This window comes from Pleurodeles waltl, chromosome 10 (genome assembly GCF_031143425.1).
Source record: "Pleurodeles waltl isolate 20211129_DDA chromosome 10, aPleWal1.hap1.20221129, whole genome shotgun sequence".
NCBI classification, from domain to species: Eukaryota; Metazoa; Chordata; class Amphibia; order Caudata; family Salamandridae; genus Pleurodeles; species Pleurodeles waltl.
Genome location: NC_090449.1, coordinates 256782025 through 256926203, shown reverse-complemented (window position 1 = coordinate 256926203; position 144179 = coordinate 256782025). Strand labels below are relative to the sequence as shown.

Here is a 144179-nt window from a genome sequence, read left to right as displayed (position 1 = left end):
CCAGGTTCCTAAGCTGTTTAAGACAGGAAAGGAAACCAGGTCTCTCCTCGTGGGTTTTGGACAAGTGGAGCGGTAAGGTGGCAGGGTCAGCCTTCTTTGGTCAGTTGTGGTTGAGTAGGACAGGGTCTGGGGATCCACTGGTACACAGAGCTAGGAGGTGAAGCTCATTGTTAGTTAACAGCACCCAGTTTACGAGTCCCCATAGGCCAGAGGGTGCGCAGGGGTGAAAAGGGGATCTGCAGACACACAAGTATGAAAGGCAGCATCCATTTTTAGCCTTTGTCCTTTCTCTCTTTAGGCACTGGGTAATATTAGATGCTTGGAGAGGAATGACTTGAGTGGGTCAGTAAAGGGTCCAAGACTGGCCTTAAAAGGAGAGTGTTTTGGAAGTAGTTGCTCATAGTAACCTTATGAAATCCTTGGGAATTATAAAAACAGCATGGTGGTGAACAAGCACAATCTTGCCAAAATAGAAGTAACAATACGATTGTTGAAAAATACTGATGTGTTTTTTTACTTCTGCCCTGTTATCAGCATATCATCAGTTCATGCTGACTACTGAATTCAAGAAACAAACCACTTTCACAATACTAGAAACTAATGGTTTAGTTGAGAGACTGAATAGGGCATTGAGAGAAGGAGAGAAAATTGGGGTAACGGGTGAAAGAGATTGCCATTGGAAATTCTGTGAGTGGATGAAGACGACAGTTACCTCCATAGGCAAACAGAGGATTGGTGCCATTTTAGATACTGATGGGTCTGAGTTTCACTTGAAGGGCACAGGATTGGACTGCCAATCTGGGACACAGGGGAAATTCCCAAAGCTTGAGGACCAGGGGGCTGCTTTTAGAGCTTGATGAATTGAGGGGATATCAACTAGGTATGGTGGCAAACAGCCCTTAGGGCACACAAAAGGTTTTTATTGTAGGCATTGATTTAATTTGCCCTCTGAACCCAAATCCTTATGTACACAGCCTAATTCAATCTCTAATCTACCTCAGTAATACCTGGGTGGTATGGACACACTTTCTAGGGTGCCTTTTAGTTTCCGGTCCACCACTGAAAGGGCAAAGAAGTGTGTAGTGAGTTACTTGCAGAGGGGGTAAGAAATAGAAAGAAAAGTAAAAGTAAGGGTTGATGTCAAGAAAAGTGCAAGATTGGTAGATCTTAAAGGAGTAAGTAGAGGAAGGAGGAACCTCCTGGTTTGGTGAACTAAGAAGAGAACACGTTTTGAAAACAAATAGAAGTGCAGCAAATGTTTTATAATACTAAAAAGATGTTAAGGACAAATTTGCAGAACAACCTCCAATAATGATGTAGGAGTTACCAAAATTGTTGTGGGAAAAGGTTATTCTTGATATAAAGAGACCAATTGGTGGGTTAAGAGATCAGCTGCAGTGCAATCTGGAGCTGCAAAATGATTATTCAAGATAGCCAGAATAAAAAGTGGTAATACATAAGTAACTAACAACTTCAGAGCAAAATAACCAGAACTGTGACCAACAGCTGTAGTTAAATTGACTAAAGCTATTATCATGATGACAATGTACCAACATATTCCACATGTACTATTAACGCTACCTCCTGTTCTCACCCAAAAAATGATCACCCAGTTAGTTTTGTTGCACAATGGTCCTGATGTCACAATGTTCTTGTACCAAGAATGTATTCTTTCACCTTCTGCCTCCAGCATAGTGTATTATCCAGTAGTAGCTGGTAATCTTAGGAGGGAGGGTGGCGGACTGGACACACATGCACACACTCATTTACATCCATTCATTCACACACGCATCCATTCACAACAATCATTACCAAATACTGAAACATACAAGCATGCACGCTACTAACAATGCATTTTTTTTTAAAACACACACTTACCTGTAGCTCTGCCTCGGATGTCCCAGGAGGGTTGGGCCTGCTGCCTTCTCTCATTGGTTGACCTTAGGTCAGCCAATGAGGGAAAGGAACAGTCCCAAACCTCAGAGAACCCAGGAGGGTTGAGATTGCTGCCTTTCCTCATTGGCTGATCGAAGTTCAGCCAATGAGAGAAGGCAGCAGTCCCATCCTCGTCACAGAGTGGGATGGGGTCAGGGAGACTAATGACCCCACCCCACTCTGTGACAATGTGTCACTGATTGACACTCAGCTCTGGGAGCTTCAGGGCTTTAAACTGAAGAGCCCAAGTTTGAGGCAATGAGTGACGCTACTCCTCGTCACCGAGGGGAAGGGCCTTGAGGACCTTTGCTGAGCTAAGGAGGTGGTTCCACAGAAGCTGTGACATCCTCAGCTTAGCAAAGTTCAGCTCAGGCAGTAAGGAGCCTGCAGATTTAGCGAATGTCTAGCTCCGGGCTGCCTGACCTGAAAGTGAGAAGTGTCTATAAGGCTGACCTTTGCTCATCCTGACAGACACTCTTCTTGAGGGGCAAAAGGTGAGGGGGCTTGGCCCCTCATCCCCAATGAACCAGACGCGTCTGGTATTTTCTTCTTTCACGACTCACACAGGACTGTGTGGTGGCCGGTGAACAGGGAGATGGGCCTTTCATATGCTGGGGACTCTGGTAATCCAAAGAGAAGAGTTGAATAGTATATTCAGGTAGAAGGAACCTGAAAGGCACCAATTGCAGGCCATTGTTTCATTACAGGATGTGCAAAGGCTGTCTGAGCTGTCAGTGACCACTTTGTTGTAGTGAATATTTGGGGCTCAGGGGAAGGGAGGAGTCTGCCAGGGCAACGGCTAAGGATATTGGAACAGGTGTCTTGGGGGCTGGGCGAGGGGTAAGCTGGGAGCAATTAGTTGCCAGAATGATACAGGAGCTATGGAATACACAGACTGTTGATTCTGGGAGTCGGGCTGAGGGAGGGAAGAGTTCTGTGAGACTCTAAACAGGAAAAACTGAAGAGAATGTGAAGGATGGCCAAATATAGAGATGGGCATTAGCTCCACTGCTTACTAGCTGGCCTGGCATATAGGGAAAGGGTGTGCAAAGAAAGTGTGTTGCTTGAGACTTCAAACAAACAGACTTGGACACTGGTAATGAAAAGAGGTTATCTGAGCTAAAGCTATTGTAAGTAGTGCATAATACATTGATTTGAAGCAGGTATTTTTTTCTCTTCCTTATCATTGGTGGCTAATCTCTGACCAGCTAAACGTCAGAAAAAAAATTCAAGTCTGACTTTTTGCTTGATTATTAAAACTTTTCAGGTCCTTCTGTGCAAAAACTCCCTCCTCAGTAAAATCATGCTTAATAAAATGAAAATAAAAGTATTCAAAATCAAATCTAAAAACTTTAGGCACATCAACTCTTGCTCACATCTCGTTCTGGGGAAAAGGCTGGACTTCCTTCAGAAAATCTCTCTTTAGAAGCTGAGTATTGAAGCTAGATCTCACCTCTGGCACAAGGTTTCAACTCCCTCCTATGGAAACTGAGAGCCAATGTATGGTAGGCCTTGATCACAATTTACGAAAAGTTCAGCATTTGCGCCAGTCTCGAACACTTTTACAATTCGTCTTGGCCTTCCCCAGATTAAATCTAGAGGCAAATTCAGAAAAACACATGAGCAATCTGGCACTTTCACTTTGAAAGATGGAACATGGAACCACATTACTGGCATGACTGGCACAGGAGCACCCAAATCATGCAGGAAACCTGACAGCGGTTATCCTACCATATCTAAATAGGATCGGAGCTTTCAGCATTAACTTCTGCCATTTGCTATTGGCACCCTTGAAAAACAGTTATAGGATATTATAAAATGCCTATGAAGACCTGTTTAGATATAAAAAATATTGTGGAATTCATTGGGTAAACTAACGCATTTATTTGAACTAATATAAAAGAACAATAAAGGCAATTGATTCAAATGTGAAAATATTTCAGCTATTGTTTGGCCCCAAATGATGATTAACTTGACTTCTAAGTAATCTATGATTAAACTGTAGTCCAGAAAACAACCTGTTGGAAATGGGGTCTCTAGTTGGCAGTGGTTTGCATCCTGTCCACGTAGGGACCCTCACTCTAGCCAGGGTAAGGGAGTCACACAGCTAAGATAACCCCTGCTCACCCCCTTTGTAGCTTGGCTCAAGTAGTTAGGCTCAGAGGCAGTGTGTAAAATATTGTACATGCACACAGTAAGACAGTGAAAATACCACAAAAGTACTCCACATTGGTTTAGAAAATTAGCCAATATTTATCTGAGTAGTAAAATACTAAAACAACAAAAATCTAACATACACAAGTAAAGATACAAATTTGCAAAGATTAAATGTAGTATAGTGCTTAGAAACATAGTAGCTCCAATTAGGGCTATTTCAACGGCTTGACGAAGTTACTTTCAGCAGTCCGGCTCCACTCACATGTGAGTACAGGCCGGCTACTGAGTCGCATAGACCCCAGGTACAGTACCTGGGAAAACAATGAGGAAGCAACGACGATGCATGGAGTCGGGGAGGTGAGGCATCGCTGGAGGCAGTGCAACATCAGATTCCTTACTGCCTCCGGTGAGGTGAGGCAGCTGTTCCTTACTGCTAGGCAGGGGAGGTGGGGTGTTGGTTCCTAATGGTGGCAGAGGAGGTGGTGCGGCATTGGCGGCGAGACAGTGGTTCCTTACAACCTGGCAGGATCAATGATTCCAACAGGTCAAGACATGAGGCATCGACTTTGTGGTGTTATGGTCACACCTCAGGGCCAAGGTGCTGTGGCTGAGTAGGGTGCCACAAACGTCAGTGACATAGCACTCTGGACTCTGCTGTGGCAGAACTTCAGAGGATCTGCTGCGGCATCAGGCCTGCGCTGTAGGTCACAGTCATTGGACTCAGCAGCGACCTCATCACCAGTGCAGTCAGCAGCGCGGGGTCAGGGGTGGCACTGGTGCCAAAGTCATTCTGGAAGTCGATGCACTAGTTTCTTCCTTGCTGCACCTGAACTCACTCCCAAAGGCCCAGGAACTGGATTTTGCACCACTTGGCAAGTCAGGACTCTCAGCAAGAGAGCCCCGGCACTCGCAGGTGAAGTCTTTAATGTCCCTGAGACTTCTTAACAGGAGGCAAGCTTAGTCCAAGCCCTTGGGGAACCTTTGGAAGCAGGATGTAGAAAGCCAAGTCGAGGTCACTCCCAGGACAGAAGTGGCAAGCAGCAGGTCAGCACAACAAAGCAACAGGCAGAGTGGCAGTCTCTCCTTCAGCACCCAGCACTTCTTCCTGGCAGAATTTCCTGAGTCCATAAGGATTCTAACTATGTAGTGTCAGAGGCCCAATACTTACACACCTTTCTGTCTATGAAGTAGGCAAACGTAAAAAAAAGTCTTTGTAGTGCACAAGACCCTGCCTTTCCCTGCTCTGGTCGCAGGCACACTCCAGAGGGTTGGAGTCTGCATTGTGTTAGGACAGGTACAGCCCTATTCAGGTGCAAATGTCAGCTCCTCCCACCACTCTGGCTCAGGAAGACCCATCACCCTGGTGATGGGCCACTAGGATATGCAGGGCACAACTCAGCTCCCTTTTTGTGACTGTCTAGAGCGAACGCACTAACAGCCCAACTGTTAACCTAACCCAGATGTGTACTCACAGACAAGTGGAGGCACAAAATGGTTAAGCAAAAAATGCCCACTTTCTAAAAGTGGCAATTTCAAACTCACAATCCAAAAACCAAATTCGCGAAAAGAGGTATTTTTAAGTTGTGAGTTCAGAGACGCGAAACTCCGTATCTCTATCTACTCCCAATGGGAAACTACACTTAAAAGATACTTCAAGGTAATCACCATGTTATTTTATGGGAGAGATAAGTCTTGCAACAGCGAAAAACTAAATTAGCAGTATTTCACTATCAGGACATGTAAAACACACCAGTACATGTCCTACCTTTAAATACTCTGCACCCTGCCAGGGGCTGCCTTGGGCCTACCTTAGGGGTGACTTACAGGAATTAAAAGGGAAGATTTGTGCCTGGCATGTGGGTGCACTTGCCAGATGGAAATGGCAGTTTAAAACTGCACACATATGCACTGCAAGGGCAGGTCTGAGACATGTTTGCAGGGCTACTCGTGTGGGTCGCACAATCATTGCTGCAGGCCCACTAGAAGCATTTGATCTATAGGTCCTGGGCACACACCATGCACTGTACTAAGGACTTACTAGTAAATCAAATATGCCAATCATAGAGAAACCAATCATCAATACATTTTAGACAGACAGCACATAGACTTTAGCACTGGTTAGCAGTGGTAAGGTGCCCAGAGTCCAAAAAACCAACAAACCAGGTCGGAAAAAAAAAAGAACGAGAAGGCAAAAAGGTTCGGGATAAACCTACAAAATGGGCCAGGTCCAACAAAATAAGTAACAAAAAATAGCGTAGGCATAAATAGGAGTTGCAGGATTCTACTAGAATTTTTAGAGACTGTGCATATTCTTTTACTTGCAATACCAGGTTGCCTTAAGGTTCTGATCATGTCAGAACCATAATTGCTTTACTGAAACAAGTGGCCAGACTTCAACTGGCCTTCAAAGATAGCGGTCTAAATAGAGAGATTATTTCAAACACAATAATAGCCTTGATCTCAATTAAATATGAAAAAACAACTTGACAATCTCATATCCGGAAAACTGTTTATTCCTTACGGATAGTTAAATTGGTTGAAAGTGAATGAAATTAAGCTCTCATTTCTACATTTATTTTTTTACACTTCTTCAGTTATCTTTTAGTACTTTAGGATGTGCTTTTCTGAGAAATTTTTTTTTTTCTTTCTCCTATCGTAGCAGAACCGGACTGGGAACCAAAAGTATTTCTAGAAATAAATTCATATTGGCCGTATTTTGGACCACATTGGCGTCTGAGTGTGGTCGGTCTTGGTCTTAGTTGCTGGGATTTAGGGAGGTAAGAATCCCCACCCATCAAGAAACTTTGAGCAAATATAAATCCAAGCAATGCAGTCCACAGCACAACTATTCAACATATCAGCTGAAAGCTATACATTAGCAAGCAGCCCTTAAGTTGACTAATGAGTCATCCAATACCTCAGGGACTGCCACAGTTCTCTGGGGCTACATTCTTTCATATCAGTGTATGTATTTGCATATAAGAAACATTGGTTATAAAAACAAACCCTACATACAAGACAGTCAAATAATAGTAGCCGCAGAAGAAGGAGTGTATAACTGAAAGAGTGTGTTCCCTGGAAAGAAAAAAATGATCACCTTTCCATATCCGGATTGACTCCTTTACCTACGCCCCTAGTCCAGATCACTCCCTGGTGAAATTATCACCACAATAACATGATGAAGCAACGACAGTATGAACACTCAACAACTTCTGTCTGTGTATTGGGAATAAACCAAGTAAATCATGTTTTATGTATGGTGTAGTTTTACAATCGTCACTAAAATATTAATGGTGTTCAGCTTTAGAAAGAAAAATAATTCAGAGGTTAATTTTTACTCTGTGCTTATCCCTTGCAACATCCCTCCTCCTTTCTGAGCTTGCTTGATGCTAGTCTGCCATCTAAGGCTACTGAATGGCCCCCACTGTCCACAGCTAGCTAGAAGCATATTTCTGTACAAAGAGCTTCTTATGATTTTGGGATTTATTGCACACGTCGGTATAACAGAGGTAAGAGGTTTTTACTACCAGAACCAAGGAGGTAATGATGAACAAAAGAGATAACAATTGGTTTGGTTATATCTTCTGATTTTAACTGGACCATCCGACACTATCAGTCAAGAAGAAATGCAAAGAACTATGCAGATGCAAGAGGTGAGTTTACTTAATTCCTGTTCTGCTCAGACATGAAGGTGAGATCATCACAGTTTCTCTTGTAGTGGCAGCAGCCATCTTGAGCAATTACGTATAAGATGCTGCTGTTTCACTGCATTCCTTACTAGGCGATTCATTCTGCAGTTGTTGCATTTGGAACTCATGTTTTGAAATATTGGATTTCATTTTGATTGAAGATATCATATGCAGAGAGGCATGCTAGATAACTTATAGACTAGGGATTTCAATAATTTTATAAACTGTATATTGGGGTCATGTTATCTAGGATGATGAAAGCTATACGTATGATCTTGTTTATAATTACAAACGTGATGGATATCCCTCCAACCCTGTTACAATCCCATTATATCCTATGGGAATCATAATATGGCAGACAGGATATCGGTAAAGTTTGTGACAGAGTAACTCATCTGCCAAACTTTAAATCAGGCCCCACATCTCATATAATAGCATTAAATCAATTACTGAATGTCCACTGATAATTGATGCAGAATAGGTGTATCCTATTTTTCAAGAATTCACCTTCTCAAAAATACTGTAATACAAAGTAAGAGAGAGCTGATGGTTAATTAGGAAGTGGGTGTTATATTGTTTTTTTAGATAGCATTCATTTCTAGATACGTCCTGCCAGTGTAAGCAAGGAACAATATGAGGCAGGTATATAGTGCCTCTGATTGTGCATGTGAATCAGATACAATTTTATGTACTCCTAGATGATGATGATAAAGTGTTAAGCTACTTACATTCCAAATGGAACACATTTTCTATGTGAGGATGTTGCAGTATAAGTGGTTGGCCATGTGAATCACTGGACTTACAACTGCTCCTTTTTGGCTATTTTAGGAGGTGGAGACATGTAAGCCAACACGTTTGGGTAATGTTACTAAATGGTGGTGACTAGCCAAAAATAGTAAAGTTACTCAAAAGTGTACTCATGTGTATATTTACCTTTGTGAATAGGCTCCGTAATTGACATGAAGATAACGCTATAAACAATTTAGACAAGTAGTGATAAGGGGATGGACCTGGATGCCTGGTACAGCTTGGGTTTGAAGCGTTGTTGGAATAGATGTGGTTTAAGATCTTCTTCATATATGTAATTAAGTATCCCACAAGTGTTAGTACATGTTACATTATTTGAGGATTACAGCAGTATTAGAGGGCCTGTATTTGTGGATGGAATTGGGTTGTCATTGGTGCATGATAAGAGACAAGTGTATGTGTGACACAAATGTACTGGTTAACTATAGTAGAGGGAGAGAGGCCGCAGTCTTGATGTGAACCATGATTGAGCACCCATACTTTACAAGAGCTCAGTCTCCATAGGCAAATGGATTTAAATGAGCAACAAGACAATTTTCAGAGAACGGTGTGTTTAGCTCTGTGTGTAATAACAAAATAACTATTACAGTCAATGAAATAAAGAATTTAGATCCACACCAAGTAAAGCACAAGCATTTGCAATGCTATGGGTCTCGCATTTGCTCGAGTTAGAGGTATTAGCGTTGTAAACTCGGAACCAGACGTTTTTTGCCACATAAACTGAAAATGAAAAGTAATACAATTTCACATAAGGGAGCTGATTTAAAGTGCCACGCCATGAGCGTGAAGGTGACTAATCAGAACAAAAAGACTGGTCCTGTTTTGCCTTTGCATAGTAATTTAAAAAAACGAGTGCAACCGAACTGTGCAAAACCTTGAATTCACAAAGGAGCGCTAGGATAAACAGTAGAATTAAACTGGTAGTCATGATAAGTGCTCGATTACTGCCCAGAGAGATCGCACTGCCTATGAAATAAAAAGAAAAAGTAGTCCAGAAACAATACGGAAAAAAATGGGGGCCTCATATGTTTTCAGTAGTTGCCAGTGGGCTTGAGAAGGGCTAAAACACTGGCAAAGGCATGACGTATGCATGCCTTTCACTAATGAAATCAATCCAATTTTAACAGGCAAGCCTACGAACCAACAAAACTGATGGGCGTGACATGGGTGTGGTTAAAAGCCCACAGAGAGAATATAACAGGGGCCAGAGCACTTGCACGCTCGACCCTAAGAAAGAGAAATAGATGGAAAAAACTAAAAGCCACAATAGAAAATAAGATGGGGTAAAAAATAGTAAGATGCAAGACACCAAGGGGGTCATTACAACCCTGGCGGTCCAAGACCGCCAGGGCTGTTGTGACGGAAGCACCGCCAACAGGCTGGCGGTGCATTCCGGGTCATTACCACCGCGGCGGAAGCGCCGCGGTCGCACCACCGGGGCCGGCGGTTTTCCACCACAATGGCCCCGGCGGTTCTAAACCGCCAGTGCCCAGGGGATTACGAGTCCCCCTACCGCCAGCCTTTTCCTGGCGGTTTGAACCGCCAGGAAAAGGCTGGCGGTACGGGGTGTCTCTGGGCCCATGGGGGCCCCTGCACTGCCCATGCCCTGACAGGGCCCCGTGCAGCTTTTCACTGTCTGCTATGCAGTGAAAAGCGCGACGGGTGCACCTGCACCCGTCGCACGGCCGCAACACCGCCGGCTCCAGTGTTGCGGCCAAGATCCCCGCTGGGCCAGCGGGGATCGCAAAATGACTGCGGCGGGAGCGCGGCCGCATTGGCGGCCGTCTGCCGCCCACCAAGGTCATAATGAGGGCCCAAGTGCCAATAGGGAACAACAGCCAAATGGTGTTCCTAGAGGACGGGACAACTGTGGCAAAGCCAGTTATCTCAGTGGTTCAGGGTGTCTCTTTTTAGAGAACATGAAGACATTGCAGTAAGTAGCCTTGCATTTCAACAGCATTAACGGTTCTTAAGTTTGTAGGTTTCTTCCAGACAAAACACAAATATTCCAGTGCTCTTGAAAACAAATAACATAGAGATTGTTCCTTGCACAAGAACCAAAACCCCAAGATCTTCTTGAAGCAACTCTCTAGGGTCATCAGATGCCTCGAGTTCTTAACCTTCTGATTCTCCAAAGAACTTCTACTGCCTCCTGAGTGACGTTCCCTCAGGGAGGCAACTTCTGCCCCCAGTACAGTGTGTGCCTGTTCATAGGATTGTTCTACCACTTGTCCTTCAAACAAGTACTAGGCAGTCATCCTGCATTATAAAGTGAAATTTTTCTCTTCTTTTTATTTCTATTGTGGGTCTAAAGGCCAAACAGTTTGAGTGCAGAATTTTAAAAGATCTGCCAAGTGTCACTGACAGTCACCCTGATGGAATAATTTTTAGCATTACAACAGTCAACTTTCTCATATTCCCTTCATTGTATTTCATGCCATGCCCTCATTCCATTTCCAAGATCCCTTGTGATTGCTAAATCCAACATGGCTTATTTTCTATTAACTGAAACACAGCTCTTCTCTCAGCTGTATTCATACCCTGCAAATCAGCCTTACATCTTTTACAGATATTCTTAGCCACTCCAAGGGAATTATCCAGAGAGGCAGAAGAGCCCAGAAATTGGACAGAGACCACCCCTAGGGAAATTTCGGATTTATAACAGAACTATACGTTTCCAAAATGGCCTTTGTGCATCCACCGCTCGCCTTCAAACCTTCCAAGAGCACAATAGAAAGTCCTATTGCGGTCCTTGCAGTTAACAAAGGCTGCGAGGTAAAGTTGGTCCTTGTTCATTATTATGTAGGGATATTTTCCCAATGGATTTGAGTATGTATGAGGGTAGCTGTGGGAGTTCAGGGACCTCGGGGTCTGCCAGGTGGTTCTGCAGGCAAGCGTCTTGCATAAGTGACAGCACCAGCAGGTAAGTGAGAGACTGGTCGAGTGCCTGTGGGGCTGGGGCTGTGTCTGATAAGCGTAGGCTATGGGGGAGGAGTTATTTTCTGTTAGTGGAAGCATAAGGAAAGCTATCAGGGTTTGACATACACCCCACGTAGAAAGAATGAGCTGCGAGAGGCAATGCACACTTCTAAAGAGTCCCAGCTTGAAAATGACCACCCCACCCCTCGGGGTGCACCCAACAAAAAGAATAGTGTGACAAGTGCTTGGGGGAGCGAGGGGGAGCAGTGGAAGAGGTAAATGTGGGGGCCGTATTTTGAAAAAGAAAAATTTCTACTGATGGCATAAATCTATAGAACAGTAGGTCACATCATAAATGAATGCAGTTAGATTGTCTATAACCTACTTGCAATGTGTTGTATAGCTCATAACAAAATATTTGTATGTACACTCAAAAGTATTTGGAATTTAAAATGTTACAATACTCCTGTATTTGGATTACACACAGTTACCATTTTGCAGTTTAAATCTGTTGAACAGATTTACAATGTCCCTCTAATTTTGTGCACAACATCCACTGGCACCACACTTTTAAGACAAATTCCATAACTCCCCCTTACTCGGGATCCTATTCTTCCTCGACACAGTCCTGAGGTTTATCACACTCTCCGACAGGCATCTGGGAAGCTTCCTGTTTTTTTAAGTTATCCACGAGCCCCTGCTGCAAAATGCGGAGTCACCTCTTGCATTTCCAGTAAGTAAGAAATAACCAAAACCCACGCGCACCGACCTAGAAGACTCTGGGTGGGTGGGAGTAAGGATTCTAAAAAGGAAGAGCAGTACTTTGAGTACTGAATCTTACTGGGAAGTAATTTGGGCATTACTTTCTCATGCATGTTTCTCGGTATAGTCCTTAACACTTGAGAATATTGCAAGAAATAGAGGGTCCACAAATTAATACACCTTACACCACCCAAGTGCAATTAACAAATTTAAGATGTAATGCATGTTGCACTTTACAAGCAAGAATGATGAAAATAATGTACTTTAAAACAGAGCAGTGTAATGCCGAAAAGCAGAAGAGAGGGAGGTCAGCGGATTCAGGTTTGCAGTGCCAAATGAGGATGAACTTCAAAGTGCCAAGGAAAACCTATGTAGCAGTTCCGCCAATATCTAAACTAGGCAGCCCTTTGCTCGCACCCCAACATGTAGCCTTAATTTTTCCTTGATCTCTTTGGGAAGAGGAACCCCAGAAAAACTGTACACCAAGGAGATGGTCAGACCAATTTAAAACCTAAATGACCACGACCAAATGTAACAAATATTCCAGTTGACTAACATTTAGGGTACACGACTGGTAAATCGTTACTGCTCTCCCAATATCCAAAGGATGAAAAATTAAGATTGCCATAGAATTAAGCTTTTGTGAGAAAAATCTAAACATGTTAACATAAAAGGACTAACATGCTCCACTTTCAGTATATTGATTTGTGAGTTTATGTAAATTTAAAGTACAGAATGTGAGCAATTTTTTGGGATTTTTCATTCTGATAATACAGAATATTCAAATGGAAATGTTTACTTGCTATCGTTTCATAATTACCAAGAGTCTTCAGAGTATCAGAGCGCTGTGCAAAGAAAAAAAATCAATATCACAAAACGGATTCCACATTGGAAAACAAGCTTTAGCAGAGCCAATAGGTCTCGCCTGTGGGCGAACTATTGGCTTTGGTAATCAGGTAGGAGTGGACAACGAGAGGACAGGTGAGAGGAGGGAATCGGACTTCAAACAAAGTGTCATGGAGCCACTTTTTTCCTTATGGCGGTTGGCGGGAGGGAAAAAAGCATTAGGGACAAAAAGCGGGTGAGGGAGGGGGTTGTCAAGATATTGAACATGGATTGGAGATGTGTTGGGGAATAAGCAACAGGGGAGGGCGGTTGGAGAGGATTAAGAAAGAAGGGCGAGGGATAGAGGGGAAGAAGCAACACAGGCAAAGAGGGTGGGAGGGAAAAGATACAATACGTACGTGTGGGAGGGGATAAAGTAACATGGAGGGAGTGGGAGCGGAATAAGGGCCACGGACGGGACTGTTGGAGGTAAGAAGCAACATGGACAGGCAGGAGGGGAAGAAGCAACACACATAGTAGGTGGGAGGAGAAGATGCAACATGGACAAGGACAGCAGGGGAAGACAAATCAGCTCGGATGACACAATCAGTACTTAGTCCGTGCTTCAGCCGAAAGAAGAGGAAGAGAAGCCAACTTGTGCTGTCCAATTAGAAGGCAGCAAATGAACATGACAATGAAGCCCACAAATGTTACAAAACTGCAGGGCTCCAAGCCCCTTGCTGGACACAATATCTCTCACAAGCGAGAGGCTATGCATTTGAGCATGCTCTAGAGCGGGCGATACCTAATTACACTGAGTCTACATTTGCCAATATTTGCAGGTTATCGCAGTGATGTAAGGATTTTAATGAATCTAAAACACAATAAAGTTTACTTTGACAGTACAAATGGATCTGTCCAGAAGGGTGTCCAATTCTCGGAGTCGGCTTCCAAAAGTTATAGTGACTAAAAATTCACCTTAACAGCTAAATGTTTTAAATGAAATCAATTGTAAGGGTTCAAATGGGGAAGTGCATTATGCCTTCAGAACAAGAGGTAAGGGCCATGAAGCCATACAGTCTGAACCAGGGTGTGATACGACACACGAGATACAAAACCTTGGATGGAAGATAAGCAACCCCAAGGTTTGCACAATATGCAAATAGCTGCCAGGCTCATAAATAAGTAACCAAAGCCACCCCCCAGAATACCCCCAAAACCAGATCAGTGAAGTGGCCTCAAGAATCTCACTAAGGTTTTAGCAGATATGCGCTCTGGGCACTGCTCAGGAGCCCCCGAAACGCAAGATCACCTTGGGCTCTAGTTCTGATGGACTTTTTTATGCTTTGGCATGAGGAATCAAGCAGTACTTGCACATTGGAACAAACATTTCCGTAGGTGCATCTGGGCGTGCCTTCTGTTTTTTGTATCAATGGATTTGCTGACACAAGGGAGTAATTTTCAGCACACACCTAACGCTAGCTCCCTCCGAAAACTCAGACGCTCCACAATCCTTATTTTTTTTTGTGATGTCTCAAGTGGTGTTTTCTCTGAATTTAATAGCACTGGACTGTAGACCTTACAGACCGTGGCTGGCTTTCTCCATGGAAAGCCACCAGCAGACATAACTTCTGAGATATCTTACTGAATTCTCTTGTGTAGTTGGAGAAAAATTTAACTTTCTTTGCATCAACATTGTGCAGTGCATTTTCGAAAAGATTGCCTGAGGTCTTGGCAAGAAAACTTGAAGGACAGGATCATGCTAGTTATTAAATTGAATTTAGTTCTGATAAAACAAGTGCTCCAGCTTGCTAAATATCCGCAACCAAAAAAAGCTATTTTGAGGGGAATTTATACTATGCTGTTTTATTTATTTCTGCACCAAAGTGGCAAATTTCCTTATTTTAAAGGAACAAGTAATTTTAATGTATACTGCCAGGGACTGATCTGTGAGAATTTCACAACTTATGCTATTCGTACAGTTGTACAATGGTGGCCATTCTTCTATAACACTATATTGCTCTGCTTGCACAACCAGGGCCAGCTTTAGTTCTGGTGGCACCCTGTGCGACAGTCTTTTTTTGGTGCCCCCACCCCATGACTACCTCCTCGAATTCCCTTACTAGCACCCAGCAAATTTGTCCCTCATCTCTCCAAAGCCCACCTTTCACATACATTTCTTTGTTTTAAAGTGCTTGTAAAGGCTGCCTTTACCAATCCACTCAGCTATCCACATAAAATATAGTTCTGTTCTTTGCAGCAGGTACATTAATCACCTACTCTACTTTATGGCGAGTCAAAGCTGCCCTTAGACAAAATTCCCATTTCTCCTCCTAGCAAGAACATTAATCACAAAAGGTATTTTGACATTTTAATTGTTCCCTGAAGGATGGACACACAAGGAACTTTTGAGCAAGTGCTTTTAAAGCGCAAGTTTCATAAATTATACTAAACACAGCGCTCCCCTGATGTCAGCACCCCCCAATCCAGGTCAGCACCCACTGCAGCTGCACCGCTCGCACAGCCCTAAAGCCGACCCTGTGCACAACCATGTGCCATCAAAAAGCTCAGCTCATCTACACACCTTTTTTTACTTTTTGGTGCCAGGTGCCGATGGGCGATCTGAGCAAAATACCAACTAAACAATTGAGCAGGAGGTGTTCAAATTTTGGCCCTATCCAGGAGTGCTTTTCTTTATTAAAAACAACAAGGGGGAACTGGTAGTATCAACACGATTAGGTATGGTCCAATTCAACTACTTTCACGCAACCTACCTGTCCCTCGCACACATGCAGTGAATGTTCACAGAGGCCTATCCGGCCTGTGCAAGGTGTAGCCTTCCCGCTGGGGATTTCCTTCATGTAGCCTGGGAGTGCCCCTAGCTAAGACCCTTGTGGGAGGCGGTGGGAGGAGAGATTTCTGAGATCCTGGGACGCCCGTTCGAATTGACCCTAAAATAGCACTACTGGGGCTAATGGAGGAGTTGGGAGGCCCACGAGCAGACCGCGGTGTTATAGGAGTGGCATGCCTAATAGCCAAGAGAGACATAGCCCGCCTGTGGAAGCAACCCACACCACCACTGTAAGCAGTGAGGTGGGCAGGTGTTAATTGGTGTGCACAACAAGGAAAGCTGATTTATGCATCTCACGGCTGTCCACAGAAGCATGACAAATTGTAGGGGAAATGGTGGAACTATTATGGGTTGTCAATATAGTAGGGCTGTAACATGTTGAGACGATCATGCATGCGATGTTACAGTTCTGAATAGTCAATGCTTGTTAGCAGTATTGTATGGAGGGTGCGCACTGTTCAAAAGCAATAAAATTGGTTATAAAAAAAAATAGCAAGGCGAATATAATCGGATCCGATAAGTATGAAGAGAACATCAACTCCATACGCTTCAGTGAAACTGAACTGAAAAGTATTGGATTTATCCTGCTTCTTCTAATAAGAGCTGGGTCAGCTCAAATCAATTACTAGGTTTACATTATTACATTATTTCAATTTTGGGTTTACCCCAAATAAATCTTAATGTAACACATGGTTGAAGACGGCTTCAGGATTGCATGAATCTACACCCATGGACTATATACAGATAGAAGTACATTTAATTTTGCCTAAACTTCATTCCATTATGTTCATGTTCTGAATTATTAAAATATCATTAAGGCCCTGAAAAACTTGATTTTGTATCTATTTCCATTACTTATCAACCACAGACCATTCTACATGGCGATAGGAGTGCTTTACATTGAACCTAAACTATGCAACCAATAGGGGGGTTTGCACGAATTTCAGAGAGGCAGAGGGTCGTAGCATTTATTAATATGGGATCAGGTGAAAAGAGGGGTCCCAGGGGTTCTGCAGATGGCCAACGCGTTGAAAGCCAGATAAGTATTTTATGGCAAGAGAGCCTATATTCTGTCAGCACCGGAGTGAAAGCCATGAGTGGTGGCCTTGTATTCCTTAAACGTGTTAAACGTGCCTATATTGGTGCAGAACTTGCTGCTCATTTGAAGAAAGCCTACAAAAGGATTTGTTTTACCGAAGATACAGAGTGTTATATATGAAGCAGCATTTGATCAAGTAGATCCGAGTGTTTTGGGAAAGCAAGTAAAGATCCTTAATGAGGGTGGTTACATGTGGTCCAATTTCATTTTAACAGTTATCATGATGAACGAAGCCGGTTAAACATCCGAAGTCTCCTTATTCATAGCTCTCGCTATGTAAAATAGCATTTAATATGACTCCAGATATATACATTTGTCATCCTTGAAATAATAAAGGCCAAATTGGCTCTGCAAGAACTGAAATCTGTGATCTGAACTGGACACACACATCTCGGCGTAAATGGCAAATCTCACCCATCTGAGTTATGTACTTTGAGATTTAACATGTAACTTGACATTTCCACTGTTCTTTCCAGCACTTGTTCAGCTTCTTGATGTCTTAACAGTGTTTCTAATACTCTCAAGAGTGGGGTTATTAGTTTGTGGTGCAAATCAAGGTACAACCCATTTTAATATCTATCTAAATGGCTCACTACTGCGCTAAAGACACAATAGTACAAGTACATGTTACATATATCAGTACTGGGATATCAGTGCTTGGTGTGGGTCAGAAGAGCAGTACACTGTGTGAGCTCTTGGTTTCTCAACAGTGGGATACATATGTAAGTTGCAGACCAAAATATCTGTGGATTTTGAGAGGTCTGTGAATTTCACAAATTTTGGGATGATAGTGTATATGCAAGAGAATACAGAGTAACTTTGTGAAAGTTCTTTGAATATCTCAGTAGTGGATTAATAGTGAAAGGGACTAACTGAATAGAGAGGCATCGTGGGGACCCTGCAGAGATCTCAATAATGAGACATTGGTGCATTGTAAGAGATGTGTAAATAGTTTTGTTTTAGTTGCCCAAACAAAGGAGCATTAGGAAACTTCAGTAGATGTTTCTTTATTTGACAAAGTATCCACTCGGTGTCAGAACAGAGGTGCTTCGTAAAAGCTCAATGGATTTTCAGTCTAGACATTTTAAGGAGAGTTGCAGAGATCAATCTCATTCAAAGAATTGGAATTCTCGCTGTAAAGGTACTGGGAGAGATTCTTCTCCTCTACCCTCAAATACTGAGAGGATCAGAGACTGTAGCCCAAAGGAAGTACCTGATCGAGACCACAGTCCATCCTGTGTCAGATGCCAGGCTGCCAATTTCTTCACCTTCTCCTGCTCCAAATCCTGCACCTCTGTCTCCTCCACCTTCAGAGGTGTTGTTACTGCAGTAGTTTGCGCCATAAAAATGTGAAGAAATTTCTAATGTTCAACCAGAAGTAGATATTGAGGACTCTCTGGCAAATGTTTGAAGCAGGAAGTCATGGCTGAGATTTTATCACATATTAGAAAGAATCTGCGTCTCCAAGAAATTACTACACCTGCAATCTGTTCTTTTACACTAGTGGTTGAAGATGCTTCGAGTACCAGCCAGTTTCTGACCAGGTTGGCATCCAGAAGTCCAATGATGAAAGTTGTACTGCGCTTAAAAGCCCATCTAATAACTGTTAAAATGAAATTGGACCACATGTAACCACCCTCATTAAGGATCTTTACTTGCTTCACAAGTCTAACAGTGATGAAATACACAGAGGCTCATTATTATCTTATTCTCATATTACTTCCCATTTCTATCGTAACAAAGGTACATTTTGTAGTGTTTTTATGAACCTCCAAATGTCACAAGAAAATGAAACTTCTTATCTGAGGCCAGACATCAAGATAGCGCTGTTTTATAATTTCAAAGTTCTCCGCAGTGCTTAATTTGTGCTTGTTGTTTCCGGTGCTGAGCACCTGCACTTATTTGTGAGGACCGGGGGTTATTCTTCTGTCTCAAGCAGTTGCTGCGAGCAAAAGACACATATGGGAAAGCCGGAGGAAAAGAAAAACGAAAACGCATCACAAAGGGAGAAGATAGAAAGCTGCAAGAGTGAGCTGAAGGGCAGGGAGTGTCTTTATATGGATTGAAGAGGCCCGAGATGGCTTCTGTGATTACGCCGCCTCAGTATTCTGTGTTCGCACATTTAATTGCAGCAGAGGAGGGCTTTTGGCACCGGCACCTTTTTATTTACAAATTAAGCACTGGGTATCCGTTAGTAGTGTGTTACAGAGAAATCCGCTACTCTAACTATGTGCAAACACTTCCTTTCTTTCCCACGTCCTGCTGACGCCAGAGTACCTCTGCGCTTTCCCTAAAGTGTCGAGGACTTTTAGCATTCCTCCGATTACCATTGAGTACATGTCACTGGATTGGTGCCTGAGACGAGACACAGTTCAGGACTCTGCCCACCCTTGCAACATCCCGTAACAAGGTGACAGAATGAAGGGTGGAAAAAGATCTAAAAATGGTCTGATTGGACAGCCAGTGACTCTACCACGAGGACTACCTGTCCCAGGAATCCATCTGCATGCAAGGATGATCGGCAGGAGATACCCTGTGACACTACCAGTGGTGCTATATAGCACACTCTGACAGTGGCAGCAGCCGCAAATGTCAAGGGGGGCGGCTGGGGGGCAACGGGGACGGGGGAAACAATTAAAAAAAAAGTACCTTTCCCGTAGATACTATGGCAGGATCGGAGGGTTCGGATTATGCTTTCTCTTTTCTTTACAGACCAAACAGCAGGCAATAAAATGTAACAAAACTTTAAACGACATATTCCATGATATACAGCCTTATCCAATCATATCCTTTCTCCAAGGCTATATAAGTTCAATACACCAAACTCCGTCCCCTTTATTTGCTGCTGCTGCAGCCAGTTAAGTGCTTATCATTTTATTATTGCAGTATTGCCCAGTGCTAATTTCACAAGTGTTTTATGGTACTGCATGCGCTTCTTGCTTGCTGCACATGTATCGGGATCTCCGTTACCGTATGCAGGGCCAGAAGTGGAGCGGGGAGCGTGGCCAGAGAAGTTCTCTCCACATATTGTGCTGAGGACCGAGTCCTCTTTCTATTGCCATTGATGTGCATGAAGTCCAATTGCAATACCTTCTTTTCCAATCGACTCATCGTGCTCGAGTGTGACTGGCAAGTGTGTTGGCCTCATTGAGCGCTCAACTGGGCTGTAATAATCGCTGAGGACCGTGCCCAGGGGAAAATTAATTAATTAATTAATTTAAATTTGGAATACTTGTGTCTGGCAGCAGGGGGCTCCCTCCAAACAAACATTATTTCTGGCTAGGCAGTTGTATTACTGCCTTCTAAATTTGAATTGGCATTTGCACCTGCTGCAGGGTTTTTCCCCCCTTTAACCTTCTCTTTACCTCCTTGCTGAGCAAATATGGCATACTACGCCGATGAGGAGGACCAATATTAAGATATTTCAGAAATGCCTCCGGAGCACCAAATGGGGGAGAGATTAGTGGAGGCACTTTGTCACCATGTGCAAGACTCCGAGAATTGGGCCCTGATAAAGGCTCCAAAGCCAATCACTCAGTCTTTGACTAATTTTGGCAAGAGAGAACTTCCTGGGCGAAGCAAGTCAGTCAGCGCATTCACAACAATACACTCGTATGGAGGACCCGAATCTCCAATTACAACGCTCGGGTGCCCTTCATCAGCTCAGATTTTGGCACATGATGGCAGCCTCTGTGCGGCATAACCACGAATATGGGGGCATTCTTCATCATGAGGCGGTGGACCCCTTCCCCATGCAACCTCACCCTCAAGATGACTCGCATGTGCATACTACTTCAACCTCGGAGTCGGAAGTCTCGCAAAAAGACACTCTACCTCTAAAGAAGAAGCATAAATCTCATCATTTATCATCCAATATATCTGCTCCTGGTGGTCGAAATCTCCTCTTTACACCGGAGGACATCATTCATCCCGCTCCACGGAGTGGGTCCACTGTGCGGAAGTGGCACATTATATGCAAGGCAGATTGTGTGAGAACTTTGAAAAAGATGTCCGCAACACTCTGAGATCGAAGTATCCGTGCCCATCTCTGTTAGGCAACGTCAGTGGCAGATACCCCTGATTTGGACCCCAGTATGGTGCCTTTTGTGAGGAAGTTCACGAAGGATCCCAAAAATGGGTCTAGACCGCATGTGGTGCAGTTGCCAATATAAACTCTTTGATTTATCAGGTCCTTTAACAAGAATCTTAGATTTGGACCCTGAGGTCATATAGGAGTGGACACAAAGGGCTTTATGCCTTTTAGGTAATGTGAACTGTGCCATGTCTACTGAGCGTTGTCGCTCTTTCCTCATGCACCTGGATCTGAAGTTGGAGGACATGACCTCTACTGAGACAGGAACTCTGGCCAATGGCTTACTTCTTTGAGACAAGTTCGTCAAAGATCTTGGCAAGTACATATCCACTTTCACGGCACGCGATAAGGCGCAAACGTCCATTAAAAAAAGTCTTCAACATGCTATTTTTCTCGGGCCAAGTGTCAAGCTTCAAAAGTTGCCGCCCAAAGAGGCAGAGGTCGTTCCTATCCTTCCTTCACATTCTATCCAACCCATTACAGGGGTGGTCTTGGGCACGGCTTCAGAAACTATCACAGAAGTGGCTCCACCCCTGATACCAATGTTGCAGGTAAGGATTATTTCTTCTTCAGAAGTAGTGTTGGGGAGCAGAATTCAATATTTTCTCAATGCATGGCAGACTATCACACAAGATCCTTGGGTGTTGCAGACAGTAAAATAAATTCTAGCTATCGCGTCTAGAATTTTCAATTCTATTAAGGACACAGAGGCGAGGATTTTGCTTCTCTTTCCATGCTTTAATAACTCAGCAGCCAATAGGAAAGACTTTAGTACAAAAACTACAAATCCCATGAACCCATTATGACATAACCACAACCATAGAGACCAGCCCTATAAAACCCTCGTGACCCAGTGTCTCTTCCTCTTTCTTTGCAAATAGACACAGTTAATTCACTGATGCCCAAAAGTCACATAAATGAAACCTCAAGTCCAGAAGGAAACAATGGAACATCCAAACCAGGACGAAACAGCAGACAAAGGAGAGGAAGGAACCGGGTCTCAAGGAGGTATCCAGGCAAAGAAATGCAATCACTTGTCCTCTTGACCTAAGACAAGAACAAAAATACATAGCCATAAACACTGCCTTGAGTGACAAAAGCAAAGTTAAATCACAACAAACTTATTTAAAATATGAATTATTATTTTGTTTTTTACATATATAATACAATGTTAAAATCAGGGTGGGGAGAACAAGTAATAACGCATGTAAAAGGATTCCAGAAAGACTTTATTAATGAAATTTCCAACAAAGGGAGGGATAATCCTCGCCTCCGTGTCCTTAATAGAATTGAAAATTCTAGACGCCATAGCTAGAATTTTTTTTATTCTATGTCAGGACCGGAGGCTCTGATTATGCTAGTTTAAAGTTTAGCCATTACCACTGAAGACACATCCAGAATAGGTTTATGATAAAACCTCTTAAACGTGGAATCAGACGACCAATCTGCTGAATTTAATATGTCCTCTAAACGAGAACCTAAGGCAAAGGATTTTGATGCCATAGCACCTCTCACAGAATGTGCACCAAATTTGGAAACATCAATGCCTGCTTCAGATAAAATCCACTTCACCCATCTGGCAAGGGTTGCCGAAGCAACCGGGCGAAAAGGCTTTTGAAGAGAAATAAGCAATTGACCCGACATATCAGAACGAAATTCGACTGCACTCCCCTCGTGATCCTTCAAACATTGCACTACACAGAGTTTCCTGTTATCAGGAAATGCAGGATAGGATACTACCCTGGTATTGCATTTTGTTCTTCTGGATATGACAAAAGAAACACCTTCAGGAGAAAATCTTCTTCCTGCCAAGTCCAGAGCTTTAACATCAGACACTCGCTTACAAGATACAAGACAAAGTAATAAGGTAAGTTTATCAGACAGTTGCTTCCTGGAGAGATACTTATTGGAAGGCCATGAGTCTAAAAACTGTAAAACAATGTTAACATCCCAAAGATCTGAGTATTTGGGAAGCGGCGGATTCAACATCCTAATGCCTCGAATCAGTTTACAAACCATAGTCAATTGGTCTACCCTCTACGGACACATGTCCAGTCGAAATGGCTGAACGAAAATTGTTGATCGAGTTATAAGCCATCCCAGAGGCAGCCAGGGAAGCTAGAAAATTCAAGATCAAGGTGCAATCGGCAGTAAGGGGATCTGAACCCTGTGAAGAACATCAACTACACCAGCGTCGCCAAGCTGAGGTATAGCGTTTATGAGTGTTGGGGGCCCAGGATTGATTGATGAATGCCTGAGCTTTGCTCGAAAGGCCTGGGAGACTCCAATTTTGCCTGAAAGATGCCAGGGCAGAAGAGACAGTTGGCCTGATAAGATCAAAGGATGAGGAGATTTCCCCCGGGTCCAGGAGGAGATTCCAAGACCAAGGAAAGAGGCAGGGAGGAGCGCAGGCCAACTCCATAATGATGGGGAACCATGGTTGTCCTCTCCATAAAGGGGCAATCAACACCATTTCTCCCTCCTGTCTCCGAAGATGTGCTAGGACCCTGGGGATCATTACAATGGGGGAAAAGGCATTTGCAAGGAAAGGAGTCCAATCCTGGAGGAAGGCATCTGTCGCTCTCGCTCCCGGATCCGGACTCCAGCTGAAGTATGTCGGGAGTTGAGTGTTCAGACGGGAGGCGAAGAGGTTGATTGAGCACGGACCCCAAATCTGCATTACCGCTCTGAAGACACGAGGATGCAATCTCCAATCGCTGGCATCCCTCAGATGACGGGAGTGCCAATCCGCTATCACTTTTCGTTGACCCGGAAGGTACTCTGGTGTCACAGAAATTTGGTTCTGGAGACAGTAATGCCAGAAGTCTTTGGCAATCTCAGTCACTATCTGTGACCGGGTTCCCCACAATTTGTTCACATATCGAACTACTGAAATATTGTCCATCCGGAGTAGAATGCAACATTTCTCTCTGCCCGCAGAGAAACTGCGGATAGCAAAGGAACCCACTAAGAGTTCCAGGCAGTTGATATGCATCCATAGCTCCTCTTGAGACCAGCGGCCTCCGGTGGAAAGGGGGCGCAACAAGCACCCCAACCCCAAAGGCTGGCATCCGCCTCTATGATCAGGTCTGGAGAACAGGGAAAAATGGCTCTGCCGTTCCGAGCCTCCATGTGCGTTAACCACCAAGACATCTCGATTCTCGCCTCCTCAGAGAGAGGAACTAACTGGGAATAGGACAATTCTTTGTTCAAGTGCAAGATCTTCAGACGTTGGAGGGATCTGTAGTGCAGAGGGCCTGGAAAAATTGCCTGAATAGAAGATGCTATCAGTCCCACTATGTGAGCCATGAATCTCAAGGAGAGAGTCATCTTGGACAATGCTAGTCTCAATTCTCTCTTGATTTTCTTTACCTTCACTTGGGGAAGAATCAATTGAGCGGAAGGCGAGTCCACCAAGAAACCTAGGAATTCTATAGATTGAGAAGAAATCAGGATGGATTTTTGGACATTGATAGATCCTGAAGGAGAGATATCGCCCATTCCAAGTGGAGCATAATCGTTTGGGGGGACTGAGACATGATTATGATGTCGTCTAGGTATATGATCAAAGAAACACCCCTGGCTCTCAGGTATTCCACCACCGGTCTCATAAACTTCGTGAAGCTCCACGGAGCTGACGACAGACCGAAAGGGAGAACCTTGAATTTTTATATATTTCCTTCCCAGCGAAATTGCAGGAATCATCTGTGGGGGGAAAGATAGGAATGGACAGGTAAGCATCCTTCAGGTCCAAACGGACCACCCAATCTCCTATCTGAAGGATGTCTCGAAGTAGGTGGATCCCTTCCATTTTGAAATGTCGGTAAAGGATCCACTGATGGAGTAACTTCAAATTGAGAACTAATCTTGAATCGCCTCCCTTTTTGTCTGTTTTACTAGAAAGATGGGACTCACAATTCCTCTGGGGTGTAAACTTGTTTTTTCTATCGCCTACTTTGACAGGAGAGTCAGAATTTCTTTGTGAATGAAAGACTGATCGGAGAAGGAAAAATACATCATGTTTGGGGAGCTAACTGATGTGGAGATTGGAAAAATTCTATTTTGAATTTGAGAATGGATTCAAGTACCCAAGGATCGTTTGAGAGTTTTTGCCAATTGTGGTAGAAAAGGCAGTGCGACCCCCTAACGAAATCTCTTCCCAAGGAATAATTCTCACCTGCAGGAGAGGAGTCTTGGATGGCGGCTGCTGCACCTCTGAACCTTCCTCAACGAAAACGGCCTCGAAAGGACCACCTTGAGGGATAGAAGGTGGAGGACTGATCTTGGTAACCACATCTACCCCTATGGCCTTGGAAGCCATCTCCGGTAGAATTCTGATATCCTCGGCCAAACGGTCGCCCCCCTGAAGCGTCCGGCCCAAGAAAAAAACGGGGTGAAGTTCTCTCTTGACAGAACCCTGAGCTTTATCCAAACTGGAAAAGGTAGCAATGAACTTGGAAAGTTCTTTCAAGAAGGGAGCTCTGAATAAGAGATCTTGGGCCGCTGGGCCCACGTCCGAAGACGCAAGATCAGCTAACTTGGGATCCATAAGAATGGACCAGCGGCATTCATTAGAAATAGCGCAGTTGGTATTACCCAACATGCAAATCGCTCTTTGTGACCAACCAATAAGGGTTTACGTGTCTATCAGAGAATTGGATTCCTTTGCTTGGTAAGCCAGTTCCAAGATCTTAGTCAAGGGGCCTGACAAGTCCAAGAGTTTATCCTGACTGGATTTTCAGGCCCTGTCGATTCCTTTCTTAGGATCTTTTGTATACTTCTTGAGGTAAGTAACCATGGAAGGCTCTACTTCTGGGGTTTCTGTTACTTTGTCAGGGAGATCCGGTCTGGGACATTCAGAGCGTAAACGAGTCTGCACTTCTTTATCAAACTCTTCTCAAATGTGAGTTTTTACATAATCTGTTACCTCAGGGGGAGGAATCCAAGCAGTGGATCTGGGGTGGATGATCTCCCCCAGTTCAAACATTAAAAGTTTAACTTGTTTGGCGGCAGAGGTATGATGAGACTTTGCTTTATGCTTGCGGGGTTGGGAGTCATCCTTAGGCGAGCTGCAAGATGAATTAGCAGCAGAGTCCTCTGATAAATCATCTGAGTGCGGAGCTGTAGGAATACTATAAGGGTGTTCAGTCATTACAGATGCCGTTAGTTTTTCGAAGGCTTCTGCATGAATGTCTTTGGAGGGTGGATTAGAAGAACCTTCAATCATGTAATAGAGTTAAATGCCAACCAGTGGGGCTGAGGGCTCCTTGCGGCTCTGTGGAGATAGAGGGGGTTGTTGGTCCCTGCACAAACTGATTTATCACATCAATTGCCTGTAACTTTTGGCGGGAGCTTTTGCGATCAGGTCTCTATCCCCACGCAAAGTTCAAGGTTGTATTATTCTCCGAATGGACAATGTGCCTGCAGTCAGGTACATAAATTGCCTGGGGGGTACCAGGTTTCAACTGTTAGCGGAGATAGCCCAGGATTTAGCATTATTGCCTGCAGCGTCATATTTCGGTGATCGCGGAATATATTCCGAACTGCCCCAATGTGGCAGCGGATTGGAATTCACAATTCCTGTGGGATTCCAGCAAATGAAAGCTCAAACCACAAGTTTTCCAGGTGTTACAACAACGATGGGGACAATGTCTTCTGGACTTATTTGCGCGCCAGCTGATTATCCAACTTCCAACCTTCTTCAGTTGGAGGCATGACCCTCTTGCAGCAGCGACAGATGCATTTCTACACTCTTGGTCAAAGGGTCTTGTGTATGCCTTTCCTCTGTTCATCGTGATTCCGTGGGTTCTTTCCCAGTTACAGCGACAAGCAGCAGACTTCCACACCCTCTGGTCCTGAAAAGCCAGCTGTCACTGATGGCTAGTAGGCTTTCAGGAGATGATGGCAGGTGCCAGGAGTTTCAGAATCAACATTGTTTTTCTTTTCACAATCCTGGGCCCTCTCTACTCATATAATATAAAAGATATAAGCAAGCCTGGCGAAAGTGGGTACGTAGGTGTGGTGAATGGAGATTGGATCCCTTGGGATCGGAAACTCACATCATAGCAAATTTTCTTTCTGAATTAGCCTCGCAGAGCTTAGCCTACAGAACAATTAATACCGTTATGTCAGCTATTTCTGCGGATCACCCCCATATTCAGGGAAAACAAGTGGCGAAACATCCGTTATTTTTGTAAACTTCTTTGAGGCATTCGTATGGCTAAACCTCCTCAACCAAAGTATCCGTTCTTATGGGACGTCAATGTGGTGCTCGTATTTCTTAAGAGTTGGCCTTGTAATAAAGATCTTTCACTTTACAGCTTTTTGAGAAGCTAACAATGTTGTCATGTCTACTCTCCTGTAGACGGGTTTCGGATGTTCGAGCCTTGAAGATTGCAGGTAGAGTATTTACTCCCTTGGGAGTGTCATTCTCTATCTCAAGACGCACTAAAACTGCTTTACGTTGCATGCGTATCCATCTTTTTCTCGTGATAAAAAGTTGTGTGTAGTTCAATTCAGCAAAGTTTATGAAGATTGTACTCAATAATTCAGACAAAATGCTTCTGATCGATTTCTTGTTTCTTGACAGAAACATTTCCGCCCAGTTACTTCAGCGACTTTGGCCCACTGGTTATTGCCTAAGGCAGGTATAGATGTCTCTCTGTTTGGGGCTCATTCTGTTAGTGGAGCTATGACTCCAAAGGTTTTTCCACTGGTGCAAGATTGGAAGATATTACTATTTCCGTCAGTGGCGAGCAATACCTCTACTTGAATTCGGTGGTCTACAGGTGAAAATTGCCACAGTTCAGGAGCTATATCCATCAGTGGATGCGGTCACTAGAGATCGGCTTCGTCAGTTGCTGACACTTCTTCAAGGATCAGATGGATGTCAGTGCAATTATATTCACGTTGATATCTGCTTGTTGGTTATGTTGCAAAGAAAGAGGACGGCCGTTAGTGTATTTAACTTATACAGCCTTGGGGAAAGGATATGATTGGTTAAGCCTATGTCTCATGGGATATGTAGTTTCAAGTTTTGTTACATTTTATTGGCTGCTGTTTGGTTAGTAAAGAAAAGAGAAAGCATAATCCTCACCTCTGTGTCCTTAATAGAATCTAAAATTCTTGACGCATTAGCTAGAAAATGTTTTACTCCTGCTGCCTCGCTCCAGCACAGGCTCCTTAGCAATCCCGGTGCTGCTTTCCTGTTAAACCTAGCATGAAAGCAGCACCAAGATTGGTCTGAGTGGCTTGGACTGCCGTTCAGACACAGCCCTGGGGTCTGGGCAGTTTCTCCAGCCTGGCGGTGTAGCACAGCCGTGCTGAAGAAATCTAAGTGCACATGTGCAATTAGGTGCACTCTCTCCTCCTCCCTCCTCCCTCCTCCCACCTACTGTGGACCGGCCCCACCCCACTGTGCACTGCTGGCTGAGCCAGGAGATGAAAAATAAAACAATAGTATTGCTAGGGGGGCGATGCTCCTTCGCCATTTCGGAGGAGCCACACCTGCACTTTGAACTCCCACTGCGCAGGCTGTGTGCGGGTGAAGCCAGGGACATGGGCAGGCCCGTCTGTGCCCGTCATCGCCAGGAAGAGGCAGGGCAGTGCCACCCCCCTTGGCTATGTATTCAGGTACTGTTGTTTGGCGTGTTTGGCATGGCGGCGGTGTATCTCGTTTTTCTGGTCGTACTGTACTAATCACTGGTGACCATTTGACACTGTAATTGGACCATTTGTTTTAAACTTTGTAGGTGTGGTAACTTTAAGTGCATATCATGGGTAAAAGAAAGGGAAACAAGGGCTCAGTGAGGGCTAGAAAGGAATCCCAAATCTGCTCGGAGGCATGTTGCTGATAATTACAGCCTCCAGGACATTGACAATCGTTATGTGGAGGTGGAGGACATTCTAACTAGAGGAACCCAGTTGACAGAATCACAGCTCTCAGAGGCTTCCAAAGACAAGAAATCTCATTTTTTTAAGGGGAGCTTATGTAACTTGGGTCCTGGCATTTCAAAGTTGTCTAAGGGGCAAAGTGTGCAATCAGAAGCAGGAAGGACACCTATCCCATCTAAATCTCCGGCAGAGCAGCTGAAACAGCTGCCCTCTAAGGGTGGTCATGTGCATCGGGTCCCCACCATGACTATTTGTTCTAACACCATGGCCACTGTTGAGGATGTTACTCAATGACACTCTCCCTCTGCATTACTTAGGGGCCTGGCCCAGCCTACTATTGACAACCTGACATCGGAGATCTACTGTTTGGATGCTAATAAAGCAGACGGAAGATAGAGCTTAATACAGCGAAGGACGCTATTATTGCTTCAAATTTTAGGGTTTCAGGTTTTGTAAATCAGAACAGTAGTTAATTTCAAACATTGTTGTTGCATAAGCCTTGTATTCACTCCACATCTAATATACACCAGTGTTCACTTTCGAATGATGTCCCTTTAGGCAAGCGCCATCTTATTGTTAGGCTTGCAGCTCCTTCTCATGTTTTGTCTTCTCCTATAGGTAACACTGATTATAATAACTCAATCAGAGGCCCGTCAAGGTGGGCAATTCTGTACCTGTCGTTGACAATATGGTAATGGACTGTGTGGACTCCGCCCTTGATCCTGCTCCGCATGAGGGAGGTAGGAGTGGAAGGGCTAACAGGGAGCCTTTTAGTGTATCTTTGTCTAACAAAGACAATGATCATTTGGATCTTCTCTGGATCGTGCTTCTTATGTGGCAGGTTTGGTAAATGTGCTCCCGTTGAAGTCAAATGTCGTTGAAAACTATATGCAATTGAAAAACTATGTGACACACTCATTGGCTATGAAGGGTGGGTTCAATGTAAACGTCGACTCAAAATAGTTATGGAACACAGAATTGGGTGAGTGGGTCGAGATCACAAAACCTTTGCGGGTGATTGCATTGTAGTCAATTCAGTAACAGTCAGGTTGTAGGTGATATTATTGCTCGATGTATAAACAAGTTTAGCCCAGGGGAGAGTACTGGGGTTCGGCCACTTGGATTCTTTTATAGGCCAAATTATGTTGCCAATTCGCGCTTACCAGGATCTTCTTTATCTATGACAGAGTCAAGTCAATCAAGTGGTTGCGGGGGCCCTGCCCCTGTAAAAGCCTGGACCCTCCCTCTTAATTCGATGCACTGGCCATCCTGGAGGAAGTGGATTGACTACCCTCTCCCGGTTACCTGGAAAATCACATTATGAAGGATGGGTAGGGGTATCTGCCGCTTGGAAGGGATACACAAAATGTGCAGTTTACCTCTTTTGTCACTGAATATAGCGGGCCTTGAGTAGAAGGTAAATGACAAGAACTGATTTAACTTTATTAAACAGTATAGTACCCTGGACTTTCAAGAATCTTGGTCAGGTAGAACCACACCATCTTTGGATGGATTTGAATTTTTTTTTTTTGCCCAGCTGCTAAGGCACCCTCAGTTCGTGCCAAGGTAGGATTGTTCATTTTAATATCATTATCTCGAATCTGTTCTATGTTGAAATGAAATCTAATTCCCTTAATTTGGGTGAAGGTTTGCTTACTCTCCCAGACAATGTAATCTCCTTTTATTTACTATCTAGGGAATTCGATTTCAGAAGCTAAGACTAATCCATGAATTCCATCCATCACTTTCTGTTTACTTCAGCGTGTCACCCTAAGTGGGACAGTATGCCCAGACATGGGTCACGTGCACATTGTGCAACTGGAGCCAAGCTATACCTGGCTGATGAGCCATAGTCAGGGGAAAAACCTTCCTAGGTTGCTTATGTTCCGCTTCAGAGAAACCTGGCCTGGCAGTTTGGGCTGGACTGTTCCAGAAAGGTCAAGATTGATTTGCATATGGCTGGGTCCAAACTGAGGTGACAGTGTGTGCAACATAATGATGGACTGGGATGCAGCCCTTAGTAATTACCAGTGGCTGAAAATAATTCAAACATTCCATCCATCACTTATTGTATACTTCAGTGTGTCGCCAAGTTATACTTGGCTAAATGAGGCCTAATCAGGGTGAAACCGGTCCTATGTTGCTTGTGTTCAGCTTCATGGGTCCTAGCCTTGCAGTTCGGGCTGGACTGTTCCCATTCCAGCAGAGTCGAGAGTGCTTTGCATATAGCTGGGTCCAAACCAATGTAGCATGGTGTACAAAATAATAATGGCCTGGGATGCAGCCCCGAGTAATTACCAGTAGCTGAGAATAATTCAGACATTCCTTCCATCACTTATTGTATATCATATCCTACTACGGCCGATCAAACTCACATCTGTTATTCATATTGCTACAGCTGAAAAGGAGCGTCACTTTTTCACGTGAACAGTCCAAACTTGGCAAAGATCACGCAGAATGAAATCTCGATGTTTTACAATTCAGTGTGGAGACATCCTGCAGTCACATGGGCGCAGTTAATCGATTCCCCAAACATCACAGTTGCCGCAAACACGTCTACATAGGAGGTTCGGGGTATCAAGGGCCATATTTATACTTTTTGACGCAAACCAGCGCCGGTGCTGGTTTGCGTAATTTTTTTTACCGCCGGCTAACGCCATTCCTATGCACCATGCCGGCGTCTTATTTAAGGAATGACGTTAGCCAGCGCTACGGACTGGCCAGAGTAAAAAAAAATGACTCAAACCAGGCAGCGCCAGCGTAGGGGAAAATGGGGGTTGTGCGTCAAAAAATGGTGCAAGTCATGTTTGAGGCAAAAAATTGTGCCTCAAACCGGACCTGTGCCATTTTTTTAACGCACAAACCCCATTGAAATTACTCCTGTCTTAGCAAAGACAGGAGTCATGCCCCCTTGCCCAATGGGCATGGCCGTTGAGCAGAGTGCAATGTAGGGGGGCCAAAATAGGCCCCCATGCCACTTTAAAAAAATAAAAAATATATACTTACCTCAACTTACCTGTACTTACCTGGGATGGGTCCCGCCATTCATGGGTGTCCTCCAGGGGTGGGCAAGGGTGGCAGGGGGTGTCCCTGGGGGCAGGAGAGGGCACCTCTGGACTCCTTCCATGGTCAGAGACCATGGAAGTGAGCCCACAGATCCCTTAAAGCCTGCCCTGACCCAGGCGTTAAAAAACTGCGCATATCAGGCTGTGCGCCGTTTTTTAAGGCCCGCCCTCTCCTGTGTGTCAAAATGACACAGGAGTATAAATAAGGCGCACAGGCCTTAAAGTCATTTTTTGGGCAGGAACGCCTACCTTGCATGTCATTAACGCAAGGCAGTTTGCCGCATCCAAAAAATGACTCGCACAGAGGAATTTTGACATCTTCGGGCTCGGGTGTCAAAGTTTAAATATGGGGCAAGGTTTGCGCCGAATGTGCGTCAAAACGTTTGAAGCACATTCGGCGCAAACAGAGTATAAATATGCCTCCAAGTGTCTTGTGGGATGCACAGTGAACACTGAAAACACAGCAGCACTGAAAAGAGCCGCCCCTCCCTCCCCTTGTTCCAAACTTCCCTAACAAGATATATCATAAAGAAGCTTTCACGAACAAATGCAAATACTTTTCATGCTCAAATACAAATACTTCTGCGGAACTACGGTGAATGATACAATCGGTTATTCTGATTTACACACCAAGGTCCAATTAACAAGAATCCTGAGTGATGTCAAGGACTGAAGTAGTAGCGCCCTCTTGGCACATTATAGCTGCTGAAGAGCGCAGTGCGCGTGCGCTGTTTGCGGGAGCGCGCGAGTGGCTGCAGGCGAAGACATCGGGCGCAGGTCATCCGCCCACCGCTGTAAGTCAGAGCGACACTCCTGGCCGGCTGACTGCGAGCATCTGCCTATTCTTCCAGCATGTCCAAGCGTGTCATTGTTGTATTTGGAGCCACAGGTGAGAAAAAAAAGTTAGAAAAGGGATGTGGACTCATGTCAAATGACACAAAAAAGCATTTCGCATTCCTAGACATGTGTGTTCTTTTTTGCTATTATACGTTTGAGTTACCAAGTTCCTCGCTGCTGGCAACAAACAAAAAAGCCCGGAGTGGACGATGATGATGAAGCTAAACGTGGTATAAACCCAGCCGTCCGAGTGTTACATATTTAAATATGAATAGGGGTCTTATGCTGGGTTTCCACTGTTGTATTGGTGTCACTTAGGTGCGTGGCTTGCTAGAAAAGTATAGTTGCATTTACTACAAAAACCCAAACCTCTGCATTTTCTAGTCAGTCTTCTGCTTACGACAGTGTGGAAAAGATGGCGGTAACGAGTTTGGTGCTCCAAGTGTAGTTTATTTACACTTCTTTGCAGTTTTATGTAATGGTAACTTGACCCGAAGGTATCGGAGCGCTTTACCTCAGCACCATTAACACTCCATTTTTAGATAGGTGGAGTTTGTTATTGCCCAGAATCACAGCATGTTGAGGTGACGTCGCGACTTGAACCATGTTGTCCTTCTTCCAGTCCTCCCTCTAGCTTCCTAAATTGAAACCTACCGCTTCTACATTCCACCGCTGGCTTCATATTGCTACATTTCACTTATATCCACTCTCATACACCCCATCACCGAGCTCCACTCCACAGTCTGTTTTCTGAACCGATCTAATACTGTTTCTGATTCTGTCAGGACCGGAGTCTCCGATTATGCTTCTCTTTCCATGCTTTAATTTTGCAGCAGCCAATCAAAACAAAAGTTGGAAACACTACACTTTCCCTAAACACAGTAGAGTCACATGACAAATCATAGAGTCACCAGCCCTATATAACTATAATGAAACATATAAACCTCTTTCTCTGCTGCTACCCAGCCAGTTAAGTACTCTCTGTATCTTTCTTGTTTGCTAATGTGTATTTTTCTCTTGCTTGACTTTTTATTGCATATTAGAGTGGCTGTGACGCGCTGCCTTGCTGTTTTCATTGTGGAGTGGGAGCTTAGAGGAGGGAGGACACAAGTCTGTCTTGCGCTGCCCTCTTTTGTTGTTTTCAGCTTGCCAGCTTTTCCCCAGCCATTGTTTTCTGTGCGCCATAGAGCCCTGGACTTGGTCACCTCCTTTGTCACCGGCAGAACCCAGAGAGTCCGCCTCCCCCATTCCGCTCGGAGACCACCGAAATCATCTGCGGCGTACCGCAGGGTTCATCCCTCAGCCCGACCCTCTTCAACGTCGGCATGGCCCTGCTCTCTAACATTGCCCGATCGCCACAACCTCAACATCATCTCATACGCCGATGACACCCAGCTGATCCTCTCCCTCACCAAGGACTCAGCCAAGACCTACCGCCACGAAGGAATGAAGGCCATCGTCAAATGGATGAAGAGCAGCTGCCTCAAACTCAATTCCGACAAGACGGAAGTCCTCATCTTCGGCTCCACCCCCTCCGCATGGGATGACCCCTGGTGGCCTGCCACTCTCGGAACCACTCCGACCATGCACGCAACCTAGGATTCATCCTGGACCCCTCACTATCCATGACTCAGCAAGTCAACGCCATCTCCTCCTCCTGCTTCAACACCCTCGATCATGCTCCAAAAGATCTACAAATAGATACCCACCAAAACCAGAAGAACAGTCACCCAAGCAGCAAGCTGGACTACGGCAATGCCCTCTATGCAGGAACCACGGCAAAATTCCAGAAGAGGCTGCAACGCATCCAAAACGCCTCTGCATGCCTCATCCTGGACATCCCCTTCCACATCACAGACCACCTTAAAAACCTGCACTGGCTCCCAGTCAACAAGAGAACCACCTTCAAACTCCTCACCCACGCTCACAAAGCACTGCACAACACCGGACCAGAATACCTCAACAGACGACTCTCCTTCTACACCCCAACCCGGCATCTCCGCTCCGCCGCCCTCGCCCTCGCAACCATCTAACACGTCTGCAGAACTACAACCGGCAGTAGATCATTCTCGCACCTCGCCGCCAAACCTGCGCTAGACCAAAGACCTCCTTACCTTCAGGAAACTTCTCAAGACCTGGCTGTTTGAGCAGTAGCAGCAACTCCCCCCTTTCTCCCCTCTCCCCTCCTCAGCGCCTTGAGACCCTCACGGGTGAGTAGTGCGCTTTACAAATTCCTGATTGATTGATTGATTGTGCAGCTGAACATGAGGGAGACGCGTGCAACTGCCTCTTGACCCAAGCAATTTCATCCCTGCCTACGTCCAGCCGGATATTCCCATTCTGGGCTGAAATAATTCTACTAGGTATTGCCTAATTGAATTTTGCAGGTCCGTCTCCGCATTTTTTTTTCCTATTTGACTTTACCTGCCTTGGGGTATTTTTTATGTGTGGATGCCTTCCCTCTCCTGCCTTGAAGCTTTAATTACAGTCAGGTTTTCCCTGATTTTTATAATTTGCGCTTTTGTGTCATTTACCTTGGCCACATATGATGAAGAATAATGCCAAGGTCTCTACTATGATGACTCTGTGGGGTCTTTCAAACAAGAATTGGTCTATGCACTTGATTCCGGCATACGCCACACTGTTAATGTAGCTTTGACTAAGGCGATTCAGTCCACTAAGCAGAACTTGTTTGATTTTGCCAAACAGCAGGGATGGATCCCTGACAAGCTTGCTAGTGACAATGAAGATCCCTCAGGCTTGCAGGTTCGATATCTGATAATCCTCATGTGGGCGAATTTGATCAATTTGTGAGGTCGCTAGCCAAAGACCAGGGCTATAGTTACTCCACTACTGCCCCCAAAGGAAGTACTCAAAAAGATTCAGGGTCTTCCTCTTCATACCAAATCCCTGATCAAGGGGATGCTTCCCCTCCCGCAAACGCACAAAGAAGTCTCGCCACTCTCAGGTGACCTTGAATGTTCCTAAGGTCCTCATGTTTGAACCTGAGGATATTATTCACCCTCGGTCATCCTCCTTGACCCCTCCATCTGAGGTGGCAGAATACACTCAGGCCCACATAAGTCAAAGTTTTGATAAAGAGGTCCAATCTCAGCTGCGTTCCGAGTGCCTTAGACCCGACCTTCCTTCCAAGGGTACCGAAACACCAGAGATGGACCTTACTCTGGTAACCTATCTAAAAAAGTTCTCAAAAGTCCCTAAAAAGGGCATTGATCGCAGATGTCAGGACAAGCTCCTCAACTTTGCTGGGCCTCTGACAAAGATACTTGAGATGGGTTTTCTCGCCCAGGAATCTGGGACTCCCATTGATCCCGAAGTACCTGTGGGCTGGGCCTCTTGGGCCATGTGTTTTCTAGGAAACACCAACTGCGCAATTTCTAGTGAACAGCAACGTTCTATTCTTTTTAAGATGGACCCGTAGTTTGCCTACCTTGCCAATCTGAGGTAAGTCCCTTAGCTCAGGGACTTCTATTTGGGTCCCGTTTCCTTAAGTAACTATCTAAATTTGTAGCAACATATGCCAACCTGGACAGCGCAAGGGTCCATCAAGATGGCCCTACGTCCACTTTTTACCAGGGCCAGATGTTGCAATTCCCACCAAGGTCCTCAGCGAGGATATTAACAGCAATACAGAGGTGGTTATCAAGATTCCTACTCCTCCACTTTCTATCCATCCCGACCTAGAGTGGGTGGCAACCGCTTCCAAAGAGGAAAATCTAGAGGCTCCCAAGTCTTTTACCAGTACTCTGGTTCTACAGACGAGCCTAATTTCGATATCAGATGTCTTTTTGGGGGGCAGAAGGGTTTTTTCCTTCACAGCCAGAAACAAATTGCACAAGATCCCTGGGTTCTGGAAGCGAAACAGGGTTACAACAGTTCCCTCCTCTTAACATGTATTTTCCCTACAAGATCACGAGTTCATCTCCTCAGAGGTTTCAGACCTCATGGCCAAGGGAGCCGTAGTGGAGGTGCTTTCTCATCCTCACAGTTTTCTCAGCCCCATTTTCCTAGAAGAAAAGAAGGGTAGTGGATCCCACCTGCTCCTAAATTTGAAAGACTTTAATGGGTGGATTTTTTTTATCGCCATTTCAAGATGGAGGATATCCACTTGTTGGGGGAGATCCTACAAGAAGGGGATTGGATGGTCAGAATATATTTAAAGGATGTTTATTTGACCATTCCTATTTTTCCACCCTACCAAAGGTCCCTACAGTTTCTTTGGATGAGCATTGCTTCGAATACAAGGTCCTTCCCTTCGGTCTGTACTAGGCCCGATGGAGTTTCATGAAGGTGATGCAACCAATTGTAGAATCTCCTCGAGCCGGAAGAGTTTGATAATTTATCTAGAGGATATCATCATTATGACTCAGGGCCCTTTTTTGATACTTACTCACCTGGAGTGGGCTATCTCTCTCCTCCACAACTTAGGGTTCATTGTAAACAGTCAGAAGGCCATCCCGACCCCTTCACAGTGGATGGAATTCCTTGGGTTTCAAGTAGACTCAGTTCTGACGCAATTAATTCTTCCCCCTCTCAAGAGCTGCAACATCAAGAAGGAACTGAGATCGTTGTTGGGCAGGCAGACAGTATCATTAGGATGCATAGCTCAGATGGTGGGTCTTCTGTCCTCTTCAATTCAAGCTATCTTTCCCGGTCCCCTTCACTATCAGGCCCTTCAGCGCCTCAAAATATCTCACCTCCAGAAGGGTCTGAGTTACTCAGACATGATTCCCCAGTCCCTGGAAGCCTAGTCTGAGTTTCTTTGGTGGTTGGAGCATATGGATGCCCGGAATGGCAAAGCGATCTTTAGATCTTCTCCAGAGATCATGATCGAGTCCGATGCCAGCTGTTGGGGAACCCACTGTGGCCCAGTTTCCATGGGAGGTCATTGGTACAGAGCAGAGCTGGAACTACATATCAATTGCTTGGAACTGTTGGCGGGCACCTTTGTGATCGCAGCCTTTCCCCAGAGAAGTTGAACTGTTGCATCTTCCTTCAGATGGACAACATCTCCGCAGTGAGGTATGTCAACTGGTTTGGCAGGACGAAGTCTTGCATCCTGGCGGAGATTGCCAAGGATTTCTGTCATTTTTGCCTTCAACACCAGATAGCGGTATTAGCAGAATTTCTCCCGGGTCGCAACAATTCAGTAGATGCTTGGCCGTCTCATCACCTTCGAGACTTCAGCTATTGAAGACTTCATCCGAAAGTCTTTCAGTTTCTCCATCGCCATTGGGGTACTTTCTCGATGGACCTCTTTGCATCCTGGCCCAACAATCAGCTGAATCAGTTTTTCAGCTGGTGCCTGGATCCGGAGGGTCTACCAACCGATGCATTTCTGCAGTATTGGTCTCCATTCCTAGGGTATGCATTCCCTCCCTTCATGATGATCCACAGGGTTTTAGATCAGGCTCGTAGTCAGAGGGTGGATCTGATTCTAGTGACTCCCCTCTGGAAAGCACAGGCCTGGTTTCCTGTGGTGCTGGAACTAAGTTGCTCCCCTTCCAATTCTTCTGCATCGAGTTGGAATCTACTGCTAGATCCCTTGGGCATTCCTCATTCTCTGATTCAATCAGAATGCCTCTCTCTGGTGGCGTGGAAAGTTTCTGGGCGAGATGGAGTCTCCCAGGACTTTCATAAGAATCTAATGAGTACATCTCTCAGGCCTGGTTCTCGGGCACTCACAAACGCTACAACTCAGCTTGGAAGCACTGGTGTAATTGGTGCAGTGAACGGGGTGCTGATCCCTCTTCAGCAGATTGCTCTTTGATTTAATTTTTTTTTGTCTTCACTAGCTACTTTTGGTATGGCATATAGATCAGTGAAAAACTACAGGTCAGCCATTTCTGCAGGTCATTTACTTATTGAAGGTAAGCCTGTGGGTGAGCTCCCCATTGTATGCAAACCCTTGCAATGCATTTGGTTGAGTCATCCTCCTCAACCAAGACATTCTTTTCTATGGGATGTGAATAACGTTTTCCGCTTTTTAGACTCGTAAGCTGCGAATCTATTTCTTTCCAGAAATAAACTTTCTGCTATGCTTAGCATGCTCTTGTGCTTGGTTTCTTGTAAACAGGTTTCTGATGTAAGGGCCTTGGATTTAGCGGATAGAGCATTTTCTCCTGAAGGAGTAACTTTTTCCATTACACGTCGTACCAAGTGTAATACTAGGACGGTTTCCTACCCTAGTTTCCCTGATAATTCTAAATTATGTGTGGTGCAGTGGTTAAAGGAGTATGAGGTGAGTACTGCTGAATTTTGTACTGACATAGGGGGGGCATTGTTGATATTGCTACAGAAACCTTTTCGCCCTGTCTCCTCAGGTACTTTGGCTGCGATGGCTTCTGTCTGAAGCAGGTATTGACACCACCAGATTTGGTGCTCATTCTGCCAGGGGTGCCATGGCTTCTAAGTCCTTTTTTGTTGGGCTAACGCCTTGAGGAATTCTCAAAGTGACGTTGCTTCAGTGATGGTAGCTCAGCTTTAAACTAACATGTCTGGTCCTGACATAGAATATAAATATTTCTAGCATTCATGTCAATAATTTTTCTATTGAGGACATGGAGGCGAGGATTATGCCACCCATCTTGGTTTGTTTCATTATTGCATTGTTGTATACTAATTCATGATTTCCTATTGATTGAAATGTATTTTCTGTGATATATTTCACTTTCAGATGTTTTTTTAATGTTTCCTTTTTTCCCTCCCTGATGCTATTTGATTAGGGGTTTGAAGGTTCTATCAGATCAGTGTTTACTGCTTTTGCATTATTTCTGTCCTAGGTAATGAGGACAAGTGATCTTGACTCTTCTTCCTGGGTATAGCTGGAAGTGCTTTGTTTTCTCCTTGTTCCAGTCTTGGAGTTGGTCCGTTCAAGAGCTGTGATCTGAAGTCTCCAGAACCATGGTTCTGCTCCGTTCCAGGGTTTTTCCCTTGGTGTTCGAGTTCCAGTTATCTGGTTTGATACTTTCATTGCAGGATTTTGAGACTGTTTTACTGTTTTGGATTTACGCATAGAAAGAGGAATCTTATATGTCTCATTATGGTTATATAGGGCTGGTGGCTCTATGATTGGTTATATGATGTTATTGTGTCTATGGGAAGTATAGTGTTTTCAACTTTTGTCTTGATTGACTGCTGGAAAATTAAATCATGAAAGAAAAGCATAATCCTCGCCTCTGTGTCCTTAATAGAATTGAAAATTCTTGACGCGAATGCTAGAAACCTTTTTATTAGTTGCCTCCAGCTCCCACTCTTAGCACGTGTGCCTCATTATACAAGAAATGTCACTCAGACTCTCGATGTTAACCATAAACCAGAGACTGCTTATTCTTCAATACATGTGCAGGTTTATAGGTAGTAGTTTTATTTTGGCCAGGCAGGAACAGCACATTTAATTATCTCAGCCTCTCCCGCCATTTCAAGTCTACAAAAGCTAAACAAAATTGTCAGTACAAAACTATACAATTATTTTCTCCACGTGGGTTACCATGAAACTTATAACTAAGCAGTTCAAGAATGTCAAAGGTTTGGAGGTTCATATTGCGTTATTGCATTGAAACAAACCAGGATGGTATGTCAATATTTTTCTTGTGGTGCTTGATAACGTATTTCAATTTGGTTTTCTGATTGGTGGGATTGCGACTGCACATATATGGCAGTCTTAGAGATCTAGGGACGTATGTTGGTGGAAAGAGAATTTAGTTGTTACTTTAAACTCCTTTTCGTGATGCGAGGGCCGAATGGACCAAAATTGGCGCAAGAGTGTTGGTGGATAGGTGCTTGGAAATATGCTCAGCTGTGCTAAGCCAGCAGTGGGGTGCAGGGTGTGGACGAAGGGCAAAAACATTTTCACCCAGAATATACTGGGCACAGCTGTTAGCCCATTGTCTTAAAATCTGCAAGAAGGTTGTGACTCAAAACCGAATCCTACCCTCTGGGCCTAGCTAAGGTCGGTGCCTTTGGCTGACGGAAGTAGGGAACTTGGGTTTGCCCTGCACTCTGTGCCAGAAAGGCATGCCTAAAGCCATGTATAGGGGACTGGCGTGGTCTGTGTCCAGACCCACCTGGGTATGGCCGAGGTCTATGTCTACCAAGCTTTATGACAATGGTGCAGGCATATTAAAGATGCTTGGTGAGGTAAATCAGTACAAAACCTTGAGAAATAGATGAACAATATTTCATACGGGAATTATGCTTGTTTAATAAGACTATTAATGAATATCCTCTAAGATCAGTCATCAATCAATGTAATAACAAAAAAAATCTTACAAAAATAGCATTGAAACAACTTTGTATACAATCCCGAATATGCTGAAATGTGTAAGTTTTGGTGAAAAGTGTAATTGATTTCCACATCTTAGACCTCGATTCAGTGCTCATGATCCCAAACTGTCATCGCTGTTGATATCATATCACATCTTTTTGGTATCACAATAGCTGCAAGCTGTTTTTTTTAAAGCTGGTACTGTATGCTTTTAATTATAAAGAAAGTTCTGCTAGTAAGTTTTTATTGGCGGTATTTTTTGCATACTCTCCTAACAACCTGATGAGGTAGGACTAGGTCAAAAAGGTGGTAGAATACCTTTGTGATTTGGAGTTTAAGATAAGGAGATAGTATCCTGCACTCAGACCCTACGCAACTGTGTGGTTGTAAATTGAGACTTTAGTCCTCCATTCTAAATGTTCTTCTCTTTGGATTTTTCACTAGGGGCCCAAGGTGGCTCAGTTGCCAGGGCTCTCCTAAATGATGGCACCTTTGCTGTGAGGGCTGTGACACTAGACCCCAATAAGAGTTCATCTCAGGAACTGAAGAAGCTTCAAGGGAGACCTGGACCACATTGAGACCTTAAAGCCTGCCCTGACTGGTGCCTATGGAGCCTTCATTGTTACCAACTACTGGGAGCATGGCAGTAAAGAGAAGGAGGTTGCACAGGTGAGACATAACACTCTTATCAGGGGTGAGTCCAAGGAGCTGCCCACTCATCAAGAGTACCCGCTCTCCCCTAGCTCCACCCCACCGTTCCTTGCGATGGGCTGGACAGGATGCGCTGTACTGAGCAGGTAATGTTTAATATTGGATTGATGTCTGATATTGTGACCAGCCTTGAATCGTACGTGGTGGGAGCTTGCATTATCAACATCTGTGTTTCGGCTGTCTTTGCTAAATCCACCCTGGTTTGGTGTGTTTATTACAGGGTAAGGCTCTGGCTGATCTATCTAAGGACGTGGGCTTACAACACGTGGTGTTCAGTGGTCTGGAGAATGTGAAGAAGCTGACTGGAGGCAAGCTGGAGGTACTTCACTTTGACGGCAAGGGTGAGGTGGAAGAGTATTTCAGAGACATCCGTGTCCCTATGACCAGCATCCGAATGCCTTGTTACTTTGACAACTTTCTAACTACTTCCGACCTCAGAAGGCCCCAGATGGCGATGGCTACTTGCTCGGTAAGTAATGGAGTATGGTTGTTTTCATTCAAGCTGTGATTGGCTGCTTGTAGGGCAGGGGTCGGGCTTGCTTCTTGGATACCGTGTCCTTAAAAACATTGCATCAAAAATGAAAGCACATATCAGTACCTAGCATGATCTTTATTCACAGTTAGTCTGGTTACTTTGGGTTTATCATTTTTTAGTGACCCGATGGCAAATTAAAGCCCAAACCTTCAGATTTTCGGAGATCATGGTGATGCTGCATAGCGAACTGTCAAACTTAGCTTATTTCGTGTCCCATATTTTCTTTTAAGCTGTACCAATGGGAGACATCCCAATGGATGGGCTGGCTGTAGATGATCTTGGTCCTGTAGTTGTCAGTGTTCTGAAGGCCCCAGAACAGTTCATTGGGAGGGACATCGGACTCAGCTCAGAGAAGCTGACTACTGAACAATGTGCAGCCATCATGACTAAAATCACCGGAAAGAAAGTCAAGGATGCTAAGGTGAGACTTTGCACCATCTTTCTCTGTTCAAAACATGGACTTTCCCCATCTACATTTGCATGTTTTTTCAGGATTGTTTTTTTCCTCTTTAGGAGTTGTACTCTGAGGCCCTGCCACTTACCCACACCAACTAGGTTTCAAGGCTGTCTAGATCTGCCTCGACGTTGAATTTAAACTCATTTGGACCTTCTGAGCTCTGTGGTCTGCGTTGCTCCTGGAATGCTAGAATTGGTGGCTCACTTGCATCTCACTGTTCTTTACATTAAATTGCTTGCAGTGCAAGTGCTTGTTGCAGCTTAACCGTTGACCAAACACGTCTGGAAGAAGCCAATGCCAAGGTTTTTCACATCTTTTGAAGTTGTATTGTTTGCATGTTTTTGATGTGTAATTACCAGGGATGTGATTGTTCTACACGAAAAGCAGTTTTATGACTACTTCTTTACCTGTAAAGTATGCAAAACTTCAAAGTCACTTAGGTCTTAAGTAGAGACGTCTTTTCATTTGCCTTGAGGGTTTATTAGTGCTTGCAATTATGTTATTACCATCTGTTTGGATTGTCTGCTAAGCAGGTGACCCACGCAGTGTCTCCGCTTGCTGGCAGGACAGTGGTCATGTCTTCCACTGCCAGTTCTGTTTGCAGCCTGCACGTTGACTCCTTAAGATTTTCTTTTTCTGTAACTAGAACTTTTACAAATACAGGTAAGCACAATTGTATAGCGTCTAAGTTTGGCCAGCTGTTGCGGGTTGCTGAAAATTCGTTGTGGCTGGTGGCAGCTAAGCATAAAGTGGGAATGTTTTTAATGGTACTGTAAATTGAGAAGGAGAACCCAGTCGAAGAGCAAGCTTGGGAGTTTTATAATGTGGCGAAGCCAGAGTTGCTCATAGTGGTTGTTTTCAAGCAGGCTGATGCAATAAGCCATTCATCATTTGATATTCTGTTTTGGACAGAAGGAGGGAAAAGAATATTCCGAGTTTTGCAGTTAATGTTTTGGTGCAGTTTCAAAGAAGCACTTGTTTACTGTGCAAGCGATTTGGGGATAATAAGCCTCTTCAAGGCTTTCTAAAATGATGTTTTCTTTTGTTCTTCACCAGCACCCTTTTCGTATGTTACTGACTGTCTCCTAGCAATGGTGACTCTGTGCTCGGGCTGTCTGGGGCCAATTGACATGCTGATCATGATCAGTTCAGTCTGGTTTTGCCCTGACTACCTGTGAAAACCACAGGAAAAGGGACATTAAGCATGTATCCCTTGTTACAAGAGATCTTCAAAATTGTAACAGGGAAGAACTTGGGCCCAGGACATCTTGTCTGTCATTGATGTTGGTAAATGCTAGTCTTCTGGGCCAATGAACGCGTACTTGGCCTGCATGTAGAAAATATGTTGCTGATCAGTGTAGGGGTGACCTTTACCAGCGTGAAAACCATTGTTTGCGATTACCTTTCTTCAGGCTGGGAACAAGCTTGGATTCCTGGAATTATTTTATTTTTAATTGTGAACAGACTAAAAGTAGAGGAGCTGACTCGTGACCTTTCTGCGGCTTTCAGTACAATAGACCACCAATAACTCCTGGAGATCCCTAACTTTGCGTTTTTTCTGTTAAAGATCTCTAAATCCTTGCACCTTTATGCTTTTTAATATGCCTTGAGTATATATGGAACTTCTAGCATCGTTCCTACAAGAAATGCCCTTTCCCTGCATCAAAATGCTGACAAGATCCAGTTATGTCTTTGGCGTCTGAGCTGTCAAACATGCTAACCCTGAAATCCTTCCACTGTAATGGAGCAAACTGGATGCAATTGCTTATTGACCTGGAACCCTCGAAACTGAGGGCCAGAGGTACTAAAATGTAATTTGGAAAGAGCAAAAAAGTAGTGTTTTTGTTTCCCAGATCAGATTTTGTGAACTGACCCTTACTGATAGGTGGGTTTACAAGATAGGAACTTGCAGTGGAGTCGTTATTTACGATACCCTGTGGGTGGTCACAGTTATAAGAATGGAGGCCTGCAAGAGTCATCAGACCACCATCCATGTGATTGTATTCCAAAACACCTTTCTTCTGCATTATGCAGCCCACTACCTTCTCTGCCTGCAAGGCTGCTACCCAGATTCGGAAAGTAGTTTGTAAGGAACACCCCTTTTGTGTCCCTTCCAAATAGTGATTCAGTGTGAGGTGCTAATCCCATTTCGTGTTTCAGGAAAACGCTTTTGAATCACAAAAGAGGTTCGTACCAAAAAAAAAAAAAAAAAATTGCAGTTGTGTGATTTACCGAACCTTGGTATTTGCGACTGTAAAACTATAGTACATCTGGCCTAGAATTCTTTCTGCTATTCTCAACTTAAAATCCAAATGCAGTTTACAATTGGCTGGCTACTCTTCACCCCTTCACCCATATCTTTGTCCCTGGTTTCTCCTGCAAAGATGCTTGGCTGAATCTTCAACAGTGACTCGCTTTGACCACACATCTGCCCTACTATTTATTGGAGCAAAGGCATCTGATTCAGTCTTTTCCCCATCCTAAAGTCTCTTCACTTCCTAGTGTTTGAAGTAAGAGGTGATTTCAAGAGTCCATGCATCGCACACAAAGCAGTTCACACCACCCTGTCTCGCCGTCTAAGAAATAAACTCAGAACTGTGGGTGGAAACAAAACACAAGAGACAAAGATCATCTAATTCGAGAAAATTCTAAAACCAAGATAGCCAAAAATACAAAGCTAGAATTATCTTGCCTAGTTACTAGGTTGTACTGGACTACACAAGATTGAAACCTAAGCGTCTTGCTTTCAGCAAAGACTTAAAAAACTGCTCTTCCGGTTCTACTTTGCCAGCTAATTGGCATGCTGCTAATTCCCTTCAGTTTTCTTTGTAACTGTAACTGTAACTGTTCATAGTTTATTTGTTTTCTATAAATGCCTGTAGTTCACTTGTCCTCTGTAAAGTGATCCACTGCATGATGGCTAGGTCTATGCTGTAAAAATTTACTTTAGCTAAATAAATTACCACGTAGGAGATCTCAGTAGGTCCAAGGTTACCGTTAAATCAGTGTAGAAGGGAAAATAATAAAATTAACTGCCTATGCAGATGACATCCTAATCTTCACAGATATCCCCACTCTTCTATACAAGCGCTCATGGGAACAATTGAGCAATACTCGAAGGTCTCAGGCTATAAATTAAACAGAGCTAAATCTGAAGTTAAATCTCTGAATTTGATAGGTACAAAAGACCTCCTAGGAAATTCAGGTCTTATTTGACAAACCTAATACATCAAGTACTTAGGCATCAAATTTGGTTCAGATTTAATTGACACACTAAATCATAATGAACATCCAACTCTCCAAAAATCAAACACTTATAAGTCCCATTGTTTTAAAAGTAATAGCACTGTTTGATTTCAAATTAGAGTGTTCTCCTGTACGTAGCTCTCTAATCACAAATGTCTTCTACAGTAAGCCTTCACTACTCAACTTCACTACTTCTGGAGAGTCCAGGATCCAACAGGAGTAAATTGAGCGTCCCATCAGAGTGCAGTGGTATTGTTTGGTCCTAGGACATCATTGGTAAATATCAGTACCCACACGAGCTACTGGCTTATAGAACTTGATTGCCTCAGGACTCTTAGAAAAGGCATCACAATGAGCATTTAAATTTGGCACAATTTTGCCATGGAGCCAGTGAAGAGCTAGCTAGCTCTGCTTCTGGGATATGGTCTGCAAATCTCAGCTCGGCAGTCAACAAAACATTTTCTTCTCATACAGTTTGTAGAGTTCCTTTTAAACTCTCAAGTTTCTCTTTTTTTCACACAGAAGATTGAAGTTTACTACAGAGAACTTCATGGCTGCATTATGCACTGGGAATGTAATAGCTAGTGCTTCATCAGAAGCTTAGTTGTTGGAAGCAAGATGGCGGCCGTGTGAAAACTGCTGGTTTTGCCGCCCCGTATGCTCAGCCCAGAGGTTTGATTACTCTTCCCCAGGGAGTGCTGATGGGGATGAGACCTGAGATCGGCTGCACCAGAGGCTTGGCAGCAGTTTGGCTCCATGTTTCGAGGGACCTGCTGGCATCATACCACGTTTGGAGATGACTCGGTTTCCAAGAAACTTGTTGAGCGGTCGCTGCTGCAAACCCACGGCAGACAAGGTGGAGGTCAGTGATTCCTATGCCAAAATCTACAAGGCGCTTGAAGAGCCACAGTAGCGGCACAACATGATCGGACCTATCTCTGAGAAAATTCAATCTTTCTGGAGCTAAATATCTGGGAAGAAGAGGAGCCCGGAGCCAAGTGTGGCGGTGTCTGCAACGGCCGGAGCAGTAGGAGTGTGGGGAAAAGTTGGAAAAGTCCACACAATCTTGGTCCCTGAAAACAGACTTAGCAACTGCAAATACTTCTAAAGCTGTTGTTGGTTTAGCCCCCTTGGTGAGTAGGCCACTTGAAGGAGCCAGCGAGGAGGAACAAACCCATCCTGAGGATGGAATGGAAGCCCTTCTGTCAGGGAAACAAATGGTGCCGGTTGGTGGTATGGGGTAGGAAATGGACACCCTCACTGCAGAACGTACAATGCCTAGTACAGTAACTGAAGGCAATATTTCTGAGGTGGTGAAGGAAGAGGCTACAGTTACATCTTTAGTCTTGGCAGTGGGATCAATGGTGGAGGGGTAAGTAAAAGAGAAGATATTGCATCAACTCCAGCCCCAGCATTGCCCTGCTATCGCCCGTACTAAATCATTTCTCGATATCAATTCAGGGGATACTTTTTGTTTTATTTATTGGATCATTCTGACTGGTCGAGTGATGAGTGTCATGCGAAAGACAGTTCTTTAAGTGATTTAAGCAGCTAAGATGAGCGACAAGGGACTATGCACCCAGAGGCTCCCAGTGATGGTATCACTACTGCTGGGAAGAAGAAAGCATCTCAACAGGAAAAATCCAAAACTGAGGCAAAGGAGCTTCTCTCGAATTATCATGGTACACTATGCTTGGAAGGGGGTTGGCAGGGAGCCTGGAGTGCTGCACCGGAGGACCACGAGACAGTCTTACTAGGCATAATATATCGAGGCATACTGGCACTTCGGGAAGAAACTAGCACTGAAAGTCACAAGACCCAGTCAGCTTGTCGGAAGCTACAAGAGGCTTTACAAAGGGTTGACAAAATGTGCCATGAATTCGCTATATTAATGGGGGGAAGATAGAATAGTGACATTGGAGAGTGGGGCACTGACTCCCAAAACAAAAAAAACAACCAAGACCCTGGAAGCACAAATGGCGGATATTCAATGGAAATTGGAAGACTTTGAGAATAGGTTAAGCCGCAATAATTTGACAGTGTTGGGTATTCCAAAGGGTGAAGAGGGAGAGGATGTCCATAAATATATTATGGTGCTTTTCAAGGGCACGTTGCCAGAGCTTGCTACCTGGGATTGGGATCAGAAAATACAACAGTCCCACAGGTTCCCCTTTAAGCAGAATCCACAGACATCTCAGGAAGAGGCCAAACCTAGAGCGATATTGGCTTATTTGAGAAACTTCTTGCTGCATCAGGCCATATTAGATCTGGCTCGCCCAGATCGTAAACATTTATTGGACGGCTGCACGTTTTTTGCTAGGCCTGATTATTGCGATTTTAAAATAAAGCGATATTGGCACTTACGCTAGTTAATTCAAGCAAAGGGTGCACAGGCCATATTTAATGAATCCAGCCAAATTGAAGGTGGTCTGGCGTGACACATTTAATTTTATTACATCTGAGATAAAGGCAGAAGAGTCCTTATAGCCTAGGCTCAGACTAGAATCTTAGCAGGATCAGTTTTTTTCAATGGGTACTGATAGTTTAACTCAAGTTGGGTCTTCAGTGCAGGCTCTTCTCCTATGCATACTAGAGGTTTTCTGGGAGTTTGAGAATGTGCTGTTTTGATCGCTTTTTATTTTTTTCTTCTGGAGGAACAACATGAGAATTAATAAGCTTAAGTGGTAGGGCTTGGCGTACGGGGGAGCAGCACTCCATCACAGGATCTGGGTGGTCTAATTGCTTTCCTGAAGTGGCAAGGGAAGAGGGGCTGTGGGAGGGGTGGGGATGGGAGGTGGGTTTGGGGCAGGGGATTAGGAAAAGCACTCCTGTTTGTGTTAAATACTGCATGTTTTGACTTGTAGGAAGCTCGGGCTTCTAAGGGTTGAAATGGTATTAAGCAGCACCCTAGTAGTAGCAGTGGATAATTGTATTTATCTATAAAAAATTACCAAGGGTAAAATATATATTACCCATTAATATCTGTGGTCTTAATTATAGAAATAAGAGAGCCAGGGTTGCCCTTGGCTTACAGTTTATGAAGGCAGATCTAGTTTGTCTACAGTAGACTCCTATTCCATGGAACAAACTGTGTTGGTTGGCAGATCTGGGTCTGTCGTTAATAGCATGTACTCGTCAGGGGCTAACATCAAGGGGGTGGTAATATTGGCAAACAAAACTATCTTGTCTTGCAAACGGGTCAAGGAAGATAAATTTGGCCGCTGGGGCATTGTTCAGTGTGTTATTGGGGGTGTCCAGCTCACTGTCTGCTCAATATATGGTTCCAATACTGATGACGCAGGAGTGCTCGTTTTTGTAATTGTTTTTTTTAAACACAGAGTTGGCTCACTGGCCATATCCCCTTGTTTTTGGGGGGACCTTAATACCCATGTAGACGTATCCAATGACCTGAATGGGAATCAACCCTACTTAGGGAGGAAACCAGATGTTTATAAGGCCTTACAACGGTTGGTGAAGGACCATGGCCTAGTGGATGCCTGGGCCAAACATAGGGCCCTAGATCCAGGTTTTACCTTTTACTCTACCCCACACAATAAAGTAGTCCATCTAGATTACTTTTTTGTTTGTACTGCCCATGCGGGAGAAGTGGGGGATCGAGAACTTTCCAAGAGCTATGTCGGACTATAATCCTCTTGTGTTAAAAATCCCGTTGAGGGCGCTTTGAGAAGCAAGAAGTTTTGGACTTTTGATAAGAAATTCCTCTTAGAGCCAGAATATAAGGATCAGATGTCCAGATGGATTGTAGAGTTTCTAGGGATTATTAGGGGGACCGCTTCTGTAGGCTCGGTCTTGGACTCTTTGAAAACCGGGGTTAGGGATGAAACCCTCAGCTTTTCTCTATCAGCAAAAGATAAAACTAGATGAGATTCTTAAATTGTTCGATCAGACAGCTTTGGTAGAAGGTGAACTTCCTCAGAGCGTATGTAGTGGGTTAGATGCTCAGGAACCACAGCAGGAGATAGCAATATTAAAATCTAAAATTAGGAGGTATTTGAGCTTCGAGGTGGCAGCCACATTTCACCAACATAAATCGGAATGCTATGAGTTAGGCAAAACTAAGGGGTAGCTGCTGGCAAAAAAAATCAGACAGAAAGAGATTGCAAATCTGATATTGTCTGGAGAAGATCAGGCAAGGGTGTGTTTGAGTCTCCAACTGATATTCTGAGGATTTTTAGGGAATTTTATGTAGCACTATATACTGGGGAGTTAGTTTTCCTGCAGATTGGGTATGGGGAGTTCTTCAAAGATTTATGCACATCCAAGTTCAATAAAGAAGAAGAAACCATACTAGATGCTCCAATAACGGTGGAAGAGATTTATGAAGCAATGTGTTCTTTAGCAGCATGTAAAGCCGCTGGACCCGATAATATTCCAGTCGAATTCTATAGGTTCTTCTTTCAAGAGATTCAACAAGATATGCTGTGGACTTTCCTGCAGGCTCAAGCTGGGATGATTCCAAGCTCATGGGAAATCAATAGTATTGTTGTTTTTAAGAAAAAAGGAAAACCAGTGGTACTGCCAGAATTATACAGGCCAATTCCGCTAATAACTGTTACGGCAAATGTATGCCAAGGTACTGGCTAACAAGTTATGGAGAGTTATTGCTCCTTTAGTGTCCCCCCCCTGCACCCTCCAACATGGTTTTATTCCAGGAAGAAGTACAACAGATCATGTTTGCAGAGTTATTACACTATTCGATTGCATAAACTACAGGGTCGCCACTTGGTCTCGCCTTATTAGATGCTGAGAAGGCATTTGACCGCATGTCGTGGCAGTTCTTGTTTGCTGTGTTGCAATGGAAGGACTTTGGTAATAAGTTTATTCAGGCCATTAGAGCTTTGTATAGGACCCCCAGAGTAAGGACTCGGATTATGGGACAAGAATCTGAAAGCTTTTACATCTGAAGGGACACCAGACAAGGGTGTCCGTGTTCCCCGTTATTATTAGCATTATATGTTGACCCTTTCTTGAGGGGAGTACCTGTATCAATCCTGTCATTGCTAACTAGGTTGAATATAGGGCCCTGGCATATGCAGACGATATAACTGCTCTTATCGCACAGGCAGCCACGGCACTTCACGAGATTGAGGCTTTAGCTAGGCATTTTGGGCTATGTTCTGAGTATAAGCTCAATAAAACTAAAACACAGATATTATGTACAGAGGTAGTAAAATGTGACGACCTGCGGGTTGTTTTGGAGGCAGTGTACATTGTTGTGAAACTCACAACAGCCTTAGATAAGATCTGAGTTGAATATGCCACCAATATTGTGTATCATCAAGCTGGATTTGGAAAGAATGGATTATTTACATTTGTCACTTTTTTGAAGGGGTAATGTTGTGAAAATGATCATCCTACCAAAGGTACTATATATTTTTAGGGCGATCCCTATAGAAATAAACAATTTTGGTTGTCTAGTTTAGAGAGTGTTTGTGTCAGATATCTTTGGGGATATAGTAGACCTAGAAGGGCAGCTAAATGGATGATCATGCCAAGACTCCCAGGGTTGGTAGGGGGGTCAGATCCTAGTTTATTCTCTATTATTGGGCATGTACGCTGCAGCGTATGGGCATTTTGCTCTCCTTTACCCTGGGTGGGACCAGTTTTGCTGAAACTTGTAACTATCTATGAATTTACTCTGGTAAATCAAGCCAAAGGCTATCTGGGCAACAATCTAGAACCCAGTTATTAAAAAACAAACTCGGTTTAAGACTTTAAAAGCTGCATCTAGGGTTTGGCTCCAGGTCAAACAGCTGTTTAGTATCCCTAAATTGAATTTATATACCCCCATGAAGCCCTCATCGATTCTCCCAGCGGTCTTTCAGGATCATATGACAGTCAAATGGGTACAGAGGGGCATGACATCCTTGGGGGACTTATATGTTAATGCCCAGCTTTGCTCCTTTGTCAAATTACTGGAACAATTTGGTTTGCCCAGGGGTAAATTCTTTAAATTCCTTCATGTTCTGGACTTTCTTTGTAAAAACATGAATGATCTAAAGGCTGTAACTAGGATCTTTCTGGTGGAAGCAATGAAACGAAAAGCCAGGATTGGTGCAATTTATGATCTATTGTTACAGGAACTTCCAGATGATCTTGAGATACAAAACTCCAAATGGGAGACTAGATTAGGGAAGGAGAAACCTCATTTCATGAGTCCTTGGAATTAGGTAAAAGAGTTATTTTAACTTCTAGCTTAAAAAGCCAACTTTTTATGACAATTTTCAATCACTATCATACTGCAGGAAAGGTAGCAAAATGGGGTGACAGCTTCGGGGGTAAATGCAATAGATGTGAGGTCCATTTGGCGAATTGTCTTCATATGCTTTTTTCATGCCCTAAATTCTGGCAGGAGACTGGGAGGTTTCTAGGATCAATTGTAGGGGCACAGCTTCAAATCACTTCTGTACTGATGTTCCTGGGGGTAAATGACCGGATGGAAGATAATGATTGTCTGAGATGGGAGGCAGACATACTATTTGTGGCTATGGCAGTCACTTGTTTGTGTATTACTTCCTAATAGTTAAACTTTGATCCCTCTACTTTTGTAGCCGGGAGAGCAAGGCTGTTGGCAATCTACAACACGGAGGTTCCCTTATACAAATTTAAAGGCCGTAGGAAAAAGTGACTGGAACTTAGGATATGTGCTCAGGTCACCGCTTGGCTGGAGTGAATAGCAAGGTAGAGCTCAGGGAAGTATTTTAGTCCTGGGCTCCTGACTTTAAGGGGATTACTCTATTTTGCTCAGCCAGGTTCATATTAAGGGGGCTGTCCGATGGTCATATGTGAACATCTATGTATATCCTTAAAACTGTGTGGTAAAGATGCATTCACACTTTGGCATTGCTGTTTAAAGGGACAATGGGAATGATGTTATAAACCCAAAAACAAAGGGGCTGCAAGGACTTTGTATTGTATTTTTTTTATTTACGTCTCTTTTTCAGCTCCACAAACTTGGGTTATAGCCACTTGTAATGATTTCGTTGGGGGAATAGGATTCTCTTGGCATGTTTAGACGCAGTCATAATATTTTTTTCCTTCCATTGGACCAGTTCTGAGGCTGAGGTGTATGCTGCTGTTAGCAATACTTTAGTTTGGTTTTCAATTAAATACTGCTTAGACTATGTAACCTATGAATTCTCTATGAGCTTTGGTACGGTTTGTGTTTTTTTAATGTTTATGTTTAGTCTGATATTATGGAATTCTCTATGGGTGTAAAAAAAAGAGAGGGAATGTAGTAGATAACTTTCTTGAACAACAATTCCTTATGTTTTGCAGTTCCAGCGCAAACTTTACCCAAAACCATCCAGTGCTTTTCCAAATTAGCTTTTTGTCAGGAGGTTTCGAGTAACTGGGTGAAGACCGCTTTGCGAGATTATCCAGCAGCCCTTGCCTCTTACAATTGACAGCTGCTGGCCTTGATTCTTTGGGCCGATCATCAAAAGTTTTACCTTTTGATCTTTACCCACCATGTCACCCTGAGTACCTCTTAGGTTACTGTGCTTCAGATTACTATTTAAACATGGGTATAAGTATGTGGCCTGATAGTGCCAGGATTCTACAAGACAGTTACCCTTGAACCTTCACCCTCTTGCATGAATCTTCCATTTCCCCTTCACATTCGCTGCATGTTTTGCTCTGAAGTTCCTTGCTTGATTTTTGATTATTGGTGTAGGCAGAGACCTGCTGAAAAGGGCTCGGTCTTGAGTGCTCCGTAAAATGTTATACCTTTGTCTTCTCATTGGGCCTCCTCCTACTATAAGCCTTCCCAACTTTCACATTTCAGTGCTATCACAGGGCCAGTAAAAAATAGTTATAAGTAGCCCATTGGAAAACAGCAGAACAGTACAATCTGGCTTGTCGCTTGAGGGCTTTATGAAAACATTGGAGCAGGATAATTAATTTCCATAGTTTGGAAAACAACAATAGTCTTGGAGACATCACTGAATTCTGGCATGTGCTTCAGAATAATGTCAGCGATAGAAATACAATCTCTACTGACTTCATTCTAGAGTTTGATAACTGATTCTAACACCAGAATTGCAGCTACTTCTAATTTGGCACTAAAAGTACAAATCTGCAGTCCAGTTTGAGTTACTGGTTTGTCTTTTTTAACTGCTTTGGAAAGCACAATATTCTGATTAATCAGTGGTTCAATGAGATTTCCCTTCATTCCTCTGACCCGGTTACATTAGCTATTAAACTTTCCTCAATCCATCTTGGCTGCCAAGACAGTACCCCAGGAAGGGGTAAGGAGGTAAAAGAAAAGTTTCCTAGCGGCCTCTGACTGCTCTCACCCCAGCACCCCAAACACCGTCTCCTGACTGAGAGCTTCAGACATTTTTCTTCTATTTCTGGTAATTGTTTCTAAAATTGAATGGAAGAAAATTCTCATTCTTGAAAGAAGCATTCCTGAACACTAAGAATTTATATCTCTTGTAGTAATTGACTATTTTCCAAGCATTCTCTGTAGTTTAAAAATCACAAAAATTAGAAGATTTGTTCTCTCCACAATACAATTTCATAACTGGCAGTACCTGTAGCATATCGCCATCCTGCAGATAGAATATTTGAAAAACTCCTGTGTCCATGATTGTTTTTGTTTCTAGAAGAACCGTGATATACACGAAAGAACTGACCTGACCGGTGTGATTTCTGTGGTGAGTTGGTGTCTGTGAAAATTGATGATATGTCCATCAATGTAAATTTGACACAAGTGTTTTGTAGAGTCGAAGAGGAACCTGGGGCTCCTTAACCACAAATATATTAGTAGTCATCCTGGACTAGAGTACATTTTAATTTGTTATCTGGCGTGCAGTGCTTGACCTACTCTTATTTGAACCATTTTGGAAGTCAGAATGTACAACTATCAATTCTACACCCTTTAAACATGCAACCAAAGATGTGCTATTTTGTGTGTGTTCTGACTTACCTTCGTTCCTTACAGCTGTTGAGAACCCCTTTATCAATTTCCTTTTTTCCCTTATTTTCTGTCTTATTATTTTTTCTTGAACCCGTAGTTATTTATATCTTTACTGCATTATTTTGTAGTGCGGCTACACAAAACACCTCAGTATAGTTGGACTGCTCACATTAGAGCATGGTCAAGACTAATTTGTGTATCACTGGGTCCTAACTGAGGTGGCATGGTGTGTAAAATAATGATGGTCTGGGGTGCAGCCATAGTACCAGTGACCGAAAGTTATTCAAGCATTCCAGCCTTCACGTTTTTGTATTCAGCGCAGAACACCTCAGCATTTTCTCTGAGGACTGCTTTTCTGCCCTGGTGTACCCAGCAAAGGTGAGATAAAAACGTACGTTCTTGGGTGTTCCGTGCCAGCTCAGCTTCCAAAGTAACTTTAACAGATTTTTCAGCAAATACCTTCATTTGTTTATTTTGAGAGAGAGAGAGAGGTCTTACAATAGGTAGATGTATTTTGCGAATACATTTTGTTTTGAAGTAGAGGGGTCTTGCTTGCACATTCAGAGTTCTGACATTTGTTTTTTATGTCTTCTAAGATTACACCAGCTTCCATTTTATGTTGCAGTGTCATAAATATAATAAAGACTGCTAATTAATATAGGCCCTCCTTACAACCCTGGCGGTTGGTGTAAAAGTGTCAGTAATACCGCCAACAGGCCAGTGGTAATTACTGCCAAATTATGGCCATGGCGGTGTTATCTCTGATATAAGCCAATGTACCACACCGACCGCCAGGGCAAAAACAACAGCCACCACGGTGGTAGCCGCCTACAGCCAGGCGGAAGTCAATGTTCTGCCCACCATATTATGACCTAGGGAACCGCCACCTTTTACGGGGCTATACCAACGACATCAAAAGCCTGTCGGAAACTGAGCTCAGAAGGGAAAGGACTGACCATTGGAGACACAGGGAACAACCACGCCTCCATGGATCCCGAGCTGCATGTCTTCCCCATGGTCTTCTATGTGCTGCTCCACCACGAACACCAACAATAGCGAAGACGGCGACAGTGAGTACAGCCACCTAGCACACAAGGGAGGGCGGAGGAAAACAACCATGACACACACTTGCACAACACCCCCGCCAGCACCATACACACAATCAGCTGCATTACTAAAACATTTTTACCCCGTACCTCGAATGAATAATGCAAGGACAAAACGTTTTAGAAAAAGTGAATGTAATGAGAGCAACACATCAAGATAAATAAGTGAAGCAAGATAATATATAAATATATATATATATATATATATATATATATAGATATATATATAGATATATATATGTAGATATGTACATAAAAAGGGACACAGCCCAGTCCACAATCTACGTTGTCCACATGGCCACAGCCAAATTCCAAGGCCACACAGGGCACCTGCCTCAACACGGAGAGAACACTGCAGGGGCATCAGTTTGGAAATAGGCAGGCACCTCAGGGGGACGGGAGATGGGGGGGGGGCACCTTATCCGGCAGATAGAAGAAGACCACTGGCTCTGGAGGGGGCAACATGCCCTGTGCTTGGTCCTGGGGAGTGCAAGGCCACAGTCTCTCAAGTGGGTGACTTCCCCACATGCTCTGGAGGGGGCAATATGCCCTGTGCTTAGTCCTGGGGAGTGCAAGGCCACAGTCTCTCAAGTGGGTGACTTTCCCACATGCTCTGGAGGGGACAACGTGCCCTGTGCTTGGTCCTGAGGAGTGCAAGGCCAAAGTCTCTCAAGTGGGTGTCTTCCCCACTGGTTCTGGAAGGGGCATTGTGCCCTGTGCTCTTGATCCTGGGGAGGCTGGGGTTGGTGGGTGTCTTCCCCACTGGTTCTGGAGGGGGCATCGTGCCCTGTGCTCTTGATCCTGGGGAGTGCAAGGTCACAATCTCTTAGGTGGGTGTCATACCCCCTGGATTTGCAGGGGGCAGGCCACACAGCAGCCCATGGAGGCAGGACTACATACCATCCACCGGCGGTGACTGCTCCTCAATGGTGGTGCTGCTGCTGGTGGGGGGAGGCTCCTGCCCATCCCCTGCAGCCTCAGGCGGCTGCTCAATGGTGGTGGTGCTGCTGCTGCTGCTGGGGGGAGGCTCTTGCCCATTCCCTGCAGCCTCGGACGGCTGCTCAATGGTGGTGGTGGTGCTGCTTCTGGTGGGGGAAGGCTCCTGCCCATCTGCTGCAGCCTTGGATGGCTGCTGAATGGTGGTGGTGGTGGTGCTGCTGCTGGGGGGAGGCTCCTGCCCATCCTCTGCAGCCTCGGACAGCTGCTCAATGGTGGTTGGTGGTGGGGGATCCATCACAATTCCAGGCCCCTTGCTCTTCCTGTCTGCTTGTGCAGGCTCCTTGCTCCTCCTGGCAGCAGCTGGGGCAGGCTCTTTAGTCTTCCTGGCAGCAGCTTGGGCAGGCACCTTTGTCCTTCCGGCAGCTGTGGCAGGCTCCTTTCTCTTGAGGCTGCCTGGTGCAGGCTCCTTCACTCTCAGGACATGTGCCCTGGATCCTTTCCCACCACGAGTGGGTATGGTGATGACTGTGCCCGTGGACTGGGTGGCTGAGGTGCTTGGCTGGGTTTTTGCCACCCTGGCCAGATGTGCAGGATGGGGGGGGGGGGTAGGGAAGAGGTCAATGGTGGGTAGGAAATGTTTTTTAGGGATACTGGGGCCGGAAGAGGGAGAAGGTTTGGGAGTGGAGGAAGAGGGAGTGGTTTTAGAAGGTGTCTGTCTGCTGATTTTCGGTGCAGGTGCATGGGCTGGATGCTGTTGTGAGGTGGATGGCTGTTGGGTGTCTGAGTGCTTGCGTTTGTGTACCCTGGGGGGGGGACAGACACAGTGGGAGAGGACACAGGGGACGTGTGCATGGCTGTTGTGGAGGTGTTTGCCAGTGAGGTGTGTGTTCTGCTAGGTGTGGTGGTGATGCTGGTAGTGGATGGTGGCGTAGTGCATGTAGGTGTGGGTGTAGACGGAACTGGGAGGGAGTTGGTGGAGGACAAGGAGGGGAAGACAGTGGAAATAGTAGATGCTGGTATGTCTGCATCTTGATGGTGTTTGTGTGAGTGCCTGTGGGATGAAGTGTGGTGCTTGTGTTTGCTTGAACCACTCTTGTGTGTTGTCTTATGTGCATGCTCGTCTGCCTGTGTGCTTGGGATAGGTTGGGTTGAGGAAAAGAGGAAGTTGATGGGAGAGGGTGGAAACAGGGACAAGGGCTGCCATCAGAGAGGAGGCCAGAGCCTGGATTGATCTCTGTTGGTCCACCAAGCCAGTGTGAATGCCCTCCAGGAAGGCATTAGTCTGTTGCATCTGGGCTGCCAGCCCCTGGATGGCATTCACAGTGGTTGGCAGCCCTACAGAGATGGATCTCAGGAGGTCAGTAGACTCCTCACTCAGGGCAGCAGGGCTCACTAGGGCAGGGCCTGAGGTGCCTGTGGTGAAGGAGTTGCCCACCCTCCTGGGTGAGCGGGCACGGGCAACTCGATGAGGGGCTGCTGGGAGAGCGGTGCTGGTACGGGGGTGTCAGCTGTAGCTGGGGTGGTCACAGAGGTGTCCACCAACACCAGGTAGCTTCCATTGGAGCAGGTATCTGTGTCAGAACTGTCCCTTCCAGTCTCCGCCGTGGTGCTCCCCGCACCCTCCGTCCCACTGGTGCCCTCAGCATCGGTGGACTCTGCCTCCTGGGTCCTGTGGGATTCAGCTCCCTCTGTCGGCGGTGCCTCTGCTCCTCTGCCAGATGATGCTAATGCACAAAAGGTCAGGGTGACAAAACAAGAAGGGGGAGGAGAGACAGAGGATACACTTGGTCAATGGCTGCACTAACACCACCGTTGGTGTACACAGCACCCTCACACACACGGAACAGGCCTACGCCCTATGCATTGCACTACCAGTGATGTTGCTAGCCACCAAGGCATGGGGAGGGGCACACACCGGCAAATCCAGCACACCTGGGACCCTGCAGCCCTGACTAGTAGTGGTTGTCTACCCGCTAGGGAGCAGGACTATCCCTTCAAAACCCTAGCCACCTGCGGACCTACGCTGCAATGTCAGGCCTGGCCTAGGGGCACCCACTGACACACATCCACCACACGGATACCACCCCACCCGGCGTTAGCAGTAATGATGGGCACTGTACTCACCCCCTTGTGGCTGCTGTGATGCCCTCAAGCGCCCATCCAGCTCTGGATAGGCCACTGCCAGTATGCTGGTCATCAGGGGGGTCAGGGTTCAACGGGCACCCCTTCCTCATTGGGAAGCAATCGACAGCTAGGCCTCCGCCGTCTTCCATGCCCAACGTCTCAGGTCCTCCCACCGTTTCCGACAGTGGGTGCTCCACCTGCCATAGAACCCCAGGGTCCGCACATCCTTGGCGATGGCACGCCATGATGGGCGCTGAGCTGCAGAGGAAATACACACAGGAAAATAGTATTAGTCAGACTGTTCTGTCTGTTACACTTATGGCCCACCATACCCCTTCACATCATCATTTGCACACACATGGCCCGGCACACAACCAATTTGCCGCCCAGAGGACATCCACCCACCCCCCTTACACAAGGCCTTCACACACACCACTCCATGCATTCATGCCACATGCATCGTGCCCATAGTGTACTCACCTGTTAGTCTGGAGGCCCATACAGCAGTCCGTACTTGGGTAGGACCCCATCCACCAGTCTCTCCAACTCTGCCGAAGTGAAGGCAGGGGCCCTTTCCCCACTCACAAGGGCCATTGTGGGTTCCAAAAACAGGTCACAGCAGCACATGCAGTGTAGGCCCTCTCAAGTTGAAGATCAGGTAGCAAGTGAGGAATATGATAGAAAATGGCGGTCACGTCCACAGCGGTGCATACCATCACCGCCGGCGTAGGTCACCATTGCCCACTGTAAGCCATAGGGCCCAATGTTAGCCAATGAGGAGTTGCACAGCGATTGCCGACCGACTCCCGCAACGGCGTACAACGTCAGCGGAATTACCTCACTTCCACCTGTCCCTCCACACAGGACAGGCAAATGCCATTTTGGGGGGGCAAGCCCTGGATAATAGCTGCGTCACTGTTAAAATTTGGATATACTGGACAATTCACGCTGACCCATTACATTTTAACAGCATGCAATGTTCTGTTGTAGCCTGATTGTTCAGTTTGTGACCAGCTCCTCACTCTTTTGCCCCATAGATTGCTACCGCTGCGGATGAATAGGAGATGGAGACATACCCCGGTGTACAGACCCCTGGTGGACATGGCAGCAATGGATGACAGGCACATTATCCTCACCTATAGACTTGACAGGGCCACAATCACAGAGCTGTGTGCCCAATTAGAGCCTGACCTGATATCTGATATCCATCACCCTACTGGGACTTGGCAGCAATGGAGGACAGGCACATTATCCTCACCTATAGACTTGACAGGGCCACAATCACAGAGCTGTGTGCCCAATTAGAGCCTGACCTGATATCTGATATCCATCACCCTACTGGGATCCCCCTCTTGTGCAAGTTCTATCAGTGCTCCATTTCCTGGCAACTGGTTCCTTCCAAGTGACAGTGGGCTTGGCAGCAGGAATGTCACAGCCAATGTTCTCAATAGTGCTGACAAGAGTGTTGTCTGCCCTGATTAAACACATGTGCAGCTACATTGTATTTCCTCAGGTGGAGGATTTGGCCACAGTGAAAGCAGAGTTCTATGCAATGGGACAAATCCCCATCATAATAGGGGCGATTGATGGAACACATATTGCATTTGTACCCCCCTGCCATCAAAATGAACAGGTGTACAGAAATCATAAGAGTTTCCAATCTATGAATGTCCAGATGGAGTGCTTGGCGGACCAGTAGATCTCCAACGTCAATGCTAAGTATCCTGGGTCGGTGCATGATTCCTTGGTCTTGAGGAATAGCAGCATTCCAAATGTGATGGGCCAACTACAGAGGCACAGGGTGTGACTAAAAGGTGAGCCCTGGTCCCCACCCAGTATATGTTGGTGTATGGGTATGGTGTGGGCCATATGGGATAGTGTGTGGCTAAATGTTGTCCCTCAATATTGCAGGTGACTCTGGTTACCCCAACCTGTCTTGGCTGCTGACCCCTGTGAGGAATGCAAGGACAAGGGCAGAAGAACGTTACAATGAGGCACATGGGCAATCCAGAAGGATTATAGAACGGACCTTTGGCCTCCTGAAGGCCAGGTTCCGGTGCCTCCATCTAACAGGTGGATCCCTGTGCTACTTACCCAAGGAAGTCTGCCAGATAATATTATCATGCTGCATGTTGCACAACTTCCCGGAGATGCCATGTGCCTTTTCTGCAGAAGGGGGAGGCTGGAGATGCCCGTGTGGCAGCAGTGAACCCTGTGGACAGTGAGGATGAGAAGGCAGATTATAAGGATGAGGACAATAGAACAGCAGTCATCAGAGAGTATGTCCAATGATACACAGGTAAGACAGTGTTACTTCACATTTCATTGTAATTATTTTAAATTTATGTGGCACTAGCATGCTGTTATTTCACACTTCTTTGCCCACTTACTGTACCCTTTGGTAATTCATTTTACAGATGTTGGTGCCTCACAATAGTTCCTGGTGTGATCATTGCAGCCAGCCAAACTTAATTAACATATGCTAATTTACTGTACAGTTGAATTGCAATGTTTGAACCTGGTTAAATGAATACATATTTGAAATATTTGACATACTCCATACGTCTATTTTTTCCAAGGGTGTTTATCGAAGTGCTAAGAAAAAGAGGGGCAAGTGCAATGGGATGGGGTGATAATGGAGGAAAGTTCAGGGTATTGTTCGAGTCTATTTGTAGCACTAATGCATTGTTCAAGGGGACATAGGAAGGGGAGAAATGGCAGTTCAAGGTTCAAGTTCAAGGTGGACAGGGTGACTGTGTGGGACACAAGGGTGACAATCAGGAGAGTCTTGTTTCCTGGCGGGGGTCTTGACAAGTGTATCTGGCTTCTGTCTGGATCGCAGGGAACATTTGTAGGGTGGTTCTCCTTCTGCAGTGGGAGGGGTGCTGTTGGCCTGTTGGTCCTGTGGTGGGGCCTCCTGTCCACTAGTGACAGCATAGGTGGAAGGCAGTTCAGATGTCTGGCTAGTGGCAGGGGCCTGCTGTTGTGAGACTGCCTCCCTCATAATATTGGCCATGTCTGCCAGCACCCCTGCTATGGAGACCAGGGTGTTGTTGATGGCCTGCAAGTCCTCCCTGATCCCCTGGTACTGTCCCTCCTGCAGCCACCTGTTCTCCTGCACATTGTCCAGGATCTGGCCTATCGTGTCCTGGGAATGTTGATATGCTCCCAGGATCTCTGCAAGTCCCTCCTGGAGAGTCGGTTCCCTGGGCCTGTCCTCCCCCTGGCGCACAGACCCCAGGTCACGATTGTCTTGGGTATGAGGTGTGGCCTGGGTCCCTGTAGAGGTGGACACACTGCTGATTGACATGTCCTGGGGACAGAGGTATGGGTATGCTGGGTGGGTGCCGTGATGGTGTTTCCTGATGGGGGAGGCTCTGTGGTGGTGTGTGACTGGGCCTGGGTAACCGGCTGTCCAGAGGTCCCTGGTGGGCCAGGTTGGTCATCCAGATCCTGAAGTCCAGAGTTGCTGTCATCACTGTGGGCCTCTTCTGTGGGGGGACTGGATATTGCTGACACCTCCTCTCGGCTGACATTGGCTGGGGTACCTGTGGGGATGTAAATGATGTGTTATGGTTTCTGTGTCTGACATATTGTGCATCCGTGGGTTGCCCTCTTTGGTTGTATTTGCCCTGGCAGCTTTCACTTGTGTACGTTGGTATGTGGTGGGATAGCTGATTCTTTCTAGTGCGCAAGCTTTAGTGATAGGTGTCCATGCAGGTCTGTGAGTGGTGTCCATGCATTGGAATGGCATGCAGGGCTTGGCATTGGGATGAGTGAGATGTGATGGTGGGGGGTGTGGGATGTGGTGATGTGATGGGAGTGAGGGTGAGGGTATGTGATGGCATGCAGGTAGGGGGGTGATAATATTAGAGAGTTGACTTACCAGAGTCCAGTCCACCTCCTACTCCGGCCAGGCCCTCAGGATGCATGATTGCCAAGACTTGCTCCTCCCATGTTGTTAGTTGTTGGGGAGGAGTTGGGGGTCCACTGCCAGTCCTCTGTAAAGCGAGTTGGTGTCTTGCTGCAATGGAACGTACCTTCCCCTGTATGTCGTTCCACCTCTTCCTGATGTCATCCCTAGTTCTTGGGTGCTGTTCCACAGTGATGACCCTGTCCACGATTTTCCACCATAGCTCCATCTTCCTAGCTATAGATATCTGCTGCACCTGTGCTCCAAGTAGCTGTGGCTCTACCCTGATGATTTCCTCCACCATGACCCTTAGCTCCTCTTCTGGGAATCGGGGGTTTCTTTGTGGTGCCATGGGTGTTGTGTGAGGTGTGTAGGTGAGGGTGTTTAGGGTGATATGTTGGGGTATGTGATGTGGGATCCGTGGGTGGTGTATAGGTGGAGGTAGTGTGTGACTCTGGTTTTGTCTGTGGTCGTGGTGTCTGTCTTGTGCCAATGGTTTGTAGTCGTAAAGAGTTGTGGGTAATGTGGGTGTGTGTTTTATAGTGGTGTGGGTGTGGTGTGAGTATGGGTGTCAGGTGTGTGTTGTTTGAATTGTCCAATTTGGTGTTGTTTTGTTTGAGTGTGTGTATTTTGAGCGTGGCGGTATGAACTGCCAATGGTTTCCCGCCATTGAATGTCCGCCGTGGTGATTAGGGGGTCATATTGTGATGGGCGTTGTTCGCTTGGCGTAACGATGTCGATTTTGATACCACCAGTTTATCACTGACCTTTCGACTGGCGGAATTGTGTCCGTGGCTGAATAGTGATGGATTGGTGTGTGTGTGTCATAATATGGTGGACTAATATTCGCTGCTGCGGCTGTAAGTTCGCAACAGTCAGCGTGGTGGTAAGTGGGATTTTACTGCCAATGTCATAATGAGGGCCATAATGTTCAGCATATCCTATGTTGTATACAAATCCTGTCGGGTGACAGTTTTTTTTCGATTTAGTGCATCTTTCATTTTCAAGAATACCGATTTTTAACTCTTCACTGTTTCGCCCTACTTATGATCCAGTATTTAAAAAATAGTGTCAGCTGAGTTCGCCCTTCATTTTTTTTCTCTTGTGCACAAATTCCACATGTAATAACTAAGTTGAGTGTGGAGTAATATTCCCTGCTCGTCCAACACCTCCTCCACCCTACCCCTGATGCCTCCTTTGTAGGTTGAAGCCTACTCAATGGTGCATGTGCTATTGTGCCTCATTAAGAACAGGTCTTTGGAGCCTGCCCATTGGCTGGCTTTCCCTGTCTCCCTTATTTGCCTGCATGTCATTCGTGTCTGAGCAGGTCAAGCTTGTTTGTCCCTGCCATGAAGCAATGCCTTTTTCCATCTTTTGATTGCCTTCGCTGCTTCCACTGCTTGCTTTTCAAGAACCTTTTTCCTTTTGTGTGAAGCACTCCATGAGAGAGCGTGTCTTTTTGAGCGCTCTCCTTTGTGTACTTCTCTCTCCTAAGCACTCTGCGTTTCTCTGTCACACATATGCTTTATCCTGTCCCATTCCATGTCACACACATTTGCATCTCCCTGTTGCTTCCCCAGCCCTCAGTGTTGCCACTATCTCACCTGCCATCTCCTTCTTTTGACGATTGCTGTTATCCCCACCTCTGTACCCTGTATTTCTTCCCCTCAACCCGTGCTGCTTTTGCCCCCTCCCCTCATACTCTCGGTTTGCTTCTGTGCCTGGTGTTTCTTGTGCATGCTCTTCCCCATTGCGTAAGCCTTGCCCTTGTTTTAAAGAAACTCTTTTGCATGTTTCTTTTTAGTTACCGGTTCAACTCTGACCAGTAACTAAAAAAAGAAAGTACTCTCCGTTACTTTGTATGTGCGCCTGGGATGCTGTTCACCTTGGTTAAAAGAAGTTGGCAAAGCCAACAGGTCTCAAAGTTGAGACCTATTGGCTTTACCAATGCTTGTTTCAGGGGCAATGATGTCCTCTTTCATTTTAATACTGTGCTGCAATTTTTTTCTCAGATCATTGCCTTGTGACTTAGTTTGATTTCGAAGGTTGACTTCTTAATAGCCTGCGGTGTGTTAGTAGCACACCAGACTTCAAGGCTTCAGCTCCAGGCATAGGACTTCTGGGATCTGTTGATATTATCTTTCCCTATTCCGAATATTGTTTAAATGTCCTTAACCTGAATTTCTCTGCCAGTCTGGTACAAGTCTCCTGCTGAGAAAGTGATGCACAATATGGATATTGGTTGCTGAAATTTCCAGGATTAGTGGAAGTAATATTGTGACGTATAGTGGATATTTGTGTCTTTTGTAAGCTCATTGTGATGTTTTAAGGTTGTGGGATGCATGGAATTGTGCAATTTTCTGCCCTAGTTACTTAATCAAATCTATTGTCCAGATGTGTCTGGTAGGAAAACTTCAGTCACTAAAGGCAAGTGGTGGAGGGGAGAAACAGATTTGGATATCAAACAGAGAAATTAATTGTCATCCAGTGCTCTGCTCTTTGCCTATTGCATTGTCATGATTCCCTGCTGTATATGACTCTTGGTGGTACTGCTTCTGAGTGCACTGTTACATGGTAGATGATTCCAGGTTGGACAGAGTCAAGAGTGGTAGGTAAGGGAATGGGACCTGTGCATCAAGTACTGCATTTATTACAAGTGACTGATTATCTGCCTTATCTAGATTGACCCCTTCATAGAAAGTGAGCCTTAATGTGTGCTTCTCCCTTTTAATGCTAGTGTTTCCTATTATCTTCATTCAGATCACTCCTGAAACTTATGAGAAACTAGGCTTCCGTGGTGCTGCAGAATTGGCAAACAGGTTCCGCTTTTACACAATGAAGCTGAATGGTGACATAGAGCTCACTTTACAGCTTAACCCCAATACCAAGAAGTTTGCAGAATGGATGGAGCTAAAGAAAGATGCCTTCAAAGATTGTAGTGGATGGATCATGAGCTGGGGCCCTCTTGTGTTTTTTTCCTGGTAATGAGCAATAAAAACGTTTCGGTAAACTGTGCCTTCGTTTCCAAGACTGATTTGCAAATGGCTGTGTCTAAACTGAGGTGACATGGTATGCAAAATAATGATGGACTGGGATGCAGCCCTGAGTAATTACCAGTGGCTGGGTATAATTCAAACATTCCATCCCATATTGTATACTTCTTTGTGTCTCCAGTTTATACTTGGCTAAAAAGATTAGCCCTAATCAGGGCGACATCGGTCCTAGGTTGCTTGTGTTCTGCTTCAGAGAGGACCTGACCTGGCAGTTTGGGCTGGAATGTTCCAGAAGAGTCAAGACTGATTTGCATATGGCTGGGTCCGTATTAAGGTGACGTGTGCAAAATAATGATGGACTGGGATGTGGCCCAAAGTGGCTGAAATTAATCCAAACACTTCTTCCATCTCGTTTACTATACTTCAGTGTGACACTAAGTTATACTTGGCTGAGGAGCCCTAATCAGGGTGAAACCGATCGTATGTCGCTTGTGTTCAGCTTCAGGGGGACCTGGCCTTGCAGTTTGGGCTGGACTTTTCCCATTCCAGCAGAGTCGAGACTGATTTGCATAAAGCTGGGTCTAAACTAATGTAGCATGGTGTGCAAAATAATAATGGCCTGGGATGCAGCCCCGGGTAATTAGCAGTGGCTGAGAATAATTCAGACATTTCATCCATCACTTATTGTATATGTTATCCTACTACGGCCGATCAAACCCACATTTGTTATTCACATTGCTACTGCTGAAAAGGAGCGTCACTTTTTCACGTAAACAGTCAAAACATGGCTGAGGTATTGTACTGTATTGTGTTGTAATTGCAGTTATATAGCGCTTACTACCCCTGACGAGGCATTGAATCGCTTTTCGGTGAGTAGCTCACTACTCTGGAACACAAAAGGATTAGTGGTGGATTGGTATAGGGATATAGGAGTACAATATTAGTATTAGTATATGAAGGCATGAGTTCATTTGAGCGGCGGACATGCGATTATTAATGTAGATTTTCCTAGTAAATGTATGAAGGAAAGTCTTAATATTATTAAAGACATGGAGGTGAGTATTATGCTTTCTCTTTTCTTTATTTTTAAACAGCAGCTGCAGTCAAAACTACAAAATCCATAGGGCAAATGACAGTAGCCAATGGGAAATGATTAGTAGTCCATGAAACACACCAATGGCCATCGAGCTGCCCAATAATACGTATCTTGACTGGGAACAGCCCTCTTTTCTTGCACAAGCTTAATAAGTAACGAATAAAGGAAAAATGGTACAACAAATACATATAGCCATTAGAACGGATAACATCTCCTGAAGAATCCCCAAGGGTCCAGCAACATAGTCCGGAAGAGTCTGTGGTTGTGGGAATTGATAATTCCAGGAAGAAGGACAGGACGGAATCCCAGCTGGTGAAGAAAAGAAGTGATCCTTAGGCAGAAGTCTGTTGAGTCGTTGAGGAAGCTGGAAGGGAGGGAATAAACAACATCGTGAGAATTGTAGAGTTGGGATAATACCCGCCTCCGTGTCTTTAATAAAATTAAGACTTTCCTTCATAAATTTACTATGAAAATCTACTGTTTATGACTAGACCGGATGCTCCTATTATGATGTTTTAAAGCGAATCAACAACATTTAATGAAGCATGGTGAATTGGTTTACAACAAAACACTTTAAAAACATTGTCATTAGACCAATCAGTCGATCTGAGAATGTCCTCAAGGCGAGATCCGGCACAAAAGGCTTTAGAAGCCATAGCTCCTCTGGCTGAGTGGGCACCAAAAATTGAGGTATCAATCCCAGCAACGGACATAACCCAACTGACCCAACGGGCCAAAGTGGGATAGTAAACAGGATTGAAAGGTTTTCTAAAGGATATAAGGAGTTGGGAAGAAGAAGAATTCCTCAAATCAGCTGTCTGGTGTTCATAGGCTTTCAAACACTGGCCCACACATAACTTGGGGTGATCAGGGAAGAAAGGGTAAAAAACTGATGAAAGGTTAGTTTTGGTACGTCTATAAACATTAAAAAGAACACCTGTTGGAGTAAACTGACGAGCTGTAATATCCGGCGCTCTAACATCGGATAAACATTTAAAAGAAACGAGACATAGCAGCATGGTAAGTTTGGCGGACAATTGTTTTAATGAAAGCATTGAATTATCAGGCCAAGAAATAAAAAGATTTAATACGGTATTCACATCCCATAAAGAAGTGTATTTGGGTTTAGGAGGATTAGAAAACTTTCCTCCCTTTAACAAACGGCAGAGCAATGGATGTTCTCCAACCGGTTTTCCATTAATGAAAGAATGGTTAAATGAAATCGCTGATCTCTACAAATTTATAGTACGAAAGGACTTACCTTTGCTGGCTTCCGCCACCAAAAAATTAACAATCAAAATTACATCTGTTGTAAAGGGATCAACGTGTTTTCCCACACACCAGCTATGCCAGAGCGACCAAGCTGATCTAAATGCATTTTTTGTTCCTGGAGCCCAGGCCAGATTGAGGAAGTTTGAAGCTTCTGACGAAATAGGAAGGAAAGATTGGGGTTCCCTGATATTTTCCAGGCCAAAAGAGAGAGTAGGTTCTGAAGTATTAGACAGTGGGGGTGGCTGAGGGTTATGGTCAAGACATCTGGAAAGGAGGGAATTAAGAGAGGAGCATCTATTGAAAGTTCCAGGAGGGTGGGAAACCATACCTGGGAATGCTAGAAAGGAGCTATGAGAACTAATGTTGCATGTTGACATCTGACTTGAGCCAGCAATCTGGAGATCATGATTAACGGAAGGAAGGCATAGTTGAGGGAAGAAGGCCAATCTTGAGAAAAAGCATTGAAGTCTAGCGCTAGAGGATCTGGGCGCCAGCTAAAGAATTGAGGGAGCTGTGTATTGAGACCTGATGCACAAAGATCTATGTAGAAAGGACCCTACTTGTGATGTAGAGTTTTGAATACTTCGGGATGGAGCTTCCAATCGCTGGAGTCTCGGAAATGGCGAGAATGCCAATCTGCTACGGAATTGAGACTGCCCGGAAGGTATTCTGCTTGCTCTGAGATCTTGTTTTGAAGACAAAACTCCCCAAACCCTTTCGCCAATTCCGCTAAAGGCTTGGACTTTGTGCCTCCTAGGTGGTTGATGTAACGAACTGCTGAAATGTTGTCCATTCTGAGAAGAACCAAACAACAAACCCTGTCTCTTGCCAGGCTTTTGATTGGAAAGGAGCCGGCAAGCATCTCTAAACAGTTGATGTGCAACCTTGACTCCTCTAAAGACCATGTGCCTCCAGTCGAGATTGGACCACAATGGGCTCCCCAACCCAGCAGGCTTGCATCTGATTCTAACACAAGATCTGGGGCTGATGCAAAGATAGTCCTGCTGTTCCAGGCATCTAAATGGTCTATCCACCACTGGAGTTCCAAACTGGAATCTTGGTCTAAAACGATGGTATCGGAATAAGCAAGACCTCTTTGGAGATGACAAATTTTTAATCTCTGAAGAGCCCGATAATGTAGAGGCCCTGGAAAGATGGCTTGAATTGAAGATGAAAGGAGGCCTACAATCCTTGCCAGAGATCTGAGGGAAAGGAGAGAACAGCGAAGGATCAGAAGGATTTCTGATTTGATGGATTTTATTTTCGCTGACGGAAGAAGAAGGGTAGCAGAGACAGAATCTACCAAAAAACCTAGAAACTCGACTCTTTGAGCTGGGTCTAGAAAATACTTCTCGTAATTGATAACAAAACCTAGATCTGAAAGAAGGGTGCAAGTGAGATGAACATGAGATAGAAGAGCCATGCGGTTCTGGTTCATGATGAGAATGTTGTCCAAGTAAATAATCAACCTGATTCCCCTGGCTCTGAGAAAAGCCACCACTGGTTTCATTAGCTTTGTAAAGCACCATGGGGCTGACGACAGACCGAAGGGTAGGGAAATGAAGTGGAAAGTTAGGTGAAGCCATTGAAACTGAAGACATTTCTGAGAATCTGGGTGCATGGGGACTGAGAGGTATGCATCCTGCAGATCGAGACGTACCATCCAGTTGCCCTGGAGCAAAGAATCTCTGAGATTGAGGATAGTTTCCATCTTGAAATGGCGACCTACAACAAATTGATTGAACTGTTTTAAATTGATAACAGGACACATCTTTTTGTTTTTCTTTTGGACCAGAAAAACTGAGCTGACGAAACCTGAGGGATCTAGGGAACAAGGGGCGATTGCTTGTTTGAGTAACAGTGATTGAATTTCCACGGAGATCAATTCCGTCATTTGAGTGGAAAAGTGTGGAGGATGTGGGAATGATTCTTGAAAAGGTTTTGAGTAGAGTTCGATAAGATAATCTTGAACGGTATTTAACACCCAAGGATCTGCTGTTAGATCTCGCCATTTTGGAGGGTACAGAGCAATACGCCTCCTCACAACAGGAGAACAAGATATTTGACTTATCAGGTTGAGAAGAGAATCTGGTGTTGCGATTGCCTCTGTTTCTGAACACCCTGTTTATTTGGGGGTAAAATGGTGGCCTGTACTCCTGGTAACTGTTGATGGTGTAGTATCCACGGGAACCTTGATTGGAGTAGCCACGGCCGTCAAAGTGGTTCCTGTCTCTGCCGGCCCTGGAAAAAACCCGAGATGAGAACATTTTCCTCAAGGATTGCTGAGCTTTGTCCAAGAATGCGAAAGTAGCAATGTATTTGCTCAGCTCCTTTATCAACGAGTCACCAAAAAGAAGACCCTCAGCCTTGGTACCTGGATCTGAACCTGCAAGGTTGACTAACTTGGGGTCCAGTTTAAGCAGGAGACCTTTCCTCCGTTCATAAGTTATTCCCGCGTTGGCGTTACCGAGGAGACATAAAGTGCGCTGAGCCCACAGCAACAATTCCATAGGATCAACTGTGGCGTGTTCCAAACGGGCAGATTTAGCTATGTCGAATATACGGGACAAGGGACCGACAACATCCAAGAGTTTATCTTGGCAGTTAGACCAAGCTTTGTCCACACCCTTACGAGGGTCTTTCCCAAATTTTTTAAAGAACGTAATTAGAGGAGAGTCAATAGTGGGAGTAACGGTAATTTTAGAGGGTAAAGCGGGACGTGGGCATTCAGACTTCAATTTTGCACATACTTGCTTATCTAAGGGGGTACGTAACCTAGAGGTAACGTAATCCGCCACATGATCAGCAGGTAACCACTCAGTAGAGTGTGGGTGCTGAATATCATTGGGGTCAAACACTGGAATCCCCTCCGCATCCATTATTTTGCATGATCCAAGGAGCTCTTGGTTCTCACGTTTAGATTTCTTGGGAGGAGGTGGGGAGAAAACATCTCCATTGTCCTTATTGGAATAATCCGAATCTGACTGACAATCATGCAATTCATCATCTGTGTCAAGAATTTTTCTAATAATAATCGGGGAGGACACATGTTTAGATTTCTTAAGACATTTTTTAGAGGGTCTGGATAAGTTTAACCCCTCCTTTGATGGAGGCCTTTGAGAAGCCACGTCCTCTGTCCTGTGTGAGGAAACCTCACTTCCCAATAGCATCGTTTTTAACTCTTTTGAAGTACTAGGACGCTTTCTGCTATCCCCCGCGGATTGGGCCATCATGGTTTTAGAAACCAACTTGACTACAGAATTTTCTAAGTTTTTAGATAATTTGGCCCAAGAAGCTGAGACAGCTTGCTCAACCGAAAAATTAATAAAATCATTTAAATTGTCTTTAAGGACTTCTTCCTCCTCCTTCTGGACAAGCTGAGAAAAAGGGGAGCTGTCCATGGTAGAAAAAATGCAGTATTTAATAATAAAAACAAAAAACAGGAAGGAAGGGGTTAACTTTCCTCACAGGAAAGGCTAGGCCCCGCCTAGGGGCGTGTACCCATTGATTTGAGGAAAGCCAAGGCTTGTACTATGAAAGAGCACACTCGGCTGCCTGAGGGTTGAAGGATAGACGCGCTAAATGCCGGCTGAGCAGAAATACCAACACCAACAGCTGTAAGGCAGCCAGACGCTTAGACGTTTCCCATCAACTGCCGGTGAAAAATGGCCACCGCACGCTGAGGGGAAAACGTTGAAAACGTTTAGAACCATGGAACGGGGAGCGCGCGATGCGGAGCGCAAGGTTATAAATGCGGCTACAAGCTGACTTCAAAGAAAATAAACGCGTGCGAGCAAAACGCGTATTAGCAATGAAAACACATCATGCAGAGCACATATAAGACGTTAAGGAGTAGAAACAGAGGCTGTTCTCAGTCAAGATATGTATTATTGGGTCAGCTTGATGGCCCTAGGTGTGTTTCATGGACTACTAATCGTTTCCCATTGGCTACTGTCGTTTGCCTTATGGGTTTTGTAGTTTGACTGCAGCTGCTGTTTAAAAATAAAGAAAAGAGAAAGCATAGTAGGAGCCTCCGGTCTTGTCATAAAATTAGACTGAATAAAATAATGATGTGGGATGGAGGGATAGCGGAGGGAAGACTCTCGAAGTGTTAGTTGGAAGTCACGCAGAATGAAATCTCAATGTTTTTCAATTTAGTGTGGAGACATCCTGCAGTCACATGGGCGCAGAACATCGATTTCCCCAAACATCTCAGTTGCCGCAAACTGGTCTACGCAGGAGGTTCGGGGTATGGAAGAGGCCTACAGTGAGCACTGAAAACATAGCAGCACTGAAAACAGCTGACCCTCCCTTTGTTCCAAACTTCCCTAACAAGATATATCATAAAAAGCTTTCACGAGCAAATGCAAATTCTGCGGAACTACGGCGAGTGACACAATCGGTTACTCTGACATACACACCACTGTCCAATTAACAAGAAGCCTGAGTGACGTCAAGAAGTAGTCCCGCCCTCACGGTACATTAATAGCTGCTGAAGCGCGCAGTGCGCGTGCGCCGTTTGCGGGAGCGCGCGAGTGGCTGCAGGCGAAGACATCGGGCGCAGGTCATCCGCCCACCGCTGTAAGTCAGAGCGACACTCCTGGCCGGCTGACTGCGAGCATCTGCCTATTCTTCCAGCATGTCCAAGCGTGTCATTGTTGTGTTTGGAGCCACAGGTGAGAAAAAAAAAAGTTAAAAAAGGGATGTGGACTCACGTCAGATTACCCAAAAAAGCATTTCTAGACACGCACGTTCTTTTTTTTGCTAATATACGTTTGAGCAACTAAGTTCCAGCATGCACATCACTGCTCTAAAAAAAAGCCCGGAGCGGACGGCGATGGTGATGATGTTATGCGTGGTATATAACCCCAGCCGTCCGAGCGTCACATATTTATTTAAATATGAATACTTGCTAGAAAAGTATAGTTTTCATTTATTAACCACTCCAAATCTCTGCATTATCTAGTCAGACTTCAGCTTGCGACAGTGTGGAAAAGATGGCGGTAACGAGTTTGGTGTTCCAAGTGTAGTTTGTTTATTTACTTTTTTTTTTCAGTTTTATGTAATGAGAACTTGACTCGAAGGTATCGGAGCGCTTTACCTCAGCACCAGTAACTTTTTTGTTTTAAGAAGCGTAGAGTTTGTTTATTGCACATAATCACAGGGTGTTGAGTCGACGTCGAGACTTGAACCTTGTTGTCCTTCTCCTTCCAGCTTCCTAAGTTGAATCCTACCACTTCTACATTCCACCGCTGGCCTCATATTGCTACATTTCACTTGCATCCACTCTCATACACCCCATCACCGAGCTCCACACCAGTCTGTTTTCTTTACCGAGATATAACTGTTTCTGATTCGTTGCCTCCAGCTCCCGCTCTTAGCACACGTTTCCAGTTTTTCGAGAAATGTCACTCAGACTTTCGATGTTTACCATAAACCAGGGACTGCTTATTCCTCGATAAATTCGCCGTTTTATAGGTGGTAGTTTTATTTTGGACAGGCAGGAACAGCACATTTAATTATCTCAGCCTCTCTCGCCATTTCAATATACAAAATATAAACAAAATTGTCAGTACAAAACTATACAATTATTTTTTTCCTTGTGGGGTTACCATGAAACTCATAACTAAGCTGTTCAAGGATTTCAAAGGTTTGGAGGTTCACAGTGCGTTATTGAAACACACCAGGATGGTATGTAAATGTTTTTCTTGTGGTGCTTGATAACGTATTTAATTTAGGGTTTCTGATTGGTGGAATTGCGACTGCACATATATGGCAGTCCTAGAGACCTAGGGACGGTTGTTGGTTGGAATAGAATTCAGTTGTTACTTAAACTGTTTGTGAGGCGAGGGCCGAATGGTCCAAAATTGGCGCAAGAGTGTTGGTGGATAAAAGCATGGAAATAAGCTCGGCCATGCTAAGCGTGCAGTGGGGTGCAGGGCGTGGCCGAAGGGCAAAAACATTTTCACCCAGAATACACTTGGCACAGCTGTTTAGCCCGTTGTCTTAAAATCTGCATGAAGGTTGTGACCCGAAACCTGCCCTCGGGGCCTAGCTAATGTCGGTGCCCTTGTGCTGGAAGTAGGGAACTTGGGTTTGCCCTGCACTCTGTGCCAGAAAGGCATGCCTAAAGCCATATCTAGGAGACTGGCGTGGTCTATGTCCAGAACCAGCTGGGTATGGCTGAGGTCTATGTCCAGCAAGCTCCGTGACAAAGGTGCAGGCATATTAAAGGTACATGGTGAGGAAAATCATACAAAAGCTTCAAAAATACTCGAAAAATATTTTATTCGGGAATTATGATTGTTTAACCCCTTAGCTGCTGGGCCGTTCTAACCCCCCCCCCCCCCCCCCCCCCCCTGTGCTGAGCCCTTTTTTGGCTATTTAGGGTAGTTCGCGCTTAGGCCTTCATAACTTTGTGTCCACATAAGCTATCAACGCCAAAGTTGCGTCCTTTTTTTTTTCCAACATCCTAGGGATTCTAATGGGACCCAGAGTTTGTGGTTTCCCCTGGAGGAGACCAATAAATTAGCCAAAATACAGTGAAAATTTCTTTTTTTCCCAAAAAAATGGGGGGAAAAAGGGCTGCCGACGAAGGCTTGTGGTTTTTTTCCCCTGAAAATGGCATCAACAAAGGGTTTCTGGTGCTAAAATCACCATCTTCCCACCTTTCAGGAACGGGCAGACTTGAATCAGAAAACAACATTTTTCAACACAAATTTAGCATTTTACTGGGACATACCCCATTTTTGGTGCTTTCAGCCTCCTTCCAGTTAGTGACAGGAATGGATGTGAAACCAATGCTGGATCCCGGAAAGCTAAACATTTCTGAAAACAAGAAAAAATTCTGAATTCAGCAAGGGGTCATTTGTGTAGATCCTACAGAAAATAACAGCTGAAATAAAAAAATATTGAAATTGAGCTGAAAACAACAGCCATTTTTCTTTGTTTTACTCTAACTTTTTCCTGCGATTTCAGATTTTTGAAAGCAATATACCGTTATGTCTGCTGGACTCTTCTGGTTGTGGGGATATAAAGGGCTTGTAGGTTCATCAAGAACACTAGGTACCCAGAGCCAATAAATGAGCTGCACCCTGCAGTTGGTTTTCATTCTATACTGGGTATACAGCAATTCATTTGCTGAAATATGAAGAGTGAAAAATAGGTATCAAGAAAACCTTTGCATTTCCAAAATGGGCTCGGGATAAGGTTTTGAGGAGCAGTGGTTATTTGCACATCTCTGAATTCTGGGGTGCCCATACTAGCATGTGAATTGCAGGGCATTTCTCAAATAGACATCTTTTTTTACACAATCTCTTATATTTGGAAGGAAAAAATGTAGAGAAAGATAAGGGGCAATAACACTTGTTTTGCTATTCTATGTTCCACCAAGTCTCCCAATAAAAATGATACGTCACTTGTGTGGGTAGGCCTAGCGCCAGCGACGGGAAATGCCCCAAAACACAACGTGGACACATCCCATTTTTTGACAGAAAACAGAGCTGTTTTTTTGCAAAGTGCCTACCTGTGGATTTTGGCCTCTAGCTCAGCCGGCACCTAGGGAAACCTAGCAAACCAGCGCATTTTTGAAAACTAGAAACCCCGGGGAATCCAAGATGGGGTGACTTGTGGGGCTCTGACCAGGTTCTGTTACCCAGAATCCTTTGCAAATATCAAAATTTGGCCAAAAAAACACTTCCCTCATTTCGGTGACAGAAAGTTCTGGAATCAGAGAGGAGCCACAAATTTCCTTCCACCCAGCATTCCCCCAAGTCTCCCGATAAAAATGGTACCTCACTTGTGTGGGTAGGCCTTGTGCCCGCGACAGGAATAGATCACACAACGGTCAATGTTGGTCCTTACATGAGGCAGCTGTTGACCCTGGGGTGATCCATTCCTGACGCAGGCACTAGGTGTAGGCACTCAAGTGGGGTAGTGTGTTTATCAGGACAGGTGAGGACTCACTGGGTGGTTAGAATTTTGTGGATCCCAGCATATTCCTGTAGTTTGTGTGACAAAAATGCGAGAAAAATAGAGTTTTTATTCAACATTTCAGCTTTGCAGGGTAATCTGGGTAAGAAAACTTTGGGGAATCCACACAAGTCACACCTCTGTAGACTCCCCCCGAATGTCTAGTTTCCAGAAATGTTTGGGTTTAGTGTGCTTCTCTATATGGCTGCTGAACCCAGGACCAAAAACACTGGTGCCTGCCTTACAAAACCAGTTTTACGATTTGGGCGGTGGAATTTGGGGCTGAACTAAATTGGGGAGCTCCCAAGAGTCATTCAGTCTCTCTGTGTCTCTCTCTGTGTCTCTCTCTGTGTCTCTCTCTGTGTCTCTCTCTGTGTCTCTCTCTGTGTCTCTCTCTGTGTCTCTCTCTGTGTCTCTCTCTGTGTCTCTCTCTGTGTCTCTCTCTGTGTCTCTCTCTGTGTGTCTCTCTGTGTGTCTCATGTTTCTCTCTCTCTGATCCTATGTCAGAGCTGTCCTCTATAACCCGAGTGACGGCAGCAGTCATCCATCAAGATACCATCTCTGCTATTGGCTAAACTGTTGCTCTAAAACACTAGCCTACGTAGACAGTCACAAAATCGATGGTGTGTGTGAGATACGTGCAACAGTAGAGGCCACCTTACCTGCGCTTCTTCCTTCAATCAGCATGTTCTTTCAAGACACTCAAAAAACACCTTGTCACATACCATTCGTCACAGTCTTTTAGCACCTCCTGCGCCCAGTCCAACAATCATTATTGGTGCTCCCACTCCCTCCTCCTCGGATTCCCTCATTACCACCCAGCAAAAGTGCCCCTCATCTCTCCATAGCCGCCTTCCACCCCGCACATACATTTAATTTAGTATTATAGAGCAGGTAATGGCTGACTTTACTAATGTACTCAGCTATTTACATAAAATACAGATTTGCTCTTTGCAGTAGGCATATAAACCTTCTGCGCTTCTTTATGGCACTAAAACTGCCACTAGACAAGTCTGACCCTTTTGTATCAGAAACATAATCACAATACTTACTTGACTTTTTTTATTGCTGCCTAAAAGCTACAGTTGAAAAGCGTCAGTTGAAGTATGTGCATTGCTTTGAAGACGCAAGCTGCAACTGCAAGACAACTGGTGGCAAATCTCTCTCTATCTATCTATCTATCATCACTTTTATATGTGGGTCTGTTTTTCCTGGGGGCCGATCGCAGCCCCCAGGGAAACCACACACGTATTGACAAAAGTGATTATATAGAGATAGATAGAGAGAGAGAGATATATAGAGAGAGATATAGATCTATCTACATTGGGGGGGCCAAAATGGCCCCCAGGGAAACCCTAAACAACTTAAAAAAAAAAAAAAAAATTGCCCCCACAGGGGGTCACCCTGCCCACGGGCTACCCCCTGTCCATTTATTTTCTTTTTGTTTAAAAAAAAAAAAAAAAAATGCCCCTGGGGGGCTGCCCGTTTTCCGAGGGGGCCGATCCCCCAAGTGAAATCCCTGGCGTCTAGTGGAGTCGGGGGCCAAGAAACACTTTCAGGAAGGCCTCGTAAGTAAGGGGAGACTCTCCCCTTTCTTACGAGGCCTTCCCGAATGTGGGGAAGGCAGTTTGTGGCCGTTTTCCCCAATGGAGCAGGAAGCGGCCGCAAGGCTGCTTCTTGCTCCGATGGGGAAATCAACATTGTAACGTCAGTGCAAAGGGGCAGGTGGGGGGCGGGGGGAGACACGGAAGAGCTTCCATGTCTCCCAGGGACAAAAAAAAATCATCGGGTGCGACGCCACTGGTCGTGACCCGCACCAGGGAGGTAGTCTGGGCGCCGGCGGTGAATATCAGTCAATGTAATTACACTTTTTTTTTTTTTTTTTTTTTTTTTTTTTTTTTACAAAAATAGCCTGAAATAACTTTGTATCCAATCGTGAATATGCTTAAATGTGTAAGTTTTGGTGAAGAGTGTAACTGATTTCCACACCTTAGACCTCGATTCAGTGCTCATGATCCCAAACTGCCATCACCGTTGACATATCACATCTTTTTGGTATCACAATAACTGCAAATATATATATATACTTTTTTGAAGCAGGTACTGTATGCGTCTAATTTTAAAGAATGTACTGCTAGTAATTTTTTTTTTTTTTTTTTTTTTTTTTTTTTTTTGTTTAAGCAGTATTTTTTTCCGCATACTAGCATAACAATTGAATGGCAATTTCATCAGTGATCCTCTGAGACCTCTTGGGTGCGATCAAGAACAGTGCATTATTAAAGTTAAGGCAACAGCGCTCAATAGGGTGTGTGAGGGTAACTGTAAATACTAGATTGGATCTCTCCATCTTAAAAGGACTTGGGTCACCCTGATGAGCTGGTACTCAGTCAAAAAAGTGGTAGAATACCTTTTGTGATTTGGAGTTTAAGATAAGTAGGTATTATCCTCTTCCCTTCCCAGACAATTTTCTGGGTAAGAGAGAAAACATCTTTGGCCAGGTCCTGCACTCATACCCTACAAAACTGTGTGGTTGTATATTGAGACTTTAATCCTCCATTCTAAATGTTCTTCTCTTTGGATTTTTCACTAGGGGCCCAAGGTGGCTCAGTTGCCAGGGCTCTCCTCAATGATGGCACCTTTGCTGTGAGGGCTGTGACACGAGACCCCAATAAGAGTTCATCTCAGGAACTGAAGAAACTTGGTGCTGAGCTCTTCAAGGGAGACCTGGACCACATTGAGACCTTAAAGCCTGCCCTGACTGGTGCCTATGGAGCCTTCATTGTTACCAACTACTGGGAGTATGGCAGTAAAGAGAAGGAGGTTGCACAGGTGAGTCATGACACTCTTATCAGGGGTGAGTCCAAGGAGCTGCCCACTCATCAAGAGTACCCGCTCTCCCCTAGCTCCACCCCACCGTTCCTTGCGATGGGCTGGACAGGATGCGCTGTACTGAGCAGGTAATGTTTAATATTGGATTGATGTCTGATATTGTGACCAGCCTTGAATCGTACGTGGTGGGAGCTCGCATTATCAACATCTGTGTTTCGGCTGTCTTTGCTAAATCCACCCTGGTTTTGGTGTGTTTATTACAGGGTAAGGCTCTGGCTGATCTATCTAAGGACATGGGCTTACAACACGTGGTGTTCAGTGGTCTGGAGAATGTGAAGAAGCTGACTGGAGGCAAGCTGGAGGTACTTCACTTTGACGCCAAGGGTGAGGTGGAAGAGTATTTCAGAGACATCCGTGTCCCTATGACCAGCATCCGAATGCCTTGTTACTTTGACAACTTTCTTAACTTCTTCCGACCTCAGAAGGCCCCAGATGGCGATGGCTACTTGCTTGGTAAGTAATGGAGTATGGTTGTTTTAATTCAAGCTGTGATTGGCTGCTTGTAGGGCAGGGGTTGGGCTTGCTTCTTGGATACTGTGTCCTAAACAGATTGCATCAAAAATGAAAGCACACGTCGGCACCCATTGAGGGCTTTATTCACAGTTTCTCTGGTTACTTTGTGTGTGTGTGTGTGTGTGTGTGTGTGTGTGTGTGTATATATATATATATATATATATATATATATATATATATTTTTTTTTATGGCTCAATGGCAAATATAAGCCCTACCCTTCAGATTTTCAGAGATCATGGTGCTGCTGCATAGCTGATGCTAAACGTACCTTATATAGTGTCCCATGATTGTTTTCTTTTCTTTAAGCTGTACCAATGGGAGACATCCCAATGGATGGGCTGGCTGTAGATGATCTTGGTCCTGTAGTTGTCAGTGTTCTGAAGGCCCCAGAACAGTTCATTGGGAGGGACATCGGACTCAGCTCAGAGAAGCTGACTACTGAACAATTTGCAGCCATCATGACTAAAATCACCGGGAAGAAAGTCAAGGATGCTAAGGTGAGACTATGCACCATCTTTCTTAGTTCAAAACATGAACTTTCCCATTACCATTTGCTTGTTTTTTCTGATTTATTATTTTCCTCTTTAGGAGTTGTACTCTGACGCTCTGACACTTACCCCCCCCCCCCCCCGCCAACTAGGTTTCAAGGCTGTCTAGATCTGCCTCGACATTGAATTTAAACTCATTTGGACCTTCTGAGCTCTGTGGTCTGCGTTGCTCCTGGAATGCTAGAATTGGTGGCTCACTTGCATCTCACTGTTCTTTACATTAAATTGCTTGTAGTGCAAGTGCTTGTTGCAGCTTAACAGTTGACCAAACACTTCTGGAAGAGGCCAATGCCAAGGTTTTGTTAACACCTTTTGAAGCTGTATTGTTCTTTGTTTGCATGTTTGTGATGTGATTACCAGGTGTGAAGTTTTTCTACACGAGAAGCAGTTTTATGGCTAACTTCTCCATCTGTATGCACAGCTCCAAAGTCACTTAGGTCTCAAGTACAGCCGTCTTTTCATTTGCCTTGAGGGTTTATTAGTGCTTGCAATTATATTACCATCTGTTTGGATTGTCTGCTAAGCAGCTGACCCACGCAGTGTCTCCGCTTGCTGGCAGGGCATTGGTCATGTCTTCCACTGCCAGTTCTGTTTGCAGCCTGCACGTTGACTCCGTAAGGTATTTATTTATTATTTTTTTTTTTTTCTGTAAATGGAACTTTTACAACTAGAGCACAGCTGTATAGCGCATAGGTTTGGCCAGCTGTTGCGGGTTGCTTAAAATTCGTTGTGGCTGGTGGCAGCTAAGCATAAAGTGGGAATGTTTTTAATGGTACTGTAAATTGAGAAGGAGAACCCAGTCGAAGAGCAAGCTGGGGAGTTTTATAATGTGGCGGAGCCAGAGTTGCTCATAGTGGTTGTTTTCAAGCAGGCTGATGCAATAAGCCATTCATCATTCGATATTCTGTTTTGGACAGAAGGAGGGAAAAGCATATTCCGAGTTTTGCAGTTAATATTTTGGTGTAGTTTCAAAGAAGGATTCGTTTAATGAGCAAGTGATTTGGGGATAATAAGCCAATTCAAGGCTTTCTAAAATGTTTTCTTTTGTTCTTCACCAGCACCCTTTTCGTATGTTACTGACTGTCTCCTAGCAATGGTGACTCTGCTCGGGCTGTCTGGGGCCAATTGACATGCTGATCATGATCAGTTCAGTCTGGTTTTGCCCTGACTACCTGTGAAAACCACAGGAAAAGGGACATTAAGCATTTATCCCCTGTTACAAGAGATCTTCAAAATTGGAACGGGGAAGAACTTGGGCCCAGTTAGTCTTCTGGGCCAATGAACGCATACTTAGCCTGTAGGTAGAAAATACTTTGCTGATCAGTCTAGGGGTGACCTTTACCAGTGTGAAAACCATTGTTGATATAGCCTTTCTTCAGGCTGGCAACAAGCTTGGATTCCTGTATTCTTTTATTTTTTTTATTTTTTTTTATTTCATTTTAATTGTGAACAGACTAAAAGTAGAGGAGCTGACTCGTGACCTTTCTGCTGCTTTCAGTACAATAGACCACCAATAACTCCTGGAGATCTCTAACTGTACCATCAGCCCTATAAGAAAATGCCCTTTCCACGCATCAAAATGCTGGCAAGATCCACTTATGTCTTTGGTGTCTGAGCTGTCAAACATGCTAACCCTGAAATCCTTCCACTGTAATGAAGCAGCAATCACTCATCTTGCATCACAGAACTGAGGGACAGAAGTACTAAGGTTCAAATCGGAAAGAGCAAAAAAGTAGTGTGTGTGGTTTTTTTTTTTGGTTTTTTTTTTTGTTTGGGGGGGGGGGCTTTTCCTTTCTTTCTTTCCAGATAAGATTTTATGAACTGACCCATTTACTTATAGGTGGGTTTACAAAATAAGAGCTGGCAGGGGGGTCACTATTTAAGATCACCTGTGATTGGTCACAATTATAAGAATGGAGGCCTGCAAGAGACCTCAGATCACCATCCCCGTGATTGTATTGCAAAACACCTTTTTTTTTCTGCATTATGCAGCCCACCTTCTCTGCCTGCAAGGCTGCTACCCAGATTCAGAAAGCAATTTGGAAGAAACACCCTTTTTGTGTCCCTTCCAAAAAGTGATTCAGTGTGAGGTGCTAATCCCATTTCGTGTTTTAGATAAATGTTTTTGAATCACGAAGTGAGGTTCGTACAAAAAAACTTTTGCAGTTGTGTTTGGTGTGTGCGACTGTAAAACTGTAGTACATCTAGCCCTGAATACCTTCTCCTATTCTCAACTGAAAATCCAACTGCAGTTTACAATTGGCCTGCTCCTGTTCACCCCATCAGCCATAACTTCGTCCCTGGTTCCTCCTGCAAAGACGCTTAGCTGAATCTTCAACAGTGACTTGCTTTGACCACACATTTGCCCTATTATTTACGGGAGCAAAGACATCTGATTCAGTCTTTTCCCCATCCTAAAATCTCTTAATTTGCTCTTGTTTGAAGCAAGAGGTGATTTCAAGATCTCAGACAAAGCAGTCCACACCACCCTGTCTCGTCATCCAAGCAAAAAACCCAGACTCATGAGTGGAAACAAAACACAGGAGGCAAAGATCATCTAATTCGAGAAATTCCTAAAACCAAGATGACCAAAACAACAAAGCTAGACTTCAAATGCCTAGTCACTAGGTTGTTGAACTCTAGACTGGGCTACACAAGATTGAATCCTATCTTTCTTGCTTTCAGCAAAGACTTAAACTGCTCTTCTAGATCTACTTTCCCAACTGATTGGCATACTGCTTATTCCGTCCAGTTTTCTTTGTAACTGTTCATAGTTCACTTGTTTTCTATAAATGCCTGCACTTGCCATCTTTAAAGTGATCCGTTGCATGATGACTAGGTCTGCGCTACATGTAAGTACTTTAGCTAAATAACTTACTACTTGGGAGATCTCAGTAGGTCCAAGGTTACTGTTAAATTGGTGAAGAAGGCACCTTCTTGCAGTTGCCGTCTCACTTCAGGTAGGATGCAGTTTACAGTCCTTGGCTTTTAATTTGGCAAGCTCTGCTGCCAGCTGCATTAGTTTAGTTGACTTAATGGAGGCAAATTAAGACTTCCACACAATGCATTGGGTTGCCAAATAAACGCTAAGGACTTTTTCTTCACAACATCAAATAAGGTTGCAGTCTTACCTGCGTAGAATGGATATCTAGAATCCATGAGCTATCTACAGTACACCTTGCCTGGAGAAGACCTATTTTGTGGGACGTGGAGGTGCAGAAATATTTTACTCCTGTGGTGCTGTCCTACTTGCATACATAGGCTTGCCATAATGTGCCTCCTTCCCAGTCCCAGAGGCATGCACAGGCCTTTTATTCAGACATTGCTGTTGGTGTCGCCTTCCATTGGCAGGGCCAGGTGCCTTGATGCCAGATATATCAAGTACTTGGGCATCAAATTTGGTTCAGATTTAATTGACACTCTAAATCATATTAAACATCTACCTCTCCAAAAAAATTAAACACTTGTAAGTCCCATTGTGTTAAAAGTAATAGCACTGTCCGATTTCGAAGTAGAGTGTTCTACTGTATGTAGCTCTCTAATCACAATTGTCTTCTACAGTAAGCCTTCATTACTCAACTTCACTACTTCTGGAGAGTCCAGGATCCAACAGGAGTAAATTGATCGTCCCATCAGAGTGCAGTGGTATTGTTTGGTCCAAGGACATCATTGGTAAATATCAGTACCCACACGAGCTACTGGCTTATAGCACTTGATTGCCTCAGGACTCTTAGAAAAGGCATCACAATGAGCATTTAAATTTGGCACAGTCTTGGCCTGGAGCCAGTGAAGAGCTAGCTAGCTCTGCTTCTGGGATATGGTCTGCACATCTCAGCTCGGCAGTCAACAAAACGTTTTCTTTCTCATACCGTTTGTAGGGTTCCTTTATGACTCTCGTTTCTCTTTTTTCATACAGAAGACGGAAGTTTACTACAGAGTACTTCATAGCAGCATATTGCACTGGCAATGTAGTAGATAGTGCTTCATCAGAAGCTCAGTTGTTGGAATCAAGATAGCAGTGCTGTGAAGACGGCTGGTTTTGCCCTCCCGTATGCTCAGCCCATGGATTTGACTGTTTCCCAGGGAGTGCTGATGGGGGATGAGACCTGAGCCTTGGTGGCAGTTTGGCTCTATGGTTTGAGGGACTTGCTGGCGTAGTACAGCGTCTGGAGACCACTCAGTTTCCCAGTAACTTGCTTGGTGGTCACAGCTGTAAACCCACGGCGGAGGAAGGGGAGGTCAGTGACGCCTCCACCAAAAACTACGAGGGGCTTGAAGAGCTGTGGCGCAATAGGATCAGACCTATCTCTAAGAAAATCCCATTTTTCTGGAGCTACAAAAGTTGGGTAGAAGAGGAGCCCAGAGCCAAGTGTGGCAGTGTCTGAAATGGCAGGAGCGTGGGCAAATGTTTGAAAAGTCCACACAATCTTGTGCCCCAAAAACGGAGTTAACAATGGCAAATGCTTATGTAGCTATAGTTGGTTTAGCGCCCTTGAATAGTAGGCCACTTGAAGGAGCCAGTGAGGAGGAACAGACCTGTTCTGAGGCTAGAATGGAAGCCCTTCTGTTGGAGAAACAAACAGTGCTGGTTGGTAGTATGGGGGAGGAATTGGACCCCTGATGCAGCTCCCAAAGAGATATGGCACATCCAAGGATAAGGATTGAGGCAATCCTTATCCTTGGATGTGCCATATCTCTTTGGGAGCTGCATCAATATTGTTTTAAGGACAGGTTGTTTGTATCCAACCATATATTAAGGCACTGAGGAGGATTCCTATTCCTGAATTTTGACACTATAACCTATGATCATAACGACATGATGCAGCTGTAGTCCCTGTATTGCGACCATTCCTTAGGTTATTTTTATGTCCTGATAAGGCCCTAACATCCATTACAAGGGGAGTTGAAAACCAACAAGACAGACCTCGTGCCATATTTCTGTGTTTATTACAATATACAGGGAGTGCAGAATTATTAGGCAAGTTGTATTTTTGAGGATTAATTTTATTATTGAACAACAACCATGTTCTCAATGAACCCAAAAAACTCATTAATATCAAAACTGAATATTTTTGGAAGTAGTTTTTAGTTTGTTTTTAGTTTTAGCTATGTTAGGGTGATATCTGTGTGTGCAGGTGACTATCACTGTGCATAATTATTAGGCAACTTAACAAAAAAAAATATATACCCATTTCAATTATTTATCATTACCAGTGAAACCAATATAACATCTCAACATTCACAAATATACATTTCTGACATTCAAAAACAAAAACAAATCAGTGACCAATATAGCCACCTTTCTTTGCAAGGACACTCAAAAGCCTGCCATCCATGGATTCTGTCAGTGTTTTGATCTGTTCACCATCAACATTGCGTGCAGCAGCAACCACAGCCTCCCAGACACTGTTCAGAGAGGTGTACTGTTTTCCCTCCTTGTAAATCTCACATTTGATGATGGACCACAGGTTCTCAATGGGGTTCAGATCAGGTGAACAAGGAGGCCATGTCATTAGATTTCCTTCTTTTATACCCTTTCTTGCCAGCCACGCTGTGGAGTACTTGGACGCGTGTGATGGAGCATTGTCCTGCATGAAAATCATGTTTTTCTTGAAGGATGCAGACTTCTTCCTGTACCACTGCTTGAAGAAGGTGTCTTCCAGGAACTGGCAGTAGGACTGGGAGTTGAGCTTGACTCCATCCTCAACCCGAAAAGGCCCCCCAAGCTCATCTTTGATGATACCAGCCCAAACCAGTACTCCACCTCCACCTTGCTGGCGTCTGAGTCGGACTGGAGCTCTCTGCCCTTTACCAATCCAGCCACGGGCCCATCTATCTGGCCCATCAAGACTCACTCTCATTTCATCAGTCCATAAAACCTTAGAAAAATCAGTCTTGAGATATTTCTTGGCCCAGTCTTGACGTTTCAGCTTGTGTGTCTTGTTCAGTGGTTGTCGTCTTTCAGCCTTTCTTACCTTGGCCATGTCTCTGAGTATTGCACACCTTGTGCTTTTGGGCACTCCAGTGATGTTGCAGCTCTGAAATATGGCCAAACTGGTGGCAAGTGGCATCGTGGCAGCTGCACGCTTGACTTTTCTCAGTTCATGGGCAGTTATTTTGCGCCTTGGTTTTTCCACACGCTTCTTGCGACCCTGTTGACTATTTTGAATGAAACGCTTGATTGTTCGATGATCACGCTTCAGAAGCTTTGCAATTTTAAGAGTGCTGCATCCCTCTGCAAGATATCTCACTATTTTTTACTTTTCTGAGCCTGTCAAGTCCTTCTTTTGACCCATTTTGCCAAAGGAAAGGAAGTTGCCTAATAATTATGCACACCTGATATAGGGTGTTGATGTCATTAGACCACACCCCTTCTCATTACAGAGATGCACATCACCTAATATGCTTAATTGGTAGTAGGCTTTCGAGCCTATACAGCTTGGAGTAAGACAACATGCATAAAGAGGATGATGTGGTCAAAATACTCATTTGCCTAATAATTCTGCACTCCCTGTATATGTTAAGGTAGAAACTTCTATAAGGCTGTCTTGGAGTACATGTATGCACATATTTATGCACCTATCATTCAACGATCCAAATAATATTGAATTGTCTTGAGTTTTGTCATTTTTGGGTGTGGTGTTTTTTTTTTTTTTTTTTTTTTTTTTCTCAGAGCATTTTCTCTATTTTAACTGGAATTTTGTGGAAATATTCAATACATATTCATGTGTATATCAGGCACTGGTTGGATGACAGATTTCTGTCTACAGACTTACAAATTATTCAAAGGAAAACATTTTCTCTGATTTATTCTTTGGCAAAATAATTGTTTGCCAGATCCTTTTTTTTATTTTTTATAAAACATGATAAATCAGTTGCATGTTAATGTGTGCCCCTTTTGTCATTTAACACAAATTCAAGTGAACATTTCGGTGAGCTCTTGTAGCTAGTGATAATACAGTTACATCTTTAGCCTGGCAGAGTGGGATCAATAGTGGAGGGGGAAGAGAGAACAACTCCAGCCCCAGCACTGCCCTGCTATCACCCTTACTAAACCTTGTCTCTATCGATTCAGGGGATATGTTTTTTTTTCTTTTCTTTTCATTATCGAATCATTCTGACTGGTCGGGTGACAACAGTCAAACGAGAGACCGTGCACTGAGGGATTTAAGCAGCCAAGATTTGAGACTCTGGGAAATGCAGCCGAGGCTCCCAGTGATGGTATCACTACAGTTAAGAAGAATAAAGCATCTCAACAGGAAAAAGCCAAAATTGAGGCAAAGGAGCCTCTCTGGGATTATTCTGCCTCGCCATGCTTAGAAAGGGGTGGCCAGAGAGTCTGGAATGCGGCACCAGAGGACCACGAGACTGAATCACGGAGTAATATATCAAAGCATATTGGCACTTGTGGAAGAGAATCACACTGAAAGTCACAAAACCCAATCAGATTGTCGGAAGCTACAAGGGGCTGTTCGAAGGGTTGACAAAACTTGTTCTGAATTTCTAATAAGAATGGGGGAAGTTGAAGATAGGATTGTGACATTAGAGAGTAGGGCACTGGGTCAAAAAAAGACCCTGGAAACCCAAATAGTGGATACCCAATGGAAATTGGAACACTTTGAGAATTGGTTACTACGCAATAATTTGACAGTGGTTGGTATTCCAGAGGGAGAGGATGTCTGCAAATATATTGTGGGGCTTTTCAAGGGCACGTTCCCAGAGGTGGCTAGCTGGGATTGGCATCAGGAAATACAAAAGATCCACAGGATCCCCTTTAGACAGAATGCACAGACATCTCGGGCCAAACGTAGAGTGATAATGCTATAATTATTATTTTTTTATATTTTTTCTTCTTGTGAAACTTCTTGCTTCATCAGGCCATATTAGATTGTAAACGTTCATTGGAGGGTTGCGTGTTTTTTGTTAGGCCTGATTGTCATTTTACAGTATAGCGACAGTGGCACTTACACTAGCTAATTCAAGCGAAGGATGCTCAGGCCTCTTTAATGAATCTAGCCAAATTGAAGGTGGTCTGGCGCGACAAATTTGATTTTATTACATCTGAGAGAAAGGCAGAAGATTTTCTCCATAGCCTAGGCTCAGACTAGAATCCTAGATCATCTTTTTTCAATGAGATTAGATGCTGATAGTTTAGCCCAAACTGGTTCTGAAGTGCAGGGTCTTCTATGTTTTCTGGGAGTTTGAAAATGTGGTGTTTTTGATCACTTGACTTTTTTATTTTTTATGTTTTTATTATTATTTTATGTGCGTTCCTCCCCCCCCCCCCCCCCTCCCTGGGGGAACATCATGAGAATCAATTATCTTAAGCAGTAGGGCTTCTCATATGTGTGGGGGGGGATGAGGTTGTGGGAGTGCAGGAGGGGTGGGTGATGGGAGGGGGGTTTGGGGCAGGGGGATTTGGAAAAGCACTCTTGTTTGTTTTTAAATACTGCACCAGCCAAGTTTTGACTTGTAGGAAGCTCTGGCTACTAAGTGTTGAAATGATATTAAGCAACAGCCTTGGTAGTAGAAGTTGGGTAATTGTATTTATAAAAAATGACCAGGGGTAAAATACGTAACCAAACCATTAATATTTGTGGCCTTAATGATAGCAATAAGAGCCAGGGTTGCCCTTGGCTTAAGATTTATGAAGGCAGATCTAGTTTGTCTACAGTGGACTCCTATTCCATGGAACAAACTGTATTGGTTGGAAGATCTGGGTCTGTCATTAATGGCATGTACTCGTCAAGGGCTAACATCAAGGGGGTGGCAATATTGGCAAACAAAGCTATCTGTTCTTGCAAATGGGTCAGGGAAGATAAATTTGGCTGCTGGGCCATTGGCTATCTGCTCAATATATGGTTCCAGTACAGATGCGGTAGGTGTGGGTTTTGGATTTTTTGGTGTGTGAACAGAGTTGGCTCACTGGCCATATCGACTTATTTTTGTGGGGACCTAAATATCCATGTAGATGTATCCAATGACCTGAATGGCAATCGACCCACCCAGGATGGGGGTGTGTGTATAAGGTGTTTACAAGGTCTTACAACGGTTGGTGAAGGACCATGGCCTGGTGGATGTCTTGGCCACACATAGAGCTCTAGATCCAAGTTTTACCTTTTACTCCACCCCACGCAATAAATTAGTCCATCTAGATTACTTTTTTTGTTTCTACTGCCCTTGCAGGTCTGGTGGGTCTTGAGAGCTTTCCAAGAGCTATGTCTGACCATGTCTGACTATAATCCTCTTGTGTTCGATAAATCCCAGTTGAGGACACTGTGAGAAGGAAGAGGTCTTTGACTTTTGATAGGATACTTTTCTTAAGCCCAGTATATAGGGAATCACATGTCCAAACGGATTGTAGAGTTTCTAGGGATTAATAGGGGGACCGCTTCAGTAGGTTCGGTCTTGGACTCTTTAAAAACCGGGGTTAGGGAGGAAACCCTCAGTTTTTCATTATCAGCAAAAGATAAAAATAGATGAGATTCTTAAATTAGCCGATCAGATGGCTTTGATAGAAGGTGAGCTTTTTAGGAGTGTTGGTAGTGGGTTAGATGCTCAGGAACCGCAGCAGGAGATAGCAATATTAAAATCAAAAATTAGTAGGTATTTTTTTTTTTTTTTTTAAGCTTCGAGGTGGCAGACACATTTCACCAACATAAATCGGAATGCTATGAGTTAGGCAAAACTATGAGGTGGCTGCTGGCAAAAAAAAATCAGACAGAAAGAGATTGCAAATCTGATATCGGCTATAGAAGATCAGGAAGGGGTGTGTTTTGAGTCTCCAACTGATATATTGAGGATTTTTATGGAATTTTATGTAGCACTATATACTGGGGAGTTAGTTCTCCTGGAGGTTTGGTACGGGGAGTTCTTCAAAGATTTATTCACACCCAAGATCAATAAAGAAGAAACCATGCTAGAAGCTCCAAGAACGGAAGAGATTTATGTAGCAATGTGTTCTTTAGCAGCATGTAAATCCACTGTTCCCGATTAATATTCCAGTCGAATTCTATAGGCTCTTTCAAGAGATTCAATAAGATATGCTGTGAACTTTTCTACAGGCTAAAGCTGGGATAATTCCAAGCTCATGGGAAATCAAAAGTATTGTTGTTTTCACGAAAAAAGGAAAACAAGTGATACTGCCAAAATTGTACAGGCCTATTCCGCTAATCAATTGTTACGGCAAATGTATGCCAAAGTACTGGATAACAGGTTAGGGAGAGTTATTGCAATGTAGTGTCGTTAACCCCCCCCCCCCCCCCCCCCCCCCTCACATGGTTTTATTCCAGGAAGAAGTACAACAGATCATGTTTGCAGAGTTATTAGGCTATTTGATAAGTTAAGGGTTGCCACTTGGTCTCGCCTTATTAGATGCCAAGAAGGCGTTTGACCGCGTATCGTGACAGTTCTTGTTGGCTGTGTTACAATGGAAGGGCTTTGGTAATAAGTGTTCAGTGGCATGTGTAGCTGCAGATACACATGCTGTGCATATTCTAGTGTGGGCTCGGAGTGTTACAAGTTGTTTTTCTTCGAAGAAGACTTTTTTCGAGTCACTGGATCCAGTGACTCCTCCTCTCGGTGATAGTGCACATGGGCATCAACTCCTTTTTGTTAGATTGTTTTCTTTCCGCTGTCTGGTTCGGATGTGTTCCCTCTCGCTCCAAGACTTTCAATTTGGAAACTTTATATTTGTTTTATTATACCGTCGGTATGGTTTCGACCGCTTTTACCTCTGCAATCGATCCGAAGTACAGTCTGGATCGAGAAAACGCCCTTTCGGGTGCTTGCACCCTTCCTGGGCCTGTTCAGGCCTACCATGCCATAGTCTGATGGATCAGACTCCATTCTGACCGAAGAGCAAGAAGACTCGAAATGGCGTCGAACTATACAGAGTCCACTGACACCTTAAAGAAGGAGCAGGCACAGACAGCTGTTTCAATTCAAGATTCCGACTCCGACCCAGGATCAGAAGAAGATAGCCAACTGATCACAGCGGCTCAGCATGTGATTACACCTGCCCCTACACCCACTTCCAAGAAAATCTACCAAGGCCTTGGGTGCATCACTGCTGGAAATCATGGTCTCACCCGAAAGAAGTTTGTCGGCGACCGGCCCTCGGGTTCGGCGCCGAAGAAGGCCAAGTCACCCCATCAACAGGCCACGCCTGTTTCGGTGCCGGAGTCAAGCAAAAAGATAAGAAACTCCACCTCCTAGCCAACGCCTACAATCTTAGGATTCTAAATTACAGCGTCTGGCTTCGGAGCCGAAACCTCGGCTGCTGTGTTCGGGACTGAAAAAGCTCAGCACTATTTCGGAGCCAAAAACATCCTTCTACACAGAATAGACATGACTTTCGAGCTGTCTAAAGCATATGACAACCAGTGAACAATCCTCTAAGGACATAAAAATATCAAACCGAGGAATCTGGTATCCAACCAATTTTCGTGTTTATGGACAGTAAACAGATAAGAATAAATATCCATAAAGAGACTGGAAAATTATTGCTTCTCCACCTCCACAGACTAAAAGGAAGCTGGCATTTCAAGAGACTCTTGATACTGCTCCGCCCCCAACAAAAATTTGTAAGACAAAGGAGAAGCCTCTACACCTCCAGCTTTCTCCACAGCTTTTCTTTTCTCCACCACTACCTTCACCATCACACTCCCACACTTACTCACAGGGAGATACAGTGGGCCCTTGGGACTGGTATCACTCAGACCCTATACCAACCAATGATCCCGATCTTTATCCTACTAAACCTTCACCACCAGAGGATAGTACAGTTTACACACAAGTCATCTCTAGGGCAGCTGCATACCATGAGGTTCAAATGCATGCAGATCCATTGGAAGAGGATTTCCTTTTTAATACATTATCCTCTACCTATAAACACTACCAGTGCCTACCATTGCTGCCTGGTATGCTTAGACACGCAGACGATATTTTCAAAGAACCAGTCAAAGCTAGGGTTCTAACCCCAAGAATTGATTAAAAAAATATAAGCCAAACAGACCCAGTGTACTTTACGCAACAACTGCCACCAGATTCCATTGTGGTCATTGCATCCAGGAAGCAGGCTAATAACCAGTCTTAGGGGGTTACCTCACCACCCCCGACAAGGAAAGTAGGAAGTTTGATCCTGCAGGGAGAAGGGCACCTACACAAGCAGCTAACCAATGGCGCATTGCCAATTCCCAAGCCCTGTCAGCAGGATATGACCGGCACACTGGGATGAAATTGAAGAATTCTTGCAGTATCTACCCAAGGAGCACCAAAAGAGAGCGCAGTAAATTGTTGAAGAGGGGGCAGGCTATTACTAATAACCAGATTAGATCTGCCCAAGACACAGCTGACACTGCAGTTAGAAGTATCAATACTAGCGTAACAATACGACGACCTTTATGGCTAAGGTCCTCTGGTTTTAAACCCAAAATACAGCAGGCAGTCCTTAACATGCCTTTCAATAAACAGCATCTATTAGGACCAGAAGTAGATACTACTATTGAAACTTTGAAAGGATTCTGACACTGCAAAAGCCATGGCAGCCTATATACCACACCTGTTCAGGGTCCCATTTGGAAACCACAGTTTAGGGGAGGCTTTAAACCCCAAACTACAGAGGCTTCCACCTCCCTTCCAAAACAAACGCAACAATATTATTCAAGGGGGTCATTTAGAGGCTCTTACAGAGAGCAAAACTTTGGAGCCAGAGGAAAGTTTACTGCCTCAGAGTGCCTGCCACACCCACAAAAAAATGACTTCCTAAACATCCCACACGTCTGCTGTGGGAGGAAGACTGCAACAATTCCACTCTCACTAGCAAAACATCACCACAGATCAGTAGGTACTTTCAATTATCCGCAATGGTTATTGCCTAGAACTCATCTCTACTCCACCAAATATTCCCCCTTGTTCTCAGAGTCTCTCCAGCACACACTATTCTACTCAAACAAGAAGTACAATCTCTATTACTAAAAGGGGCAAGAGAAATAGTTCCAATATCACAGCAAGGAACAGGAGTATATTCACTATATTTCCTTATACCAAAAAAGGATGGTACTCTCAGACCCATCCTAGATCTCAGAGCTCTAAATCTATATATCCTGTTGGAACATTTTCACATGGCCTCTCTACAGGATGTTATTCTCCTACTACAAAAACACTATTACATGACTGCATTAGATCTCAAGGACACCTACTTCCACATTCCCTTACATCCAGCTCACCGCAAATACTTAAGGCTCGTAATATCAGGCAGACACTACCAATTCAAAGTACTTCCCCTTCGGGATAACAACAGCTCCAAGCGTTTTCACACAATGTCTAGCTGTAGTAGCAGCTCACCTCAGACAACACATACATGTCTTCCCTTATCTAGATGATTGGCTAATAAAATCCAGCAATATTCTACAGTGTCAACAACACACTCCATGCACAATAGATACCCTAGACACATTAGGGTTCACAATCAGTTACCAGAAATCTCATCTTCAACCAGCACAAGTTCAACCTTATCTAGGTGTAATTCTCAGCACTCAAAAAGCATTAGCTTACCCAAATCCACAGAGGCTACAAGCTTTTCAAAACCTCATATCACAAATCCAGGTCAGTCAGACTTGCAGAGTAGGATTTATCACAAAACTATTGGGAATGATGGCATCATGCACAGCAATGGTACCGCATGCAAGACTAAACATGAGACCACTGCAACAGTGTCTCGACAATGGTCTCCGGCACAGAGTCAATTACAGGATCTAGTGGTAGACCGCCAAACATACAAATCTCTGCAATGGTGGAATTACAACGACTTAACAAAAGGACGGTCCTTTCAAGACCCAGTGCCACAGACCATAATTACAACAGTTGTGTCAATGACCGGTTCGGGAGCTCATCTCAACAACCTAACCATTCAAGGTGAATGGGACTTGACACAATTAACTTATCACATAAACCACTTGGAATTGTTAGCTGTGTTCTTGGGCCATCAAAGCATTTCAACCTCAGATCTCACACACACACACACAAGACAGTCTTAATAAGAACAGACAACATAACAATGTATTATCTGAAACAGGGGGGGAAACAATTCATCCCAATTGTCCCTTCTAGCTCAAACAATATGGAAATGGGCAATTCACAATCCGATTCACTTACTAGCGGAATGCATCCCAGTGATATACAACCAGCTAGCAGTCCTAAGCAGGACGCAGCAACAAATACACGAGTGGGAGATTCACCCACAGTTACTTCAATATTAATTTCAAATGTAGGGAACACCAGACATAGACCTTTTCCCAACAAGCGAAAACGCAAGATGCCAAAACTTTTCATACACGCACAGCCTCAGTCCAAGGGCAATGCTCTATGGATCACCTTGCCAGGGATATTTGCTTACGTCACCCCCCATTAATTCCACTTCTGGTCAACAAAATGCATCACACCTCTCTCACCATGATACTCTTAGCTTCCACGTGGGCTCGCCAACACTGGTACACAACACTCCTGGATCTGTCAGTAGTGCCCCATCACAAACTTCCAAACAGACCAGATCTGTTAACACAGAACAAAGGTCAAATCAGGCATCCCAATCCCAGTGTGCTCAACTTAGCGATTTGGCTCCTGAAGTCATAGTTTGGATATTTACACATTCCATTAGCATATATGGACGTTCTAAAACAAGCTCGTAAACCAACAACCAGACAATGCTATGCAAATAAGTGGAAACGGTTTGTATACTACTGCCAACCTTAAAACATAGATCCATTTAAAGCATCAGTACAAGATATTGTGTGCTATTTCCTTTATTTACAAAAGGAAACTTAGATGAATTTTAATAGAGGAAAAATCTAACAGCATACCTACAAACCATACAACATACTTCTCTCTTTAGAGTTCCTGTCATAAAAGCATTTATGGAAGGACTTAAATGCATTATTCCACCCAGAACTCCACCAGTTTCTGCATGGAATCTTAATATTGTACTCACAAGACTAATGGGATCACCATTCGAACCCATGCACTCCTGTGTTATATTCAATTTCTCACATGGAAAGTTGCTTTCTTAGTAGCAATTACTTCATTAAGAAGAGTAAGTGAAATTCAGACATTCTACTCTAGAGGAACCATTCTTCCAAATACACAAACACAAAGTAGTACTTGGGACGGACAAACCTAAACTTTTTACCTAAGGTGACTTCACCTTTTCACATTAATCAGTCAGTGGAATTGCCGGTTTTCTTTCCACAGCCAGACTCAACTGCTAAAAGAGCTCTACAAACTCTTGACCTTAAAAGAGTTTTAATGTACTATGTTGACAGAACAAAAGATTTTAGGAAAACAAATCAACTTTTTGTTGCTTTCAAACAACCACATAAAGGTAATCCAGTTTCAAAACAAGGATTAGCTAGATGGATTGTGAGATGTATTCAAACATGTTACCTTAAAGCAAAAACAAAACTATTAATAACTCCTAAAGCAGATTCCACTAGGAAAAAGGGTGCCTCTGTGGTATTCTTGGGAACATACCAATGGCAGACATATGCAAAGCTACCACACGGTCCATACCATATACATTCACAAAGCATTACTGTGTGGATGTTTTATCAAAACAACAAGCAGTGTTGAAAACATTATTTCAAATCACTTCAACCCCTACAGGCTAACCACTGCCTAATTGGGAGGAGAACTGCTTTTTAGTCTATGCACAGGATGTGTATCTGCAGCTACACATGCCTCCAAACACAAAATGTACGCTGGATAAGTGACCTCTGTTCGTGGCATGTAGTGCTGCAGATTCACATGCACCCTCCCTCCTTCCCCGGGAGCCTGTAGCCGTTGTAGTACTCATTTGTACATATATATTTGTATGGACATGTTATTTACATATTACATATAGTAGTTGTACATACACATTCTTTCACTCCTTCCTATACCCTTCTTGTAGGAAGTTGGCTCTGTATGCACTATTTCAAAGTAAGGAATAGTATGCACAGAGTCCAAGGGTTCCCCTTATAGGTAAGATAGTGGCAAAAAGAGATAAATCTAATGCTCTATTTTGTGGTAGTGTGGTCGAGCAGTAGGCTTATCAAAGGAGTAGTGTTAAGCATTTGTTGTACACACACAGGCAATAAATGAGGAACACACACTCAAGCAGGCCAATAGGTTTTTGTATAGAAAAATATATTTTCTTAGTTTATTTTAAGAACCACAGGTTCAAGATTAACATGCAATACTTTAAATGAAAGGTATTGCAGGTAGGTACTTTAGGAACTTTGAATTAGCAAAATAGCATATACAGTTTTCACATAAATCACATATAGCTATTTTAAAACTAGACAGTGCAATTTTCAACAGTTCCTGGGGGGAGTAAGAGTTTGCTAGTTTTTGCAGGTAAGTAAACCACCTACGGGGTTCAAGTTTGGGTCCAAGGTAGCCCACCGTTGGGGGTTCAGAGCAACCCCAAAGTTACCACACCAGCAGCTCAGGGCCAGTCAGGTGCAGAGGTCAAAGTGGTGCCCAAAACGCATAGGGATCAATAGAGAAGGGGGTTTCCCGGTTCCAGCCTGCCAGCAGGTAAGTACCCGCGTCTTCGGAGGGCAGACTAGGGGGGTTTGTAGGGCACCGGGGGGGGGACACAAGTCCACACAGAGTACACACTCAGCAGCACGGGGGCGCCGGGTGCAGTGTGCAAACACGCGTCGGGTTCTCAATAGGAATCAATGGGAGACCAAGGGGTCTCTTCAGCGATGCAGGCAAGGGGGTGGCTCCTCTGGGTAGCTGCCACCTGGGTAAGGGAGAGGGCCACCTGGGGGTCGCTCCTGCACTGGAGGTCGGATCCTTCAGGCCCTGGGGGCTGCGGGTGCAGAGTCTTTACCAGGCGTCAGATCTTAGAAGCAGGCAGTCGCGGTCAGGGGGAGCCTTGGGATTCCCTCTGCAGGTGTCGCTGTGGGGGCTCAGGGGGGGGGGGGGGGTTCAACTCTGGCTTCTCGCAGTTGCCGGGGAGTCCTCCCTGAAGTGATTGTTCTCCACAAGTCAAGCCGAGGACGACGGGTGCAGAGTGTCAAGTCTCACGCTTCCGGCGGGAAACGCAAGTTGTTTCAAAGTTGCTTCTTTGTAGCAAAGTCGCAGTCTTGGGTGAACAGAGCCGCTGTCCTCGGGAGTTCTTGGTCCTTCTAGATGCAGGGCAGTCCTCTGAGGCTTCCGAGGTCGCTGGTCCCTGGGGAGAGCATCGCTGGAGCAGTGTCTTTAGAAGTGGGGAGACAGGCCGTTAGAGCTGGGGCCAAAGCAGTTGGTGTCTCCGTCTTCTCTGCAGGGTTTTTCAGCTTAGCAGTCTTCTTCTTAGGTTGCAGGAATCTAGTTTCCTAGGTTCTGGGGAGCCCCTAAACACTGAATTTAGGGGTGTGTTTAGGTCTGGGAGGGCAGTAGCCAATGGCTACTGTCCTTGAGGGTGGCTACACCCTCTTTGTGCCTCCTCCCTGAGGGGAAGGGGGGCACATCCCTATTCCTATTGGGGGAATCCTCCAAAATCAAGATGGAGGATTTCTAAGTCAGTCACCTCAGCTCAGGACACCTTAGGGGCTGTCCTGACTGACCAGTGACTCCTCCTTGTTTTTCTAATGATCTCTCCTGGACTTGCCGCCAAAAGTGGGGGCTGTGTCCAGGGGGCGGGCATCTCCACTAACTGGAGTGCCCTGGGGCATTGTAACACGAAGCCTGAGCCTTTGAGGCTCACTGCTAGGTGTTCCAGTTCCTGCAGGGGGGAGGTGTGAAGCATCTCCACCCAGAGCAGGCTTTTGTTTCTGTCCTCAGAGAGCACAAAGGCCCTCACCACATGGGGTCAGAAACTCGTCTCTCAGCAGCAGGCTGGCACAGACCAGTCAGTCCTGCACTGAACAATTGGGTAAAATACAGGGGGCATCTCTAAGATGCACTCTGTGTGCATTTTTTAATAAATCCAACACTGGCATCAGTGTGGGTTTATTATTCTGAGAAGTTTGATACCAAACTTCCCAGTATTCAGTGTAGCCATTATGGGGCTGTGGAGTTCGTTTTTGACGGACTCCCAGACCATATACTCTTATGGCTCCCCTGCACTTACAATGTCTAAGGTTTTGCTTAGACACTGTAGGGGCATAGTGCTCATGCACCTATGCCCTCACCTGTGGTATAGTGCACCCTGCCTTAGGGCTGTGAGGCCTGCTAGAGGGGTGACTTAACTATGCCACAGGCAGTGTGAGGTTGGCATGGCACCCTGAGGGGAGTGCCATGTCGACTTAGTCATTTTCTCCCCACCAGCACACACAAGCTGGCAAGCAGTGTGTCTGTGCTGAGTGAGGGGTCCCTAGGGTGGCATAAGACATGCTGCAGCCCTTAGAGACCTTCCATGGCATCAGGGCCCTTGGTACCAGTTACAAGGGACTTACCTGGGTGCCAGGGTTGTGCCAATTGTGGAGACAACGGTACATTTTAGGTGAAAGAACACTGGTGCTGGGGCCTGGTTAGCAGGGTCTCAGCACACTTCTCAGTCGTCCGTATCAGGCAAAAAGTGGGGGGTAACTGCAACAGGGAGCCATTTCTTTACACCCAGAACCACACCTTTAGCTCTTCACATACAAGGGAAGGGGCTAAGTTACAGGCTTCTTTGGGTTCAGGGTGCCTGTCTGCTTTGTTAGAGTGGGGGGTTACTACATCTTGTAGTAAACACCCTTCTTCCACTCTTTCTTCTGTTAACTGAGGAGCCACCCACTCAGTTCTAACAGTTGCCTGACTAGCCAGGACTTCTTGTGGGTCAGGTTGGACTTTACCAGTGCCATTTTTGGAGTTCTCCCCTACTGGAGCAGAATCTCCTTGGCTTGCTGGAACCTTGGCTAAAGGTTGTCCACCTTTCCTACTGTTTTCTTTTTTCTTCTGGGGCCTGTTTGCAGTTACTCCAAGGGCAGGACCTCCAGAATCCTTGGGAGGGGACTGGCACTGGACCAGTTCCTCTCTTGGGCTCTGACTAACCTCTGGGTAGTCATTTCCAAGGAGACAATCAAGGGGGAGGTCTTTACTGACTACCACCCTTCTCCAGCTAAAAGACCCACGCACTTCTGTGGGCACAAAAGCCACTGGCCTATCAGTGACCCTGTCTGGGCTAACTCTTACTCGGGCAGTCTCACCTGGGATGTACTGGTTTGAGAACACCAGCCTGTCATGCACAATAGTGTGACTGGCACAAGTGTCTCTCAGTGCAGTGGCTGGGATTCCATTCACCAGTAGGTGGTGGAAGTGTCTACTTTCCTCTGGAATCTCCAACTCACCTGTTGGGCCCTTCTTCCAGTTGAAGGCTATGAAGACCTCCTCATCTGAGGAGTCATCCCCAATGGCTACACTGGTCACCCCTGGGATTTTGCTAGGGGGTTTGTTTTTGGGACAAGAAGTGTCCTTGGTGTGGTGCCCTGTCTGTCTACAGTTTTGGCACCATGCCTTAGTGGCATCCCAGTTCTTACCCTGGTACCCACCTTTTTGTTTTGGGTTGTGTCTCTGGGCCCACCCACCTGGTCTGGTTTTTGGGGGCCTACAGAGGACTCTTTTTTTCTTTATTTCTAGTGTCACCCACTTTCTCCTGGGGAGGCTTTGTAACCCCTTTCTTTTGGTCACCCCCAGTGGAAGTTTTGGTTACCCTAGTCTTGACCCAGTGGTCTGCCTTCTTTCCCAATTCTTGGGGAGAAATTGGACCTAGGTCTACCAAATACTGATGCAACTTTTCATTGAAGCAGTTACTTAAAATGTGTTCTTTCATAAACAAATTATAAAGCCCAACATAGTCATGCACTTCATTTCCAGTTACCCAACCATCCAGTGTTTTCACTGAGTAGTCAACTCTGGCTCGAGGATTTTTGAGCCCCCCTGAACCTAATCCTGTACTCCTCAGTGGAGAATCCAAAGCCCTCAATCAGGGTAGCCTTCATGAGGTCATAGGATTCCGCATCTTTACCAGAGAGTGTGAGGAGTCTATTCCTACACTTTCCAGTGAACATTTCCCAAAGGAGAGCACCCCAGTGAGATCTGTTTACTTTTCTGGTTGCACAAGCCCTCTCAAAAGCTGTGAACCATTTGGTGATGTCATCACCATCTTCATATTTAGTTACAATCCCTTTTGGGATTTTCAACATGTCAGGAGAATCTCTGACCCTATTTATGTTGCTGCCACCATTGATGGGACCAAAACCCATCTCTTGTCTTTCCCTTTCTATGGCTAGGAGCTGTCTCTCTAAAGCCAATCTTTTGGCCATCCTGGCTAACAGGAGGTCCTCTTCATTGAGGCTGTCCTCAATGTTTCCAGAGCTGCTGGATTCTCCTGTGAGAGAAACAGCATCTCTGACTATCACATTTGGAATCAGGGTTTGAGAGCCCTGATTTCCCTAACTAGGACTGGAGGGAGGGGGGGGGGGAATTCTCTTCCACATCACTAGCTTCCTCCTCTGGGAGGTCATTCACAGAGGGGTTGGCTTTGTCAAACTCTGCCAACAGCTCCTGAAGCTGTAATTTGGTAGGGGTTTAAACCAGCTATAATATTTTTTAATTTGCAGAGAGAACTTAACTCCCTCATCCTAAAATGGAGGTAAGGGTTGAGGTCGAGTTCCATCACATTCTCTTCTGCATTGGACATTATGGGGGTTATTACAACTTTGGAGGAGGTGTTAATCCGTCCCAAATGTGACGGATATACCACCAGCCGTATTACGAGTTCCATAGGATATAGTGGACTCGTAATACGGCTGGTCACTTTTGGGACGGAGTAACACCTCCTCCAAAGTTGTAATAACCCCCTATGTTTCTAAAAGTTGGAATGCTTTTTAAGAATCTAAAACTATTTCTAGAACTTAATTCAAACCTTTACAAAACTTTTAAACTCTAAAAGAAATGCTAACCGGTACTAACACAAGGCCCTAGCAGGACTTTTAATTTTTTTTTAAAATAGCTCAAATTTCAAAAATTAGTTTCTAATGACAATTTTTGGAATTTAGTCATGTGATCAGGTATTGGCTGAGTAGTCCAGCAAATGCAAAGTCTTGTACCCCACCGCTGATCCACCAATGTAGGAAGTTGGCTCTGTATGCACTATTGCAAAGTAAGGAATAGTATGCACAGAGTCCAAGGGTTCCCCTTAGAGGTAAGCTAGTGGCAAAAAGAGATAATTCTAATGCTCTATTTTGTGGTAGTGTGGTCGAGCAGTAGGCTTATCAAAGGAGTAGTGTTAGGCATTTGTTGTACACACACAGTCAATAAATGAGGAACACACACTCAGAGACAATTCCAGGTCAATAGGTTTTTGTATAGAAAAATATATTTTCTTAGTTTATTTTAAGAACCACAGGTTCAAGATTTACATGTAATTCTTCAAATGGAAAGGTATTGCAGGTAGGTACTTTAGGAACTTTGAATTAGCAAAATAGCATATACAGTTTTCACATAAATGACATATAGCTATTTTTAAAACTAGACAGTGCAATTTTCAACAGTTCCTGGGGGGGTGGAGTAAGATTTTGTTAGTTTTTGCAGGTAAGTAAACCAGCTACGGGGTTCAAGTTTGGGTCCAAGGTAGCCCACCGTTGGGGGTTCAGAGCAACCCCAAAGTTACCACACCAGCAGCTCAGGGCCGGTCAGGTGCAGAGGTCAAAGTGGTGCCCAAAACGCATAGGCTTCAATGGAGAAGGGGGTGCCCCGGTTCCAGTCTGCCAGCAGGTAAGTACCCGTGTCTTCGGAGGGCAGACCAGGGGGGTTTTTGTAGGGCACCGGGGTGGGGGGGGACACAAGTCCACACAGAAAGTACACCCTCAGCAGCACGGGGGCGGCCGGGTGCAGTGTGCAAACACGTGTCAGGTTCTCAATAGGAATCAATGGGAGACCAAGGGGTCTCTTCAGCGATGCAGGCAGGAAAGGGGGGGGGGGCTCCTCTGGGTAGCCATCACCTCTGCAGGAGTCGCTGTGGGGGCTCTGGCTACTCACGGTCTCGCAGTCGCCGGGGAGTCCTCCCTGAAGTGATTGTTCTCCACAAGTCGAGCCGGGGGCGTCAGGTGCAGAGTGTCAAGTCTCACGCTTCCGACGGGAAACGCGAGTTGTTTCAAAGTTGCTTCTTTGTAGCAAAGTCGCAGTCTTGGGTGAACAGAGCCGCTGTCCTCGGGAGTTCTTGGTCCTTCTAGATGCAGGGCAGTCCTCTGAGCCTTCAGAGGTCGCTGGTCCCTGGGGAGAGCGTCGCTGGAGCAGTGTCTTTAGAAGTGGGGAGACGGGCCGGTAGAGCTGGGGCCAAAGCAGTTGGTGTCTCCGTCTTCTCTGTAGGGTTTTTCAGCTTAGCAGTCTTCTTCTTAGGTTGCAGGAATCTAGTTTCCTAGGTTCTGGGGAGCCCCTAAATACTGAATTTAGGGGTGTGTTTAGGTCTGGGAGGGCAGTTGCCAATGGCTACTGTCCTTGAGGGTGGCTACACCCTCTTTGTGCCTCCTCCCTGAGGGGAGGGGGGCACATCCCTATTCGTATTGGGGGAATCCTCCAAAATCAAGATGTAGGATTTCTAAAAGTCAGTCACCTCAGCTCAGGACACCTTAGGGGCTGTCCTGACTGGCCAGTGACGACTCCTTGTTTTTCTAATTATCTCTCCTGGACTTGCCGCCAAAAGTGGGGGCTGTGTCCAGGGGGCGGGCATCTCCACTAGCTGGAGTGCCGTGGGGCATTGTAACACTAAGCCTTTGAGGTTCACTGCTAGGTGTTACAGTTCCTGCAGGGGGAGGTGTGAAGCATCTCCACCCAGAGCAGGCTTTTGTTTCTGTCCTCAGAGCACAAAGGCCCTCACCACATGGGGTCAGAAACTCGTCTCTCAATAGCAGGCTGGCACAGACCAGTCAGTCCTGCACTGAACAATTGGGTAAAATACAGGGGGCATCTCTAAGATGCACTCTGTGTGCATTTTTTAATAAATCCAACACTGGCATCAGTGTGGGTTTATTATTCTGAGAAGTTTGATACTAAACTTCCCAGTATTCAGTGTAGCCATTATGGGGCTGTGGAGTTTGTTTTTGACAGACTCCCAGACCATATACTCTTATGGCTACCCTGCATTTACAATGTCTAAGGTTTTGCTTAGACACTGTAGGGGCATAGTGCTCATGCACCTATGCCCTCACCTGTGGTATAGTGCACCCTGCCTTAGGGCTGTGAGGCCTGCTAGAGGGGTGACTTACCTATGCCACAGGCAGTGTGAGGTTGGCATGGCACCCTGAAGGGAGTGCCATGTCGACTTAGTCATTTTCTCCCCACCAGCATACACAAGCTGGCAAGCAGTGTGTCTGTGCTGAGTGAGGGGTCCCTAGGGTGGCATAAGACATGCTTCAGCCCTTAGAGACCTTCCCTGGCATCAGGGCCCTTGGTACCAGGGGTACCAGTTACAAGGGACAACGGTACATTTTAGGTGAAAGAACACTGGTGCTGGGGCCTGCTTAGCAGGGTCCCAGCACACTTCTCAGTCAAGTCAGCATCAGTATCAGGCAAAATGTGGGGGGGTAACTGCAACAGGGAGCCATTTCTTTACACTTCTGCAGGTAAACAATCTAACAAAGGAGTTGATGCCCATGCGCACTATCACCGAGAGGAGGAGTCACTCAATACAGTGACTCAAAAAAAGACTTATTCGAAGAAAAACAACTTGTAACACTCCGAGCCCAACACTAGATGGCAGGATATGCACAGCATGTAAATCTGCAGCACCACATGCCATGAACAGATGTACACTGGGTAAGTGACAATTTCCTTATTCAGGCCATCAGCGCTTTGTATAGGACCTCCAGAGCCAGGACTCTGATAATGGGACAAGAATTTGAAAGCTTTTACATCTGAAGCGGCACCAGACAAGGGTGTCTGTGTTCACTGTTATTTGTATTATATATTGCCCCTTTTCTTGAGGGGTACCCGTATCAATCCTGTCATTGCTAACCAGGTTGAGTGTAGGGCTCTGGCATATGCAGACAATATAACTGTTCTTACTGCAGATCCAGCCACCCCACTTCCAGAGATTGGGGCTTTTGCGAGGCAGTTTGGGCTATGTTCTGGTCAATGAAACTAAAACACAGATTATATGTATTGAGGGAGTAGGATTTGAGGACCCGCGGGTGGTCTCGGAGGCAGTGCACCTTGGTGTGAATTTCACAACAGCCCTAGATAAGATCTTTTGAGTTGAATACCAATATTGGGAAACACTAAGCAGGATTTGAGAAGAATCGATCATTTACATGTCACTTTTTGGAAGGGGTAATGTCCTGAAAATGATCATCTTACCAAAGGTGCTATACAATTTTAGGACGATCCCTCTAGAAATCAACAATTTTGGTTGTCTAGTTTAGAAAACATCTATGAGGATATCGTAGATCTAGGAGGACAGCCAAATGAATGATCTTGCCAAGACTTCTAGGGTTGGAGGGGGGAGATGGGAGGGCCAAATTCTAGTTTTACTCGAATACTGGGCATGTATGCTGCAACATATGGGCATTTTACTCTCATTTACCCCAGGCAGGATCAGTTTGGCTAAAACTCAAACTATCTATGAATTGATTTGACTCTGGGGAATCAAGCAAAGGCTATCTGGGAAACAATCTAGAAGCCAGTTATTATAAAAAACAAACTAGGTTTAAGACTTTAAGAGCTGCATCTAGGGTTTGGCTCCAGGTCAAACATTTATTTGGCATCCCTAAATTGAATGTATATACTCCCATGACAGCCTTATCTATTCTCCCAGTGGCCTTTGAAGATTATGTGACAGCCAAATGAGTACCGAGGGGCGTGACATCCTTGGGGGATTTCTGAACTAATGGGCATCTTTGCTCCTGTGTTGACTTACTGCAACAATTTGGGGTGAATTCTTTAAATGCCTTCAGCTTCAGGACTTTCTTTGTAAAACATGAAAGATTTAAAGGCTGCAACTAGGAGCCCCCTGGTGGAAGAAATGAAATGAAATGAAAAGCCAGGATTGGTGCAATTTATGATCTGTTGTTAGGAGCTTCCAGATTATCTTGCGATACAAATTTCTAAATGGGGGACTGGGTAAGGTGTGAAGGGGCCTCGTATTCAGGAGTCCTTGGAATGAGGAAATAGGGTTCTTTTAACTGCTAGCTTAAAAAGCCAACACTTTATTAAAACTTTCAATCACTATCCTACTCCAGCAAAGGTAGCAAAATGGGGTGGCAGCTTCAGGGGTAACTGCAGTGCAGTGGGCAGATTGTCTTCATATGGCTTTTTCATGCCCTAAATTGGAATGGATTCTTGCAGGAGATTAGGAGGTTTCTGAGATCTGTTATAGGCGCACAGCTTCAAATCATTCCTGTACTGATGATCCTGGGGGTGAACAACCTCATGGAAGATGATGGTCTGAGATGGGAGGCAGACCTACTATTTGTGGTTTTGGTTTCACTCGTTTGTGTATTACTTCCTAATGGTTAAGCTTGCATCCCCCTTCTTTTGTAGCCAGGAGAGCAAAGGTTGTTGGCGATCTACAACATGGAGGTTCCTTTATAACTAATTTAAAGGGCGTAGGAAAAAGTGACTGGAACTTAGGATATGGGCTCGGGTCACCGCTTGGCTGGAGGGATCAGCCAGGTAGAGCTCAGGGAGGTATTTTAGTCCTGGGCTCCTGACTTTCAGGGGATTACTCTATTTTGAAGCCAGGCTCCTATTAAAGGGGCTGTCCGATGGTTATATGTGAACACCTATGTCTATCCTTAAAACTGTGAGATGTAGATGCATTCACACTTTGGCATTGATGTTCAAAGGGGCAATGGGAATGTTGTTATAAATCCAAGGACAATGGGACTGCAAGGACTGTATATTGTAATAATTTTTATATATATGTCTGTTTTCAGCTCCACAAACTTTGGTTACAGCCAATTCTAATGATTTCGTTGGGGGACTAGAATTTGCTTGGCATGTTTAGACGCGGTTATAATATATCTTCCTTTTATCCATTTGATCAATTCTGAGGCTGAGGTATATGCTGCTGTTAGCAATTCTTTATTTTCGCCTTCAATGAAATACTGCTTAGGTTATGTAACCTATGAATTCTCTATAAGCTTTGGTACTTTTTTTTTTAATTTTTCTTTTAAACATTTTTATGTTTAGTTTGATATTATGGAATTTTCTATGGCGGCAAAAAAAGAATGTAGTAAATAACTTTCTTGACAACAAGAGGTGACATTAGATTTTCCAATGCGAGATGTCTAGCAATGCAGTGACCTGTTCTCTTGTAGAGTGAAGCCAAGCTTAACTTGATGGGATGTTGTTGTAGGTTTGTTAAAGATGAGATTACTCCCAGCCACACAAACCTTATTTAGTTGATCAGTTGTTCTGAATAGAATAGCTCCTCTTTTGGCTGTGTTATTCTGCAGCTAGCTGGCTTGTATCCATTGAGAGATAATTATAGGCAGCTATTTATGTCTGTGAAAATATGGTGTCGTTGGATACTTTTGAGCATTGATTATTCATCCTCTACATTTGATATTGCAGACGGAGTGATTTTAATCTGGTCGTACAATGGCTTAATATGTATATGAAGCCAACACTGGGCTCCCCATGCTAAATCAGTGTCTTAATTGCTGCCCACAACTGAACTAACATTTCACCACCTAGAAAGAATGAAGATCAGTACAAAGTCTTCCTCTACTGGTAGGGTTCTATCCAATAACATCCATTGTATCGACCACTTCAGACTAATTCAGTCAGACCTGTAACATCACTCGGCCTTTGTCTGCAGCTTGAAACAGTGTGCCACCTCTGTTTAAAAATTAGGCATGGACAGATGACCATTTCTTCGCTACCCTTTAACACAAGCTGGCTTAAATTATTTTGTGTTTCTGATCTGCTGCTCCCCCCTACGGTGCTACTGGGGAAGGGTTCAATTGATTCCTACAAGGATTCCTTATGTTTTGCAGTTCCAGCGCAGACTTCACCCAAAACCATCCAGTGTTTTTCCAAATTAGCTTTTTGTCAGGAGGTTTTGAGTAATTGGGTGTAGACCGCTGTGCGAGATTATCCAGCAGCCCTTGCCTCTAACAATTGACAGCTGCTGGCCTTGATTCTTTGGGCCGATCATCTACATTTGTACCTTTTTGTTCTTTACCCACCATATCACCTGAGTACCTCTTAGGCTACTGATCTTCAGATTACAATTTCAACACGGTTATAAGTATGTGGACTGATAGTGCCAGGATTCTACAAGACAGTTACCCTTGAACCTTCACCCTCTTGCATGAATCTTCCATTTCCCCTTCACATTCGCTGCATGTTTTGCTCTGAAGTTCCTTGCTTGATTTTTGATTTTTGATTATTGGTGTAGGCAGAGACCTGCTGACTAGGGCTCGGTCTTGAGTGCTCCCTAAAATGGTATACCTTTGTCTTCCCATTGGGCCTCCTCCTACTATAAGCCTTCCCGACTTTCGCATTTCAGCGCTATCACAGGGCCAGTAAAAAATAGTTATGAGTAGCCCATTGAAAAACTGCAGAACAGTACCATCTGGCTTGTCGCTTGGGGGCTTTATGAAAACATTGGAGCAGGATAATTAATTTCCATAGTTTGGAAAACAACAATAGTCTTGGAGACATCACTAAATTCTGACACGTGCAGCAGAACCATGTCAGTTAGATAGATAGATAAATATATCTACTGACTTCATTCTAGAGTTTGGTAACTGATTCTAACACCAGAATTGCAGCTACATCTAATTTGACACTAAAAGTACAAATCTGTAGTCCTGTTTGAGTTACCGTTTTTTTTTTTTTTAAAACTACTTTGGAAAGCACAATATTCTGATTAATCAGTGGTTTAATGAGATTGCCCTTCATTCCTCTGACCCGGTTACATTAGCTATTAAACTTTACTCAATCCATCTTGGTTGCCAAGAAAGAACCTCAGGAAGGGGTAAGGAGATGAAAGAAAAGTTTCCTAGCGGCGTCTGTCTTCTCTCACCCCAGCACCCCAAACACCGTCTCCTGAGTGAGAGCTTCAGATATAGTTTTTCTATTTCTGGTAATTGTTTCTAAGATAGAATGGAAAAAGATCTCCTTCTTGAAGTAAGCATTCCTAAACAATAGGAATTTAAATATCTTGTATTTATTGATTGTTTTCCAAGCATTCTTTGTAGTTTAAAAATCACAAAAAATTGGAAGATTTGTTCTCTCTACGATACAGTTTCATAACTGGCAGTACCTGTAGCATATCACCATCCTGCAGATAGAAAATTTGAAAAACACCTGTGTCCGTGATTGTTTTTGTTTCTAGAAGAACCGTGATATACACGAAAGAACTGACCTGCAAAAGTTGATGATATGGCCTTTATGTGAATGTGACACAAGTGGTTTATAGAGTCGAAGGGGAACTTGGAGCTCCTTAACCACAAATATGTTATTAATCATCTTGGATGAGAGTACATTTTAATTTATCTGGCGTGCAGTGCTTGCCCTTGTTTTATTGGAACCATTTTGGGAGTAAGAATGTACAGCTATCAGTTCTACACCCTGTAAACATACAACCTGAGATGTGCTATTTTGTATATGTTCTGACTTACCTTCGTTCCTTACAGCTGTTGGGAACCGCTTGATCAATTTTCTTTTTCCCTTCTTTTCTGCCTTATTTTTTTATTGAACCCGTAGTTATTTATATCTTTACTGCATTATTTTGTAGGGCGGCTACACAAAACATCTCAGTACAGTTGGACTGCTCACATTAGAGCACGGTCAAGACTGATTTGCTTATCGCTGGGTCCAAACTGAGTTGGCATGGTGTGTAAAATAATGATGGTCCAGGGTGCAGCCATGGAACCGGTGGCTGAAAGTAATTCAAGCATTTCCAGCCTTCACGTTTGTGTATTCAGCGCAGAAACCTCAGCATTTTCTCTGAGGACTGCTTGTCCGCAATGGTGATGAAAACGTACATTCCTAGGTTCTCTCTAACAGGTCAGCTTCTTTAACAGGTTTTTCTGCAAAAACTTTTTTTTTTTTCTCCACCAACCCCGACTTTGTTTTTAATGTCTACTAAGATTGCACCACCTTCCATTTTTATGCATCCGTGTCATAATAAATGTAATGAAGACTGTGTTAATCGATATAAAGGTCAGCACATCCTATGTCGTATACAAATCCTGTCAGGTAACATTGTTTTTTTCGATTTTTATGCATCTTTAATTTTCAAGAATACCGATTTTTAACACTTCACTGTTTCACCCAGCTTATGATCCAGTGTTTCAAAAATAGTGCCAGCTGAGTTCGCCCTATGCTTCTTTTTCTCTGTGCTTGGTTTGTGCAGAAACTCCACATGTAAGAACTAAGTTGAGCTTGGAGTGATACTCCTTGCTTCGCTAACACCTCCCCCATCCTACCCCTCATGTCTCCTTTTTAGGTCAAAGCATACTCTACGGTGCATGTGCTGTTGTGAGTCTTATTGTGCCACAATAAGAACAGGTCTTTAGAGCCTGCCCATTGGCTGGCTTTCCCTTTCGCCCTCGTTTGCCTACATCTTATTTGTGCCCCTGCAGGTGAGTCTTGTGTCTGTCCCTGTCATGAAGCAATGCCTCTTTCCATCTTTTGATTTCCTTTGCCGCTTCCGCTGCTTGCTTTTCAATAACATTTTTCTTGTGTGAAGCACTCCGTGAGAGAGCATGTGTTTTTGAGCGGTCTCCTATGTGTACTTCTCGCCCATCTGCTTCACCCTGTCCCACCCAGGTCGCACTTGTGTGCATCTCCCTATTGCTTCTGCCGCACTCTGTGCTGCTACCACCTCACCTGCCGTCTCCTTCTCTTGACGATTGCTGCTATCCTCACCACTGTGCCCTGTGTTGCTTCCCCAACCCGTGTTGCTTTTGCCCCCTCCCCTCACCCTCTGTGTTGCTTCTGTGCCTGGCGTTTCATTTACATACTCCTTCCCCCATTGCATCAGCCCTGCTTCAAAAAAAGCTTTTATGTGTTTGTTTTTAGTTACCGATTCAACTCTGACCAGTAACTAAAAAAGATAAGTTCTCTCTATTACTGTGTATGTGCACCTGGAATGCTGTTCAGCCTGGATAAAAGCAATTGGCAAAGCTAGCAGGTCTTGAAGGTTAGACCTATTGACTTTGGCAATGCTTGTTTCAGGAGAAAAGATGTCCTCTTTCAATTTAAGGCTTCTCAGATCATTGCCTTGTGACTACAAGTTTGATTTGGAAGGTTGTCTTCTATGACCTTTGATGGCATAGCTGCTGAGTGTAGTGTTATATGGTAGATTCCAGGTTTGACAGTCGAGACTGGTAAGTAAGGGAATGGGACCTGTGCACCAAGTACTGCATTTACTACAGGTGATTATCTGCCTTATCTCGAATGACCCCTTCATTGAAAGTTAACCTTCAGTTTGTGCAGACGCTGCTCTTATTCTTCATGTGCATTATTAAAATGTGTATGGTCTGCTTCCCCCTTTTAATGCTAGTGTTTCCTTTTATCTTCATTTAGATCACTCCTGAAGCGTATGAGAAACTAGGCTTACCTGGTGCTGTAGAACTGGCAAACATGTTCCGCTTTTACACAATGAAGCCGAACCGTGACGTAGAGCTCACATTACAGCTTAACCCCAATGCCAAGAAGTTTGCAGATTGGATGGAGCTAAAGCAAGATGCCTTCAAAGACCTGTAGTGGATGGATCATGAGCTGCGGCCCTCGTGTGTGTTTTTTATTTTTTCTTGTAATAAGTAATACAAAAAAATCTGTAAACTGTGCCTTCTTTGACACATAGTGCTTTTAAAGTTGAACCATCTTAAATGCCAAATGCTTCCTTGTGTACCATGAGAAGATTTGGTTTAGCCAGAGTTACTTAAAGGCATCTAGTATGAAACACATATTTGAATCACAGTTTTTAAACACTTTGCCTGTATAGTAGCGCATAGATGTAATCTGTCAAATCGTTTCCAGCACTCAGTTCTGTTGATACTCTCAGCAAAATGGATTCACAAGCATTTTTTGTTTCTGATCTTATACCACCCGGTACCCTTGCCCAGAAATTTACTTTTCAGATAAGTCAGTTCATAGATCACGAGTTGGGTATATAAAGCCTTTGAGGTACCACAGCTTGCTGATGCAAAACATGTTTTAATAGGGGCTTCTCCGCCACATGGCCCATATTATAGATTGACTAGCTGCCCACATATCTGTGTTTCACAAATGTTTCCAAGAATACTTCTGGAAAGCTTGAGGTAGTCTGCCTTCAAGGAAAAAGTGTGCAAATTCCTATTAACCCCTCTGCTGCTAGATCCTCCCCCCGCTTCAAGTGCAGAGCCCTTTTTGGCTCTTCACAGTAGTTTGAGCTTTTTTTTCCACATAAGGTATCCTTGCCAGATTTGTGCCACCTAGGGAAAACATAGCCAACCTGTGCATTTTTGAAAATTAGACATCTAGGAGTATCCAGGGTGGGCTGACGTGCATGGCTGTCATTATGTTCTGTTACCCAGAATCCCTTGCAAACCTTAAACTTTGACAAAAAAAAAAAAACATTTTCCTCACATATCTGTGATGGAAGGTTCTAGAATCCATGGGAAGCCACAAACGTCCTTCCACCTGATATTCCCCCAAGTCTCCTGATAGAACATGGATTGTAGGAAGCTGGCTCTTTATATGATATACCAAAATGAGATATATTGTGCAGAGAGTCGGGGGGGCAGGGGGGGGGCAGGGGGGGGGGGGGGGGCAGGGGGGGGCAGGGGGGGGGCAGGGGGGGCAGGGCTGGGGTGGGGGGGGGGGGGAGGAGGAAAGAGTGTGGTCAGGCAGCCTTAGGTTTATCACAGAGGAGTGTTGGGACATCTGCAAATACACAGTCAATAAGTGAGACATGACTTAATAAGGCGCTCCACACAAATGTACAAAAATAACAAGTATCTTGCTCTCTGTGTGTGTGTGTGTATGTATGTATGTATGTATGTATATATATATATATATATATATATACACACACACGCGCACAGGCACGCACCAGAATCCATACGATCAGGTAAGTATGTTTTGTGAGAGAAGTCTTGACCGTTTTGAAAAGTTGACAGTGCAGTTTTTGGAAGATGCTATGTTATCCTATGGAGTAAAAACAAATACAGCAATCAGGTAGAGTACAGTGACTTATGAGACCAATCTCTGCCGAGTTAAGGTGAGTATTGGGCAATGGTCAGGACCATACCAACAGAACGGGTCACACCGGGTGGCACTGGGGCAGCCAGGTACTGAGGTGTAATATGATGTTGGGTGCCCAGTGTTAGTCAATGAGGCTTGGTCCAGTTGGAAAGAGGCTGCAGGTTAGGATACATTTGGGTGAGCCACCGAGTGGGCTCTAATCATGTGATTCCCAGGGACGTAGGGGCACCAGTGGTCTTTTTCTCCTTATCCTGGGTGGGCTGGTGCAGAGGGTTCTGGGTCCGTCAGGTGTTGGGCACCGGTGGGGTCAGATCTTGTGATTCCCAGGGACGTAGGGGCACCAGTGGTCTTTTTCTCCTTGTCCTGTGTGGGCTGGTGCAGAGGGTTCTGGGACTTGAGGTGTTGGTCACGGTGGGTGGAAGTCGCAGTGTGGGGGGGCAGAGGGTGGGGAGAGAGGCAGGCACAGAACAGGCTGCAGGTGGGAACTGGAGGACTAGTCTGGGTGAACCAACAAATGAGCTGAAGTCTCCTGAGCCTAGGGGACACAGAGACACAAGTGGTCCTCTTCTTAGTCTGGTTGCAAAGGTACAGTGGACCGTCAGAGTTGCCATCACTGAAGGTGGTTGAGGCGGCCTGCACAAAGAGACTGTAGGCGTCAGAGTGAAGGGTGCAGTAGGGAAACCCATGATGAACTTTGTCTCTGGTAAGGCTGGGGACCAGGTTGGCACCATTGACCCACTTCAATTGCTTTACAGGCCCTTCACACACCTTTCTTACATGACACACCAGACCATTCACACTGCCTTCTGCTTGCCCAGCACATTCCAACACTCACATCAACAGACAGTGCCATGGGCCTATCACATGACAGACAAAGCAATCACACCGGCTGACGGAGTGTGTGGACTGGCATTTGGCTAGCAGTGTGTGTAGTGAACAGCAGCATATATATATATATATATATATATATATATACATACACATATATATATATACATACACATATATATATACATACACATATATATACACACTCTTTAAAAAAAAAAATCTTTCCAGTTTGAACAATCCTCTGAACAATTGTACACCAGTGTAGAAGTTATTTACGTATAAATCATGACCTTTGTTTAAAATTAAAAAAAAAAAAAAAAAAAAATCCTCTACCAAGTTCCCACACAATTTTCTCACTAACTCTGAAAGTGGACGAACAACCAGGGAGTCAATAGTGGGATATCTACCAGTGTATACCCTGAAATTAGACATATTGTGTACTATCAGTATATACATCTTAATTACATAGCGTGCCCTCTTCCTAGGAATGTATTGCCTAAAAACCAAACTGACCTGGAACAGGACCAAAGACTCCTCCACAGCTGTTTCTTTCCTTGGAACATAGATCTCTGAAAATGGATCTACAAAGTGATGGACAGGCCAAATCTTGAAAAGACCGTCACAATCTGGGTTATCTTTCTTATCAACAAAATGCAGCATCCGAAGCAGAAGCAAATACTGATCAAGGCTCACTATTGCAGGAAATATAGCCGTTGCCATAAAGGGACTGGTAGACTAATATGAAGACGGCGACTGCTTCTTTATCAGGCCATCTACAAAGTTAAACCCAAGAATGTCTTCAACTCATTCAGATTTGTGGGAGTCCACCGGGTAGCTCTAGAACAGGGCTTAAGTCTGGCACTGTTGTCCCTCAAATACTGTTAGCATACAAATTAGTCTGGTCAACATTCTCATCCACAAATATATCATTCATAAACAACTGGAAGAAATTTATAGGCAAAACATTTCCACTATTCACTCTGCACCCTGCAAGACCAGTAAAGGTAAGCGACTCTGGCTGCACCATGTTTGGGGCAACCCAGAATTCAGCTCTTCCAGTGGGAAACCTTTCAGCCCCAGGCTGCATCCAGATGCCTCTAGCTGCACCATCTGCACATCAGTGTCCTCCTCTAAACAAGGCACTTGCTCTGCACTGAGAGTGGCTTCATCATCAGAGGATTTCTCTTGGACAGAAAAATCACTGCCAGAATCTTGCACTTCCTCCTCTGCCTCAGAAGCAGTCAGTCTTCATCATGGTCAGAGGATGAATCGGAACTCATACCAACAACCTGCTGAGTGGTAATCCAGCAGCTAGCAAAATCCTTACTAATAAAAGTAACTTGACAAATAAGTCAACAATACCCAACACTGTGTAAAAGAAGTAATAAAGTGTGGCTTTAGCAAACAAAGTAAAACGAATGGCATATAGTAACCTGGAAGGAAAAGTCAATCAATACAAAGCACACAAAAATCTATGTACTCTAATACGACACGACTCACTTGACAGAGACAGCTAAACTCGGGATCACCTGAACCTACTCTGCAGACCCAGCATGCACCAACGATATCCTACTAGAAAGGAAAGACAAAAGATTACACACAAGACAATACAATACACATTGTGCACAAAAACTCACTAATGCATGGTATTGACACTCATTTGGAGTAAATAGTACCAAAAAAAATGTTCTTGCCAAACACATGCAACTACGTAAACAGCGGATCTACCAGTGCCGAAACAGCAATCAGGAGTCATAGTAAAGGAAATGAAAAGCTTTGCACTAGAATAAAGAGGAGTAATAAAACATTGCAATCACACATGCAAATGATGTGCCAGTCTGCATGCACCACCTGCCAAGTGCCAGTCCCCAAACACCGCCTGCCAAATGCCAGTACTCCCACAGCCAATGAAACACCAGTACACACATTCATCCGTAATCCAGTTTACACACACACAAGCTTTCACTGGTGTCTAGTAGTTCTTGCCCCCCCCCCCCCCCCCTCTTGGGAGCAGATGAGCTTATAAATATGGCTGATCTGTCCCTGAGAGAGGCAGAAATAGCCAAAATACATTCCCCCAGAAAGGGGAGTGACCCTTGCCAAAGGGGTCTCTCCCCTATGTTCAAATGATATCCCTGTTGTCTGGTGGCTTTCTGCCCCCCTTTGGGACTGATCAACTTAAAAATATGTCAGCTCTTCCCTCAAGGGGGACAGAAAGGGCCAAAATATATGCCCCTAGTAAGGGAGACAAAAACAAACAAGCATAAATGATGGACGGAATGCAGAACCAATCAAACATTCACCCCCAGATCTGTGGCTCTCGGCTGTCCTACGCATGCAAGGGGTGAATGTTATTGAAAGGCGATTGCTGCCTGCTTAAATACATAATACACATATTTTACAAGTGTGCATTTGAAAGTGACTCGTGTTTACCCTGTCTTTTTTTCCACTGGGAAAATATATGTTCAATGGCATGTGTGGCTGTAAATACACATGCTTTGCATAGGTCCCCCATCTAGTGTTGGGCTCGGAGTGCTACAAGTTGTTTTTCTTAGGAAAATCTTTTGGAATCACAAGATCGAGTGACTCCTCCTCTCTGTGATAGTGTGCATGGGCAACGAATCCTTTGTTAGATTGTTTTCTATCTGCCGTCTGGTTCGGACGTATTTCCTCTTGCTCCAGTGGATTGCGGGTCGGTATCTTTTGAACTTTATTTTCCACCTTTCTATCTCCGTCGGTAAAGTTTTTGATCGCGTATTCCACACTTTTACGATTCGATCGGATCTTTATCGTCGAGGTCAGACTAACGCCCTTAGGGGCGTCTACACCCTTCTTGGGCCTACTTTGACAACTGTGGTCAGAGAATGATAGGCTAATGGAACATACTTTGTTTAAATTCTGCCCTAGATGTCGCTCCACGTTTCCGTACACGGATCAACACTTGGTGTGTGATTTGTGTCTCTCACAAAAAGGAGACCTGCATCACCTGTAGGTATTTTCAGTCCAAAAAGACCTTTCAGAACTGAAGAGCGTGTCAGTTAGAAATGGCGACGAAAACAACAGACAATACAGCCAACATCTTCAGAGAAGAGCATGCACAGGAAGAAGGTGGACACCAGGCAGCCTTTTTGATTCGAGACTCTGAGTCGGACCAAGATTCGGACATTGAGAGTCAATCCATTCCTGAGGCGCAGTACGTGAGTACACCAGCACCTTCTCATTAAGTAAATAAATTCAAAAAGACTTCCAAATTGGTCATCAGTTCTCCACTGCCCTCGGGCAATGGTAGGATCCAAAAACTATATTTGCATGCCCCAACCTCCGGTTCAGCACCAAAATTTACAAAGATCAGAATGCCTTCAGCACCGACCAAAGAGACAACCACATCCCTATCTGTTTCGGGATCGAGCCGAACACTAGAATCGACCACTTTGTTGCTGAAGAAACAGACATTGCCATCTTCTTTGGAGCTGATACTTTCGGCTTGAAAAAACCTTTCAGGACCAAAGATTTCAGAACCGAAAAGTATGGTGTGCAAAGACTCTACTGTTTCCCCTGAGGACAGTTCTTCTGTAGCACCTATTTTGGAAGTGATGGATGCTGGACGGCGAAAAATTCACATACAAAAGAGAACAGGAAGAATCACGGCTTTTCCTCTGATTCCAATCAAAAGGAGACTGACATTCCAAGAGACTTTGGACACTGTGCCTCCCCCTGAAAAAGTGTCCAAAGAAAAATACAAGGCTCCAGAACAAGCTCTGCCTTTGCCACCTCACTCTTAAGTGCTTCCCTCTTCTCTACCACCACAATCACCTTCATCCTTTAATCACCCACAGTTTTCTCCACAAGCATCATCACCATCTCCTCATAGAGATGACTAATGTGATGTTCCACAAGATGTGGATCTATACAATCCAGATCCTGTTCTCCCTAATGACCTTGATCTTTATCCAGCAAGGCCCTTCTCCCCCTGAGGATACAACTGCAGACAACCAAGTTATTGCAAGGGCAGCAGCCCATCATACATAATGTGCAGATGCATACAGACCCAATCGAAGAGGATTTCCTCTATGACACACTAACCAACACACACACCGAGTCTGTTTCTACCCATGCTACCAGGCATGCTCAGACATGCCACTGACCTATTCAAAGAACCTGTTAGGGCAAGAATAATTACACCAAGAGTAGGCAAGACATATAAAGCTGCACCCTCAGATCCAACTTTTATAAAAACCCAACTACCACCAGACTGTATAGTGTAAGTGTGGCATGAAAGTGTGCTGTCAGTCCCCCTGGGATACTCCTCCTCCAGATAAGGATATCAAAAAACTGAACCCAGCGGGCAAAAGTGTGGCTGCTCAGGATGCAAATCATTGGAGGATTGGAAATTTTCAAGCACTTCTGGCGAGGTATGACAGGGCTCACTGGGATGACATGGAATAGTTATTACAATATCTTCTTCAGGAACATCAAAAAAGAGGGCAGAAGATAGTTGCAGAAGGACAGGCCATCTCCAATAACTCAATCAGATGTGCAGCTGATGTGGCTGACACAGCTGCATGTGATGTGAACACTAGTGTCCTTATAAGAAGACATGCCTGGTTGAGGTTTTCAGAATTTAAGCCAGAAATACAACATGGCAGTCCTGAACATGCCTTTTGACAAGGAACATTTATTTGGCCCAGAGGTCGATACCACCTAAGCCAAAATCAAAAAGGACTCTGAAACAGCTAAAGCCATGGGGGCCTTATTAACTACACCCACCAGGGGTCATTTTTGTAGGCCTCAATTTAGGGGTGGTTTCCAAACCTCAACCACCGAACCTTCCACCTCACAAAATAAACCAGGAACACATTTTTACAATAGGGGTTCCTTCAGAGGATGTTATAGAGGTGCAAATAATAGAGGGAGAGTTAAAACATCCACCTCTAGGAGGATCTCCCTCTAATACACAACAGTGACTTTCTACAAATTCCCACAGCACATGCATCTCCAGTGGGAGGAAGATTGGCAAACGTTTATCCCAATGGTCCAATATCACTATAGACTAATGGGTTCTATCAATTATCCAATATGGTTATTATCTAGAACTAATTTCCACTCCACCAAATATGCCTTCTCGTTTTCACAAACTCTCACACGATCATCTAATTCTCTTAAAAAAAAGTACAGTCCCTTCTTCTCAAAGGGGATAAAGAACCAGTTCTATCACAACAGGGGCTAGGAGTATATTCACTATACTTCCTCATACCAAAAAAGACAGTTCCTTAAGACCAATTCTTGATCTCAGGCCTCTCAGCCTATACACACATTTTCAGAGCATTTCCATAGGGTCACTCTGCAAGATGTTCTTCGTCTGTTACAGCAAGGAGGTCACATGGCAGCATTAGATCTCAAGGATGCTTATTTCCACATTCCCATACATCCGGCACCCCGCAAATATCTACAATTTATCATTGCGGGGAAATATTATCAATTCAAAGTACTACCATTCGGGGTAACAGCCTCCCCAACGGTATGCACAAAATGCTTTGCTATAGTAGCTGCACTTCTTAGAAGGCAACATATCCAAGTTTTCCTCATATTTGGACGAATGGCTCACAAAAGCCAGTACCATCCAAAAATGTCAGCAGCATACTCAGTACACGGTAAATTGTCTGCACACTTTGGGATTTACAATAAACGATCTAAAATCCCATTTTCAACCTTCACAGATACAGCCTTATCTGGGAGCAATTCTGAATACTCAGTTATCATTGACATAACCAAACCCAGTAAGGATTCGAGCTTTTCAAAATCTGGCTCAATTATAGGAGAATCATACTTACACAGTAAAACTAGTGATGCAACTATTGGGGATAATGGCCTTGTGCATTGCCATCGGTCCCCATGCAAGTCTACACATGCGTCCACTACAGCAGTGCCTCTCTTGTCAATGGTCTCAGTCACTGGGTCATCTTCAGGATCTAGTGTTGTTGGACCGCCAGACTCACCGCTCCCTGCAATGATGGAATCTCACTAACCTTTCAGGACCCTGTGCCTCAGATCATTCTCACAACAGATGCATCACAGATGGGTTGCGGAGCTCACCTCAACAACCTTACAATACAAGGGAAATGGGATCCCATTCAACACACATCATATCAACTATTTGGAGTTGCTAACAGTCTTCTTAGTGCTCAAAGCATTCCTGACACAAATCTCTCACAAAGTGGTATTAGTCTGTTCAGACAACATGACAAATATGTATTATCTACAGGAATGGGGGGGGCACACTCATCTCAATTGTTCCTTCTTGCTCAGACAATTTGAAACTGGTTGATTACTGGCAGAATATCTCCTAGGAATGGACAATCAGCTTGCGGACCTATTAAGCATGACGGAGCAACCAGTCCACGAATGGGAAATTCCCCAACAAGTACTTCACCAATACTTTCACATTTGGGGAACACCAGAAATTGATCTCTTCGCAACCGTAGAAAACTCAAAATGCCAAAACTTTGTGTCCATATACCCACACCCTCAGTCCAAGGGCAAAACTATATGAATGAATTGTTCAGGGATATTTGCTTACGCATTTCCACCTCTCTCACTCATTCCATTTCTGGTACGCAAATTGAAACAAACATCACTGACCATGAACCTTGTAGCTCCCACATGGGCACGTCAGCCTTGGTACACAACACTATTGGATCTGTCTGTCATTCCCCATCACAAACTTCCCAACAGACTAGATCTTTTGACTCAAAATCAGACATCTAGTCTCCAAAACACTCAATTTTGCTATATGGCTCGTGAAGTCCTAGAATTTGGATATTTAAAACTTCCTTCTGAATGTGTGGGCATTCTTAAAGAGGCATGCAGACCTACAACTAGACAGTGTTATGCTGCAGAATGGAAACGTTTTGTACTTTACTGTCAACCTAAACACATTGATCCACTGAAAGCGTCAGTACAAGACATTGGCACATATTTATACTTTTTTGGTGCCTCATTTGCGCCATTTTTTGATGCATAAGCGGCGCAAACGTACAAAATACAATTGTATTTTGTAAGTTTGCGCCACTTTTGCGTCAAACGCGGCGCTAAAAAAGTATAAATATGGGCCATTGTTTGTTATTTGCTACATTTACAAAAGGCAAATTTAGCACACTACTCTGTTAGACTTCATTTAGCAGCTATAGCTGCTTACCTCCAAAACAGACAACATATTTCTTTGTTCAGAGTTTCTGTTATTAAGGCATTTATGGAAGGACTTAAGAGAGTTATTCCACCCAGGGTTCCTCCAGCTCCAGTATGGAACCTTAACATTGTCCTTACTAGGCTTATGGGTCCGCCATTTGATCCCATGCACTCCTGTTCTTTGCAATTTCTTTTATGGAAAGTTGTCTTCTCAGTAGCTATTTCACTGAGAAATGTAAGTGAGATACAAGCATTCATTTTAGAGGAACCTTTTTTCCAAGTACATCAAGATAAAGTATTACTTAGGACAAACCCTAAATTTCTGCCTAAAGTAGTTTCACCATTTCATATTAATCAGTCAGTTGAGTTACCTGATTTTTTTCCCACAGCCAGACTCAGGCCCATATTTATACTTTTTTAGCGCCGCATTTGCTTAGTTTTTGTGTCACTAAAAAAGTATAAATATGGGCCTCAGTCGCTGAAAGAGCTCTGCAGACACTAGGGGGCATATTTATACTTCTTGATGCAAAACGCAGTTTTGCATCAAAAAGTTTAGCACCGGGTTGCGCCATTCCTGAGCGCTAGCCGGGCGCCATGCTTATGGAATGGTGTAAAAAAAAAAAAAAGGTAGCTGGGTGGGGGTGGCGGTATTGGAGAAGGGGGTTTGCACCAAAAAATGACTCTAGGCTGGTTAGAGGCAAAAAAAAATGCCTCTAACCAGCCTAGCGTCATTTTCTTACGCAAAACTATCCATGCCACATGACTCCTGTCTTAGAAAAGACAGGAGTTCTTCCCACCACCCCAATGGCCAGCAGAGGGGACCAGTGTCCCCTGGGCATGGCCATTGCACCCAGTGCCATGCAGGGGCCCCAAGTGGGGCCCCCGATGGCACTTTAATAAAAAATAAATACTTACCTCTACTTACCTGGGATGGGGTGCCCCATCCTATGGTGTCCCTCTGGTGTGGGTGGGGGTGTTCCTGGGGCTTGAGGATGGCACCTATGGACCCATTCAATGGTGTTTGACCATGGAAATGGGACCACAGGTCCCCTAAAGCCTGGTCTGACCCATGCGTTAAATAATGGTGCAAAGCAAGCTTTGCACCATCATTTAGCTCCTCCTCCCACCCGTGCGTCATTTTAGTAAGGGGGGATAAATATGGGGCTATGGGGTCAGCACCATTTTTTAGATGGGAATGCCTACCTTGCACCTCATTGACGGAAGGTAGGTTCACGCATCTAAAACAATGATGCAAACGGCAATATTTTGACGATAGATGTGTCTAACATCAAAATATAAATATGGATTTAGTTTTGCTCCACATTTGCGTAAAAAAATGTAGCAAATCTGCCACAAATAGACTATAAATATGCCCCTAGATGTTAAACGAGCTCTTATGTAGTACATTGACAGGACAAAAAGTTTTAGGTAAACAAAACAACTTTTTGTAGCTTTTTCAATGCCTCACAGAGGTAATCCAATTTCAAACAATGGATTAGCAACATGGATAGTCAAGTATATTCAAACTTGTTATCACAAAGCTAAAAGACAATTACCAACAACTCCTAAAGCACACTACTAGGAAAAGAAAGGTGCTTCTATGGCCTTTTTAGGAAACATTCCGATGGCAGATCTCTGCAAAGCTGCTACTTGGTCTACACCCCACACATTTACTAAACATTATTGTGTAGATGTTTTAGCGCGCCAACAGGCAAATGTTGGTCAGGCAGTCCTCAGGACACTTTTTCAAGCTACTCCCAACTCCTACAGGCTAGCCACCGCTTATTAGGAGGGGACTGCTTTACAGTCTATGCAAAGCATGTGTATATACAGCCACACATGCCATTGAACGGAAAATTTTACTTACCCAGTAGACATCTGTTCCTGGCATGTAGTGCTGTAGATTCACATGCGCCCTCCCTCCTCCTCAGAAGCCTTTAGTCGTAGTACGAGATATTGTAAATATGTATTTACATTGCATGGACACCTTTTTTCATTATATACATATACACACTCCTTACCTAACCCGCCTGCGACAAAACAACCTAACAAAGGATTGAATGCCCATGTACACTATCACCGAGAGAAGGTGTCACTGGATCCTGTGACTTGAAAAGATTCTTCAAAGAAAAACAACTTGTAACACTCTGAGCCCAGCACCAATTGGTGGACTTATGCAAAGCATGTGAGATGTCTACTGGGTAAGTAAAATTTTCCTTCCTTTTGGTGAATCTGCTTCCACCTACAGTTATGCCGTTCTTATCTTGGGGGTATTGCCTTCCTATTCCCACTATAGAAAGCGATTTTACTCCTGCTGGGAATAAATCTGTCTGTTCTAATCATGGGAATATGGGGGTGAAAGTTTGAACACCCTGAGACTACTGTCACATATTACCAAATGAGATATGATGTATGTGAATTGATTTGAGTGCAAATTCGGCTTTTGTGAATTACAAAAGGTAATTTGTAGCCATACATCAAGCCCTTGGTTGGTGGAAGTTAACTTCCACCTGCAAATGGCGGTGTAAATCTAAGGCCCGTATTGATACTTTTTAGCGCCGCATTTGCATAATTTTTTGATGCAAAAGCGGCGCAGACTTACAAAATACAATTGTATTTTGTAAGGTTGCACCACTTTTGCGACACAAAGTGGCGCAAATGCGGCTTAAAAAAAAGTATAAATACGGGGCTAAGTGTTCTATAAAAGCTTATGTCCGCAAACAGAAAGACAGGAGTTAGGGCCTTATCTAACCTTCTTATTGCTGCTCAAGTTTAGACTATGAGAACAGGAACTAATAGTGGTGGTACTTTTTCCCCCTCTAAAACTGAGTAGTATTATCCTAGTTCTCTTGAAATTAATGCTATATGTAAAATGTTGGAAATAGTAGGAAAGGTGTTTGCAGGTAGCTGTAGAGCTCTTGCTCTTGATCCATGGATCACTAGACCAAACCCCGAATCTGACCTTGCAGTTCTGCAGACTTCCAGACCAGATTATACACCAAGCTAAATATACTGTCCTTGGCCTTTTTACTTGTGAAAGGGTCATACCAGTGAAGAATACTCTGTGATCCACACTTTGATTGTAGTTTATTGTCTAGGTTAAGCATGCAGCCATACCTTGTCATTATTCAATAGCAAGCATGTTATTTAGAGCTCCCAAGATAAGTGGGAAGGGCAGGACGATAAAAATCACTATATATGTCTGGAATGAAAAGGCCACCTTAGCAGAGAGTTCCATATGTTTATTTCAGTGTATGGAGGCATTTTGTTTTTTAAATTATGTAATCCTCACATTTCCTCTGAAGTCTAGTTTAGTTTGCACCAAGGTAATTGTTAGAAATGGGGTCTCTGGTTGGCAGTAAGTTTGCTCTCTGTCCAAGCAGAGGCCCTCACTCTAGTCAGGGCAATGGAGATACACACTCAAGATACCCCCTGCTCACCCCCTTGGTAGCTTGGTACAAGCAGTCAGGCTTATCTCAGAGGCAATGTCTAAAGTATTTACACCAACACACACACTAATACAGTGAAAACACTACCAAATGGACGCCACATCAGTTTATAAAAATAGGAACTATTTATCTAAATTAAACAAGACCAAAACGACAAAAATCCAACATACACAAGTCAAGATATGAATTTACAAAAGAGTACGAGTCTTACTGCATAGAAAACAATGGACACGTTGTTACACAGAGTACCTGGTTTGCATAAAAAATACAGCTGCACAGGCGAGCATGTGTTTCAAAAGTCAGTGATGCGTCGCTCGCAAGTGAGGCTGTGCATCATTTCTTCTCCAGACGGTTCAGCGATATGTCATTTTTCTCCCCCGCAAGAGAGTGATGCGTTGATTTCCGGACGGGGCACTTCAGATCTGTGCAGGCTTGCGTTGATTTATTATGCCCAGCGATGACACATGAGAAATCCTATCACACAGTGTTAGAAAACTGCGCTGCGTGGGATTTGCGTTATCAGCAGCTGCAAGTGGGTGTTGCGCTGTTTCTCTAACCACGATGTGCCGATTTCACAGCCGCGATACAGGTGGGGCATCAGTTTTAGCCGCAAAGCGGGTGGCGTGTCGCTTTCAGCCACGTTGCAGGTAGTGTGTTGAAAATTCCCCCACACGGTGTTCTGTGCGTGGATTTCTGTCCTTCTTCTGCCAACTTCACCTTTCAAGGGCCCAAGGACTGGATGTGACACCACTTGGCAGGGCAGGAGTCACAGCAGAGAGTCCAGCTGCTGGCAGAGGAAATCTTCGATGGCCCTGAGACTTTAAAATAGGAGGCAAGCTCAATCCAAGCTCTTAGAGATTCTTCACAAGCAGGAATATACCACAAAGTTCAATCTTTGTCCTCTTTCAGACGGAAGCAGCAACTGCAGGCCAACCCACCAAAGCACAGTCGCAGGCAAAGGTGATTACTCCTCCTTCAGCGCTTCTCCTTGGCAGAGGTTCCTCTTGATTCCAGAACTAATCTAAAAATCTGGGGTTTTGGGTCCACTACTTATACCCCTTTCTGCCTTTCAAGTAGGCAAACTTCAAAGGAAAGTCTCTGTTGTTCACAGGATTCTGCCTTGACCAGGCCTGACCCCCGATTTACACCAGGGGGTTGAGGACTGCATTATGTGAGGGCAGGCACAGCCCATTCAGGTGTAAGTGACCACTCCTCCCTCCACTGTCGCTCAGATGGCCCATCAGGATATGCGGGATACACCCCAGCTCCCTTTGTCTTACTGTCTAGAGGGGATTCACATACAGCCCAACTGTCAGTGTGACCCAGACAGGGAGTCTACAAACAGACAGGGTCACAGAATGGTTTAAGCAAGAAAATGCCCACTTTCTAAAACCGACAATTTAAAAAACAAGAAAAACCCCAAAGGCGATGCACTGCCATGCAGAAAACAAAATTGCATAAAGTACAGAGAGAGTCCAGTACTCCAGTGTTGTAGATGAATAGTTCTTTCTTTTTAATACTTGTTTGCAAGTCCAATGCTTTGTGTTTTCACAGTTCCGTAAGTAAAGCACATGGAACAATAAATGGACAGCCAACGCGTTTCGCCCACATGCGGGGCTTCTTCAGGGCTGTAATGCAACATAAGAACAATGTATACAATGTACACTAAATTACAGGAATCCAATTAAATAAGACACCTGTAAAATTCAAAATGAGGAAATAATAATAAATAGACCAGAGAAATATTATGTACCAACAAGAAACATACAGCACTATGAGGCCGAAAAAAAGTGCACACAATTCATAAGTGCATCCAAATGTGCACACGTAAAAGATTAAATGCAATGGGATGTGTAATCCGAGAATTCAAGTGATATGTATATATAAAGAAAAAGGAGCCCCAAGAAATGAATCAACATGCGAGAAAAATAAACTCATCCAAGGAATATGCATGTAAAAAGAAGTTAATAAGAGGAAAGTGAAACATATCCGTGTTTGAAAAAATCAAGTAGATAAAAGACATCACCCTGTGCTGGAGAGACGAAATGAAAAGACGTATAGAGGATAGTACATATATTGTAAAGCATACCACGGTGTAATCCAGTCAGTCGCAAGCAGCAAAAGCAGTGCGTTTGGGCAAAAAGAATCCTCTACCAAGTTCCCACACAATTTTCTCACTAACTCTGAAAGTGGACGAACAACCAGGGAGTCAATAGTGGGATATCTACCAGTGTACACCCTGAAATTAGACATATTGTGTACTATCAGTATATACATCTTAATTACATAGCGTGCCCTCTTCCTAGGAATGTATTGCCTAAAAACCAAACTGCCCTGAAACAGGACCAAAGACTCCTCCACAGCTGTTTCTTTCCTTGGAACATAGATCTCTGGAAATGGATCTACAAAGTGATGGACAGGCCAAATCTTGAAAAGACCGTCACAATCTGGGTTATCTTTGTTATCAACAAAATGCAGCATCCGAAGCAGAAGCAAATACCGATCAAGGCTCATTATTTCAGGAAATATAGCCGTTGCCATAAAGGGACTGGTAGACTAATATGAAGACGGCGACTGCTTCTTTATCAGGCCATCTACAAAGTTAAACCCAAGAATGTCTTCAACTCATTCAGATTTGTGGGAGTCCACCGGGTAGCTCTAGAACAGGGCTTAAGTCTGGCACTGTTGTCCCTCAAATACTGTTAGCATACAAATTAGTCTGGTCAACATTCTCATCCACAAATATATCATTCATAAACAACTGGAAGAAATTTATAGGCAAAACATTTCCACTATTCACTCTGCACCCTGCAAGACCAGTAAAGGTAAGCGACTCTGGCTGCACCATGTTTGGGGCAACCCAGAATTCAGCTCTTCCAGTGGGAAACCTTTCAGCCCCAGGCTGCATCCAGATGCCTCTAGCTGCACCATCTGCACATCAGTGTCCTCCTCTTAACAAGACACTTGCTCTGCACTGAGAGTGGCTTCATCATCAGAGGATTTCTCTTGGACAGAAAAATCACTGCCAGAATCTTGCACTTCCTCCTCAGCCTCAGATGCAGTCAGTCTTCATCATGGTCAGAGGAAGAATCGGAACTCATACCAACAACCTGCTGAGTGGTAATCCAGCAGCTAGCAAAATCCTTACTAATAAAAGTAACTTGACAAATAAGTCAACAATACCCAACACTGTGTAAAAGAAGTAATAAAGTGTGGCTTTAGCAAAGTAACCTGGAAGGAAAAGTCAATCAATACAAAGCACACAAAAATCTATGGGCCATATTTATACTTTTTGACGCAAAACTGCGCTATCGCAGTTTTGCGCCAAAAAGATTAGCGCCGGCTAACGCCATTCTGAAGCGCCATGCGGGCGCCGTATTTATTGAATGGCGTTAGCCGGCGCTAGCAGACCGGCGCTGCCTGGTGTGCGTGGAAAAAAACCACGTACACCAGGCAGCGCCGGCGTTGGGGAAAATGGCGTTAGGGCGTCTTAAAATGGGGCAAGTCAGGTAGAGGCAAAAAAATCGCCTCCACCCGATTTGCGCCATTTTTAACGACGCCCAGACGCCATTTACATGACTCCTGTCTTAGTAAAGACAGGAGTCATGCCCCCTTGCCCAATGGCCATGCCCAGGGGACTTATGTCCCCTGGGCATGGTCATTGGGCATTGTGGCATGTAGGGGGGCACAAATCAGGCCCCCCTATGGCAATTTTTTTAAAAAATAAAATAAAATTATACTTACCTGAATTTCCCTGGGATGGGTCCCTCCATCCTTGGGTGTCCTCCTGGGGTGGGCAAGGGTGGCAGGGGGGGTCCCTGGGGGTATGGGAGGGCAGCTGTGGGCTCATTTTGAGCCCAAAGGTCCCTTAACGCCTGCCCTGACCCAGGCGTTAAAAAGAGGCGCAAATGCGGGGTTTTTTGCCCCGCCCACTCCCGGGCGTGATTTTTGCCCGGGAGTATAAATACGACGCATTTGCGTCGCAGTCATTTTTTTAGACGGGAACGCCTACCTTGCATCTCATTAACGCAAGGAAGGCGTTCACGCAAAAAAATGACGCTCATTCCTCATACTTTGGCGCTAGACGCTTCTAACGCCAAAGTATAAATATGGAGTTAGTTTTGCGTCGAATTTGCGTCGAAAAAAACGACGCAAATTCGGCGCAAACAGAGTATAAATATGCCCCTATGTACTCTAATACGACACCACTCACTTGACAGAGACAGCTAAACTCGGGATCACCTGAACCTACTCTGCAGACCCAGCAGGCACCAACGATATCCTACTAGAAAGGAAAGACAAAATATTACACACAAGACAACACAATACACATTGTGCACAAATCCAATGAGAAGTTCACACACAATAAACAATTTAAAAAAAACTCACTAATGCATGGTATTGACACTCATTTGGAGTAAATAGTACCAAAAAAAATGTTCTTGCCAAACACATGCAACTACGTAAACGGCGGATCTACCAGTGCCAAAACAGCAATCAGGAGTCATAGTAAAGGAAATGAAAAGCTTTGCACTAGAATAAAGAGGAGTAATAAAACATTGCAATCACACATGCAAATGATGTGCCAGTCTACATGACCACCTGCCAAGTGCCAGTCCCCAAACACCGCCTGCCAAATGCCAGTACTCACACAGCCAATGAAACACCAGTACACACATTCATCCGTAATCCAGTTTACACACACAGAAGCTTTCACTGGTGTCTAGTAGTTCTCCCCCCCCCCCTCTTGGGAGCAGATGAGCCTATAAATATGGCTGATCTGTCCCTGAGAGAGGCAGAAATAGCCAAAATACATTCCCCCAGAAAGGGGAGTGCTCCTTGCCAAAGGGGTCTCTCCCCTATGTTCAAATGATATCCCTGTTGTCTGGTGGCTTTCTGCCCCCCTTTGGGGCAGATCAACTTAAAAATATGTCAGCTCTTCCCTCAAGGGGGACAGAAAGGGCCAAAATATATGCCCCCAGTAAGGGAGACAAAAACAAACAAGCATAAATGATGGACGGAATGCAGAACCAATCAAACATTCACCCCCAGTCACAGATCTGGGTTTAATCCATCAATTAGTTTGCTCACCATGCCACCCCAGTTTGGACCCAGCCATATGCAAATCAGTCTTGACCCTGTTCTCCATGGGAGCAGTCCAGCCCGAACTGCCAGGTCCAGTCCTACTTGGACCAGAATCAAGCCTCCTGGGACTGGTTTCAGGGTATCACCCTTCATCAGCCAGGCTAGCTTGAATCTAGCGGCATAGTGAGCCCGGGACCCACGTCTGGGTATACCCGGCACACTTAGGGCGACAAAAGCAAACAAACACAAATGATGGAAGGAATGCAGAACCAATCAAACATTCACCCCCAGATCTGTGGCTCTCGGCTGTCCTACGCATGCAAGGGGTGAATGTTATTGAAAGGCGATTGCTGCCTGCTTAAATACATAATACACATATTTCACAAGTGTGCATTTGAAAGTGACTCGTGTTTACCCTGTCTTTTTTCCCACTGGGAAAATATATGTTCAATGGCATGTGTGGCTGTAAATACACATGCTTTGCATAGGTCCCCCATCTAGTGTTGGGCTCGGAGTGCTACAAGTTGTTTTTCTTAGGAAAATCTTTTGGAATCACAAGATCGAGTGACTCCTCCTCTCGGTGATAGTGGACATGGGCATCAAATCCTTTGTTAGATTGTTTTCTATCTGCCGTCGGGTTCGGACGTATTTCCTCTTGCTCCAGTGGATTGCGGGTCGATATCTTTTGAACTTTATTTTCCACCTTTCTATCACCGTCGGTATAGTTTTTGATCGCGTATTCCACACTTTTACGATTCGATCTGATCTTTATCGTCGAGGTCAGACTAACGCCCTTTGGGGCGTCTACACCCTTCTTGGGCCTACTTTGACAACTGTAATCAGAGAATGATAGGCTAATGGAACATACTTTGTTTAGATTCTGCCCTAGATGTCTCTCCACGTTTCCGTACACGGATCAACACTTGGTGTGTGATTTGTGTCTCTCCCGGGAACACAAAAAGGAGACCTGCATCACCGGTAGGTATTTTCAGTCCAAAAAGACCTTTCAGAACTGAAGAGCGTGTCAATTAGAAATGGCGACGAAAACAACAGACAATACAGCCAACATCTTCAGAGAAGAGCATGCACAGGAAGAAGGTGGACACCAGGCAGCCTTTTTGGTTCGAGACTCTGAGTCGGACCAAGATTCGGACATTGAGAGTCAATCCATTCCTGAGGCGCAGTACGTGAGTACACCAGCACCTTCTCATTAAGTAAATAAATTCAAAAAGACTTCCAAATTGGTCATCAGTCCTCCACTGCCCTCGGGCAATGGTAGGATCCAAAAACTACATTTGCATGCCCCACCCTCCGGTTCGGCACCAAAATTTACAAAGATCAGAATGCCTTCAGCACCGACCAAAGAGACAACCACATCCCTATCTGTTTCGGGATCGAGCCGAACAGTCGAATCGACCACTTCGGTGCTGAAGAAACAGACATTGCCATCTTCTTTGGAGCTGATACTTTCGGCTTGAAAAAACCTTTCAGGACCAAAGATTTCAGAACCGAAAAGTATGGTGTGCAAAGACTCTACTGTTTCCCCTGAGGACAGTTCTTCTGTAGCATGGATGCTGGACGGCGAAAAATTCACATACAAAAGAGAACAGGAAGAATCATGGCTTTTCCTCTGATTCCAATCAAAAGGAGACTGACATTCCAAGAGACTTTGGACACTGTGCCTCCCCCTGAAAAAGTGTCCAAAGAAAAATACAAGGCTCCAGAACAAGCTCCGCCTTTGCCACCTCACTCTCAAGTGCTTCCCTCTTCTCTACCACCACAATCACCTTCATCCTTTAATCACCCACAGTTTTCTCCACAAGCATCATCACCATCTCCTCATAGAGATGACTAATGTGATGTTCCACAAGATGTGGATCTATACAATCCAGATCCTGTTCTCCCTAATGACCCTGATCTTTATCCAGCAAGGCCCTTCTCCCCCTGAGGATACAACTGCAGACAACCAAGTTATTGCAAGGGCAGCAGCCCATCATACATAATGTGCAGATGCATACAGACCCAATCGAAGAGGATTTCCTCTATGACACACTAACCAACACACACACAGAGTCTGTTTCTACCCATGCTACCAGGCATGCTCAGACATGCCATTGACCTATTCAAAGAACCTGTTAGGGCAAGAATAATTACACCAAGAGTAGGCAAGACATATAAAGCTGCACCCTCAGATCCAACTTTTATAAAAACCCAACTACCACCAGACTGTATAGTGTAAGTGTGGCATGAAAGTGTGCGGTCAGTCCCCCTGGGATACTCCTCCAAATAAGGATATCAAAAAACTGATCCCAGCGGGTAAAAGTGTGGCTGCTCAGGATGCAAATCATTGGAGGATTGGACATTTTCAAGCACTTCTGGCGAGGTATGACAGGGCTCACTGGGATGACATGGAATAGTTATTACAATATCTTCTTCAGGAACATCAAAAAAGAGGGCAGAAGATAGTTGCAGAAGGACAGGCCATCTCCAATAACTCAATCAGATGTGCAGCTGATGTGGCTGACACAGCTGCATGTGATGTGAACACTAGTGTCCTTATAAGAAGACATGCCTGGTTGAGGTTTTCAGAATTTAAGCCAGAAATACAACATGGCAGTCCTGAACATGCCTTTTGACAAGGAACGTTTATTTGGCCCAGAGGTCGATACCACCTAAGCCAAAATCAAAAAGGACTCTGAAACAGCTAAAGCCATGGGGGCCTTATTAACTACACCCACCAGGGGTCATTTTTGTAGGCCTCAATTTAGGGGTGGTTTCCAAACCTCAAACACCGAACCTTCCACCTCACAAAATAAACCAGGAACACATTTTTACAATAGGGGTTCCTTCAGAGGATGTTATAGAGGTGCAAATAATAGAGGGAGAGTTAAAACATCCACCTCTAGGAGGATCTCCCTCTAATACACAACAGTGACTTTCTACAAATTCCCACAGCACATGCATCTCCAGTGGGAGGAAGATTGGCAAACGTTTATCCCAATGGTCCAATATCACTATAGACTAATGGGTTCTATCAATTATCCAATATGGTTATTATCTAGAACTCATTTCCACTCCACCAAATATGCCTTCTTGTTTTCACAAACTCTCACACGATCATCTAATTCTCTTAAAAAAAAGTACAGTCCCTTCTTCTCAAAGGGGATAAAGAACCAGTTCTATCACAACAGGGGCTAGGAGTATATTCACTATACTTCCTCATACCAAAAAAGACAGTTCCTTAAGACCAATTCTTGATCTCAGGCCTCTCAGCCTATACACACATTTTCAGAGCATTTCCATAGGGTCACTCTGCAAGATGTTCTTCGTCTGTTACAGCAAGGAGGTTACATGGCAGAATTAGATCTCAAGGATGCTTATTTCCACATTCCCATACATCCGGCACCCCGCAAATATCTACAATTTATCATTGCGGGAAAATATTATCAATTCAAAGTACTACCATTCGGGGTAACAGCCTCCCCAACGGTATGCACAAAATGCTTAGCTGTAGTAGCTGCACTTCTTAGAAGGCAACATATCCAAGTTTTCCCCATCTTTGGACGAATGGCTCACAAAAGCCAGTACCATCCAAAACTGTCAGCAGCATACTCAGTACACGGTAAATTGTCTGCACACTTTGGGATTTACAATAAACGATCTAAAATTCCATTTTCAACCTTCACAGATACAGCCTTATCTGGGAGCAATTCTGAATACTCAGTTATCATTGACATAACCAAACCCAGTAAGGATTCGAGCTTTTCAAAATCTGGCTCAATTATAGGAGAATCATACTTACACAGTAAAACTAGTGATGCAACTATTGGGGATAATGGCCTTGTGCATTGCCATCGGTCCCCATGCAAGTCTACACATGCGTCCACTACAGCAGTGCCTCTCTCGTCAATGGTCTCAGTCACTGGGTCATCTTCAGGATCTAGTGTTGTTGGACCGCCAGACTCACCGCTCCCTGCAATGATGGAATCTCACTAACCTTTCAGGACCCTGTGCCTCAGATCATTCTCACAACAGATGTATCACAGATGGGTTGCGGAGCTCACCTCAACAACCTTACAATACAAGGGAAATGGGATCCCATTCAACACACATATCAACTATTTGGAGTTGCTAACAGTCTTCTTAGTGCTCAAAGCATTCCTGACACAAATCTCTCACAAAGTGGTATTAGTCTGTTCAGACAACATGACAAATATGTATTATCTACAGGAATGGGGGGGGCACACTCATCTCAATTGTTCCTTCTTGCTCAGACAATTTGAAACTGGGTGATTACTGGCAGAATATCTCCTAGGAATGGACAATCAGCTTGCGGACCTATTAAGCATGACGGAGCAACCAGTCCACGAATGGGAAATTCCCCAACAAGTACTTCACCAATACTTTCACATTTGGGGAACACCAGAAATTGACCTCTTCGCAACCGTAGAAAACTCAAAATGCCAAAACTTTGTGTCCATATACCCACACCCTCAGTCCAAGGGCAAAACTATATGAATGAATTGTTCAGGGATATTTGCTTACGCATTTCCACCTCTCTCACTCATTCCATTTCTGGTACGCAAATTGAAACAAACATCACTGACCATGACCCTTGTAGCTCCCACATGGGCACGTCAGCCTTGGTACACAGCCTTGGATCTGTCTGTCATTCCCCATCACAAACTTCCCAACAGACCAGATCTTTTGACTCAAAATCAGACATCTAGGGGGTCATTCTGACCCTGGCGGTCATTGACCGCCAGGGTCAACGAGCGCGGGAGCACCGCCAACAGGCTGGCGGTGCTCCCAAGGGCATTCTGACCGCGGCGGTATGGCCGCGGTCAGAAAGGGAAAACCGGCGGTGTCCCGTGGGTTTTCCGCTGCCCTGAGGAATCCTCCATGGCGGCGCAGCTTGCTGCGCCGCCATGGGGATTCCGACCCCCTCACCGCCATCCTGTTCCTGGCGGTTTTGACCGCCAGGAACAGGATGGCGGTGAGGGGTGTCGTGGGGCCCCTGGGGGCCCCTGCAGTGCCCATGCCCGTAAGAGGGCCCCACTAAGATTTTCAGTGTCTGCCTTGCAGACACTGAAAATCGCGACAGGTGCAACGGTCCATTCGGAGCCGGCTTCCTCGTGGGAAGGGGTTTCCCGCTGGGCTGGCGGGCGGCCTTCTGGCGGTCGCCCGCAAGCCCAGCGGGAAACACAGAATAATCGCGGGGGTCTTCTGACCGCGTAGCGGTATTCTGTTGGGGGAACTTTGTCAAAGTTGGAATCACCCCCCTAGTCTCCAAAACACTCAATTTTGCTATATGGCTCGTGAAGTCCTAGAATTTGGATATTTAAAACTTCCTTCTGAATGTGTGGTCATTCTTAAAGAGGCATGCAGACCTACAACTAGACAGTGTTATGCTGCAGAATGGAAACGTTTTGTACTTTACTGTCAACCTAAACACATTGATCCACTAAAAGCGTCAGTCAAGACATTGGCCCATATTTATACTTTTTTGGTGCCTCATTTGCGCCATTTTTTGATGCATAAGCGGCGCAAACGTACAAAATACAATTGTATTTTGTAAGTTTGCGCCACTTTTGCGTCAAACGCGGCGCTAAAAAAGTATAAATATGGGCCATTGTTTGTTATTTGCTACATTTACAAAAGGCAAATTTAGCACACTACTCTATTAGACTTCATTTAGCAGCTATAGCTGCTTACCTCCAAAACAGACAACATATTTCTTTGTTCAGAGTTTCTGTTATTAAGGCATTTATGGAAGGACTTAAGAGAGTTATTCCACCCAGGGTTCCTCCAGCTCCAGTATGGAACCTTAACATTGTCCTTACTAGGCTTATGGGTCCGCCATTTGATCCCATGCACTCCTGTTCTTTGCAATTTCTTTTATGGAAAGTTGTCTTCTCAGTAGCTATTTCACTGAGAAATGTAAGTGAGATACAAGCATTCATTTTAGAGGAACCTTTTTTCCAAGTACATCAAGATAAAGTATTACTTAGGACAAACCCTAAATTTCTGCCTAAAGTAGTTTCACCATTTCATATTAATCAGTCAGTTGAGTTACCTGATTTCTTTTCCCACAGCCAGACTCAGGCCCATATTTATACTTTTTTAGCGCCGCATTTGCTTAGTTTTTGCGTCACTAAAAAAGTATAAATATGGGCCTCAGTCGCTGAAAGAGCTCTGCAGACACTAGGGGGCATATTTATACTTCTTGCTGCAAAACGCAGTTTTGCATCAAAAAGTTTAGCACCGGGTTGCGCCATTCCTGAGCGCTAGCCAAGCGCCATGCTTATGGAATGGTGTAAAAAAAAAAAATGGTAGCTGGGTGGGGGTGGCGGTATTGGAGAAGGGGGTTTGCACCAAAAAATGACGCTAGGCTGGTTAGAGGCAAAAAAAAATGCCTCTAACCAGCCTAGCGTCATTTTCTTACGCAAAACTATCCATGCCACATGACTCCTGTCTTAGAAAAGACAGGAGTTCTTCCCACCACCCCAATGGCCAGCAGAGGGGACCAGTGTCCCCTGGGCATGGCCATTGCACCCAGTGCCATGCAGGGGCCCCAAGTGGGGCCCCCGATGTCACTTTAATAAAAAATAAATACTTACCTCTACTTACTCTACTTACCTGGGATGGGGTGCCCCATCCTCTGGTGTCCCTCTGGTGTGGGTGGGGGTGTTCCTGGGGCTTGAGGATGGCACCTATGGACCCATTCAATGGTGTTTGACCATGGAAATGGGACCACAGGTCACCTAAAGCCTGGTCTGACCCATGTGTTAAATAATGGTGCAAAGCAAGCTTTGCACCATCATTTAGCTCCTCCTCCCACCCGTGCGTCATTTTAGTAAGGGGGGATAAATATGGGGCTATGGGGTTAGCACCATTTTTTAGATGGGAATGCCTACCTTGCACCTCATTGACGGAAGGTAGGTTCACACATCTAAAACAATGATGCAAACGGCAATATTTTGACGATAGATGTGTCTAACATCAAAATATAAATATGGATTTAGTCTTGCTCCACATTTGCGTAAAAAAATTTAGCAAATCTGCCACAAATGGACTATAAATATGCCCCTAGATGTTAAACGAGCTCTTATGTAGTACATTGACAGGACAAAAAGTTTTAGGTAAACAAAACAACTTTTTGTAGCTTTTTCAATGCCTCACAGAGGTAATCCAATTTCAAACAATGGATTAGCAACATGGATAGTCAAGTATATTCAAACTTGTTATCACAAAGCTAAAAGACAATTACCAACAACTCCTAAAGCACACTACTAGGAAAAGAAGTTGCTTCTATGGCCTTTTTAGGAAACATTCCGATGGCAGATCTCTGCAAAGCTGCTACTTGGTCTACACCCCACACATTTACTAAACATTATTGTGTAGATGTTTTAGCTCGCCAACAGGCAAATGTTGGTCAGGCAGTCCTCAGGACACTTTTTCAAGCTACTCCCAACTCCTACAGGCTAGCCACCGCTTATTAGGAGGAGACTGCTTTACAGTCTATGCAAAGCATGTGTATATACAGCCACACATGCCATTGAACGGAAAATTTTACTTACCCAGTAGACATCTGTTCCTGGCATGTAGTGCTGTAGATTCACATGCGCCCTCCCTCCTCCTCAGAAGCCTTTAGTCGTAGTACGAGATATTGTAAATATGTATTTACATTGCATGGACACCTTTTTTCATTATATACATATACACACTCCTTACCTCACCCGCCTGCGACAAAACCACCTAACAAAGGATTCAATGCCCATGTACACTATCACCGAGAGAAGGTGTCACTGGATCCTGTGACTTGAAAAGATTCTTCAAAGAAAAACAACTTGTAACACTCTGAGCCCAGCACCAATTGGTGGACTTATGCAAAGCATGTGAGGTGTCTACTGGGTAAGTAACATTTTCCTTCCTTTTGGTGAATCTGCTTCCACCTACAGTTATGCCGTTCTTATCTTGGGGGTATTGCCTTCCTATTCCCACTATAGAAAGTGATTTTACTCCTGCTGGGAATAAATCTGTCTGTTCTAATCATGGGAATATGGGGGTGAAAGTTTGAACACCCTGAGACTACTGTCACATATTACCAAATGAGATATGATGTATGTGAATTGATTTGAGTGCAAATTCGGCTTTTGTGAATTACAAAAGGTAATTTGTAGCCATACATCAAGCCCTTGGCTGGTGAAAGTTAACTTCCACCTGCAAATGGCGGTGTAAATCTAAGGCCCGTATTGATACTTTTTAGCGCAGCATTTGCATCATTTTTTGATGCAAAAGCGGCACAGACATACAAAATACAATTGTATTTTGTAAGGTTGCACCACTTTTGCGTCACAAAGTGGCGCAAATGCGGCGCAAAAAAAAGTATAAATACGGGCCTAAGTGTTCTATAAAAGATTATGTCCGCAAACAGAAAGACAGGAGTTAGGGCCTTATCTAACCTTCTTATTGCTGCTCAAGTTTAGAGTATGAGAACAGGAACTAATAGTGGTGGTACTTTTTCCCCCTCTAAAACTGAGCAGTATTATCCTAGTTCTCTTGAAATTAATGCTATATGTAAAATGTTGGAAATAGTAGGAAAGGTGTTTGCAGGTAGCTGTAGAGCTCTTGCTCTTGATCCATGGATCACTAGACCAAACCCCGAATCTGACCTTGCAGTTCTGCAGACTTCCAGACCAGATTATACACCAAGCTAAATATACTGTCCTTGGCCTTTTTACTTGTGAAAGGGTCATACCAGTGAAGAATACTCTGTGATCCACACTTTGATTGTAGTTTATTGTCTAGGTTAAGCATGCAGCCATACCTTGTCATTATTCAATAGAAAGCATGTTATTTAGAGCTCCCAAGATAAGTGGGAAGGGCAGGACGATAAAAATCACTATATAAGTCTGGAATGAAAAGGCCACCTTAGCAGAGAGTTCCATATGTTTATTTCAGTGTATGGAGCCATTTTGTTTTTTAAATTATGTAATCCTCACATTTCCTCTGAAGTCTAGTTTAGTTTGCACCAAGGTAATTGTTAGAAATTGGGTCTCTGGTTGGCAGTAAGTTTGCTCTCTGTCCAAGCAGAGGCCCTCACTCTAGTCAGGGCAATGGAGATACACACTCAAGATACCCCCTGCTCACCCCCTTGGTAGAAGCAGTCAGGCTTATCTCAGAGGCAATGTCTAAAGTATTTACACCAACACACACACTAATACAGAGAAAACACTACAAAATGGACACCACATCAGTTTATAAAAATAGGAACTATTTATCTAAATTAAACAAGACCAAAACGACAAAAATCCAACATACACAAGTCAAGATATGAATTTACAAAAGAGTACGAGTCTTACTGCATAGAAAACAATGGACACGTTGTTACACAGAGTACCTGGTTTGCATAAAAAATACAGCTGCACAGGCGAGCATGTGTTTCAAAAGTCAGTGATGCGTCGATTCCTTACTCGCAAGTGAGGCTGTGCATCATTTCTTCTCCAGACGGTTCAACAATATGTCATTTTTCTCCCCCGCAAGAGAGTGATGCGTTGATTTCCGGACGGGGCACTTCGGATCTGCGCAGGCTTGCGTTGATTTATTATGCCCAGCGATGACACATGAGAAATCTTATCGCACAGTGTTAGAAAACTGCGCTGCGTGGGATTTGCGTTATCAGCAGCTGCAAGTGGGTGTTGCGTGGTTTCTCTAGCCACGATGTGCCGATTTCACAGCCGCGATGCAGGTGGGTCATCAGTTTTAGCCGCAAAGCGGGTGGCGTGTCGTTTTCAGCCACGTTGCAGGTAGTGTGTTGAAAATTTCCCCACACGGTGTTCTGTGCATGGATTTCAGTCCTTCTTCTGCCAACTTCACCTTTCAAGGGCCCAAGGACTGGATGTGGCACCACTTGGCAGGGCAGGAGTCACAGCAGAGAGTCCAGCTGCTGGCAGAGGAAGTCTTCGATGGCCCTGAGACTTTAAAATAGGAGGCAAGCTCAATCCAAGCTCTTAGAGATTCTTCACAAGCAAGAATATACCACAAAGTTCAATCTTTGTCCTCTTTCTGACGGAAGCAGCAACTGCAGGCCAACCCACCAAAGCACAGTCGCAGGCAAAGGTGATTACTCCTCCTTCAGCGCTTCTCCTTGGCAGAGGTTCCTCTTGATTCCAGAACTAATCTAAAAATCTGGGGTTTTGGGTCCACTACTTATACCCCTTTCTGCCTTTCAAGTAGGCAAACTCCAAAGGAAAGTCTCTGTTGTTGACAGGATTCTGCCTTGACCAGGCCTGACCCCAGATTTACACCAGGGGGTTGAGGACTGCATTATGTGAGGGCAGGCACAGCCCATTCAGGTGTAAGTGACCACTCCTCCCTCCACTGTCGCTCAGATGGCCCATCAGGATATGCGGGATACACCCCAGCTCCCTTTGTCTCACTGTCTAGAGGGGATTCACATACAGCCCAACTGTCAGTGTGACCCAGACAGGGAGTCTACAAACAGACAGGGTCACAGAATGGTTTAAGCAAGAAAATGCCCACTTTCTAAAAGTGGCATTTTCAAACCGACAATTTAAAAAACAAGAAAAAAACAAAAGGCGATGCACTGCCATGCAGAAAACAAAGTTGCATAAAGTACAGAGAGAGTCCAGTACTCCAGTGTTGTAGATGAATAGTTCTTTCTTTTTAATACTTGTTTGCAAGTCCAATGCTTTGTGTTTTCACAGTTCCGTAAGTAAAGCACATGGAACAATAAATGGACAGCCAACGCGTTTCGCCCACATGCGGGGCTTCTTCAGGGCTGTAATGCAACATAAGAACAATGTATACAATGTACACTAAATTACAGGAATCCAATTAAATAAGACACCTGTAAAATTCAAAATGAGGAAATAATAATAAATAGACCAGAGAAATATTATGTACCAACAAGAAACATACAGCACTATGAGGCCGAAAAAAAGTGCACACAATTCATAAGTGCATCCAAATGTGCACACGTAAAAGATTAAATGCAATGGGATGTGTAATCCGAGAATTCAAGTGATATGTAAATATAAAGAAAAAGGAGCCCCAAGAAATGAATCAACATGCGAGAAAAATAAACTCATCCAAGGAATATGCATGTAAAAAGAAGTTAATAAGAGGAAAGAGAAACATATCCGTGTTTGAAAAAATCAAGTAGATAAAAGACATCACCCTGTGCTGGAGAGACGAAATTAAAAGACGTATAGAGGATAGTACATATATTGTAAAGCATACCACGGTGTAATCCATTCAGTCGCAAGCAGCAAAAGCAGTGCGTTTGGGCACAATAGATGCCTAGCAGGAAAGAGACGTTCATAAGTCAAGAACGAAATTGAATGAAAAATATGGGAATTAAAAGTGTCCACGCTTAGATTTAAGAAAGTAAAAAAGCAAAAAAAACACACAAGCGAACAAAATGCTGGAAAAATAACAAAATATTATCAGGGACCGATGTGTCGTGTTGGCAGGAGCCGAGATAAAATTACCAAAAAGAATATTTAGGCAGTAGATCGTGACCGCTTTTATTTTTAAGGACCGTTGTTATATGTGTGCAGAAAACGGAGTACAAATGCTGAAAAGCATGTGTAAACATTCGATTATACCTGCAACAGCATGCTACCGTGGTAACAAGTGAGATAGAGTCTAGAAAAGAAATGAGGGAGGATAAATGGCATCTTACCTGTTTAGTAGAAAAGCGGTTCATGAAATACAGGATAACACGGTCAGAACAACCGTAAAAGTAAATGTAGAGCCGGCACTGGTATCATGCTGGCACTAAGGTGTGGAAGCCAGCGGACGGATACGAGCATCATGAATAAAATAAATGGAACCTGGAAGTCTGGGTTCTTAGGGTAGAGAGCAAAAATAAAAACACAGACTATGGCGGCGGCCATCTTGGAGTTATAATAAATTGTATGGGACCTAAAGGTCCGGGTTGATAGGTAGGAGGAATACAAAAATAAAGAAAGGACTATGGCGGCGGCCATCTTGAGGCTGCAGTAAGGCACAGAAAAAATCAAAAGATACAGTAAAAGGCTGTACCAAACGAGTGCTAGATAAAACACACAAAAATATTATGACCAAAAATGTGATTTGTTAAAGCAAAAAAGACTAATATATGGAAAGGGGCAACAAAGAGGGTGCATGGCGAAAAGAATTCCTGACTGTGGAAAAGGACATCATAGAGGGAGGGCGGGGAGTCAGATCAGAAAAAACTGTAAACATGAGAAACGATCAAGAAAGAGGAAGAAATAGAATAAAAGAAGAAAGATAAGTGAAAAATGGATGTGCCCAAGAGATATATAAAGGATTGCAAAAATAACATAAGAAAGTGATCAGGAGGAGAGAAGATTAGCCCAGAGGGAGTGTAAAGTGCCAACACCATTAATATCCAATCGAGGATAATATTAGTCCTGATGTTGTACAGTTCGAACATGTAAGAATAACAAAGAGGATTACATGGCAATTGCACAGAACAATATATACATGCAGTCTATTGACAGCCAAAAAGATAACACTACAAGAAGTAATGAAATTCATGGTCAGTATTGTGGCCTAATTCCACCGCTCGCAGGCGGCAAATCCAGGTTGCCTCCCTTTGGGGTAGTGTCAGTTCCTTGTTACCTCCTCTGGGGTGGGTAGGGACGTGGTTGATTCCCTGAAACCAGATCAATGATTCATTGGGATCGACAGATGCTATATGTGTTGTTAATGGGTAGTCCGAATCCTGTTTTTTAATTGCTCATAGGTGTTCCTGTATCCTAATTTTTAAAGAACGTTTTGTGCTCCCCACATAGATTTTGTTACATACACATCCCAGAACATAAACAACAAATTTGGTATTACAATTAATGAAGTGATTGATTGTAAATGTCTTCGTATTGTTGTAACAGAAATCCTTTGTTTTATCCCGACCAAAAACACAAACATTGCAATCATGGCATGTGTAAAATCCCCTGGGTTTGGTGGAAAGCCATATGGTGGGACTAGGTGTAAAAATGTAGCTGGGACACAAATGGTCCCTCAAAGTTAATCCTCTACGATAGGTGATCTTGGGTGTACTGGAAATACAACCTTTGAGATCCGGGACTTCAGTCAATAGGGGCCAATGGCGTTTAAGTATTTTAAAAATGTCCTGACTATAGGCCGTATAACGAGTTACAAAAGACAAAGAATTTCTTCGATTCTTGTTGTGCCTCTGTGATTTAATAATCAGAGTGTTTTTTCTGGGGGTATCCATAATACGTTGAGCCGCTTGTGATAGAGTCTTTGCCTTATACCGCCTGTTTATAAACCTGTGTGTGGTGAGTTGAATTTGAGTATAACATTTATCATTAGTGCTACAGTTGCGTCTAACGCGTACCATTTCTCCAAATGGAATGTTCCAAATTACCGTTGTTTCTTTTCGAGTTGTTTTTGTGCCTAAACGTAGTCGCTCCATTTCCACTAAAAAATTGGAGGCACCACGAGGAGTTTGTTTAGACGAGCAACTGTCTTTTGAGGTGCAGCTATCAATTGAGGATATGGAGCTCCCACTAGACTGATTAGTGTCTCCCGGGTCTCCCCCCCAGGTGTTGAGGAATCTGAGGTTGTCACATTGTCATATTTACGGGCAAAGGTATAAATTCTACCCAGTTTGTAGTCCAGATCGTCACGTTTGACTTTACGCAGTTTTTTATCCCTCAGGTACATTTGATATTCGTCAAATTATTTTGCCCAAAATTTCATAATTTTTCTTGACCAAATCTTTTTGGGGAATTTCATCAATCTCTTTTTCTAGTACCTCTATGTCACACTGAAGGTTGGTGATCTTTTTGTCGGTATGTCTAATCAATATACGCATCATATTAAAAGATGCATTTTGCAAGTTAGCCTCCCAATCCTTAAGGGATTCCTCATCTAGGTCCTGATATGTTGGAAAAATTAAGATCCTGAGACCTCTGGGTATCCTATTGTTGTCTAGATATTTTTGAAAAGTGATCCCGTCCCACCATCTTGCCAATTCTTGTCTTCTGAGTTTTTCCAGCTTTTGAAATTTCACTTTCAAGCTGTCAATCTTTTGTGTTGGTACATCAATTGAGGTAATATTAGATTGAGTAGTGAATAGATCTCTGGCTAGTTCTTCTCGATTGTCTTTGAAACGTAACATCATATCCTAATAGGGGAGTGCGTAAGAGCCTTAGAAACAACACGCTAAAATGAAAATTGCAGCAAGCTCATAGACAACGCACAAATCCCTTTGTTCTTATGTTGCATTACAACCCTGAAGAAGCCCCGCATGTGGGCGAAATGCGTTCGTTGGCTGTCCATTTATTGTTCCATGTGCTTTACTTACGGAACTGTGAAAACACAAAGCATTGGACTTGCAAACAAGTATTAAAAAGAAAGAACTATTCATCTACAACACTGGAGTACTGGACTCTCTCTGTACTTTATGCAACTTTGTTTTCTGCGTGGCAGTGCATCACCTTTTTTTTTTTTTTTAGTAGGGCTATTTTAGCCCTTGTGGCTTCTTCTGCAGCAGGAGCCTTGGTGGTTGCACGCCCATATTGATAATAAATCACTTTATATTTATTTTGTTTTGTAAATTAACAGATACTCACAGGGATTTGTGCGTTGTCTATGAGCTTTCTGCAATTTTCATTTTAGCGTGTTAATTTAAAAAACAACTTTACCAAAAGATGTATTTATATATTGTGAATTCAGAGAGACCAAACTTTATATTTCCATCTGCTCCAAAAGGGAAACTGCACTCAAAAGATATTTAAAGGCAGCCCCCATGTTAACCTATGAGAGGGATAGGCTTTGTAACAGTGAAAAACAAATTTGGCAGTATTTCACTTTTAGGACATGTAAAATACATCAGTACATGCCCAACCTTTAACATACACTGCATCCTGCTTATGGGGCTACCTAGGGCCTATCTTAGGGGTGCCTTACATGTATTAAAAGGGAAGGTTGGGGC

At 44.3% G+C, this 144179-nt stretch overlaps 1 protein-coding gene and 1 pseudogene across 1 annotated transcript; both read left to right on the top strand.

The window, feature by feature from the left end:
* The first annotated feature begins 32825 nt into the window (after nucleotides 1-32825).
* On the top strand, nucleotides 32826-66179 carry LOC138262409 (nmrA-like family domain-containing protein 1; annotated as a pseudogene).
* Nucleotides 66180-73061: 6882 nt separating this feature from the next.
* On the top strand, nucleotides 73062-111235 carry LOC138261431 (nmrA-like family domain-containing protein 1). The gene is made up of 5 exons (XM_069210375.1): nucleotides 73062-73231; nucleotides 79117-79355; nucleotides 79619-79868; nucleotides 80236-80426; nucleotides 110973-111235. The coding sequence occupies exons 1-5, from the start codon at nucleotides 73195-73197 to the stop codon at nucleotides 111150-111152; spliced, it is 897 nt and encodes a 298-aa protein (XP_069066476.1). The 5' UTR covers nucleotides 73062-73194; the 3' UTR covers nucleotides 111153-111235.
* The last annotated feature ends 32944 nt before the right edge of the window (nucleotides 111236-144179 follow it).

Coding starts and splice junctions, on each gene's coding strand:
- LOC138261431 (XM_069210375.1), top strand. CDS start 73,195: ATGTCCAAGCGTGTCATTGTTGTGTTTGGAGCCACAG. Junction 73,232..79,116: donor TGTTGTGTTTGGAGCCACAG/GTGAGAAAAAAA, acceptor ATTTTTCACTAG/GGGCCCAAGGTGGCTCAGTT. Junction 80,427..110,972: donor AGAAAGTCAAGGATGCTAAG/GTGAGACTATGC, acceptor ATCTTCATTTAG/ATCACTCCTGAAGCGTATGA.